This window comes from Mytilus edulis, chromosome 2 (assembly GCF_963676685.1).
Source record: "Mytilus edulis chromosome 2, xbMytEdul2.2, whole genome shotgun sequence".
NCBI lineage: Eukaryota > Metazoa > Mollusca > Bivalvia > Mytilida > Mytilidae > Mytilus > Mytilus edulis.
In genome coordinates, this window is record NC_092345.1 from 102,382,840 (window position 1) to 102,496,625 (window position 113,786).

At 32.2% G+C, this 113,786-nt stretch overlaps 3 protein-coding genes across 10 annotated transcripts; 1 reads left to right on the forward strand and 2 right to left on the reverse strand.

Moving 5' to 3' along the window:
• Positions 1-3,472: 3,472 nt before the first annotated feature.
• LOC139513739 (ATP-binding cassette sub-family F member 2-like) lies at positions 3,473-16,499 on the reverse strand. Its single transcript, XM_071302499.1, has 14 exons — positions 16,168-16,499; positions 15,166-15,342; positions 14,639-14,845; positions 14,087-14,275; positions 11,592-11,859; positions 10,565-10,667; positions 9,586-9,681; positions 9,149-9,268; positions 8,519-8,608; positions 7,434-7,544; positions 6,853-6,915; positions 6,491-6,619; positions 5,994-6,197; positions 3,473-5,168 (listed from the first exon to the last, which is right to left on the reverse strand). Exons 2-14 carry the CDS (start codon positions 15,323-15,325, stop codon positions 5,040-5,042), a joined length of 1,869 nt encoding a protein of 622 aa, XP_071158600.1. The 5' UTR covers positions 15,326-15,342; positions 16,168-16,499; the 3' UTR covers positions 3,473-5,039.
• LOC139513740 (4-trimethylaminobutyraldehyde dehydrogenase-like) lies at positions 16,490-42,690 on the forward strand. The gene is made up of 10 exons (XM_071302500.1): positions 16,490-16,570; positions 22,415-22,583; positions 23,457-23,602; positions 24,266-24,395; positions 30,512-30,756; positions 31,417-31,524; positions 39,765-39,884; positions 40,828-41,016; positions 41,504-41,730; positions 42,458-42,690. Exons 2-10 carry the CDS (start codon positions 22,421-22,423, stop codon positions 42,663-42,665), a joined length of 1,536 nt encoding a protein of 511 aa, XP_071158601.1. The 5' UTR covers positions 16,490-16,570; positions 22,415-22,420; the 3' UTR covers positions 42,666-42,690.
• A 3,823-nt stretch (positions 42,691-46,513) lies between these two features.
• LOC139513741 (formin-like protein 3) lies at positions 46,514-110,839 on the reverse strand. 8 transcript variants are annotated; one of them, XM_071302502.1, is made up of 33 exons: positions 110,685-110,828; positions 108,903-109,097; positions 103,273-103,466; positions 99,701-99,784; positions 89,798-89,884; positions 81,179-81,202; positions 79,941-80,020; positions 78,959-79,042; positions 78,545-78,737; positions 77,655-77,731; positions 76,168-76,261; positions 75,423-75,500; positions 74,657-74,767; positions 73,730-73,879; positions 73,099-73,147; positions 72,651-72,703; positions 72,195-72,336; positions 71,593-71,757; positions 67,667-67,791; positions 65,218-65,362; positions 64,753-64,810; positions 61,144-61,213; positions 60,603-60,680; positions 59,847-59,933; positions 59,430-59,498; positions 59,016-59,096; positions 58,566-58,695; positions 58,035-58,210; positions 56,589-56,690; positions 55,763-55,864; positions 51,837-51,875; positions 51,050-51,155; positions 46,514-50,083 (listed from the first exon to the last, which is right to left on the reverse strand). In XM_071302502.1, exons 1-33 carry the CDS (start codon positions 110,737-110,739, stop codon positions 49,980-49,982), a joined length of 3,387 nt encoding a protein of 1,128 aa, XP_071158603.1. In that variant the 5' UTR covers positions 110,740-110,828; the 3' UTR covers positions 46,514-49,979. The 8 variants fall into 8 exon arrangements, with proteins under 8 accessions (XP_071158603.1, XP_071158605.1, XP_071158604.1 ...); XM_071302504.1 differs by lacking the exon at positions 51,837-51,875 and adding an exon at positions 55,278-55,301; XM_071302503.1 differs by lacking the exon at positions 81,179-81,202 and adding an exon at positions 89,099-89,116.
• Between the last annotated feature and the right edge of the window lie 2,947 nt (positions 110,840-113,786).

Sequence of the window (113,786 nt, forward strand, 5' to 3'; positions counted from 1 at the left end):
AAGTTAGATTAAAGGGTGTTTGAAATTGCCTGATGTTTTGCCAATGGGGGACACATATTCGCCGTTTTTATACATCTATTTAAACCCAAATAACTGCAGCTTTAAACGAGGCTTTAAACAATATTTTTCAAATCAATTTCATTATAGATGGCAATAGCAGACATTTTAAAGGTGTACAGAACTTAAATTTAGTGCAATCAGTCAAAGATTTTCTAAGAAATACTTCTTTGAAATCGTGTTATTCATTTAGAAAATTGGCCGAAAATCGTTATCCGTTTTTCGGTCCTTTGCGGTAAGTGCCGCAGTTTTGTCGTAGTTTAAAATAAAATCATATTTGTTATAAAAATCTTAGTTACCGGCATATTTCTTTCATTTCAGCCATCTTTTGAAGTATTTACAACTCAAAATCATAAAACGGCGAAATTGTGTCCCCGGCGAATATGCGCACCCCACTCTATCTGCTTTTGTAGTGATTAAGATAATAACACAATGTTGACTGCTGTACCCCTATTTTTGCCATTTTTACCTATTATTTGTTTGTTTAATTCCAACTTCGTTATCAATATAATGGAAGTACATGCGACTGTTTCAGAAGAAATCACAATAGAATAAATGAACTTGTAACTCTTATAGGTGTCAAATGAAAATTTGGCCATGTTGACTTATTTGATGGTCTTATTTTGCTGATCATTTGTTTAATATTTATAGGTTCTAGCTTTTTAAAACTTATGTCCTTCATAAATGGATAAATGATATCAAACTAAGAAAATAACTTTTATAAGCAATCAATTGAAAATATCTTTTATGTAAACTTTTTTGTAGAGATTATTGTTCTGGTCATTTTAAGTATCTTAATTTTCCTTCTGGTCTACAAACTTTTAGGGAATATGTAAAACATTAATATTTCAGACACTATAACTCTATATGGGCTATATTTATTATATTATTATTATATAATTCCATGCGGCATGAAATTGATCCACCAATATTGCCTTAAATTTTTAAAACAAATTCCCTATAGAACTTCCAAGAAGTGTTTTCAACCATTTGTCCAAGAAGGAGAAATATTCAAAAAGTTAACAATAATGACAAACATATTAATAATGGAGAATAATGGTCAAAATAAATAGACAGAAAAAATTGCCAAAAATATCAAATACAGAAATTCACGAGTAACTATGTAAGAATCTGTTTTTCAGCTAATGATTAAAAAAGGAATTTTCTTCTTTTGTAAACAGAAAATCCCCTTCAAGTGCCTTTCACATTCCACGAAGTTGTCAATTTCATTAACACATGTTAGCATATTTTGATTCATCCAGTGAACTCAAATCATCCAATATCTTTTGAGATCATCGACAACCACACATTGATTAAAAAAAATTATACAATTGGTTTCGGAAAGGGATAAATTTCCATAGAATTAGAGAAACTGTATTATCGCTATTTTGTGCATTTTTCCCTTTGATCTTTTTTTGTGATAATTTTCATATCATGCTTCTCGCTTGAGATGGAAAAATTATCGCTAGAAACTAAGGAGGCCACGTGGCGTTGCTAGCGAAACTGACATGAAATTGACAACGTCGTCATAGGTAAACAGATTATCATTGGTCATCTCAACTCGATTGCTTTCTCACTTTCGCTGTACCAGCTCAAGCGAGAAAATCAATCTCGTTGAGATGATCAACGATAATCTATAAATATTGACTGACCAGCTTTAAATCCCTGCTAGTGTGCAAGATGTTTACAACTCAGCTATGTTCAGTAATAATTGGGACATTAAATCTGATGCCTAGACTAGTGAGACTGTCAGGCTCTGTGCATGCTATGAACCCTTTTGACAACTTTTAAGGGATCTACAAGTGGCCTGTTTCAAGGCTCAATTTCTGTCCTAATCACGTATACCCTCATTTTCCATTTGCATTTCATATTTCCTGCCATTCATTCCCAGATCTTCCAATTATATGGTCATATTTTCTCATAATGAACATGCATGAAATATTTGCCACTTGACACCAAGCAACCTATAATGAATGAATCATCAGGCACCATTATAATTTGGTAAGCCTTCTAGCATTGGAAATGTTTGTTTTACATAGCCATAATACTGTTCTCTTTAAGATACTACATAAATGACTTTAAATTGAATATTTACTTGTCATGCATAAGATTGGCATTGAAACTGTTTACATTTCAAGAAACAACAGAGCTCATACTTAGTTTGGTGATGTTAAATTTTCTCAGTCTTTGACTTACAACTCTCAGGACTAGTACCTCTCATTAGATGTAATGTAATAGAAAGATGAGATCTTGGTTAAAATGTTCAAAGTGCTGTGGACCAAAGCTCAACTAATCATCTTTTTTATCATTTGGACAGGTATGTCCAACCTTATTTGGTCGTCCTGTGTCTTTTTCAAAATTTATATCTGTCAAACTTCTTTGAAAATAGCAGAGAATACCCTTCAGTCTCTTTTTTTTTAATGATCTGGACAGTTTAGAGGAGTTAATGCTTGCCTCATCTGATTTGTAGAGGTAACTAGACTTACCTATAATGGTTTACTTTTACAAATTAAGACTTGTCTCATTGGCACTCGTACCACAACTTCTTGCATCTCTATCTCCACTTTTTTGAGAAATTACCTACATATGGATGCAAGTTCATCAATGCGTGCAATATATTTGCCAGTTATAAAAATTTACAAAACAGAGTTGGAATTTGAAACAGCTGTCAGTAACTGGACATACTATGCAATATGTCTATTGTTATTTTATGCTTGGTTCTGATGAATCCATGTCAAGCCTTTTCCAATAATTTTATTTGTTTTATTCATTGTGCAGAAACAAAGTTTTACCAATATGATTTACTCTTTACCAGTAATTTCACAACCAATACAATCTTAATTTAGACTTTATTTAGGTTAAGACCGTTGTAAACTTGCTATCAGTTGTTCAGCTAACATCTCCATTTGATACTTGAACCCATGAATAAGAACGAAGAACTTGTTAACTGATTAATTCAATATAGTCATCAAATTTGTTGGCCTATTTTAGTCAGCAATAGGTTTACAACATACAACTCAAGATGAGTGTACTTCAATGCAGAGACAGAATGATCCACTTCTTCAAAATTATGAACAAACTTTCGCTAACAGGGCAAGATGATGCTGGCAGTGAGGTGCAAAAGTTTGCTCTGTGTTGCAGGCTTCCAAAAGAAAGAGACAAAACACATTTTATTTGGACAACAATAAATACTTATTTTTCTTTTTTTCTTTTGGATTTTCAATTGTGTGTTTTAACTCATGTATCTCTTTACTATTTCCATCCTTGTAACTGGTTGATGAGAGTATAATGTGGAATTACTGCAACTAATCTGGAGAACAGGTGAGCTATGATTTATACTAAAATAACATTGATATTTGGGTTTGTATTTGGGTTTGTACTGACAAGTACATGCGAAGGCCAAATAACATTCAAGTTAAAAAAATTCAAAGTTTAATTTCAAAATAATATTACTTAAGTTCACAGTGATATTGTTTGCCTTAAGTTACTGGAGAATAAAGGCTTTTTCCCCTGAAGAAACCCAATTTGAAAAAAAATGGCTTAAAATTATTCCCAAAGACAAAACTTTTTTCCCAAAACAGTGCAGTCTCAGTAGTAATTGTCCATGAATACAAACTGAAAAACACTCATTTATACATTTTTCATGCCTAAAATGACTATATGTGCAGATTTGAGGGTTTATTTATGTATCATCACGGACAATAAGGGGTCATATTTTAAATGAGGGCTTACCTCTTAATAGGGGGTCTGAAAATTGAAGTTCCAGCCAAATTCATGGTTTATTTTATGAATTTCCCAATATGATAAAAATGACGCATATTTTCCCAATAAAAAAGGGTAGAGGTAGTTTTAAAAAAAGCCAACAATATCACTGGTTCATATGAACAGTACAACTGTATATTGTATAATTTAATTTGTTCTTTTACATAGATATACAACAAGACTTTCATCACGTTCTTCTCAAAAAAAGAAATCTAAAGATCTTAATATCAAATTATACATAAATTCGGTGTGAACATTTGAATCATTGTATCTTTTAGAAATACTGATTTTTTTTTTTTTTTAATAGCTTTATATTTTTAACTCTTGAAACCATTAATTATCATTTATGACATACTGCAGTGGAGATGGCATATAAAATAGTAATATTGTTAACAAGTATTGTAATATTTTATGAAATCTTATTGCTGAAATCAAGAGTAAAATACGTAACAGAAATCAGGAAAATAAAAACATTACTGAAACCAATAAAATCTGTCACCTATCAAACATCACAATAAATAAAATACAAGTAAAGGAAAAATGTCCTTTGTTCATAATTTAATACAATTCTATAAAAGAAGTGACAGTATTTTACTGAAATATTTTATAAGACTGGTATGACACCAAGCATGTAGTTTGTACACACCAATGTGAGAAGAAAAATACAACAAAATATCACACAGATTTCAGAGCCTATTTACACTTTATTGAGCCTTCAATGGCATTCATTTTTGATAAATTGCAAATTACGTTTTTTTTCATATCTGTCAAGCTAGAAAGAAAATTGTCAAATTTTACAGAAGTTTACTAAAACATGTAAATGCATTGACAATACTAATAACATGTATCTTCTTTCATGCTAAAACACATAAAAATAAATTTTCAGCTATAAAGAAAATTTGGTACAATTATACCTCACATATTGATGCCTTGTATGATGTTGCTGTAGGTCTTCAGATAGGTTTTATGGCAGTTGACACCAACTATATATAATATTCCCTATTATGTATATTAATATTCAGTAGCATTGATTACAGTGTCACTAAACAAATATCACCACGAGATTCGTCTATTTTATAAGGGACAGTTTGTCAAATAAAATCACATATTAGGGTGATGTACAAGCCCTGCTGATGAAAACATATTACCATCAGATTTTAAATTGCAGTAAAAATTGTTTATAAATAAATATCACAAAATGTTTTCCCTAAATTTCATACTCATATATTTTTTAACATTTTTGCATTATCTTTCTTGACCTTTTTAGTCAATGCTTCTTTGTAACTAAAGATATCTCCTTCCCACTTAGTAACAGTTTGTTTCTCACAAATCCAGATTTCTTCCACCACCTGAAATGAACATTACAATATAAATAAGTTATTCTGTATCTGTCAACAAGCAATAACTATAATATAATCTTTGGGTCAATTCAACTTTTTTTTTATAATACAATAATTGTTGATTTAAACCATAGATATAAATTTCATAAAGAATTGCAAGTGTGGGAGAGCTTTTATGACTGGATAGATAGATAATTCCAAGGGGGTACTCCTTTAAAAAAAGTTGATTGGCACAGATTTTCATACTCATCTGACCCCTTGCTGATGTACATTTCGTTACAAAAGACAGACAAGAGGTGTATGCGTGTAAGCATTCCAGTGAGATAACAGAAATATCTCAACCCCTCACTCGAGATTTAATCTTATCAGTAGATGTAAATTACTTGAGATGCATGTTTGTAGTCCTGATTAACTTATATAACTATCTGAGATAAGAATGTAACTATAATGAACTCTTTATTTCATAAGATAATTTTCTGTAAGTGAAAGCCTATAGTCATAAACTTCCAATATTAGTCTTGAGTTTGCAACTTTCTTTTTGAAGTACTGAGAAATTGATCTTTTTGGACAACTTTTTATTACTTGGGACAAGTATTACAAGTTTGAAATTGTGACTTATTTCTTACATCCCAAGATACCCGAGCTATAGTCCTTGCCGACTTTGTAAGGTCCCACAGATAAGTTTGAAGTTGTGATCAACTTTTTAAATTACAGGATATATAAATCTGAAGTCTAGACTGACTTTTTAAGTTAACCGATATAAGTCTGAAGTCATGTGACTTTTTAAGTTACCCGATATAAGTCAAGTCGTTCGTGACTGACAATTTAAATTACCTGAGATATAAGTCTGAAGTCGTGGCTAACAAGAATTAATCCTCCTTCAAAATCATTGATAGCATCAGCTAATGCATCTATTGTCTCAAGATCTAAATGATTTGTAGGTTCGTCAAGTAACAGTATATGTGGATTTTGCCATGCCAACCAAGCAAATATGACACGACACCGCTGTCCATCAGATAAATTTTTAATTGGACAAATCTGAAGAAAAAATACAAGGTGTTTAAATATTATGCAACAGAGACCTTTATTGAAACAAACATTATACATTTGGCTTTAAAATCAAGTAGCAGAATGAAAACTTTTGAAATGCATAAGATCCAAAAAAAAAACTTACTCAGTGAGCGTTATCATTTTTTCATAAAGGCACAACAAATTACAGCAGTTTTTTTTGTTAATCAACTGGTGTTTCGAAAAGGATTGGCAAATTTCAGCAGTATTTTTTACTAACATAGTAAAGTGGTGAAGTTTTATTCATATACAATATTGTATACCTGTTGTGGTCCTGTTAATCCAAATCGTCCAATAATACGTCTCATCTCTTCTTTTTCTTTGACATCTGGGAAGCATCTTGTCATCCATTCTAAAGCAGACTGTTCTAGATCTAAGGCCTCAGCCAAGTGCTAGAATATAAAACAGTTAATTCATATGAAATACTGAGATTAACTTTAAAACAGATTAGCAATGATAATTACTTTTGAACAGATTAGGAAAGTTAATATGTTATGTTGTTTTCACTTATGCTTAATTTCCATTCTTTAAAATTATATGAAATCATTGTTTTAACACTTTAACAATAAACATAACTACAATAGTACTTGTTAATTTATCTATAGTCTGCAAGAACATATTTTACCTGATGATATCTGCCTATCTTTAAATGTGAATTTCTTCTGATAATTCCTTCTGTGGGTACCAACTAAAATAAATAAATAATCCAATTTTAAATTTAATTTCAGCAATACCTACATGCATTAATTTAACAGGTTTTCTAAAATTAATGAATATATTCTTTGTCAATCTCACACTGACATTTCTCTTTTGAATTCTCAAATTTATTTCAAATATTTGACTGCTAAAAATGTATCAATTTGGACAAAGTGTTGAAATGTGTGTGTTTTTTTCTGATGATTAGCTTGCTGCATACAGATACAAGGAATGAAATAGACAACATATACTTTTCAAGCAAGCCAGGCCTCACAGTATTGAATTATTCAGATTTTCCGTAATCATGATGTTACTAGATATCTGTTTATGATGATCTTGACGTTTCTAAATATTTTTCTGGGGGTGATCTTGATGTTTCTTAATATTTTTCAGGGGTGATCTTGATGTATAAAAATATCTTTTTTGTTTATCTTGATGGCATTATATTGATATTATCTTCTTTTAACCATAACAAGGGGTGTACCGAATTTATATGAGAAGAGTCCTTACCTCTCCAACAACAAGTTTCAGGAGTGTAGACTTGCCAGCACCATTGGGTCCTACTAAAGCCACTCTGGTATCTAAATCAAAGCCAAAGTCAAGGTCCTTATATATATGAGGCTGCAAAAAACATCAGGTATAAAATGTGTGGAATAAACTAAGTAAGTCGTATATGTACTTTGTGTATAATATATACAATGGCGAAGCTCATACAAAGTGAAAGTAACGTCACAAACATGAGAACGTAAATACCGGAAATGTATCGTTATTACTTTGTTCTTTTCTCAAGATAAATATTGCAAATCAGCTAACCCATTAATTCAATCAATTCTACAACAGTTTTCTTCAAATATCAAATTGAAATAATAATCAATGACATATAATCAAAGCTTTTTTGTGTGCTGAAAACAAAATATATCTATCTGTGACAAGTGAGATACATGAGCTATGATTCATGTAAATAATCCACAAAATAGGATATTTGTGTAAGGCCTTGGATAAATACAATCAAGCTTAAATAATAAAGTGATTTTGTTTTGGAAAGGCTCCTGTACTCCATAAATGCAGTCCTACTTATAAATATAGTCTAGAAGTTTAGAAACATGGAAATTCAAATCAATGCAAGTCGAGAACATAGGTTGGAGTGAGAGACTTTTTAAAAGTGTGCCAAATGCATTCTTACAACAACTGACAAGTTGCATACATTTATGGAACTTAATATCTGAGGTCTACCTTGGCTAAGATATTTACATCTTTGTGTAATGGCTAGCAAGTGTGTCAAGTTTTAATTTATTCTGTGCAATCTTTGAGAAAAAATGGATATTGTAGCATGTATGGGCTTTGCTCATTGTTGAAGGCAGTATGGTGACCTATAGTTGTTAATTTGTGTGTCATTTGGTCTCTTGTGGAGAGTTGTCTCATTGCCAATCATACCACATCTTTCTTTTATATGCAGGAACCTAATAATTGATTGGACATTCAAAGACTGCAACAGGATTTTTCTGCAAACAAAATAGCAGGATCAAGTAGGAATTGTGAACCATGCAAAACATCATCTCTTTTAATATTTAAGGTGTCTTAAAAGATAAATTTACCTTATCATCTTCATACTTGAAGCTGACATGTTGTATCATTATCACTGGAGGAGGTATTTTACCACATGGAGGGAATGAAAAACATAACACCTGTAAAGAGAATACTTTGATAACATCATACTATTAACAAACTCATCAATAACAAATGTATCACGTGTCAGGTATTTGCAATCATGTGTCAGGTTCGAATCTGATTAAATAGCCTTTGCTCACAATGAACCAGAAGCCTTAATTTTAAATATGATGGAATGGTGTTAATTGCCATGTGGCAAATTTCAAATGCAAATCAGGCAGAGAACATGTTAATGAGATGTGAAAATGAAACTGCTTTTTAACAGACCCACATACTAACCCAGTTGTTAACATGTTAGTTCCTAAGGTAAGTCTGCTGGACTCAGCTGGAGACATGGTACCCTAAATTGAAACATTATTCAGACTCCAAGTTCAAAAGACTATTTTTATTTGAAGGAAACAGCAAATAATTTTCAAGTATTTGGTGTGACCAGGCCAAAGATAGAACCTACTGTGCCCCAAACTCAAATGAGCAGGCTACCACTAGACAGCTGAGGCCACTTAAGCTGAAGAATGATAAAGATACAGTAGTTACAATAGCTACAAATGTTGTCTTACTTTATCTTGAGTAACTCTCTCTGTCAGTCCACTATCAACCATTTTCTTCAGGGTTTTCTCTTTACTCTGGGCTTGTCTGGCTAACTTTGCACTACCATGTCCAAATCTTGCTATATAGTTCTAAAATAGAAATAGTTCATTCTAATTCCCGTCTAGACATTTGACTGGTAAGTTCATATAGCCATAAATGATCTACAATAATCTTAACCATATAAAGTTAATTGCATATACTTAAATACTTCATCATCATAGTACGACGAACAGTAGCTTTTAAACTAAACGAGACTAAGATAGTTATAGTTCAATTATTGTCAACCAATGCCAAGTGGGATGAAATTCTGAACTTAAGTATGCATGGGCTGACATGAGAATTTCACCTAGGAGTTTATATCATTGCCCATTTATTATCTACATGATAAAACAGCTTCATTCTTTACCTTCATATGTGATATTTGATCCTGTTCCCATTTATATTTTTTCATTTGATTTTCTTCCAATTCCATTCTTGTTTGCATAAAGGTGTCATAGTTACCCTGAAAACAAACAAACATTTCAAGGTTAAAATTCATAATTGCATCAGAAATTACATTTTTTTTTTAAATATTTGTATCGTCCGCTACTTCTCATTCTACAAGTGTGTAATATTTGTACAAAGGTACACCAACATTTTCAATTTCAAGATTCTGCATGTGTACAATTTTTGTAAAAATGTATGCTAAATTATCCAAGTTTGTAATTCTGCATGTGTATAATATACATCACTGTTTGTTAATTTGACTTTTTTGATCGAGTTATGCCTTCCAATTGATATTTTAGTGTATTAGTCTATGTTGTGATGTTATACATGTACTATTGTTTCAGAAAAGGGAGAAGGTTGGTACCATTAAAACGTTTCATCCCGCTGCAAATGTTTGCACCTGTCCTAAGTCAGGAATCTGATGTACAGTAGTTGTTGTCTGTTTATGTAGTTCATAAGTGTTTCTGGTTTTTATATAGATTAGATCGTTGACTTTCCTGTTAGAATGGTTTTACACTACCGGTACTAATTTTTGGGGCCCTTAATAGCTTGCTGTTCGGTGTGACCCAAGGCTCTGTGTTGAAGGCCTTACCTTGACCTATAATGGTTTACTTTTATAAATTGTTACTTAGATGGAGAGTTGTCTCATTGTCACCCATACCATATCTTCCTATATCTATATATGTGCACCAAAATGTCCGAGTTTGTGATTCTGCATGTGTATAGTATACATATGTGCACCAAAATATCTGAGTTTGTGATTCTACACGAAAGCATGTGTATAGTATACACCAACATATCTAGAGTTTGTGATTCTGCATGAGAGTGTTGTTTGAACAAAGGTACACCAAATTATGAGTTTGTTATTCTGCATGTGTATAATATTTATACAAACTTACACCAAAATATCTTAGTTTGTTATTCTGCATGTGTATAACGTTTGTACAAACTCCATTCAGGAAATCTTGAGAATGCGACACCATTACTAGTATTCTTTTGTAACTAAAATAAATGCAGATCATATATGTATATGCGTGTTTCAATATGTTGACTGTATAAGATATTCAATATTAGCATAAAATGGTATTACATGGTTCACAAATGTTCTACACATCAAAAGAACATTCATTGTAAGTTAAAACAAACTGTATCCATGTTTGAATTAATTGCTAGTGTCGCAATGTCTTATGCTTGGACTTCCAGTATGTTTGTAATTTTAATGACTGGCTTGAATGTTACAAATGTAAAACAGGTAGTCAATAGGATTAGGAAAATGTCTAAATGGTTCAGTATTATTCTGGATCCATACTTTGAAGTGTTGCTAAACTTTAAAATAACACATCCTTCATAGAGATTTAAAACAACCCTCAGACTAAGAACGGTATGGAAAAAATATTGGGCAGAAATCAGAAACATAATACGCTTCATGAGTTTTGAACATCATGCTGAATTCAACCTGCGAACAGAGAACTCAAGCACTCTAACTCGGCCTTTTATGTCATCATTTTTCTAAGCTTGTATTTCCTACATTTCTTTATTATCCCATTGAACTTAATACTCATGTACATCAACAGACAACCTCACATGATGTCTTTATTGATAAATATTATGGATTCAGGAACAGCACTGCAGTATTGGATATGATCATAGCTAGTTAAATTGCCACTTTTAAGAATACAGGACATGATTCATGAGGTAGAAAGTTGATTGTATTGTTTCATAACATTGTTGTTTAAAGACTCTTGTACTTTAATTTTTGTCATGTAATTATTAAATATAAACTTCACTCTCAAAGTTCTAAAACAACAAAAAAAAAGAAAATATAAAATCTAGCAATACTTCTTTAAATAGCATAATTAGTCAGTTTATGTTACCACATTATTAACCAGTTTATAATGGACTTTAGTACTGAACAATATATCTTACTTGCTGAGTTCATTTTCCAACCATACACAAGCATTAAGATCTAAATGATTTGTAGGTTCATCCAACAGTAACAGTGATGGTCTGATAAACAATGCCCTTGCTAAACTGATCCTCATTCTCCATCCTCCAGAGAAGTCCTTCACTTTCTTCTGCTGCATTTCTTTAGTGAAACCAAGACCATGAAGAATGAAAGCTGCAGCCACAGCAGCTTTGTCAGCATCCATATCATCTAATCTCTCATAGATATCCAGTAATCGGTCATGGGATTCTAAAATAAATAAACATCATTTGATTCATTGATGTCCAGTAATCGGTCATGGGATTCTAAAATAAATGTACATCATTCAATTCATAGATATCCAGTTGTCGGTCATGGGATTCTAAAATAAATATACATCATTCAATTCATAGATATCCAGTTATCGGTCATGGGATTCTAAAATAAATAAACATCATTTGATTCATTGATGTCCAGTTATCGGTCATGGGATTCTAAAATAAATAAACATCATTTGATTCATTGATGTCCAGTTATCGGTCATGGGATTCTAAAATAAATAAACATTTGATTCATTGATATCCAGTTATCGGTTATGGGATTCTAACATAAATATACATCATTCAATTCATAGATATCCAGTTATCGGTCATGGGATTCTAAAATAAATAAACATCATTTGATTCATTGATGTCCAGTTATCGGTCATGGGATTCTAAAATAAATAAACATCATTTGATTCCTTGATATCCAGTAATCAGTCATGGGATTCTAAAATAAATAAACATCATTCAATTCATTGATGTCCAGTAATCAAATACTCCAAAAGTCCAAATAATGAGTTCCTTTTCAAAATGAGATGTTATCAAGCAATTGAATACCATTCTGATTGGTTGCTTTGTGTAAAAAAGTTTCATTCATTAGCATAAGGAATTTTACATGGTGAAAATGACTGACCAAATCTTTCTTTGTTCTTGCTTGACTGGCTATTCATAAGACAAAATTACACAGAGCTACGTAGATTTTTTACTACTGAACATGTAGCTAACCTAGCTGCTATCTAGATCTATTTATCAGCTAAGCTACCTACACGTTCAGTAGTAAAAAATCTATGTAGCCCTATGTAGCTGCTACGATATTGAATGCAACCCTGGTAAATTGAAACAGTAGTGTAACTATTCACATCACAAAATTAGCAGTCTGTTAGCATGAAACACTTACTGTCATGCTATTCACAATCATAACACAAAATTAGCAGTCTGTTTGTACAAAACATTAGTATTAGGCAGAGGGCTCGGTACATTTTCAACCACTGCTGACTAGTGTAGGAAATTTCAGAGAAAAAACAAGAATGTGTCCTCAGTACACAAATGCCCCACTCGCACTATCATTTTCCATGTTCAGTGGACCGTGAAATTGGGGTAATAACTCTAATTTGGCATTAAAATAAGAAAGATCATATCATAGGTAACACGTGTACTAAGTTTGAAGTCGATTGGACTTCAACTTCATCAAAAACTACCTTGACCAAAAACTTTAACCTGGAGCGGGACAGACGGACGAACAGACCAGAAAACATAATGCCCCTCTACTATCGAAGGTGGGGCATAAAAATCCAATGTATTACAGTAAGTTCTGATAGAACTGTAGTTAAATAAGATGATGTGAAAATTGCAGCTCCTCTACACCATTGACAGAGCAATCACTCAGCAATGTGATATTTACCTTGATCGTCTTTAGTTGCTAGAACTTCTACACCCTTGACAGAGCAATCATTCAGCAATGTGATATTTACCTTGATCGTCTTTAGTGGCTAGAACTTCTACACCATATTGACAGAGCAATCACTCAGCAATGTGATATTTACCTTGATCGTCTTTAGTTGCTAGAACTTCTACACCATTGACAGAGCAATCATTCAGCAATGTGATATTTACCTTGATCGTCTTTAGTTGCTAGAACTTCTACACCAATTACAGAGCAATCACTCAGCAATGTGATATTTACCTTGATCGTCTTTAGTGGCTAGAACTTCTACACCATTAACAGAGCAATCACTCATCAATGTGATATTTACCTTGATCATCTTTAGTTGCTAGAATTTCTACACCATTAGCAGAGCAATCACTCAGCAATGTGATATTTACCTTGATCGTCTTTAGTTGCTAGAACTTCTACACCATTGACAGAGCAATCACTCAGCAATGTGATATTTACCTTGATCGTCTTTAGTGGCTAGAACTTCTACACCATTGACAGAGCAATCACTGAGCAATGTGATATTTACCTTGATCATCTTTAGTGGCTAGAACTTCTACAACATTAACAGAGCAATCACTCAGCAATGTGATATTTACCTTGATTGTCTTTAGTGGCTAGAACTTCTACACCATTAACAGAGCAATCACTCATCAATGTGATATTTACCTTGATCATCTTTAGTTGCTAGAACTTCTACACCATTAACAGAGCAATCACTCAGCAATGTGATATTTACCTTGATCGTCTTTAGTTGCTAGAACTTCGCTCTCATGTTCTAAACGTATTCTCTCTTTATCTACATCACAGACAGCTTGTAATGCTGTTTTTTCACTAGGTGCCATCTCTCTACGCAGGTGAAAGATATCAACATGCTCTGGTATAGGTATTTCACGATTTTCTATGGCTGACAGCAAGGATGATTTACCTATAATGATTAAATATATTTATTACCAAGCACAATTTAAGTTATTTTAAACTTTTATTTGTTAAGTTTTACAGATTTAAAGCAACATAATAAAATATTAAGTCTTTAACCTGAATACCTTCCATCATAGTCTGACGATAAAAAAATATTTTACTTTTCTTAATACAGGTTAAACAGTTTCCAATATTTGAATGTATTTGTGCCATGGATGAAAATGGAAGTATTGTCCTTATTAGAGATAAGCTTTTGTTCATACATTTTTTCTGCCAAATTATCTAACATTATTTTATTTTGATGTTAACAAAAGATAAAGACCTACCAGACCATACGGTCAATATTATATCTTGAAATATCATTACATACCACAACCATTAAGACCTATAAGACCATATCTTCTTCCAACGTTTAACTCAAGTTTGGTATCATCCAGCAATATGACACCATGGAAAGTAATGGATAAGTTATGTATGTGGACATCACGACTGTCAGGATGGGAAGCCAACACTCCTGTACAAGCTCTGTGTTTCGCCAATAATGTCATGGCTTCCAGTTCCTCTTCCATTTCATTTACTATTAAATTTAAAAATAAATAAAATTAACATACAACAAAGCAATAAATGATTAATAAAAATTAACTATCTAATAATAGTTATATGTATCTAGATGCAGTCATTTGATCAAATATTCATCTTGAACCTGATGAAAACTATTATGGTATTTATTGTTTAATGCACAACTACAGACAAAGCAAGCAATGATTCAACTTTTTGCCTACTTTACTTCCCAAAAAAGGATTTTTTTTTAAATCTAATGCCATGCAATGTGATTCTTCAATGTCCATCAAATTATTATAAAAATATCAATAAAGGATTTAATCAAACAAGTCATACCTGCATTTCCATTAGCTGTTACACCGTTTGTGTGTCCGTTTTGTTCTGCATCTCCATTTAATTCAGCTACACCATTTTCTTTTGCAGGGGTCTTTTTGTTTTTGCCTTTTGCAGCCTCTTTTTTCTTTTGATCTCTCTTTTTTTTAGCATCAGAAGGCATCTTTATGATTTATTTAACTGAAAATATATAAATGACGGATTAGAAATATACATATCTGTAACTAAATCAACCAGCACTGTTCTGAAGAAGTCCAGCAACATCAATATTGGAAAATGTTCAAGTGTAATAATTCAACTGTCATATGGGCAACCAATCATAACCTTCCTAAATGAAAATAACACTTTAAATGTGTGGTGTATTGTAATAAACGAATAAAACTTGATACTTTGCATTGTGTTACTTTTATGCTCAAAATCTATAATGAAGGCGCCCATACAAAGTCACGTCATAAACAAAAGACGTAACTACAGGAAACATGACGTTAACGTTCGCATTATATTCTATACATGTGGTATATCTGTTAAAACCCCCAGTTCACATTTTTTTCCTTTTCAATTTCATCCTTAAAGTAGTAAATCAGATCTTCATCACTGAAGCAAAATATACTATCTACTGCCAGACATGTATAATGTCTATAGTTTTACAAGTTTATTAATCACGAATTAATGATACAGATTTCCCATCTAAGAAGTCAGGTCCCCCCCTTTTTTTCAGAGAAAAAGTCTGAACGATATCATCGCTGTGAATTTGAAAGAAAAGTCCCATCTGTCATATCATTAATTTAATCATGAGACAGAATTGATTATATGATTCAGATATATGGATGTAAGTTCAAATATGTTCCTCGTGCTGACGACAGTGAAGTGCGAAGTTAAAAGATTTAAATTGAATAACTTCTAAGAAATACGTTACATTCTCACTATCTTAATCGTTAACTATATGAATTTGTATTTCATAAATTATAACACGTTGTATATGTTTCATTCATATGTTTTTCTTACCGGTTCGTTGACAGGAGTGCTGGGGAAATTACCAATTCATGGATTCATGCGTCAATGGAGTGACGGAAGCGCGAAAACACATGTTCCGGAAGTGTCGCAACGGTAATTGCAAATTTATGAATAAATGAAAGAACAAATTTTGTTTGTTCTCGCTTTCAAATGAAACTTATTGTTCGATTAAGAAGCGGAAAATATCAATAAGCTTGAAGTTTTATATATAATTGAATTACTTTAATGTTATTTCGACTCTTATAATTTCATTAAGATTAAAAATTCCAACTTTTTTTATTTCTTTTTTTTTCCATTTTGATATTTTCCCTAACATCGTCTGCAAACTAAGTAGCCTCCCTTGACTGGTTTCCGGGGACTATTGGTCCAAATTCTAAATCGCTTCATTTTATAGGTAAAAAGGGGGAATTGGTGCAGATATTTTCTTCAATATCCAACAGAATATAAAACTAAAGACAAATACATTTAAAACAGTTTCATTTGATTATTTATTTACAGCTGTCATTATAATTAATAAGATGAATTGGTAATGAAAAGCAAACACAGGCACTTGTTTCAGAAAAAAAATACCTACAAAAGCTACATGTATATATATCTGATAGTAAAGTATGTCCTATAACGTCAGGAGTCAGAATTTTACCGTGATTCGTCAAAATATCCTTATCTTAATTCGTCAGAGGCTTCAAATAATTATCGTTACCGTCATTGATGAAAACAAAATTAACGTGATTCAGCTAAATCAGTTGATGTTTTTATCATCTAAAAGAACGTACGTGTACATTTTATCATCTTACACCAAAAATTACCGTTAACGTCATTTGGAAAGAATTTTAACCATTATTCGTCATGAAGTTAACCCCATTATGACCCTCACATCTATAGTATTAAATTGGTGTAAATGTTAATGATGACAAATTATAGAGGTCAAGTTCAATAATGACGATTTTGACTTTTACCGTTCAGGCGTTATGGTTCTTGAAAGATTGTAAAATGGCGTTTCCATTCACGTTGTTGCATTTACTCATGAACCTTTCAATCTAAGCTTTTCAAATTTTAATATGTTGATACTGATGACAAAATGGAGGTCAAATTTGATATTGACGATTTTCACTTTCACCATTCATCAGTAATGGTTCTTGTGATGTTGCCAGGACACAAATAAATATTAATAAATCCAGTTTGCTGTCGTTGTGACAGCCTCTTGTTACCTCATTAATTTGATACTCAAGTTCACTGTTGTTAATCTTTGCTCTTGATGTAAAAAAAAAATTGGCAAACTCAATTGTATTTTGTGTTTCAAAACATGAGTAATAAAATTAACGGTACCAATTTTCTTGCACCAGATGTGCATTTCGACAATACATGTCTCTTCAGTGATGCTCGTGGCCAAAATATTTGAAATCCAAAGCTTATATAAAAGATGAAGAGCTATAATCCAAAAGGTCCAAAAAGTATAGCCAAATCCATGAAAGGAATCAGAGCTTTGCATGAGGGAGATACATTCCTTTATTTATAAAAATTTCTAATATTTTGTAACAGCAAATTTTAATAACACAAAAAATCCGTATGTTCATGCCAGTACCGAAGTACTGAGTAAATGAGCTATAAACACTAAATACAGATCTGAGAGTACTCAAAGTATATTATTTTATAGACTCTCACTCTTCATTCAGTTTAATAACTGTTTGAAGGCACTGCTACATTGAACATTGGTGATTCTGTGTAATTTTATTTAAATGCTGTTCAGAAACCTATCTAATGTTGGAGACTGTATGTGTTTTCTAGACGTTTATTTCTAGTTTTCATCAATTGGTTGCTGCTTCATTGATGAAAACCCAATACCAATTATCACTCTAATATTTTTTATGCCCCATTTTGGGATCAAGTTGTAGTGCAATCAACTTGAAACTTAGTACACATGTTCTTTGTGATATGATCTTTCTAATTTCCATGCCAAATTATAGTTTTGACCATAATTTCACAGTCCACTAAACATACAAAATGATAGTGCAAGTGGGGCAAATATTTACTATGGACACATTCATCTAAATACTTTTAAATGGTTAAGTTTTATGATTATATTTGCTTATGAAGAATAGCTTGTCACAAACATTTTAAATTTGAATTGTTGTGTCATGAGTATCTAAATATCTCATTTTCAAAAAAATTCATGCAATTGGGGGACGTTTCAAATGATATATCACAATAAGTATTTTTTTAGCTCACCTGTCCCGAAGGGACAAGTGAGCTTATGCCATCACTTGGCGTCCGTCGTCGTCCGTCGTCTGTTGTTCGTCGTCTGTCGTCGTAAACTATTTCAAGAATCTTCTCCTCTGAAACTACTGGGCCAAATACTTTCAAACTTTAACTGAATGTTCCTTAGGGTATCTTATTTATAAATTGTATCCGAAGTTTTGATCTATCAACAAACATGGTCGCCATTGCTAAAAATAGAACATAGGGGTCAAATGCAGTTTTTGGCTTATAACTCAAAAACCAAAGCATTTAGAGCAAATCTGACATGGGGTAATATTGTTTATCAGGTCAAGATCTATCTGCCCTGAAATTTTCAGATGAATCAGACAACCCGTTGTTGGGTTGCTGCCCCTGAATTGGTAATTTTAAGGAAATTTTGCTGTTTTTGGTTATTATCTTGAATATTATTATAGATAGAGATAAACTGTAAACAGGAATAATGTTCAGCAAAGTAAGATTTACAAATAAGTCAACTTGACGGAAATGGTCAGTTGACCCCTTTAGGAGTTATTGCCCTTTATAGTCAATTTTTAACCATTTTTCGTAAATCTTAGTAATCCTTTACAAAAATCTTCTCCTCTGAAACTACTGTGCCAAATACTTCCAAACTTTAACTGAATGTTCCTTAGGGTATCTAGTTTGTAAATTGTATCAGAAGTTGTGATCTATCAACAAACATAGTCGCCATTGCTAAAAATAGAACATAGGGGTCAAATGCAGTTTTTGGCTTATAACTCAAAAACCAAAGCATTTAGAGCAAATCTGACGTGGGGTAATATTGTTTATCAGGTCAAGATCTATCTGCCCTGAAATTTTCAGATGAATCAGACAACCCGTTGTTGGGTTGCTGCCCCTGAATTTGTAATTTTAAGGAAATTTTGCTGTTTTTGGTTATCATCTTGAATATTATTATAGATAGAGATAAACTGTAAACAGGAATAATGTTCAGCAAAGTAAGATTTACAAATAAGTCAACATGACGGAAATGGTCAGTTGACCCCTTTAGGAGTTATTGCCCTTTATAGTCAATTTTTAACCATTTTTCGTAAATCTTAGTAATCTTTTACAAAAATCTTCTCCTCTGAAACTACTGTGCCAAATACTTCCAAACTTTAACTGAATGTTCCTTAGGGTATCTAGTTTGTAAATTGTATCCAAAGTTATGATCTATGAACAAACATGGTCGCCATTGCTAAAACTAGAACATAGGGGTCAAATGCAGTTTTTGGCTTATAACTCAAAAACCAAAGCATTTAGAGCAAATTTGACTGGGTAATATTGTTTATCAGGTCAAGATCTATCTGCCCTGAAATTTTCAGATGAATCAGACAACCTGTTGTTGGGTTGCTGCCCCTGAATTGATAATTTTAAGGAAATTTTGCTGTTTTTATACGACCGCAAATTTTGAAAAAATTTTCGTCGTATATTGCTATCACGTTGGCGTCGGCGTCGTCGTCGTCGTCGTCCGGCGTCCGAATACTTTTAGTTTTCGCACTCTAACTTTAGTAAAAGTGAATGGAAATCTATGAAATTTTAACACAAGGTTTATGACCACAAAAGGAAGGTTGGTATTGATTTTGGGAGTTTTGGTCCCAACATTTTAGGAATTAGGGGCCAAAAAGGGCCCAAATAAGCATTTTCTTGGTTTTCGCACTATAACTTTAGTTTAAGTTAATAGAAATCTATGAAATTTTGACACAAGGTTTATGACCACAAAAGAACGGTTGGGATTGATTTTGGGAGTTTTGGTCTCAACAGTTTAGGAATTAGGGGCCAAAAAAGGGCCCAAATAAGCATTATTCTTGGTTTTCGCACAATAACATTAGTTTAAGTAAATAGAAATCAATGAAATTTAAACACAATGTTAATGACTACAAAAGGAAGGTTGGTATTGATTTTGGGAGTTTAGGTCCCAACAGTTTAGGAATTAGGGGCCAAAAAGGGACCCAAATAAGCATTTTTCTTGGTTTTCGCACCATAACGTTAGTATAAGTAAATAGAAATCTATGAAATTTAAACACAAGGTTTATGACCATAAAAGAAAGGTTGGGTTTGATTTTGGGAGTTTTGGTCCCAACATAATAAGGGGCCCAAAGGGTCCAAAATTAAACTTTTGTTTGATTTCATCAAAATTGAATAATTGGGGTTCTTTGATATGCTGAATCTAACTGTCATGACTGTGTATGTAGATTCTTAACTTTTGGTCCCGTTTTCAAATTGGTCTACATTAAGGTCCAAAGGGTCCAAAATTAAACTTAGTTTGATTTTGACAAAAAATGAATCAGTTAGGTTCTTTGATATGCTGAATCTAAAAATGTACTTAGATTCTTGATTATTGGCCCAGTTTTCAAGTTGGTCCAAATCGGGGTCCAAAATTAAACTTTGTTTGATTTCATCAAAAATTGAATAAATGGGGTTCTTTGATATACCAAATCTAACTGTGTATGTAGATTCTTCATTTTTGGTCCTGTTTTCAAATTGGTCTACACTAAAGTCCATAGGGTCCAAAATTAAACTTAGTCTGATTTTAACAAAAATTGAAATCTTGAAGTTCTTTGATATGCTGAATTCAAAAATGTACTTAGATTTTTTTATTATGGGCCCAGTTTTCAAGTTGGTCCAAATCAGGATCTAAAATTATTATATTAAGTATTGTGCAATAGCAAGTCTTTTCAATTGCACAGTATTGCGCAATGGCAAGAAATATCTAATTGCACAATATTGTGAAATATCAAAAAAAAAAATAATTAGAGTTATCTTTCTTTGTCCAGAATAGTAAGCAAGAAATATCTAATTGCAAAATATTGTGCAATAGCAAGATTTTTTTTTAATTGGAGTTATCTTTCTTTGTCCAGAATCAACTTAAATCTTTGTTATATACAATATACAATGTATATTCACTTTTTACTACCAACTGATAAATTAAAATAATCTTTACCATTCAGTGATAACAAGCAGTTTTTTTACATCTTAATATTTTATGATGTATTTAAATGAGTAGTTATTGTTGCAAACTCCATTAGAAATTTTAATTGAGATTAGTTTTGGAATAAGGGAAAGGGGGATGTGATTAAAAAAATTGGGTTCAATTTTTCTCATTTGAAATTTCATAAATAAAAAAGAAAATTTCTTCAAACATTTTTTTGAGAGGATTAATATTCAACAGCATAGTGAATTGCTCTAAGAGAAACAAAAATTTTAAGTTCATTAGAACACATTCATTCTGTGTCAGAAACCTATGCTGTGTCAACTATTTAATCACAATCCAAATTTAGAGCTGAATCCAGCTTGAATGTTGTGTCCATACTTGCCCTAACCGTTCAGGGTTCAACCTCTGCGGTCGTATAAAGCTACGCCCTGCGGAGCATCTGGTTGTTTATTATCTTGAATATTATTATAGATAGAAATAAACTGTAAACAGCAATAATGTTCAGCAAAGTAAGATCTTCAATTAAGTCAATTTGACCAAAATTGTCAATTGACTCCTTAAGGAGTTATTGCCCTTTAAAGACTTTTTTCACAATTTGTTCATCATGTTGACTTACTTTAAAAAATCTTCTCCTTTGAAACTGCTGTATCAATTTCAGCCAAACTTAGGCTAAATGAGTTTCAGAGTATCTAGTATAAATTTTATATTTTATTTCCTTGTATGTCAAGAAACATAGCTCCTATGGCTAAAATAGAACATAGGAGAAAATGATTATTTTTTTTGGCTTTTGAAGAAAATAGGACGATCCAAAAAACATTTAGATAAATTGAAAAGCTAAAATAATCATTGATGAGAGATTTAACCAAAAGAATTAAGGTGAGCGATTCAGGCTCTTGAGAGCCTCTTGTTTATAAATGGAAGTGTAAAAAAGAGGAGCAATGTCTCCCACCAAAGATTTTTATGTGAAAAGGTCAATTTGTATGGTTACTAATCTAAGGCAATTATTTTGAGGTACCAAAGTTGTAAAGCAATTATAACAATCTTTATTTACAGATTACAATGAATGTGTTAGTGTGGCGGTCACTGATCCGATGTCCACATAGATGTATGTGTACAGTGACTGGATCATCTTCTCAAGTCTGTCAACCTCTTAACTATGTAGATGGACAGAGGGTAGATCCTAAGTGTACTCAGACATTTGACCTGAGGGAACCAGCAACAGGTATATATGTGTATTACCTATGGATATAGAATAAATGATATCATGGACTATTCGATAGAATCAGAGGTATGAATGAAGTGAACATTTGCAGGTAATCTTACAGTCTTCAGCAATATGACAGAACCCAAAAAATAAATGATATCATGGACTATTTGATAGGATCAGAGGTAGAATGGAATGAACATTTGCAGGTTATCTTACAGTCTTCAGCAATGAGGCAGAACTCACAAATTATAAACAAATTTGAAAAATAAAGTGGCATATGTTATTTTATCATGCAGGTCATTTGGCACTTTACATTTTCTTTGAAAATCTATATGGGAGTAATATGTCTATAAATAAAGTGTTTTGACCTATTCAAGGTCTTTGGCCTATTATTTTGAAAATTTATATTTGCTTCTCTTCTTCAACACACACAGCATTTAGGATTGAGAGTAAACACTGGCGACTGAATGATGCGTTCAAGTAGCATGAGTAGTGGGACATGTCTCTCTGATGACATCAACCCTGTTAACTGTTATGTTTAAAATCTGGTCCAGTAAGGGGTCTATTCATTATCATATCGCATGTTCTAGTTCTTTTATACATATGATATCTGAAACTGAATATCAAACACACCAAATCATCATCATTCATTGAAGATTTATTTCAGTTTTGAATATTAAATGCAGTCTGAAGAACAAGACAAAATAGAAATTACTTTTGAAGCAAAAGAAACAAATTATACCATACAAAAATAAATGTAATACATTTTGGCTATAAAACAGTGTTTATTTTCTATAACAAAAGTCTTTAAATTTGCACTGATGGAATATTTGTATGATATATATAATGATTGTTGATCTGACATTGAAAGATATATTGTATTCCTAGGGAAGTCATTACGATTTGTAGCAAGTTCTAACGAGGAGGATGTGGACATGGCTGTCAGATCAGCAAGGAGAGAATTTAAAGCATGGAAGAAATTCTCAGGATTTGAAAGAGGAAATGTTCTCAAGAAAGCTGCTAATATTATCAGGGTGATTAATATACATTTTCAGATATGGAATATTATCTTTTATTTCGCTATAATGGTTCTTTTTAAATGAAAAAAATATATCATTTTAAAGGGTTAGAGTGTATAACTTCACAAATATAGCCTTTGTATGAGGTCAATACAAGGATATATTGATCTGAAAGAAGTATATTGACTGAGGACGAAGTCCGAGGTCGATATACTTCTTTGGGTCGATATATCCTGTATTGACCTCATACAAAGGCTATATTTTTTATATAATTAATTTCTGACCATATTTGTATAAAAATCGTCATTTAGGTTTGTTGGAATTTTATAGATATTACATTGTCTCCTTGACAATAACAACATATTAGTTGTTATTTCATTTACTTTTTTTTTTGGACATCTTATGTATTTGAAGATTTTTTTCGTCAAATAATCGATCAGAGATATCATGTGTTCCAAACGTTTAACAATATCCTGAAATTCATTTCATGACGTCACAAAGTATATTGGTTTTTTATATTCTAAAAATAACCGTGCAATATGCTTTTTGCAGGTCAATATGCGTTTTGCTATCCGCCATTTTCTCTCTACCTTCGAAAATATAGTTTAACATGTGACTATCCCTAAACGAATCAAATTTGTTGAAATATACAAATTAATAATATAAATGTATATATAGATGAGGTCTGAAGAGCTGGCTAGAACAGAAGTTTTGGATACAGGGAAGCCAATCTATGAGGCAAGGATGGATATAGCTGGATGTGCTGATACAGTAGACTATTATGGTGGAATGGCTGCTGGTATATCAGGTATTGTAATTCTACCAAGGAATTAGAGGAATGGCTGCTAGTATATCAGGTATTGTAATTCTACCAAGGAATTAGAGGAATGGCTGCTAGTATATCAGGTATTGTAATACTATCAAGTAATTAGAGGAATGGCTGCTAGTATATCAGGTATTGTAATACTATCAAGTAATTAGAGGAATGGCTGCTAGTATATCAGGTATTGTAATACTATCAAGTAATTAGAGGAATGGCTGCTAGTATATCAGGTATTGTAATACTATCAAGTAATAAGAGGAATGGCTGCTAGTATATCAGGTATTGTAATTCTACCAAGTTATTAGAGGAATGGCTGCTGGTATATCAGATATTGTAATACTATCAAGTAATTAGAGGAATGGCTGCTAGTATATCAGGTATTGTAATACTATCAAGTAATAAGAGGAATGGCTGCTAGTATATCAGGTATTGTAATTCTACCAAGTAATTAGAGGAATGGCTGCTGGTATATCAGGTATTGTAATACTATCAAGTAATTAGAGGAATGGCTGCTAGTATATCAGGTATTGTAATACTATCAAGTAATTAGAGGAATGGCTGCTAGTATATCAGGTATTGTAATACTATCAAGTAATAAGAGGAATGGCTGCTAGTATATCAGGTATTGTAATTCTACCAAGTAATTAGAGGAATGGCTGCTGGTATATCAGGTATTGTAATACTATCAAGTAATTAGAGGAATGGCTGCTAGTATATCAGGTATTGTAATACTATCAAGTAATTAGAGGAATGGCTGCTAGTATATCAGGTATTGTAATTCTACCAAGGTATTAGAGGAATGGCTGCTAGTATATCAGGTATTGTAATACTATCAAGTAATTAGAGGAATGGCTGCTGGTATATCAGGTATTGTAATACTATCAAGTAATTAGAGGAATGGCTGCTAGTATATCAGGTATTGTAATTCTACCAAGTAATTAGAGGAATGGCTGCTAGTATATCAGGTATTGTAATACTATCAAGGAATTAGAGGAATGACTGCTAGTATATCAGGTATTGTAATACTATCAAGTAATAAGAGGAATGGCTGCTAGTATATCAGGTATTGTAATTCTACCAAGTAATTAGAGGAATGGCTGCTGGTATATCAGGTATTGTAATTGTATCAAGTAATTAGAGGAATGGCTGCTAGTATATCAGGTATTGTAATTCTACCAAGTAATAAGAGGAATGGCTGCTAGTATATCAGGTATTGTAATACTACCAAGTAATTAAAGGAATGGCTGCTAGTATATCAGGTATTGTAATACTATCAAGTAATTAGAGGAATGGCCGCTAGTATAGCTAGTATATCAGGTATTGTAATACAATCAAGGAATTAGAGGAATGGCTGCTAGTATATCAGGTATTGTAATTCTATCAAGGAATTAGTAAAATGGCTGCTGGTATATCAGGTATTGTAATACTATCAAGTAATTAGAGGAATGGCTGCTAGTATATCAGGTATTGTAATACTATCAAGTAATTAGAGGAATGGCTGCTAGTATATCAGGTATTGTAATACTATCAAGTAATTAGAGGAATGGCTGCTAGTATATCAGGTATTGTAATTCTATCACGGTATTAGAGGAATGGCTGCTAGTATATCAGATATTGTAATACTATCAAGGAATTAGAGGAATGGCTGCTAGTATATCAGGTATTGTAATACTATCAAGTAATTAGAGGAATGGCTGCTGGTATATCAGGTATTGTAATACTATCAAGTAATTAGAGGAATGACTGCTAGTATATCAGGTATTGTAATTCTATCAAGGAATTAGAGGAATGGCTTCTAGTATATCAGGTATTGTAATACTATCAAGGAATTAGAGGAATGGCTGCTAGTATATCAGGTATTGTAATACTATCAAGTAATTAGAGGAATGGCTGCTAGTATATCAGGTATTGTAATACTACCAAGTAATTAGAGGAATGGCTGCTAGTATATCAGGTATTGTAATACTATCAAGTAATTAGAGGAATGGCTGCTAGTATATCAGGTATTTGTATTCTATCAAGGTATTAGAGGAATGGCTGCTAGTATATCATGACTGCTAGTATATCAGGTATTGTAATACTATCAAGGAATTAGAGGAATGGCTGCTAGTATATCAGGTATTGTAATACTATCAAGTAATTAGAGGAATGGCTGCTGGTATATCAGGTATTGTAATACTATCAAGGAATTAGAGGAATGGCTGCTAGTATATCAGGTATTGTAATACTATCAAGTAATTAGAGGAATTGCTGCTAGTATATCAGGTATTGTAATTCTACCAAGTAATTAGAGGAATGGCTGCTAGTATATCAGGTATTGTAATTCTACCAAGGGCAAGGAATTAGAGGAATGGCTGCTAGTATATCAGGTATTGTAATTCTGTCAAGTAATTAGAGGAATGGCTGCTGGTATATCAGGTATTGTAATTCTATCAAGGAATTAGAGGAATGGCTGCTAGTATATCAGGTATTGTAATTATATCAAGTAATTAGAGGAATGGCTGCTAGTATATCAGGTATTGTAATTATATCAAGTAATTAGAGGAATGGCTGCTAGTATATCAGATATTGTAACTCTGTCAAGTAATTAGAGGAATGGCTACTAGTATATCAGGTATTGTAATTCTATCAAGGAATTAGAGGAATGGCTGCTGGTATATCAGGTATTGTAATACTATCAAGTAATTAGAGGAATGGCTGCTAGTATATCAGGTATTGTAATACTATCAAGTAATTAGAGGAATGGCTGCTGGTATATCAGGTATTGTAATACTATCAAGTAATTAGAGGAATGGCTGCTAGTATATCAGGTATTGTAATACTATCAAGGAATTAGAGGAATTGCTGCTAGTATATCAGGTATTATAATACTATCAAGTAATTAGAGGAATTGCTGCTAGTATATCAGATATTGTAACTCTGTCAAGTAATTAGAGGAATTGCTGCTAGTATATCAGGTATTGTAATTCTATCAAGGAATTAGAGGAATGGCTGCTGGTATATCAGGTATTGTAATACTATCAAGTAATTAGAGGAATGGCTGCTGGTATATCAGGTATTGTAATACTATCAAGTAATTAGAGGAATGGCTGCTAGTATATCAGGTAATACTATCAAGTAATTAGAGGAATGGCTGCAAGTATATCAGGTATTGTAATTCTACCAAGTAATTAGAGGAATGACTGCTAGTATATCAGGTATTGTAATACTATCAAGTAATTAGAGGAATGGCTGCTAGTATATCAGATATTGTAATTCTACCAAGGAATAAGAGAAATGGCTGCTAGTATATCAGGTATTATAATACTATCAAGTAATTAGAGGAATGGCTGCTGGTATATCAGGTATTGTAATTCTACCAAGGTATTAGAGGAATGGCTGCTGGTATATCAGGTATTGTAATTATATCAGGTAATTAGAGGAATGGCTGCTAGTATATCAGATATCGTAATTCTACCAAGGAATTAGAGGAATGGCTGCTGGTATATCAGGTATTGTAATACTACCAAGGTATTAGAGGAATGGCTGCTGGTATATCAGGTATTGTAATTATATCAAGTAATTAGAGGAATGGCTGCTAGTATATCAGATATCGTAATTCTACCAAGGAATTAGAGGAATGGCTGCTGGTATATCAGGTATTGTAATACTATCAAGGAATTAGAGGAATGGCTGCTGGTATATCAGGTATTGTAATTCTATCAAGGAATTAGAGGAATGGCTGCTAGTATATCAGGTATTGTAATACTATCAAGGAATTAGAGGAATGACTGCTAGTATATCAGGTATTGTAATTCTACCAAGTAATTAGAGGAATGGCCGCTAGTATATCAGGTATTGTAATACTATCAAGGAATTAGAGGAATGACTGCTAGTATATCAGGTATTGTAATTATATCAAGTAATTAGAGGAATGGCTGCTAGTATATCAGATATCGTAATTCTACCAAGGAATTAGAGGAATGGCTGCTGGTATATCAGGTATTGTAATTCTATCAAGTAATTAGAGTAATGGCTGCTAGTATATCAGGTATTGTAATTCTATCAAGGAATTAGAGGAATGGCTGCTAGTATATCAGGTATTGTAATTCTACCAAGGTATTAGAGGAATGGCTGCTGGTATATCAGGTATTGTAATACTATCAAGGAATTAGAGAAATGACTGCTAGTATATCAGGTATTGTAATTCTACCAAGTAATTAGAGGAATGGCTGCTAGTATATCAGGTATTGTAATACTATCAAGGAATTAGAGGAATGACTGCTAGTATATCAGGTATTGTAATTCTACCAAGTAATTAGAGGAATGGCCGCTAGTATATCAGGTATTGTAATACTATCAAGGAATTAGAGGAATGGCTGCTAGTATATCAGGTATTGTAATTCTATCAAGGAATTAGAGGAATGGCTGCTAGTATATCAGGTATTGTAATACTATCAAGGAATTAGAGGAATGACTGCTAGTATATCAGGTATTGTAATTCTACCAAGTAATTAGAGGAATGGCTGCTAGTATATCAGGTATTGTAATACTATCAAGTAATTAGAGGAATGACTGCTAGTATATCAGGTATTGTAATTCTACCAAGGAATTAGAGGAATGGCTGCTAGTATATCAGGTATTGTAATTCTATCAAGGAATTAGAGGAATGGCTGCTAGTATATCAGGTATTGTAATACTATCAAGTAATTAGAGGAATGGCTGCTGGTATATCAGGTATTGTAATACTATCAAGGAATTAGAGGAATTGCTGCTAGTATATCAGGTATTGTAATTATATCAAGTAATTAGAGGAATGACTGCTAGTATATCAGGTATTGTAATACTATCAAGTAATTAGAGGAATGGCTGCTGGTATATCAGGTATTGTAATTATATCAAGGAATAAGAGGAATGGCTGCTAGTATATCAGGTATTGTAATACTATCAAGTAATTAGAGGAATGGCTGCTAGTATATCAGGTATTGTAATACTATCAAGTAATTAGAGGAATGGCTGCTAGTATATCAGGTATTGTAATACTATCAAGGAATTAGAGGAATGGCTGCTAGTATATCAGGTATTGTAATTCTATCAAGGAATTAGAGGAATGGCTGCTAGTATATCAGGTATTGTAATACTATCAAGTAATTAGAGGAATGGCTGCTGGTATATCAGGTATTGTAATACTATCAAGGAATTAGAGGAATGGCTGCTAGTATATCAGGTATTGTAATTATATCAAGAAATTAGAGGAATGACTGCTAGTATATCAGGTATTGTAATACTATCAAGTAATTAGAGGAATGGCTGCTGGTATATCAGGTATTGTAATTATATCAAGGAATAAGAGGAATGGCTGCTAGTATATCAGGTATTGTAATTCTATCAAGGAATTAGAGGAATGACTGCTAGTATATCAGGTATTGTAATACTATCAAGGAATTAGAGGAATGGCTGCTAGTATATCAGGTATTGTAATACTATCAAGGAATTAGAGGAATGGCTGCTGGTATATCAGGTATTGTAATTCTATCAAGGAATTAGAGGAATGGCTGCTAGTATATCAGGTATTGTAATACTATCAAGGGATTAGAGGAATGGCTGCTGGTATATCAGGTATTGTAATTCTATCAAGGAATTAGAGGAATGGCTGCTAGTATATCAGGTATTGTAATTCTATCAAGGAATTAGAGGAATGACTGCTAGTATATCAGGTATTGTAATACTATCAAGTAATTAGAGGAATGGCTGCTAGTATATCAGGTATTGTAATACTATCAAGTAATTAGAGAAATGGCTGCTAGTATATCAGGTATTATAATTCTATCAAGGAATTAGAGAAAGTATAGAGTATACACTTGAATATTGAAAGGGAATGGCTTTTATTACATCAAAGTAAGAATAAAACCTTGTAAACCAGTTTGCCTTTTGAAAATCACAAATTTTAAAATCCTGCAAAAATAAAAATTACAAATAAAAACAAAACAATATTGTAATATTTATTTATTTATTTTTTTTTTTTTTTAATTACTGTACTTTATATTACAAAATCAATTTTCTATTCAATATTGAAGTTCTGTGTTCAGCTTTGAAACAGCTAAATGTTTTCTATTCAATAGGTGAATTTTTACAATTATCAAATGGGAATTTTAATTACACAATGAGAGAGCCTTTGGGTGTGGTCGGTGGAATAGGAGCGTGGAACTACCCATTTCAGATGGCCACTTGGAAGTCTAGTCCTGCCCTGGCATGTGGTAACACCTTTGTGTTTAAACCCTCACCTTTTACCCCTCTGACGGCTGTGATGTTGGGTGAAATCTACAAGGAAGCTGGCCTTCCTGATGGATGTTATAATGTTATACAGGTATATCTTAACTGGTTTGTTATTGCTTTGCAATCTGTCAATATGGTGAACAATTACTAATCAAGTACTGGTTGGTTTTATCAAGCGATACTGGAGTACTCTCTCTGGAATATATCTACAACACAGAAACATGCATTATACATTTTGTGGTTTGTTGTTCAATGAATGAAATATAAAATAGAAGATGTGGTATGATTACCAATGAGAAAACCCTCCACAAGAGACCAAATGACACAAAAATTTACAGCTATAGGTCACCATACAGCCTTCAACAATGAGCAAAGCCCATACCGTATAATCAGCTATAGAAGGCCCCAAATTCACAAATGTAAAACAATTCAAAAGAGAAAATAAACGACCTAATAAGTGTACAAAAAATGAATGAAAAACAACAGCAATAAACGACAACCCCTGAACTACAGGCTAAGACATGTTGAGTTATAAATGATAGCCTAGTTATGGTCCATATAAGTTCGGAGGCATTTTTAATGTTAACTTAGCACAAGCAAAGACTAAGCAAAAGAGAAAAATAGACAAACAAAAGGTAGACAGAAATCAACTGTAAAAATCATCATTTCTAGTTTATCAGAACCATTGATGGGGATTAAAGGACTTTAGGTTGTAGTGATGTTCCTAAAGATGTGCATTATTATTTTGTAGGGTGAGGGTGAAACAGGTGCACTACTAGGTAACCATCCAGATGTTAACAAGATGACCTTTACAGGAAGTGTACCAACAGGAACCAAGGTCATGGAAGCATGCGCAAAAGTAAATTCATACTAAACTAGCTCAAATATGAAATCACATTCTATTTTAGAAATTATGATAAAAGATTACATATTTTAATGGTATATAGTGTTTAGATCTCATATTTTGATAGGATAATACATGGTCATGATGGACAAGGCACAATTATAAGAAAAAAACATTGAACTAAAATGCCATAAGATAGCTCTTTTTAAATTCTACAAAAATTAAATTGAAGAAACTCATTAGATTTTCTTGTTATATTAGGAAACAGATGAATTTGCAGTAGTCTGATAAAAAATATAAAAGCGTTTTTTTCCCCTTATAAAATCGAATGTCTTAAAAGCAAAATGCATTGAGTGTGTAGGTAAAGGTAGTACCTTTGGTTAGCTTGATTGCTTGCTGAACCATGAAGTCATTATTAGATTAGGTATACCTTTAAGAGTAGAGTAAGACTAGTCCGACATATAACCAATCTATCTGTCTAGGATTAGACTACTTGGAAAGGAGGGTAGTATAAATATCCTTATAATGACTTCACTGTTCAGCTAACAAACAATGCTAGCCAAAGATATTATTTAACCTACACACTCAATGCATTTTGCTGTAAAAAAAAAATAGGCAGCAAGTTTGTACCTTTTTAGAAGAAATCTGTTTTTAAACTGTCACTAAAATTTAGTAGGTACTTATATGTTATATAAGTTATGTTTATACATAATTTGATTTTAATTACTCAGTAGTTATTATTTTAGGATTTTCCCAGGATGTGTATTTTCTTTGCTGTTGAGATGAAACAGATTTATTATCATATGTCAATCAGTTAGATGTGAAGTTTATCACATGTTCTTAGCAGGAGGTCTAATTTCATCAGTTCCAATACAAATATACATGTCTTGTTAATTAGTGACCACTTGTGGCATTTGGCTTCCTTTGCCCTTTGTTTCTTGATACATTAATCTGGGTGCAGTTTTAACTCCTCCCACTTAGGAGTATCCCATTAAGAAGTTGTGTATTAAAAACCTGTGTATGCTGCCTTGAGTATTCATTTATCTAAATGCAGATTAAGCAGTTATAGAATAATCTTGGCTAATAGTGCTAATAGTGTTTTAGCTAAAAACTTGAACTTTCAGTGTTTGGATTACTTTACAAAAGCTATATGACAGTTTTTAAACAACTAAATATAATTCAAACTATATAACCTGAAACAATAAACATTATTTTGGATTAACTTACAACAAAATGTCTGGCAGAGGAAAAGGTGTTCGAAGGAAAACTAGGAGTTCTCCGTATGAGACCCAATGGGATTCTAATAACCCTTCTAATTGGACAATAAACAAACTAAAAGAAGAACTTAACAAAAAGGGAATAAGAACACCTTCTGGTATGTCAAAACAAGTGTTAAAACAACTTTATTTAGAGAATTGTTTTGATGGAGTAACATCTTTAGAGACACAACAGACAGACACCGTTAGTGATGAGATTAACACAGATTCCTCACCAGAGAGCACTCTTCCAATTACCTTAGCAGAATCAGTGCATCAACACAGAAGCAGTGTTTCAAATGGTGGAACAGACAGGAACATAGCTCAGTGTTTTGAAGGACTTCAAGAGACCTTTAAACAGCTAATTTACAGAGACAATTGTACTCATGACACAGGTAGAGATCGCGAATTCAACCTTCAACAGTGGTACAACCATGCAGGAATTGGGAATAGGAGTGAAATTTCTAACAGAGGAAATAATACTGTTTTACATGGAAATACACAAGAGCATGCATCTTTCATCTCAGGACCACAAGTTGGAAATGTTTCATGTGGAGTGCGTTCGGATGAATATTCTAATGTGGACATTATATCTCCTTCTATTCAAAAGCAAATCATTGACGGTAAGGATGTTAATTTGGCATCTCTGCTTATCCCAAACTATGAAACTCCCCAAATTCACTCTGTTGCAGCTAATGGGTTAGAGTTAAATATTTCTGGGAAGCCAGATCCCCGTCTTAATAGAAAACTCACAATTCAAGAATTCATTAAGGCATTTGGCAAGTTTAAGAGGGTCATGTCATCAGTTTACCCTGACCGTAGAGCAGAGCTAGATGCTTATGAAGATGAGATTATAGATATTAGTAATTTTTATGGTGACAGATTTTATGATTACCATAAATTGTTTTCTGCAAAATCAGCAGCTCTTTTAAGGGAGAGAAGGATTAAGGTTGACTGGAGCAAAAGAGATAGGGATCTTCTTTCATTAATAGTTGCTGGTGGGAATGTAAATGTTTGCAAAATTTGTAATTTGGTTGATCACACTACTGCTTTTTGTCCTATGCAAACCTCCATGACATATCAAGACTACCCAGATAAAGTATCAAGGCAGGTAGACACTACTGATAAGTTAGGTAGAAAGAAAATTTATCATTCTGGGCGGGAGGTGTGCAATAATTTTAATACCAGTAGGGGTTGTACCAGGAGTTTTTGTCATTTTTCACATATCTGTAGCAGATGTAAAGTCGCTGGTCATACCCTATTATCTTGTCAAAAAGTTTTCCCCTCTCAAGGTAGGACTGAAGTACAATCTAAGCCACATACAGTAAACTCTTCACAAAAGTTTGAGAAAATAACAACAAATAAGCAAGGTCAATGACTACATGATTTCCCATATCTGGCTACTACTCCAATTAATGTTATAATACTTGCAAAAGAATTAATTTCTCACCCTGACAAAAAATTTGTTAACTATTTATGCAATGGCTTAGAGAAAGGATTTGATACTATGGTATCTACAACAGATTTACCTACAAAAGAATGTAGGAATAGTTTATCTGCTAGGACACAACCAGATGTGGTTTCTGATTTGATAGAGAAAGAAGTTTTTAAAGGTTTCTTGTATGGGCCTTTTAAGGATCCCCCTTTTCAAAATTATAGGGTAAGCCCAATTGGTATTGCAGAAGGGAAATATTCTGGTAAAAAGCGTTTAATATTGGACTTATCTTCACCACATAATGATGATAAACATCTAAGTATTAATGATCTTATTGACAAACAGGATTGCTCAATGTCTTATGTTAGAATAGATGACGCCATTGATGTTATTTTGAAATTTGGAAGAAATTCCTGGCTTTGTAAGTTCGACATATCCGACGCGTTCAAAAATTGTCCAATTGTACCAAGTCAGTGGCCTCTTTTCTGCATAAAATGGGAAAAAATGTATTATTTTTATGTCCGTTTAACTTTTGGATGTCGTTCAAGCCCCAAAATTTTTGACCATTTATCCCAAGCTTTGTGTCATATTGCAGAAAACAATTACAAAGTTAATAGCATTTTGCATTTATTGGATGATTTCCTAACCATAGATCCACCAGATGCTGATGGTGAGAGGACTATGGCTATAATGATGATGATTTTCAAAAAACTGAACATTCCTATAGCAAAACATAAGACAATAGGTCCTGTAAAATGTTTAGAATATTTGGGTATTATTCTAGATTCTGAAAAAATGGAAGCTCGACTACCTCTTAATAAAGTTGATCGCATTTGTGAATTCATCAAAAAATTATGCAGGAAAAAATCTTGTACAAAAAGGGAATTGTTGCAGCTTTTGGGTCACTTAAACTTTGCTTCACGTGTCATTTTACCTGGTAGATCCTTTGTTTCATACCTCATAGGGCTGTCCACTACTGTCAATGATTTGCATCATTATGTTAAATTAGATAAGGAATGCCGTGTTGACCTAGAATTTTGGTTACTTTTTCTGAGCAGCTGGAATGGTGTGAACATGTTTTACAGTAGACAATTTTACTCAAGTTATGATATGGAACTTTTTACTGATGCCTCATCAACAAAAGGATTTGGTGGATATTTCAAGGGAGAATGGTTTTATTCATCATGGCCATCAAACATTGCTTATCCTGACAAAACATTTTCAATGGCTTTTCTTGAATTATACCCCATTGTAGTATCCGCAATACTGTGGGGCTCACAGTGGACAACAAAACGCATTCTTTTCTGGTGTGACAATGAAGCTACAGTGGCTATAGTAAAAAAGGGCCGTTCAAAGTGTTTACAAATAATGAAATTAATGAGGAAACTTACATGGTGTGCTTGTAAATACAACTTTCATTTTAGTGCCAAACATGTTCCAGGATATCAGAATGATATAAGTGATGCTCTATCTCGTTTACAGATAGACAGATTCCGCAAACTAGCTCCCAGTGCAGCACAACATCCAATGAAGTGCCCAAGCAGCTCAGATGTAATGTGGTCCTAAATCAAGCAGTGAATGAACTTTGGAACAGTGCTATTGCTAATACTACAAGAACTGTTTATGATACTGGGTTCAGAAAATTTGAGACTTTTATGTTATTGAATGGTTTTCAATTTTCTAATTTACCTCCTATTTCTGAGGATATTTTAATTTATTTCATAGCCCACTGCTTTAAAATTCTGAGTTTACAATACTCTACCATTAAACTATATTTATGTGGAATTAGGTATAAATATGTACAGGGTAATCAAAATGATCCCTTACAATCTGCTCATAATACACCTTTAATCAGACTTGATTATGTTTTAAATTCTGTAAAACGACTGCAAAAAACAAAAAATCACATAAGATTACCAATAACTTTCGAAATTTTGGAAAAAATTGTAAATTGTTTGAGAAAAGGTTTTTGTTCCAAGTTTACTGATTTAATGTTAAGAACTGCATGCATTGTCGCATTTTATGGATTTTTGAGATGTGGCGAGTTTACAGTGTCAAAGGCCTCACAGTTTGATCCACATATTAATTTATGTATTGAAGATGTTGTATTTCACTCAGACTTAGTAGTTTTGAAATTAAAACAATCAAAAACAGATCCTTTTAGAAAAGGCATAAATATACAGCTACATAAATTAGGTCAGCTTATCTGCCCTTACACAATTTTGTTAGAATATATACAAATAAGGAAAGAATTTTCTCCTACTAAGCAAACTGATCCACTTTTCATAACCATTGATAAGAAACCTTTGGAGAGACAATATTTCATCACTTGTATCAAAAAAGTACTGGATATATGTGGTTTCAACTCAAGTCATTATAATGGTCATAGTTTTAGAATTGGGGCAGCTACAAGTGCTGGTAAGGCAAAAATAGAAGATCACTTGATAAAAACATTAGGGCGCTGGACTTCAGATAGTTACATCAGATACATTAGGGTAACGCCAGCATCTATTAAAACAGCTCAAAGTAGGTTAGGTAGAATTTAAGGGCATGCTCATTTTCAAATATTCCATACGCATGTTTTTTACAGAGATTCTAGATGATATTGTTTTTGTTTGACAATTGATTTTGATATTGTGTATTATTATGTGATAACATTTATTATTTTTATTATTTTTTTTTATTTTTTTTTTTTTTTTTATTTCATGGCTTTATTGAAGGTACCCCCTCCCTAACCTCACAAATCCTTGGGGACACTCAGCTGTTACCATCTGTGTTATGGCCATTTATGAAATTTTATCACTGGTTGTTTCAAAAATTTCACTCATCCCCCAAGAATTTCTGGGGATAAACTGTCAAATTTCATACAAATTCATTCCAACACCAATTCAACATCAACACTACTAGGCTTCCTCATAGCCTCCTTACAGGCTTCCTCATTGTCTCATTATAGGCTTCCTCATAGCCTCATAGGCATGATAGCCTCTAGGAATGATAGCCTCATAGGCTTCCTGATAGCCTCATGCATTTATTTTGAACCATCGTTCCAATTGGATTGGTGTGATGTCAAGCCAGGGGTCTATACTTTGCTACTTTTCAGTATGCACATAGCTAGGCTCTTGGTTTAGGCATGGAGCAAAAAATTAAATTTTTTAGCTGAGTAGTTTCCCCAAGGGCCAAATTATAATTGTGATGTATATATATAAAATAAAAGTTGCAATTAAATTATGATTTATGTTAATTCAAACATGGATACCAATGGCATTGCTACACAGTATTTCCCAGGAGTTTATTTACAAGATAGGTGATAGCAGGAAAAATTAGGTTGATAATAATGTGAGCACTAAATCCTTAATTTTACATATCATGAGTTCAAACAGTGTGTTCTGAAAGAAATCAGGGGTAATTAAATTATTTAAATTACTATGAAATTAATATGAACTCATTATGTGTGACTTTGAGGATTTTGTTCACTGACACATTTATTAGCAAAATTAAAATATAGGGCCGAAAGTTAGATCAGGATGGTTTAATTGTCAGGTCAAAGAATTTGCAAGAAGATATGAGGTTGGATGTTTGCTCAGGTGTTAACACACATTTCCCTATTACATAACAGATTACCACAGAAAAGATACAGTATAAACAAAAGACAATTAAAATAAGATTAGAACAGCATCACATCAAACAGAAATAAATTTACCCTAAAAAATATTTACAAAGAATCAGAACACAATGCAAACATGGAACAAATGACAATTAAACATATTCAGGATCATTTCTGAGAATTTTGTATAAATAGGTACTTATATGTTATATAAGTTATGTTTATACATAATTTGATTTTAATTACTCAGTAGTTATTATTTTAGGATTTTCCCAGGATGTGTATTTTCTTTGCTGTTGAGATGAAACAGATTTATTATCATATGTCAATCAGTTAGATGTGAAGTTTATCACATGTTCTTAGCAGGAGGTCTAATTTCATCAGTTCCAATACAAATATACATGTCTTGTTAATTAGTGACCACTTGTGGCATTTGGCTTCCTTTGCCCTTTGTTTCTTGATACATTAATCTGGGTGCAGTTTTAACTCCTCCCACTTAGGAGTATCCCATTAAGAAGTTGTGTATTAAAAACCTGTGTATGCTGCCTTGAGTATTCATTTATCTAAATGCAGATTAAGCAGTTATAGAATAATCTTGGCTAATAGTGCTAATAGTGTTTTAGCTAAAAACTTGCCTCCCACCGACCCCTCCTTTCACCTTCAATATTGCCATGACAGGGGAAGCAATCTCAGCATTATGTTTATTGATTTCATTTATGAAATTTTATCACTGGTTGTTTCAAAAATTTCACTCATCCCCCAAGAATTTCTGGGGATAAACTGTCAAATTTCATACAAATTCATTCCAACACCAATTCAACATCAACACTACTAGGCTTCCTCATAGCCTCCTTACAGGCTTCCTCATTGTCTCATTATAGGCTTCCTCATAGCCTCATAGGCATGATAGCCTCTAGGAATGATAGCCTCATAGGCTTCCTGATAGCCTCATGCATTTATTTTGAACCATCGTTCCAATTGGATTGGTGTGATGTCAAGCCAGGGGTCTATACTTTGCTACTTTTCAGTATGCACATAGCTAGGCTCTTGGTTTAGGCATGGAGCAAAAAATTAAATTTTTTAGCTGAGTAGTTTCCCCAAGGGCCAAATTATAATTGTGATGTATATATATAAAATAAAAGTTGCAATTAAATTATGATTTATGTTAATTCAAACATGGATACCAATGGCATTGCTACACAGTATTTCCCAGGAGTTTATTTACAAGATAGGTGATAGCAGGAAAAATTAGGTTGATAATAATGTGAGCACTAAATCCTTAATTTTACATATCATGAGTTCAAACAGTGTGTTCTGAAAGAAATCAGGGGTAATTAAATTATTTAAATTACTATGAAATTAATATGAACTCATTATGTGTGACTTTGAGGATTTTGTTCACTGACACATTTATTAGCAAAATTAAAATATAGGGCCGAAAGTTAGATCAGGATGGTTTAATTGTCAGGTCAAAGAATTTGCAAGAAGATATGAGGTTGGATGTTTGCTCAGGTGTTAACACACATTTCCCTATTACATAACAGATTACCACAGAAAAGATACAGTATAAACAAAAGACAATTAAAATAAGATTAGAACAGCATCACATCAAACAGAAATAAATTTACCCTAAAAAATATTTACAAAGAATCAGAACACAATGCAAACATGGAACAAATGACAATTAAACATATTCAGGATCATTTCTGAGAATTTTGTATAAACAGTATATAATTGTGCCGAACTGCATTATGCCATACCGCAAAAAAATAGTTAATTTATAAAGGATAAAATATGGTATTTAATATAGTTTCAAAATAAAACTATTTTCTCTACTAAAAGGACCATGCGGTCTACAGTGCTTACCATTATAACCTAAAGTTTGGTAAACTTTTGTGCCTAAATGGTTAAATTATCAATCCATGTATATATTACTACATGTTTTTTTATATTTTCACAGGGAATTAAACATGTAGGTTTAGAACTTGGAGGTAAATCTCCTTGTATTATTTTCAATGACAGTAACTTAGATAATGCAGTATCTGGTGCTATGATGGCCAACTTCTTCACACAGGGACAGGTATGCATGTTTCATTATACAGTATATTCTGGACAGTAGTTTGATTGTCTAAATGATCCACAATAGTTTTGTCTTTAACTTCCGTGAAAGACTTCTCGGTCAATGTACTTTTGAATTTTTAAATAAAAACTAGGGTTTCAGACATTTTTTTTGTTAAAATACGTTGAAATTGACAAAATCACATTTATTTAAATGGATTATATACAGGAACTGATTTTTTTTCTTTATTGAAAAGTCATTAAACAATAGAATTGATTATGTTCATAAAGATTATCGAATAAGAATATGGGGTCAACAGGCCTTATTTTTTTTTTTATATAAAAGAAAACACAAATTGTATTATTAAATTCAATTTAATTATCTACCCTAGATTTTAAAGGATTTTTATTCTTAAAATTTTAAATAAAAATTTAACAATATTTGACTTACCGGTAATCTTTCGGTAATTAAGTGTTTAACTTTATGATTAAACCAAAAAAGTATATGTGCCAAGAAGGGAAGCTCAGAATAATGCTCTACCTAAATAATTAAAAATACATAACATAAGACATTCAAAATAGATTACTTACAAATAATGTTGCATTAACACACCTATAGAAAAATATGCCTGTCATTACTGCAGACAAAACATCAATATTCTATGATAAGAACATTTACAATAGATTTGAGAAGATGTGGTATGAGTGCCAATGAGACAACTCTCCATCCAATTCACAATTTGTAAAAGAAAAACAGTTATAGCTCAATGTACAGTCTTCAACAGGAAGCATTGGCTCACTCCAACCAGTAAGCTATAGAGGGCCCTAAAAATGACTAGTCAAAAAAACATCTTTTGCAATTCAGTTCAACTTAAGATCAAATTTAATCTTAAGAATTATTGTGAAAAGAATCTCTGGCAATAACTGATTAGTTAATAACTTGATATATCATTATTTAAAATAAGGTATGCTCCAATGGAACAAGGGTATTTGTACAGAACAGTATCATGGGACCATTTTTAGCGAAAATTGTTGAAAGGACGAAAAACATGAAAATAGGAAATCCAAACCATGAGGATACAAAAGTTGGTGCTACGATCAGTGAAGAACAAGCATTGAAAGTACTAGCATATGTAGATATAGCCAAAAAAGAGGTAATAAGCACATATAGTACTATTCTCACAGATAAAGCCACACAAAATTTCTGCAGACACTTAAGGGGGTTTGCGGGTCTAAATCATTTATATAGGATTTTTCTATACATGAACTTTATCTTATAATTAACAGAAAAATAAAATAAAAAAGTGTCGAGGGGAAGTTATCAGTAATGTCACAATATTTTAGGAGACATTATCAAGCTTGCTTTATGTCAGGTGTTAAACTGTCTTAGGGAGGCGAAAAGGACTAGTAATAGACCAATAAACAGATATTCAGGTTTTCTTTGTATAGATATCATAAAATATCAGCCGCTCGACACAATGTGAATCTGCTCTTGTTCACCAAAAAGGATAAAATTCTGGCTTAGGCTGATCTTTTATGATATCAATGTGTAGAAAACCCAATAATCTGTACTTATTTGAGGAGTTTGCATGATTCTTGGAGAGTCGATATCAGTAACTGTGTATTAATATTATTTTACAGGGAGCCAGTGTTTTGTGTGGTGGAGAGAGAGTAGTCCCAGATGCCAGTCTGTCAGGAGGATATTACATGTCTCCTTGTATCCTAGTTAACTGTGAAGATCATATGACTGTTGTTAAAGATGAAATATTCGGCAGCGTCATGTCGGTCTTGGGATTTGACACAGAGAAGGAAGTCATCAGTCGAGCCAATGATACAGAGTTTGGATTAGCTGCCGGAGTGTTTACAAAGTAAGTTCAATCATCCACATATTCACTATTATCTTTATATACCTACTGAAAATCTCAACCAATGCTGTTAGACATCTACTTATTGGAGCTATTGTCTATACTATTTTTAGTGATCCTGTTCATTATCTTGAAAAGTATTGTAGTTAGACAGAAACTAAATGGCAAAATTGATCTCGGGGACCAGATCTGAAAATTTATCAACATCACCAAATTCTGCAGTGGACTTCTTAATATAGAAGGAGTTATTGCTCTTGAATAATGAAGGGTTGTTGTGTCTATTTTTAAGCATTTGTTGACACATTAGTAGACAGAAACTGTTTGAAGATAAATTTACTAGAAAATTAAGATCTACAAATATGTCAACATGAATGAAAAGATCAGTAGACTCCTTATAAGAGTTACTGCACTTGAATGACAATGGTTAATTATTTTTGTGGTTTTTTTTTGTGGAATCTTTAGTTAGAAACTGTGAATGGGAAGAATTATCAGGATGACAAAATAAAATTCGACAATAACTCAAAATGGCTATAATAAAAAAAGCAGTAAATTCATATCAGAATGAAGATTTTTTTAACAGGGCTAATGGACTTTTAAATTTAAAATAGGATTTGGGCAACACTACATTCTTTTTAAACTTATTTCTTGATTGGATTTTTTTATTGAAACTGTATTGAAATTATTTTCTTATTTCTTGGCTAGTTGTTCATTCTAAATTTTTATTTTCCAGTGATTTAAAGAGAGCCCACAGAGTAGCATCAGAACTAGAAGCTGGATCTTTATATGTCAATAACTACAATGTGTACCCTGTAGGTGTTCCATTTGGTGGATACAAGAAATCAGGACTAGGACGGGAAAATGGGCCTGAGGCCTTGGACTTATTTACACAAGTCAAATCTGTATATGTAGAAATGGGAGATGTTGAAGCTCCTTTCTAAATAAAATATTTTATAATGATAACAACTTATTATTTTATTTGGATTTGAAAAATAAAAGTCTACTATGAAATGAAAAATATAAGAAATATGGATATTCCGTACAACTACTTGATTGAGAGGCAGCACTCTACAACACAGATTGAATGATGTCATTTCACAAAATACAAATTGAATAGATGTCAAACTAGTGTAAGTGTTTCAAACCTACACCAATACTAAGACTGTGAAAGGAAACAAGGAATGTGTCAAAGGGAAAACAACCTGACCAAAGAGCAGAAAACAGCTCAAGGCCCCACCAATATGTTTTCAACACAGCAAGAAAATCATGCATCCCGGAGGCGGGTTTCATCTGGCCCCTGAACAAAAATGAGTACTAGTTCAGTATACTGCATTAATGTATTGATTTCAGTCCAACATGTGTGGATCTATAGATGATGCAAACATGCAAAAAATATGCCATTTGTTATGGATGAGGAATGCTGAGGAATTTTTATATTACCATATTTATTAACCCTTAAAAAATAATTGCAGGGTACACATTTATTTCTTCAAAAGCAAAATGTGACATTTTTAGAAACAAAGAATACTAAAAATTCAGAAATTATTGCAATGTTTTTATTATTGTGAAAGATGCAACAGGGTTATAATCACAATAATTTTAACTTGCATTTTTAATTTTTTTATATGATTAGACAGGATTTTTCTCAATATAGCAAAAATTAAAATTGCATTTTTGTCTAAAATGACAAAATCGCATTAATTTCTCAATTAACAGTACCGGTAGTTTGTAATCAGTTTTTTTACAATTGACTTTTCTTAACCCTTTTGTTATAGGTTATGTGTTTCTTAAAAACCAAAAGGGTGCTAAGCAAATTAGACTCAGAACTAAGTCCCAACATGAGTGGAACCCATCAACATCTTATTTAATCTGATATCAGTACATCATCAGGCCCTTTTCTGTCATATTTGGCTGCATAGGATTTTCCCATAAGGATTATCTTCCATATCAATATAATGTAAAGTCATGTCTGGATAGCCAGTATTGAAGTCTTTTGTTTTGTACCTCACAGCGGATAGATACAGTATTCAACACCTGCCCAAAATATGTTTATATTCTCACCATCTTCATAATGGACAAATTAAAACATTAAAAAACATTGACAATCCCATAATGCATTGCCAATTAATAACAGTTCTGTAAAGTTTGCTACATATATTTCCTTAAAGTGCATGTCACTCTGATCACTGTGATACTAGTATTGATTATTCTACTTGTGGACATAGCTGCTACCCTTCATCATTAAATCATAAGGACCCTTCAGTTTGTATTTGTTCCAATAAATTTAGTGGCTATAATACATTCATATTGGTTTGTCTATTGATACTAAAGTACAACTTTTGACAGTACCTCACTTGCTGCTTTATGTTGGTTCAGTTGGCTCAGTGATTCTTGAAAAGATTTCTAATGGTTAAAAGCAACCTAACTTACCCTGTAGTTTCTGAGAAGGTGAGTTTGCTTAGTTTATAAACATGGACTTGAGCTTTTATAGGGTATAGTCCAGTCAATCTAGTATAAATTTGACCCTAACCTGAAAGTAATTGCAATAGAAGATTTTAAGTTTTAATCTTTAGCATTATACCCCAAATAAACCCAGAAAAAAGTGCCATAAAATCTTATTTGAGGAAAACTAAAAAAAATCATCATTTAAAATTCCTATGGAGATTTGCATTGAAAAGGGAGATAACTCTAGCAAAAAAGGCAGAAATATCAATAACAAGAGTGCACACACTGAAAGGTCTCGCCTTCTTTACTAATCACTGATATTATGTTTATAGTCCTAAGTATAAAGCTTTATTACAACGGTCGCATAAACTTAACATTAACCAAGATAGCCAAATATAGACCAATGAACCATGAACATGAGGTCAAGGTCAGATGAACCATGCCAGGCAGACATGTACAGCTAACAATGCTTCCATACAACAAATATAGTTGACCTATTACTTATAGTTTAAGAAAAACAGACCAAAACACAAAAACTTAACACTGTGCAATGAACCGTGAAATTGAGGTCATGGTCAAATAAAACCTGCACGACTGACATATAGATCATAAAATATTTCCATTCACCAAATATAGTTGACCTTTGGCATATAATATTAGATAAAAAGACCAAAACTCAAAAACTTAACTTTGACCACTAATTACCACGAAAATGAGGTCAAGGTCAGATGACACCTGCCAGTTGGACATGTACACCTTACAGTCCTTCCATACACCGAATATACTAGCCCTATTGCTTATAGTATCTGAGATATGAACTTGACCACCAAAACTTAACCTTGTTCACTGATCCATGAAATGAGGTCCAGGTCAAGTGAAAACTGTCTGCTGGGCATGAGGACCTTGCAAGGTACGCACATACCAAATATAGTTATCCTATTGCTTATAATAAGAAAGAATTCAACATTACAAAAAATCTGAACTTTTTTTTTAAGTGGTCACTGAACCATGAAAATGAGGTCAAGGACATTAGACATGTTACTGACAGGAACTTCGTATCATGAGGCATCTATATACAAAGTATGAAGCATCCAGGTCTTCCACCTTCTAAAATATAAAGCTTTTAAGAAGTTAGCTAAAGCAGCCGCCGGATCACTATCCCTATGTCAAGCTTTCTGCAACAAATAAAAGTTGCAGGCTCGACAAAAATTGATACAAAAATTATAACTTTACCGTTTCTATTCATCAGAATGTATTGTTTCTTGACTTTTTAGTGGCTTTTTAGAGTATAACAAACAACTCTTAAGGTGTTTTCATATCTTTTATCAAGCTATAATCTAGATTTCGTAATTCATTAGTTGACCATTTATTGAATTTTTCAACATGTCGAGGTAAAGAATCTCAAATTTAATAAAAATAATTAACCATGTATTCTTCTTTTTGTGGTTTAAAGTTTTTTAAGATAAGTAAGATGCTGAAAAAATATAATATACAGATATAAACAATACCAAACTTTCACATTATTTTTTCAAAATGGTCACAAAGCTTCAAATTTGCAATTTCTTTAATGAAAAATGCACGAAAAAAATAAAACTACCCATAACACTTTGGTTTTGGACATTTCATGAGCAGAAGATTATATAATTTAGTCTAATACAAATATATAACCTCATCAAAGTATCTTACGCTACATAAATTTCAAGAAAATCAACCAAAAACTGACAAAAAAAAGACTAATTTTTACTGAGTTATCTCCCCTTCCAATGTTAATTTCCATAGGAAATTAAAAATGCTGATTTTGAACTTTCCTCCAGTTAAGATTTTATGGGACTTTTTTCTGTGCATATAAAGATCATAATGCTATAGATTAGAACTAAAACATTTTCTGTTGCAATTCGGTTGAGGTTAAATCTTAGTTTGACTGGACTAGTAAGAGAGGGATATAGTGGATGGCAAGATTGCATGCCACAAAGGTTTATAACACTGGATTCCTTGATGAATGCTTGACATTCATCTGCAAGCAAATCCCGAATATACAGTGCTTAAAAGCCAGCTACATGTATTTCTGTTTATTCAGAACTTCAACTTCAGCTCAATGTATTTCCTGTATGTTCAGAACTTCAATTCCACCTATTTGTATTTTTTTTGTATATTCAGAACTTCAATTCCACCTATTTGTATTTTTTTTGTATATTCAGAACTTCAATTCCAGCTAAATGTATTTCCTGTTTATTCAGAACTTCAATTCCAGGTACATGTATTTCCTGTATATTCAGAACTTCAATTCCAGCTACAAGTATATGTATATACAAAACTGGAAATCTAAAAGTAAAAAGAAAACAGCTTTTACTTTGTATTTTTTATGTTTATTGTACAAATTAAGGCATGTTCTTATGACAGTACAATGTATGTTTTAAAAACATTATAAATCTTTGCCATGACAAATATACAGATAAACGTCATACTAAAATGATGAGGAGAATGTATGGTATGATTTGACAAATTGCTATACTTTGTATCACAACATTTTCTGACCAACAATGAATAAAATAGACCTTTGTTGTTTCTTATTATTTTTTTTAAACAGCCTATGACCATATATAACTTCAGTCATAATTTATATGTCTGAAATTCTCAAAAACTTGTGCAAAAGGAAAAGTTTTTTTTATATATTTGATTTGGAAAATTATTAAATTTAATAATATTCAAATTTGACTAGAACTAATGTTTAATTTTAAGTAAGGGAATTAGTGAGGTACAGTAGGCAAAATAAAAATCTACAAAAATAACCATAAACAAACATACGTCCATGGAAACACTAAAATAGATCTTATAAACACATAAGACTTGTCTTTGTAATAACTAATTCATATATTCTACATTAAATAAATAATATAAACACTGTAGGAGTAATTGGGGTTAAATTACTGCAGTTTTACTGCTCTAAGAATTTATATTAAAATAAAGTCATATTATTCATCCAGACATTGCAAACTTTGGCACACAGTCACTTGCAGCATTCAAGCTAAATAAAAATAATAAAATAAAACTTAAACAAACCAAATTTAGTTTTTTGGTCACTTGAATACATGTATGTTCTTTCCACAGATTTTTCATTTATTGCCAATTCTACAGCTATGGAGAAATAAAACAAAAAAATAATATAACTAGATATCTGTTATGCTTTAGGATTAGGTACATAAAGGCAATGAAAAACAGGAATGTTTAACCGAGTCTAAATATATGAAAGTAACAATGCTGGAAGTACAAAGAAATATACAAATGCATAGGAAAATAATTATTGCGTAGTCGAACAAATCTTACTAGACTAATAAAACAAAGCACTATTTATTGCTGATTAAAGCTCAGTAGTTAAAGTTTGTTCAGAGAACTGTCATATCTTATATATAAAACACTGAAGTAGCAACTAAAGATTTCAAAGCGCTAATCATTTGTAAAAATAATATCACCAGAAAAAAATATGTTATTGTTTGTAATGAAATGAAGGTTTCTCAAATTATCAAGTCTTTACTTTATTCTTATTTTACCCAAAGTAAGTTCTATTACGGAATTCACTGCACCACAGAATAATTTAAGGATAAAAGAATTGTTTTGATATAATTAACAGTATGTGAAGGTTAGCACCAAAAGGCATGTTATATTCATGTTTGATTTTTTTTATTAAAATAAAAAAGAACTCTTATTATTAAATGCATTAACATAATACATTTCTCATGCATACAAAAAAGACAGAAGAGCAATTCATTTTGTGATAATACCATTTAGCAATGATTCTATTTTCAGGGTTTTAGATCTCCACGATTAGTAAAATGCTAGTGATAATTAAAAAGTTGCAATACAATGCAGTAAGCTATTATTTGAAATATTGCTATGAGTCTTAGGGAAGACTGAAATCCTATTGACCTTTTGTTAGACAGTCATCTCTTAACTTTCATTTTTATCTTTCCAATTTCCAAAACAAACCTCTAGCAGAAAGTCAATACTCCAACTTATGAATACAAAAGTACCATTTTATTTAAATTATCATTGCCAAAAATATATAAAAGCATAGCATATGTATTTGAGTGTTTTTTTCCCCCCAGGTAATATTAATATGTTTTATATTTGATCATTGATTTCAACAATTATTTCTGTGTTCGTAATGATTTAGGTGCAAAGTATTTTAAAAACAATTTTTCACAAAAATCTCCAAGGATTTCTTATATTTTTTTTAGGCTGATAAAAACCAGCTGTAGACCATCCAACTTTTGAAGCTATCAATAATAAAATAGAAAGCTATATAAAAAGATCACTTACAGACCTTAACTGTAGGAAAAGCATAGTTTAAAATATATGATTGGTGATCTTATCAATATGAACTCTTTTATACAGTATATTATCTATTTCTTTCAGTATTATTCATCACTAATTATTTTCACAACAAGGAATCACTTACCTACCCTATCAGTGAAATAAGATAACATGCATTTCCTTGTCTGATTGAAACATTTAATGATTTACAAGATATCAATAACACAACATACGATTACTTTTTTTAACATGAGATTTCAACCATGTTTCTTTTAAATACCTTTGAAACTCAACTTGATAAAATATGACATTTTTCAACTGGCCTATAGTTTTCTGAAACAGATATACATTGATGACATTTATTTTAAAATGATACATGTAAACAGTTGCACCTATCATATTTAAATGACAATGATTTATAATGAAGATGTGTAAAACAATAAAAACATAAAAAATTGCACAAGATGACTGTGAAATAAATATTTCTTCATTCACGCCACATTCATTCATATCAATAGGTAAAACATTATGTACAAATATAGATCTATCATCGGAAATACATTACAAGAATCTGTGAAATAGTCCTTTTCTTTCAAATGTATTAACATGATTACAGTTTTAAAACTTAAAACACTGATGTGCAATTCTTTGTACATCTTACTTATATCAAGCAAGTACAATGGAATTTAAAAACTTTTATGCCTTGCTTAACAATCAACAGCAGCTCAATGTAATTAAAACATCTGTGTAGTTTAAATCAATTAAAAGAAAAAGTTTTTATTATACTTTAACGTGCTTTGAAAATTATTGTAATTCATTTAAAACTTAAACAAGAGAGCACCAACTTTGATTTTTTGTGAACTTAAACAAAGACATACTTTAACAGCATATAATTATAATCTGATAATCACATAGTATGAAATGGATTATTTCCCTTTAAACAGAGCAAAGATGTATTTAATCCATGGGCATACCATGAGAACATTTTTCATCAAGCAATTTGGAGTTTAAAAAATGACAGTTTTCAACAGTTTCTTTATAAGGTTAAAAATGTTAAATGCTTTGAGATTACATTTGAATTAAATGCAATATTCTGTGGCAAGTACCGTCTGAGATTCTCTGACTTCTTTATTATGACTTGACATATATCTACATTGAACTGATTTCCAATTTTTGACTACTAAAAAAGCGAAAAAAAGCAAAAATTGTTACAGTAATTGTTGTCATTCTAACACTATAAAAGTTAACTCTTATACTTTTCATGTTGCCCTCAACTTCATTTGTAGCTAGTTTAATACCACTTTGTAGAGTAACATTTTTTCTCCTACCCCCTGAAAAAAGGAGAAAATATCAATTTGGTGTATAGACCTAGAGAGAGATATGCTTGACATTATACTCTATCTACCCCCTGTTAACTGAAACAAAGAGAGTTATAAGAGCTATATACATTTCTATGTACGTATATCTATAATTAATCCCTTGCAAAGGGAGATAACTCTTCAGAAAATGTCATTTCCCATTGATGTTGTCATTAGTCCTTCATTTCTTCTTCTTTGACTTCGTCTTACTCCATCAGCCCTCCTGTATGGTTCATTCTTCAAATCTAACAAATAGAAAATATACATATAAACTGTACACGCTTTACAACACAAAGTCAAATCTTAAAAGATATTAATATTACATATGCTTCACAACTGAGAGTCAAATTTTGAGTACACAGAAATATTATTATTTAAACATTATAAAGAAGTTCACAGAATTATTATTCCACTGCATGTTGATTTTGATAATGAAATCAACATTTGATTGGTTGAAACTTTCACACGTGACGTCGAACAAAACTTCATATTCACCTCTGAGTATCATATTTTGACCTCGGGAGATATGAAGATTTGTTCACCCTCTAAAAATCATATTTCCCTCGGGCAGAACATGAATATTCTTGGGTGAACAAATCTTCATATCTCCCTCAGGAACGGAAAATCAATGTATATTATTTGGCTAGTTGTGTAATGTTCTTTTAAAACTGAGAAAGAAACCGTAAAAAAAAACATCAGTCACGCATTGGCTAAAACATAGATATAAAATCCTTTTTGTTGTAGTTCCTTTTTTAAATATTAGCAGTAGGTGAAGGACTATTGGTAACGATGAATATTCATCATTATTAAATTAAATATGCTTGCGGTTTTGTTGTTAATCCAGTTTTGTAGTGTCAAGTGCTTTTATGTATATAAAAATGACATGTGATATGTTTTAGATATTGTTTTTGAATGTTCGTTTTGTTATTTGCCTGTGATTATATCATTGTTTTTGTCATTTAGGAAATTTGGTTTTGATACACAACTTTGAAATCCTTTGTGATAAGGACAAGAAATATTGTTTTGAAGATTAAATATTGACCTCCAAATGACTCTGGATTTCTTTTTATTGTTCTTAGGTCACTGTCTCATTGATGTATAACAAATATCTCCTTTTTATTACACATATATTTTTATTATTATCAAAGATATATTTACTGGTGAATATTTACTTATACATGTGTTTTACTTTACATGAGAAAACAACAAACCTAGAAGTATATCTTCCAAAGCACCATGATAAACCTCATCTTTATTTAATAACTTCTTCTCCTTGATGTGTTTTGTTCTGTTCTTTAATTCATTTACAACAGCATCCTTAAAAGGAAATATAACCAACATATAAGTTATAGTCATTACAAGGTTATTATTATTTACATGATCTGGTTAATGATATAAATCAACACAGGGAATGGGATGGTTTCATTATGAATAGTCATTTCATCATTTAACAACATGTTATTGTTTTATGTACAGTTGTACAGATAATACTAAACAATATAACTGTTTAATTGAATAAAAACAATGTGAAAAAAATAAGCAGTTAACAATATAATTTGCCTCCAATAATGTTAAATTATTTAGGAAATCTTGGAGAAGAAAGAACATAAAAAATTAAAATAGAAAAATAAAGCAAAAAATAAAAGGAAAAAAGGGTAAGCTCTATCAAATGAATGGGATGAACACCATAGCTATTTAAATAAAAGTTATTTTTAGAACATTTGATATTTTTAATATTACAAATTGAAGTATTCTTTAAAAATAAACATTTTCATGAAACAAATCATCATCCCAATTAAAGAGCATGTCTATTAGTTTAAATAAAAAAGATTTATTATAATGTAAAACTTAAATGATAAAATATATGCACAACTGAAATGATAAAATATATGTAGAACTGAAATGATAAAATATATGTCCAAGTGAAATGATAAAATATATGTTTGACTGAAAAGATTAAAAGCCTGACACAACATGAGTACAACATGTGATCTATACCTTTACAGGTACCACTATAATACCATTCTCCTCTTCATGCTTAAAAAGGAGATAAAATAGGTTTGTGTGACCTCATTACACAATAATATCCAATTCTACCTGGGAATTCTTACCATTCGATGCCACTATTTAAGTGGAAGTATGATTGCCTTGACTGCAGGAGGTTTATGGAACGATTCCCAACAAAGTTTAACACTTAAAAGTTGGTATTTGCTGCTTCTCTACTAAGCATTAACCATTTAGGAGAAAAAGCAAAAGCTGGCCAGCCCAGAGTCAGAATACTGTGTCTAGGTAAGGTTACAAGTCTTTCTACGAACTGTTTGTGTCCAGGTTGAGTGACAAGTCTTTCTACAAACTGTTTGTGTCTAGGTAAGGTTACAAGTCTTTCTACGAACTGTTTGTGTCTAGGTTAAGTGACAAGTCTTCCTACGAACTGTTTGTGTCTAGGTAAGGTGACAAGTCTTCCTACGAACTGTTTGTGTCTAGGTAAGGTGACAAGTCTTCCTAGGAACTGTTTGTGTCTAGGTAAGGTGACAAGTCTTCCTAGGAACTGTTTGTGTCTAGGTAAGGTGACAAGTCTTCCTACGAACTGTTTGTGTCTAGGTAAGGTGACAAGTCTTCCTACAAACTGTTTGTGTCTAGGTAAGGTGACAAGTCTTCCTACAAACTGTTTGTGTCTAGGTAAGGTGACAAGTCTTCCTAGGAACTGTTTGTGTCTAGGTAAGGTGACAAGTCTTCCTACGAACTGTTTGTGTCTAGGTAAGGTGACAAGTCTTCCTACAAACTGTTTGTGTCTAGGTAAGGTGACAAGTCTTCCTACAAACTGTTTGTGTCTAGGTAAGGTGACAAGTCTTCCTACAAACTGTTTGTGTCTAGGTAAGGTGACAAGTCTTCCTACGAACTGTTTGTATCTAGGTAAGGTGACAAGTCTTCCTACGAACTGTTTGTGTCTAGGTAAGGTGACAAGTCTTCCTACGAACTGTTTGTGTCTAGGTAAGGTGAAAAGTCTTTCTACGAACTGTTTGTGTCTAGGTAAAGTGACAAGTCTTCCTACAAACTGTTTGTGTCTAGGTAAGGTGACAAGTCTTCCTAGGAACTGTTTGTGTCTAGGTAAAGTGACAAGTCTTCCTACAAACTGTTTGTGTCTAGGTAAGGTGACAAGTCTTCCTACGAACTGTTTGTGTCTAGGTAAGGTGACAAGTCTTCCTAGGAATTGTTTGTGTCTAGGTAAGGTGACAAGTCTTTCTACGAACTGTTTGTGTCTAGGTAAGGTGACAAGTCTTCCTACGAACTGTTTGTGTCTAGGTAAGGTGACAAGTCTTCCTACAAACTGTTTGTGTCTAGGTAAAGTGACAAGTCTTCCTACGAACTGTTTGTGTCTAGGTAAGGTGACAAGTCTTCCTACAAACTGTTTGTGTCTAGGTAAGGTGACAAGTCTTCCTACAAACTGTTTGTGTCTAGGTAAGGTGACAAGTCTTCCTAGGAACTGTTTGTGTCTAGGTACGGTGACAAGTCTTCCTACAAACTGTTTGTGTCTAGGTAAAGTGACAAGTCTTCCTACGAACTGTTTGTGTCTAGGTAAGGTGAAAAGTCTTCCTACAAACTGTTTGTGTCTAGGTAAGGTGACAAGTCTTCCTACGAACTGTTTGTGTCTAGGTAAGGTGAAAAGTCTTCCTACGAACTGTTTGTGTCTAGGTAAGGTGACAAGTCTTCCTACGAACTGTTTGTGTCTAGGTAAGGTGACAAGTCTTCCTACGAACTGTTTGTGTCTAGGTAAGGTGACAAGTCTTCCTACGAACTGTTTGTGTCTAGGTAAGGTGACAAGTCTTCCTACAAACTGTTTGTGTCTAGGTAAGGTGACAAGTCTTCCTACGAACTGTTTGTGTCTAGGTAAGGTGACAAGTCTTCCTAGGAACTGTTATCTTATAAAGAAGCACATTAAAAATTCTGCTTATATGGTGTTGGTCTAGTACAAAGCTGGTGTCATTATCACCACATTAACATGTTCTGGTCCTAAATATGCAGCAAAATAGCCTATGGACATTTTACAACTATCCATCATCATTTTCTTCTTATTCAATACATGATAAACACAATTTAACATGGGCAAAACATACCAGTAGACTGAAATCATTTTAAAACAACCATGTAATTTGATAACAGGATGATAAATCTTTATCCTATTTTTAAATAGATAAACTAAAGACCAAAGTTAATAAATTAACTAAGAACTTTTGAAAGATTCTTCTATTTGAGATTGTATCTTACGAATCCTGAGATATTTTGTTACTACACAGTACATGCATCTGATACAGTGTCAACATAACAATGCTGCGTGACTACACATAAATCTGCATCTAATGTATGTTTTAATCAGTGCCACAGTACATTCATGTCTCAAGTTAATTCCAGTACACTAATTCATTAATCTGGCTTTTGACCATTTGAATCCCAAATTTTATAATTTTATCCATTTAGTTCTATTCTCTCTCTCTCTATCTCTGCAACATCTGTCACAATCCAAATAGCTTTATATACTGTGGATTCATGCTTTTTGTGTTTGGAGGAAACTTGTTATTATGAGGTTTTGGCAAAGTTTAGATACATTGCTTTAGAAAATTTGTAATTCATTGAACATTTGAATTCATGATTCCACTTTATCCACATAGTCCACAAAATTGATATACAAGGAATATAAATGAATCCACAGTATGCAATTCCCATGTTCACTGATACTGCATAAAAACCTTTATGGTTTATGCATTACAAAAAGAACTGAATATTATTCACCATGTACACAGGAGGTACATTATTTCATCATACTAAATGTGACAATATGTTTTCCTAAAAAGGGGAGGTAAGTCATAATTTATCATGATCACACAATGCTCCAGTTGTAACCAAGGGATATTTGGAAACTATTCAAATCACATGCATTCCAGTAGGGAGGGATGTTGTTTGGTTTAAGCATCCATTTTTTTTTTCTTGTAGAGAACTAATATCCCATTAAGCATTTCATGAAACTGAAGCAACCACAAATATGAAAATAATTTTCTTGTGAATTAAGACTTACAGGTCGTTTTAAGAGCTGAAGCAAATTAATATGTATAAGCCAACAATATAAACACAATATATTAAATATTTGACACTGCAACCAGCTTATATATCTAACAGCTGTTATAACTGCCAAGTGTATCAAATATCAGCAAGTTCATTCCACATCTCAAGTCTCCATCAGATTGTTTCTTGGTCATTTTCAAGAACACTTGATTTTACAGTCAATTTGTTTTAAAATATCCCAAAATAAACATTATCAGAAAAATAATGCTCTTGAAAATGAAAGAAATATATAATAAGTCTTAAATTTTGATATAAATTCTGGAAAGTAAAATGAGTTAGTAGACATAACAGTTAAGACCACTCTATAATCATATAATATACCGGTGGGTCCAAATGCTTGTAATTCTGCAAAATAATACATTTTATAGATGGTAGATTTTGGTTTTGATTTGGAAAGATAAAATTTACACCATGAAAAAGATCTTTTGCAACAAGGAGGAAAGATCCTAAAAACTTCAAGCATAAATATCACATTGTAGGTCTTCTATCAGTTTTGTCCTTGGGTTTGTTTTTATTGCCATTGTTAATTGATAGAAGAAGAAAAACCAGTGTTCTTAATATATTAGAATTGATACATTACTAATATGATATTTGTATATATAATTTCTCATTTAGCAATCATACCACAACTACCTATTCTTATATTCATATGTTACTGCTAAAATTGTATTAATAGATCTTAATCATGTTAAATAGAAAATAAATCAGATATATATATAAAACATTATGTCAACAGTCCTCAAAGTAAAATACTTCTGAAACAAAATATTATCTTGGCTTAATGAGTGTAGAATTAAACTAGTTACCTGGACTTGTTTCTTGTCTTTCCGTTTATCTTTATTTGGTGCAGGAGGTTCCAGTGCAGCATGCTCCATCTTCCTTCTTTTATCCAACTCTACTAAAGCTGCCTGTTTATTTAGAAATGGAAGTATTAGTAACTTCAACAACTATTACATCTTGCTTATATTCCAATATCACCTTACTGCTGTTATATTAAAGTAAAACTGTTTGACTCAATGCTAAATAAACCCTGACATAAGATGTGGTTACCAGTATCAAACAGAACAAGGATACTTTTAGATTTTGATCTGAAATCCCCTCAATTATCTGAACAAAACTCAGCTGTGATATTTTTTTCATTTTTTAGTCTCAGTCATTTGATCTGTCTTACATAAATTATGTTAACTTTTGTAATTAAGCTGTATAAAACCAATCTGTAATTTGAAACCAATACCTATTTGCATGAACAAAAAACAAGAATATGTCCCAAGTACACGGATGCCCCATTCGCACTATCATTTTCTATGTTCAGTGGATGGTGAAAATGGGATAAAATGTTTAATATAACATTAAAATTAGATAGATCATTTCAAAGGGAACATGTTTACTGAGTTTCAAGTTGATCGGACTTCAACTTCATCAAAAACTACCTCGACCAACAACTTTAACCAAAACTTTAACCTGAAACGGAACAGGCAGAGGAATAGACGCACAGACAAGAAAACATAATGCCCATAAATTGGACATACAACCTGTTAATAACTGGTAAGCTTTATCTCAATAGTTTAGAACACCAGACATGTTATGTGGTAGCAACAGAATAATACATCTTATAAAGGAAGAATAAATTACCTTAAATGAATTGACAAATCTAACGAACTGTGAGAAGAAAGTGTTTGGAGCCACTGTTCTAGGATTCTCACCAAAGTACTCTACAACCCGATGGTAGGCATCCTGTAAGTAACAAAATTATTAGTGTGAAATAAAACAGAGACACAATATCCTGATGTTTAATGATAGGTAGAATTCTGGAGGAATTTTGAAGCATTATCTTTGATGTGTATTATACAATATATTTTAATTTTTATTTGAGTATGAACAGTCAGCCAGAGGCGGATTTAGGGGGGTCCAGGGGTTCCTGGGCCCCCCTTTTGAGAAAAGGTTTTGGTTGCTTATATTGGGAATCACTGAAGTGTGACGAAATCGGCCCCTCTTAGGCAGCCAGTGGGCCCCCACTTATGAAAATTTCTGGATCTGCCATTGTCAGCTATGCAGGTTAAAGTTTTTGCAAGACAATTTTATTTTTTCAAGTATCTGTTGGTGAACTTACAATTAGGTCATTTGTGTTAAAAATTGTAAAATGAAATATTAAATGAACAGTTATCTAAGAAATCTGAAAATATCTATTTTAAAAATTTACCACAAAGATGTCAATCTTTATATATGTAACAAAGAATTATTTTTTTTAAAAGATATTATTTATGTCAATCTTTTTTGTTTTATCCAATATTAGAAATTTGAAGAGCTTTCAAAACAGAGCCTCTCTCAATTTGGAAATACATCAAATAAAATCTAAAGAGTGAAATCAAATCTAAGGAAAAGTTTGTGACCCTTCACTATCATGAATTTGTTCTCGGAATATTATTTGATTATTGATTTAAGGAGTTAACCCATAGCATATCCAAGAATCTTAGGTGTGTAGATACAGATTTTATGCCATGGAGTTGTAATGGGAGCTATATGCCATGGAGTTGTAATGGGATCTATATGCCATGGAGTTGTAATTGGAGCTACATGTCATGGAGTTGTAATGAGATCGATATGCCATGGAGTTGTAATGGGAGCTATATACCATTATTGTTGCCATCCATGGAGTTGTAATTGGAGCTGCATGTCATGGCCTTGTAATGGGAGCTATATGTCATGGAAGCTATATGCCATGGAGTTGTAATGGGAGCTATATGCCATGGAGTTGTAATGGGAGCTATATGCCATGGAGTTGTAATGGGAGCTATATGCCATGGAGTTGTAATGGGAGCTATATGTCATGGAGTTGTAATGGGAGCTATATGTCATGGAGTTGTAATGGGAGCTGTATGCCATGGAGTTGTAATGGGAGCTATATGCCATGGAGTTGTAATGGGAGCTGTATGCCATGGAGTTGTAATGGGAGCTATATGCCATGGAGTTGTAATGGGAGCTGTATGCCATGGAGTTGTAATGGGAGCTATATGCCATGGAGTTGTAATGGGAGCTATATGCCATATAGTTGCCATTATTTTTGTCATGTCAACCTACCTGTGCTGTTTTCTGATCACTTTGTAATTTTTTAAGTTTTTCTTCAGAATTACTGAGGAAGTCTTTAAGAATGACAGGTAAATCTCGTGAATTCTTCCTGGCATCATATTCCTTCTTTGTCATTTCCATCCCTTTCTCTAATTCATGAATATCAACAATAATGTTTTCCATGGAAACTACAATGGAATCAAATAAAATACTTTATCATTCACTGATCAATATGACTTTGTAAACTTTGTGAACACGTTGAATGATTGTGAGTGATTGATATTCATTTCTTCATACTGTAGCAGCTGTCCATAGTTCAACTTAACCTCTGAATGTCTTTTTAATACCTAGTAACCCTTCAATTTAACTAATCAGCAGCCTAATATAAAAGATGTCATCACTCACAATGCTATACATGTTATTACAAGTGCGGTCTCATAGCAAATATTGAAATTATCAGCACTTTTCTGTGAAATATTCACTTTGTCAGAATTGTTTAAATGATCCAACTTCAGAGAAGTGTAGAAGATAAACAACACTTACCAATGGCTGCTTTTTCTAAAAACCTCAACTCCGACTCAAAGGTGAGTAAGTCTGGGAATCTTTCTTGCACTGTTTTGACTAAATAATGCATCAAAGATACATTTTTATCTTTTGATTTTGTGTCCATTAACTGGAAAGAATAAGCATTTTATAAGAATTTTAACCAAAAGCATTGGAAAAACATATCACAAAATTGGGACTAAAAAGTTAGAATGATGTACAGTGTTATGTAATACGTATTTTTTAACCTACAATTTTTGCTAAATGTTACATGTAAACTTAAAATGTTAATTCAAGAGTATTTGTGATGGTTGTTTTTCTTGCATAGAATGTGACTAAATTAGTATCACTTTCTTAGACTGATTGCAGAATTATATGAAATTACACTGACTTCGGATAACTCAAGACAATGAAGCATTAAAAATAAAATGCATTAAAAATAGGACCTACCATGTCTAAACTCTGAAGTTTGAATCCATAAACTGGACCTCTTTTAGCACTGTTCATATAATTTCCAAAGGCAAGAATTATCTACAACAAATAAACAATTTAATGATGATATGGTAAAAAGCTATTAAACAGAACGATTCTAAATCCTAAATTTCTATATTCAAAGTATTCTTTGACTATCACATAGGTAAGTGCTACTTTCTGCCCTTTGGTCAGTTGTTGTGTCTTTGACACATTCCCCATTTCCATTCTCAATTTTATTTCAAATACTAGTATTATACCAATCATAAAATTTTAGAAATATTGCACTATGGCATCCTTGACTATAAACTTTTTTTTACAAATGGAAAAAACAATAACTTCTAAAGAAAGTAATATACTGTAAGACAAATAAACCAACACGACTATACTGACCTCTAACATCTTCTTGACTTTCTGTGAACTTCTTATTGACATGGAGGCTGCTATAACAGCATTTACTTGCTGGAATTACAAAACATAAATATGTGTACAGAGCTTAAGAATTTAAAAACAGAAGAAAAGATAAGCCATCCATTCAAAGTTTGAAAACAAACAAGACTGGACACAATGATGATCTTATTTAAAACTTGATCCCTTATTTTTAACATATGGCATTTTAAAATGGATAACAAACATATAAATAGGTAAACATATTTTCTTTCTTTTTTGTTAGGTTTTGATCAAACAATTTAGTTCTTCATTTGTGGTCCTTTTGATATTCTCATTTGTGTTGTAAGTTTTTATTGTTATTTGTGTTGTGAATTGTTAAATTTGATGTAGCAAATAAACAAACATATAAATAAAACTTACTGGTACTAGATTATGTATAGTATCATAAAAGTTTCCAATAAAACTCATGATGTGTAATTTGGGTGACAATCTCTCCACTTTACAAAGCTGTAATATATAATAAAACAGTTTTTTTTACTTAATACATTTAACTGATATCAATGTTCACAGAAGCTGGTTTACACTTCTGAAAACTAACTAAAAGTACCCTTCTTTCATATTGTAATAAATATTTCCAAATTTTGTTAAAAACTTCTAAGTTTTCCATACCTTCATAGATTATTACCTTAATATTAACTTTTACTCCCTTTTTTACCCTATCCCCCTCATTGTCACTACACATATCCATTAGGTATTTTATACATGTACAAAAGTGAAACAGAACTATTTTTGTGCAGATTTTCTCATAATGCTTTAACATTTACAACTCAAATAGGCCAAAAGTAGAGATTACGATGCAAGTTGACAAAATCATCTTGATACATCAAAATTGAAAACTTATTCATGTCGTTGTTTCCTGTTCAAAAAAACAATGGAAATTTACTAATTTCGTAAACTTTGGCCGAATATCAAAATGTGTGCTATTTTTAACATCATAAAAAGAACTCTTAAATGTAAATGTTCAAATCCAAGAACGCCTACCTAGTCACTGTTTAAATTTTGATTCATTGTATAATTGGTCAATTAATTCTAATTTGAAATTTTAGTAAAAAAATAGGGCTGGGTCATATTGAAACTATTCCTTTATTTTTTTTTACAAAATAGCCTATATCTTACCTGAAAGAGGAATCTGTCTTCATCTGTTAACATGTCCAATGGTTTACGATCTTTCTCATACTGTTTGAAGGCTTTTACCTAGGGATAATCATAAGTTTAATGTAAGTTTATAATCAGTTATGGGGATAACCAAATCTTTTTAATATTAATTGAAGCATAATTAAACCATTTACACAAATAATTCTTAACTAAGCAGCAATAATAAATTGAGTAATTCAATGAATTTCAACATTATTCAATGTATAAGTAGTGGATGGATTTCACTTATAAATTACTTCTTGAAGTCATCTGATTAGAAACTTATTTCTGAACAATAACCATACTTCTGTTTTCAGGAAGACAGGACTAATGTTTTAGGCCTTACAATCTTCTTTAATATACAAGATGTTAAAATGCAGAAACAAAAGTAATCCAAGTAACATGTCTAAGAAATTTATAACTGAAATTTTAACACTTTGTCATCTAAATGAAATATAGAGCGCTGATGTAAATGTACAAAGATATAATATATATGTAACTTATATATTAAAAATAAACATACCTCTTGGTCATTTGGCAAAATTGTTAAAAGAATTTCAACCATATCTAATGACAGGGTTTTTAAATCAATACTGAAAAATAGAATTTAGTCAGATTAAAACATTTCAGTATAACATATTTAATTAAAGAACCTTAGTGAGCACGCTCACATACCCCACGTCCCCACATTGTCATTGGAGAAATTAAATAAGTACAAGAAAAAAAAATTGTATAAGAAAAAATATTGAACAAGAGGCTCTCAAGAGCCTGAATCGCTCACCTGAATTTTTTTGGTTTAATCTCTCATCAATGATTATTTTGGCTTTTCAATTTATTTAAATGTTCTTTGAATCGTCCTATTTTCTTCAAAAGCAAAAAAAAATCATTTTCTCCTATGTTCTATTTTAGCCATAGGAGCTATGTTTCTTGACATACAAGGAAATGAAATATAAAATTTATACTAGATACTCTGAAACTCTGAAACTCATTTAGCATAAGTTTTGCTGAAATTGATACAGCAGTTTCATAAGAGAAGATTTTTTAAAGTAAGTCAACATGGTGAACAAATTGTGAAAAAAGTCTTTAAAGGGCAATAACTCCTAAAGAGGTCAATTGACAATTTTGGTCAAATTGACTTATTTGTAGATCTTACTTTGCTGATCATATTTGCTGTTTACAGTTTATCTTTATCTATAATAATATTCAAGATAATGAATAAAAAATTGCAAAATTTCCTTAAAATTACCAATTAAGTGGCAGCAACCCAACAATTGGATGTTTGATTCATCTGAAAATTTCAGGGCTGATAGATATTGACCTAATGAACATTTTTACTCCATGTCAGATTTGCTCTTAATGCTTTCGTTTTTGAGATATAAGCCAAAAACTGCATTTGACCCCTATGTTCTATTTTAAGTAACGGCGGCCATGTTTTTTGACGGATCAAAAATCAAAGCACACACTTTGTGCAGGATAATCTAAGGAACAACCATGCTAAGTTTTAACCAAATCCATTCAGTAGTTTCAGAGGAGAAGATTTTTTAAAGTTAGCAAATATGATGAACAAATTGTGAAAAATTGTCATTAAAGGACAATAACCCCTTAAGGGGTCAATTGACAATTTTGGTCAAATTAACTTATTTGTAGATCTTACTTTGCTGATCTTTTTTGCTGTTTACAGTTTATCTTTATCTATAATAATATTCAAGATAATGACCAAAAACTGCAAAATTTCCTTAAAATTACCAATTAGGTGGCAGCAACCCAACAATGGTTTGTTTGATTCATCTGAAAATTTCAGGGCTGATAGATCTTGACCTAATGAACATTTTTACTCCATGTCAGATTTGCTCTAAATGCTTTCGTTTTTGAGATATAAGCCAAAAACTGCCCTTGACCCCTATGTTCTATTTTAAGTAACGGCGGCCATGTTTTTTGACGGATCAAAAATCAAAGCACACACTTTGTGCAGGATAATCTAAGGAACAATCATGCTAAGTTTTAACCAAATCCATTCAGTAGTTTCAGAGGAGAAGATTTTTTAAAGTTAGCAAATATGATGAACAAATTGTGAAAAATTGTCATTAAAGGACAATAACCCCTTAAGGGGTCAATTGACAATTTTGGTCATATTAACTTATTTGTAGATCTTACTTTGCTGATCTTTTTTGCTGTTTACAGTTTATCTTTATCTATAATAATATTCAAGATAATGACCAAAAACTGCAAAATTTCCTTAAAATTACCAATTAAGTGGCAGCAACCCAACAATGGTTTGTTTGATTCATCTGAAAATTTCAGGGCTGATAGATCTTGACCTAATGAACATTTTTACCCCATGTCAGATTTGCTCTAAATGCTTTCGTTTTTGAGATATAAGCCAAAAACTGCATTTGACCCCTATGTTCTATTTTAAGTAACGGCGGCCATGTTTTTTGACGTATCAAAAATTGAAGCGCACATTTTGTGCAGGATATACTAAGGAACAATCATGTTAAGTTTTAACCAAATCCATTCAGTAGTTTCAGAGGAGAAGATGTTTGAAAAATTGTTAACGACGACAGACGACGACGACGACGACGACGACGACGACGTCGACGACGACGGACGCCAAGTGATGAGAAAAGCTCACATGGCCTTTTAGGCCAGGTGAGCTAATAATAATTTCCTGTCAATATACACATCTACATAGTATGTCCTTATTATCTACAAAATTTCATGAAATTCTGTTGTGTGTTTTCAGAGAAGTTGAGATGACAAACTGTTGCAGAAGTACATTGAAGCAAATAAGTTCAAAGGGGCGTAACTCCTAGAAATAAAATTGAATCGTAATTTCCCGTCGATATGCACAACTACATAGTATGTCCTTATTATCTGAAAAGGTTTCATGAAATTCTGTTGTGTAGTTTCAGAGGAGTTGCGATGACAAACTGTTGCAGTAGTACATTGAAGCAAATAAGTTCAAAGGGGCGTAACTCCTAGAAATAAAATTGAATCGTAATTTCCCGTCGATATGCACAACTACATAATATGTCCTTTTCATATAAAAAGATTTCGTGAAATTCTGTTGTGTGGTTTGAGAGGAGTTGCGATGACAAACTGTTGCAGTAGTACATTAAGTAAATAAGTTCAAAGGGGCGTAACTCCTAGAAAAAAAATTGAATCGCAATTTCCCGTCGATATGCACAACTACATAGTATGTCCTTATTATCTGAAAAGGTTTCGTGAAATTCTGTTGTGTGGTTTGAGAGGAGTTGCGATGACAAACTGTTGCAGTAGTACATTAAAGTAAATAAGTTCAAAGGGGCGTAACTCCTAGAAAAAAAATTGAATCGCAATTTCCCGTCGATATGCACAACTACATAGTATGTCCTTATTATCTGAAAAGGTTTCGTGAAATTCTGTTGTGTGGTTTGAGAGGAGTTGCGATGACAAGAAACAGGACTGACGGACGGACGGACGGACTGACGGACGGACGGACTGACGGACGGACGGGTCAAAAACATTAGATAAAGAGAGAATAGATGCCACACTTATTATTCCTATAAACTATTCACCTCACTAAGCATTAATTGCTGTGCGTTTGTTTATTGTATAATGGGGTGGTGGGTATAGTGGGGTATAATTAAAGATAAAGAGAGAATAGATGCCACACTTATTATTCCTATAAACTATTCACCTCACTAAGCATTAATTGCTGTGCGTTTGTTTATTGTACAATAGCTAGAGGTATAGGGGAGGGTTGATATCTCAAAAAACATGTATAACCCTGTCACAATTTTGCGCCTGTCCTAAGTCATGAGTTTCTGGCCCTTTTTGGTCTTGTGTGTTTTTAATTTTAGTTCATTTATATGTTTTGGAGAATAGTATGACATCCATTTTCATTGAACTAATTAAATACAATTTTTTGAAATGGGACCAGCTGAAGCACCCCTCCAGGTGTGGAATTTTCTCGCTGTATTGATGACCCATTGGTGGCCTTCTGACAGCTTTGGTCAGGTTGTTGTCTCTTTGACATATTCCCCATTTCAATTCTCAATTTTACTATCCAGTGATTTGTAGTGTCCTCTCCATATGACGACAGTAATTCATAAAAGACATAGTTATTTGTTTTAACATTATTCTAACTTACTAATTAATAGCTCTTGTTATTTCCTCATTGGTTAATTCTATCTTCCTTCTTGTTATTGCTAAAAAGAGATGTTTAAAAGTCTACAAATCAGCATTCACAACATTTTTACTACTGTGGTTTCATAATTATTCGTTGGATACTAATTTTTGTAGATTAAGTTAGTACAGGTGAACCATCAAATTAAACAAATAACAAATTTTCTATAGGCTTGTATGCAAACTTCAGCAAAACCATGAAATCAAATATCCATGCACATGTAAGTTTTTCTTTATCCTCAAAAATTGCTATCCACCAAAAATAAATGAATCCACAGTATGTACAACTACCATCATGTAAGCTTTAAATTAGCAAATTAGGCAAAGAACATTTCGATTAAGCTTTAAAAAGTAAAAGTTTTCAAGGTTCTTTAATACATAGCTTTTTGAAGGACTACCTTTAATAATTTAGAAGAGTTAAAATACTTACCACAATTTCGTAATCTATTCCCATCTATCAGACTTATACTTTCTGGTTTTCTGGACTTTTTCAACATTTTAGGAGTACCATCGTCAACCAGTCCTGGACCTCCACCCAGACGGAAAATTTCTTCAAATTCATTGAAGTTTATCACCTAAAATACAATCAATAACCAGATGCTCCGCAGGGCGCAGCTTTATACGACCGCAGAGGTTGAACCCTGAACGGTTGGGGCAAGTATGGACACAACATTCAAGCTGGATTCAGCTCTAAATTTGGATTGTGATTAAATAGTTGACAAAGCATAGGTTTCTAACACAGAATGAATGTGGTCTAATGAACTTAAAAAAAATATGTTTGCCTTTGAACAATTCACTATGCTGTTGAATATTAATCCTCTCAAAAAAATGTTTGAAGAAATTTTCTTTTTATTTATGAAATCTGAAATGAAAAAAATTGACCCCCAAATTTTTTTTTCACATCCCCCTTTCCCTTATTTCAAAACTGATCTCAATTCAAATTTCTAATGAAGTTTGCAACAATAACTACTCATTTAAACATATCATCATAAAATATTAAAATGTAAAAAAAGTGCTTGTTATTACTAAATGGTAAAGATTGTTTTAATCTATCAGTTGGTAGTAAAAGTGAATATACATTGTATATTGTATAAAACAATGATTTAAGTTGATTCAACTACTATTCTGGACAAAGAAAGATAACTCCAATTGAAATCCAATTGGAATTTCTTGCTATTGCACAATATTTTGCAATTATATATTTCTTGCTATTGTGCAATACTGTGCAATTGAAAATATTTGCTATTGCACAATACTGTGCAATTGAAGATTTCTTGCTATTGCACAATACTGTGCAATTGAAGATTTCTTGCTATTGCTGAATACTGTGCAATTGAAAATTTCTTGCTATTGCACAATACTTAATATAATAATTTTGGATCCTGATTTCAACCAACTTGAAAACTGGGCCTATAATCAAAAATCTAAGTACATGTTTAGATTCAGCATATCAAAGAGTCCCAAGAATTCAATTTTTGTTAAAATCAAAATTAGTTTAATTTTGGACCCTTTGGACTTTAATGTAGACCAATTTTAAAACGGGACCAAAAATTAAGAATCTACATACACAGTTAGATTTGGCATATCAAAGAACCCCAATTATTCAATTTTTGATGAAATCAAACAAAGTTTAATTTTGGACCCCGATTTGGACCAACTTGAAAACTGGGCCAATAATAAAAAATCTAAGTACGTTTTTAGATTCAGCATATCAAAGAACCCCAAGGATTCAATTTTTGTTAAAATCAAACCAAGTTTAATTTTGGACCCTTTGGACCTTAATGTAGACCAATTTGAAAACGGGACCAAAAATTAAGAATCTACATACACAGTTAGATTCGGCATATCAAAGAACCCCAATTATTCAATTTTTGATGAAATCAAACAAAGTTTAATTTTGGACCCTTTGGGCCCTTTATTCCTAAACTGTTGGGACCAAAACTCCCAAAATCAATACCAACCTTCCTTTTGTGGTCATAAACATTGTGTTTAAATTTCATTGATTTCTATTTACTTAAACTAAAGTTATTGTGCAAAAACCAAGGTTATAATGCTTATTTGGGCCCTTTTTTGGCCCCTAATTCCTAAACTGTTGGAACCAAAACTCCCAAAATCAATCCCAACCTTTCTTTAGTGGTCATAAACCTTGTGTCAAAATTTCATAGATTTCTATTAACTTCAACTAAAGTTATAGTGCGAAAACCAAGAAAATGCTTATTTGGGCCTTTTTGGCCCCTAATTCCTAAAATGTTGGGACCAAAACTCCCAAAATCAATCCCAACCTTCCTTTTGTGGTCATAAACCTTGTGTTTAAATTTCATAGATTTCTATTCACTTTTACTAAAGTTAGAGTGCGAAAACTAAAAGTATTCGGACGCAGGACGACGACGACGACGACGACGCAGACGCCAACGTGATAGCAATATACGACGAAAATTTTTTCAAATTTTGCGGTCGTATAAAAAGATAATATATCTTTAAACAGCCTGAATGAGATCATTATTAAAATTTGGCATCAAAAAAAATATTCGTAACCATACAATGTTTTGACTTCATGATTTTCAATGCACTTTTTAGGCACGATTTTTCAATGTACTTTTTTCCTTCTAGTCTAGTTGTTCATTGTACTTATTTTTCATCCAGTTTTTGTTTTAAATTTTCTACAATTATATATATTTATCAGAGGGACGAAAGATACCAGAGGAAGTCAAACTCATAAATCAAAAATAAACTGACAAAGTCATGGCTAAAAATGAAAAAGACAAACAGACATACAATAGTACACATGACACAACATATAAATCTAAAGAATAAGCAACACAAACCCCACCAAAAACTGGGGGTGGTCTCAGGTGCTCAGAGAACAGAGTATGACTTACAGTATAAAGTTTCTCATCATCCAGATCTGAGAAGATTGTACCCTTGACTTGTTGTGGTTTTAATGGAGTCCAGTTCAGTACGGGTAACCTGAACTTGGTCTGCACTTTCTTTTTTATGGTCATTGCTGTAAAACAAAAATAATTACGATATTGAATCATAAAAAGTAAATTCTACTGCCATTTTTTTTTTTTTTTAACTTTATAGTCTTATAAAGGGATAATTCGCGATTTTTCACTTTTCATCTTATTATGTTCATAATACCATAAAAAACATATTCACCAAGTTTTATTTCGATATGAAAAGTAATAAAGGAGAAAATTGGGAATTATTAATTTTATTTTATCAAACTTCCTGACTTATGTGACGTAGTTTAAGTCTTTGAGCATGCCGGGAGTGAAATTAATCTCATTTAAGTCTTGTTCGTTAACCATCTAATAACGGTATTTAAAGCGCATCGACGACTTTTGGTGTAGCTATCAACCAACGAAAAGTAAGGGATAGCCATGCAACTTTTTAAATTAGATTGTAGGATTCATGTGTGGATTTGTTATACGAATTCTAGTAATTAAAGTAAATAATACAATAGAACATTTTTATGATTTTTTTTCTTCAAATACTTTAAACAAACATATGAAACTGACACGATCGATAGTGTATTAAACAAGAATGTGTCCCCAGTACACGAATGCCCCACTCGCATTATCATTTTCTATGTTCAGTGGACCGTGAAATTGGGGTAAACCCTCTAATTTGGCATTAAAATTAAAAAGATCATATCATAAGGAACATGTGTACTAAGTTTGAAGTCGATTGGACTTCAACTTCATCAAAAACTACCTTGACCAAAAACTTTAACCTGAAGCGGGACAGACGGACGGACGGACGGACGGACGGACGGACGGACGGACGGACGAACGAACGGACGCACAGACCAGAAAACATAATGCCCCTCTACTATCGTAGGTGGGGCATAAAAATACATGTTTGTATTCTGAACTTTTTGCTTCATTCCAGAAAACATTTTCACTTGCTTGTACTGTGGAAATTAAATGTGTATTAATTTGTGACACTTAGTGAATGTTGAATGCGTAGTTAAACTCAAGGTAATTAAAAGATTAGCATTATGTAATTCTAATCTTTTGATCTTCATTCAGTGACACCTAGGCGTCACGATTCAGCATTTCAGGTGTGAACAACATTTCGTATGAATGATATACGGGAGTCAGTTATATTTATAGACACAGAAATGTAAGAAAAAGAATTAAAATGAATTTACGGGAGAAATAAGGTCGCACAATAACTGGATAGCTGTTGTATATTTTTATATATTTTGCATAAGCTCACTTTTAAATGAATTATGACTTCTGATTAGTTTTGTAACGATAAAATACTGAATTATTTTAATTGAATAAATTTATAAATAAAAATAGCCTTCTAAACAAGAGTGTATGAACTAAAAATTGTTCCTTTTTAAATTAAAATCGCCAACCTTTAATATTTCAAACAGATTGCAATTATATAATTTAGTCCATCCAAAGCGATCTTTATTTACCTATTTAGGAATTAATGTTCTCATCAAAATATTTTAAATCTCACAACGCATGCATGAATACTTCAGCTATTTGAAAAAAAGATGTTTTAAAAAATTGACAGGAAATTTAAGGATCCTCTTGGAATGGAATCGAAAAATTACGAATAGAAATTCTTTTCAAGTGTGAAAAACGTCAACCAAATTTATTCATAATCGGGAGCGTCCTTATATTAAAGTAGTCTTCTTCTCACAACGAATAATACTTTAGCTATTTGACCAACGATGTTTAAAAAAAAAGACAACGAATTTAATGTCATCTTAATTTCCCTATTTTTGATTGTAATTATAAGTATGTTCAACTGGCAAGAATACCCCTAAAGCGGACAAGCAGTTTATTTTCTAAATTGCTGTCATTGAATATCAAGAAAGAAAATAAATCCCGAAATCAATTTGAAACTTTAATACTCAAAAGTTTTTCTAGAAAATATTCACATTCCTTGGGGTTTATTAGTGTACGTCCAGTTGCATATGTTTTACATGAATGTCGGAACAATTGTGATGATGTCGAATTTCTTCCTTTATTGGAGAACGATCTAATTGATATATTAATTTGTGATTTTACTATGTTCATAACTTCGATGAACCGATGCAAGTTATTATATCGACCTGTATTTAAATCAAATTGGTCCTCTTCTTCTTCTTTTTCTTCTTCTTTTGGTATACAATAGTCTATCGAATTCGATGATTACATACTGTTGGCATTCGTGGACTAGTCTATTTACAAAACTGTTACCCCAATTTACACAAAATGTATGTTTCTTTCTTATGTTCAATGTATACATGTATATATTTTAAATTGCAATGTAGCTCTGTAACTTTCTATCCAGGCGTAGAAATGAATCGTCGACAAGTGCGTACATTTTTTTTAAATCAATATTTCTGGTATGTTCCAATCTGTCCTTTACTATTGACAACGAGTATATATTACATTTTCCCAAATTAAACCTTGGAAAAAAAATGTAAATAGATTTTTATTTTATCAAATCTTTTTTTTTTTGGTATTATTTATATTTTTATAAATAATATTCTTTACACCAGTAATGTTATTTATAAACAAGCGTATGGGTTTAGTAATGACTAGTATATTATATCACTTTCGGACACGCAAGACAGAGATGTATATTATACACCTGATAGTTCAAAATGGAGAGTTATAAGTTATCGGCCGTGTACACTGATCAATACCTACAGAAGTGAAATGATGCATGAACTTGCAAGCCCGACAGGAAATCGCTTGAATACCTGGACGTGTCACCTCACACCCCTCACAATACCTTTGGGAGTAATACCTTTAGTCATGCTGGTGATCAGATGAGGGAAGATCCGAATTTATTTGAATAAAATTTATTACTTTAAAGAATTATAAACGAATTAGATTTACGAAAACAGTTTTCACGGAACACTTATTTATGATTTAAACTTTGACTTTTTAACTAATTCCAATATTAACAGTTTAAAAATAACAGACTATGGTTATTTCAAAAAAATAAGAACATTTTCCGTATCAAGTTAGTTTGTCAGATAAAACAACCGTACGATTGACAAGATATCGACACGCAATTACGACTATATCGGTTACTGTAGTTTTGGTCCTTTGTGGTTTATAGACATATCTTGATTTTTAATTGGGGAAGACGACAAAATGGCGGAACGCAGAGAATTGATACTCTAAATTTAAAATCGATGGTGATCTCTTATCTAGCGGAATAAAACTTTTATATCTATAAATTTGAGCATTTCTATATAGAATGGACATTATATCAATTTTTGATTTTTTTGCGAAGTTTCCCTTTAAAGAGTCCTTACAACTTTCAACATTATTTATAAAGAAAAAATATTTCATAATTTGAATTTAATCAGGACATCTGTATTACGAAATTTGATTAGTTTTGCCAATAATCTCTATATCCTATTTCATATGAATGTTTTATTCAACTATGATCTTAACACTAGATTATAGTTATCTTACATTATCAATAACATTACTCTATGAAATCCAATAGAAGTACAGTGACTGATACAGGTTCTATGTAATATTGGTATGTCTAACTATTTTCCCAGAGTAATTTTGTTGCAGTATCAATTGTGCTTCCACAAATTAAAATAACAAAGAGAAGGTTGAGTAAAAACAAATTAAATTTTACTCCATGATATCAAAGTGCATGTGCCAAGTAAAGAATCCTCTCTGTGGTTTAACCATCCAATTACCTATTTTATATATGAAAGATTTGAGCTTATATTTTGATGTCTGATTGTCTCTTATTAAACTGTTAACAACATGTGTTAATTTGATTAAAACTTATTAAGAACGTTAATAAATGCCTGGATACTTACCACCCATATTTGGAACAGCTCCTCCTGGTGGTGGTGGCGGTGGAGGTATTGCCCCAGGAGCAGGAGGTGGTGGTGGTGGTGGAGGGGGTGGGGGAGCTACTACTGGTGGTGGCGGGGGCGGTAAATCTGGTACAATTCCTGTGGTGATTCCTCCAGCACTTCCTCCTACAACAAATAATAATCCTCATATGTTTTTTTTTAAATAAACAGAAATATTTTATAGCTGACTATGCGGTATGGGCTTTGCTAATTGTTGAAGGCCGTTTGGTGACCTATTTAGTTGTTAATTTCTGTGTCATTTTGGTCTCTTGTGGAGAGTTGTCTCATTGGCAATCATACCACATCTTCTTTTTTTTATAAAGTCATTTCCCAGAAAATGTTTTTTTTAAGTTATGAATCTTCTTTCCATGTTTCAAGTTAAAAAGAAATTTATCTTTTTTCAAACTTGATTTTGCAAAGCTTCATAAAAAAATGTTATACTGCCAACAAAAGTTATCATATACATATGCATCACCAATTGAAATAAATATCAACAAAATATATATTGTTATTGTTATAAGTGAAATTATTATAATCGTGATGTATATTGACAAGTACTGTACCTGTAGTAGCACTTAGTTTGAGCTGTTCCATTTCTTTAAGTTTTAGTTCCAGCATACTCTGTCTTTTCTTTGATTCCTCGTCTTTCTCGTTTACAATCTGTCTTAACTCATTCACTTCAGATTCATGCCGGGCTAACAGATCCTACAGGGTGAGAAAGCATGTTAACTCAGCTACATAACATACATTGGGGGGGAATTGTGAATTAAGAACAAAATAATTCATTACAAAATCTAAATCAAAGCATACAATTGTGATCTTACTTGCAATGTTTATTTAAAGGAAAAGAATAAAGTTTTAATGGTTTTTAAAATGTATATTTCCAAAGTTAAAAGAAGTCCAGAGAACATTTTTTTTGGGTTCTTTTATCAAATATTTATAAAGGATAAAAATTTACTTCTGCTGTAATTTTTTTAATGTTGCAATTAAGTGAATTCTTTATGCCAATAATCATTTACCTTTAATTCTTCTATTTCATTGGTAGCTTCTGATAACTGCTTTTCAAGTTCAACTGTAATCAAATACATAACAATAAAATATACAGCATTGACAACTGTGGTTTTAACATTGTAACATTTTCTAAGGTAGAAATATTATATAAATGGGACAAAGCAGTTGAAAATAACTGAACTATTTTCTAAAATCAAAGAGTTGATCTAGCAGCACATTGTCTGCCTTCTTAATTTTTGGCAATTGTGTTGTAGACATTTAGATCTTGGTTTTAATCTAAAATTATTCATTCATGTTTTCAGTAGAAAGATTAAGTATTGCTCAATCTTAAGTTCTCTATGTGGTGCTTTGATTATCATTATTGTTTGTTGGCTTTCCTTTCTGTGTTGAGGGTAATTTATCTAAGAATCATTTTTTTATCCCTATTGGTACAGTCTTATTTTCTACAATACAAACCTGTTTTTGCCATTGCTTCATCTTCTAGTTCAAGGAATTTTTCTCTTTCCTAAAAAATAAAATTGTATGGTAGTGTTAAAATGGCAATACAAAGATAAATATTTACAACAATATCCTGTTGATTAATTTGTCATAACCTTTTAGCACCCAGGCTATGTTTTTTCTTTAATGTAACTATAGCAATTCTCTGTTGAAAACTGGGTTCAACCCACCATTTTTCTTAAAATGTCCAGTACCAAGTCAGGAATATGGTAGTTGTAATCTAATAGTTCATTCCTATGTATGTTGCATTCTTGTTAGTTTTTTTGTTGCCCTTGTTCTGCTGTTTCATTGTTTTTCTCTTTTAGTTAGTTTAAACTAGTTTAGTTAGTTTAAACATATTTATTTATAGTGGATTGGCAACTTATATTAATCCCGGTCTCTTTTAGTTGATGTGTCCTTCGGTTTTAGTTTGTAACACGGATATGTTTTCTCTAAATCGATTTATGACTTTTGAACAGCAACATACTACTGTTGCCTTTATTTTTCTTATTCATTATTGCTATTTTTTAAGGTAATTTCTTTTCAAACATTATCAATAGAATTCTATTTGCTAGGCTTTATCTGGTCAAGTAGGACAATGAATACAAACCCTTGATAATTCATCTTCTAAATCTTCTGCCCTTTCCAAAGCTTCTGTTTTCATTTCTGAATCTTCTAACAACTGGGCAACATCTATTGTGTTATCTAAGTACGCATGAACCTGAACTGAAAGTCGATCACTTTCTGTGTGCCGTAATTTCTGTAAATTGTTCAAGAAATTACATATTTCTGTAAAATTGATGTTTGTAACAGTGGATTCATTATTATTCGTTGGATACCAATTTTTGTGGATTTCGTGGGTACAGGCAAACCACGAAATCAAAAGTCCAACAAATATCAAAATTTATATAGGCTTGTAAGCAGACTTGGGTAAAACCACAAAATTAAATATCCACAACCATGCAAGTTTTTCTTAATCCACAAAAATCGGTAGCCACTAAAATAAATGACTCCACAGTATTATACTTGTAACTATAAACTTTATCAATCTGTAATATGTAAGAGAGCTTACAAAGATTCCAAGACTTTCTTACTAAAATTTCATGTTTTGTCAAACTTTTCTTGGTTGCATTTTTTCAATGTGTTATTTTTCTCTAATTTGGTACAAATTGAAATATATGTCTCATCTCGATAAATAAAGGCAAGATAAAATATTCTATCTGAATATCCATCTGTTGAAAAAATTTCTACATGCATTATATACACCAGTTTTTCCCTAACTTCAGAAGATATTTTTTTTTTAATGTTTTCCTTACTGTGCAAAATCATATAAATATAGATCTCTTTTTATTGTCTAAATCATTTTTTTCACTATCCTCAAAAGTTTCTCATTTTCCCACTATGCTTTTAAAATTAAATTCAAGAAGACACCATTTTCTTAGAAATTGTCAGTTAATATACTATTGGCCAGAGGTGAATTTTTACTGTCAACTTATTGAGGTGACTATTTTGTGGTGAGTTGTAACTGTATACATACCCCTAAGTAATCATCTAGACCAATGGTGGTGAACTCATACTGTAAATGGACCCTGAAATTCATATTTTCTACAGAATGTACAACTATATTCACAAACTGCATACAGGCAACCTGAAAAAGAAAAAGGTTTAAATATTAAAAAAATATATTTACAGGGTTTTTCAATATATCTAAAAGAAGCTATAGCAATTTGAAAACATTTTATTTATCACATCAATGATAACACAGAATGATATATAATGTTCTGAAATTTTTTTCTGTACCTTACATTGGATAAAAAAATATTGTCTGTTGTCAATATATCCTAAGTCTTGTTTTAAATTTTTCTCTACGGTTTCTGTGTGTTACATTTTAATGTGTCGTTGTTCTCCTCTTATATTTAATGTGTTTCCCTCAGTTTAAGTTTGTAACCCGGATTTGGTTTTTTTCCTATCGATGTATGAGTTTTGAACAGCGGTATACTACTGTTGCCTTTATTTAATTTGAGTATCTCCAAGGTATAATGAGTTTATTTCACTGGGGATACAGCAGGTATTTTGTTACACTATTGTTACCAATTCCAAGGTATAATGATTCTGTTTACATAGGGATTGAGGAAGTATTTTGTTACAACTCTATGTTTATTTCAAAGATATAGTGCTTCTATCTAAATGTAGAGTGGGGTATGTATTTTGTTACACAGATAACATCAACAAATCAAATTATACACTGCTTTTCAAAAAAGGACTAACAAATGACAACACTATTTGTTTCAAAATCAACTTACCATGAAATCTATGTGGAATTCATCATAATTTTTGAAATAATCCATGAGGGTTTCAAAACGATGTGCTTCTCCACACACCTGAAAAACATAAAACATATTTAAACTGTTTCTTTTTTATCAGTCAGTTACAGTATAAACCTGCTTTTAAAAAAACACCACACAATACTTACCATAAAATAAAGACTTTTAACATCCATCTATATTTTTTAAACAAAAACATCTTCATCACCTGCATTAGAAAAGATGGCTCACAATATCTGTCTTTGGAACAAACTGTTTTTTATTTTGAATTACATCAGTCATGTGACCTTTATCCTAGAATTAAGTGCTTAAATTAATTCTTTCCTAAATGAATATTACAAACCATATTATATGAATTTGATAATAATGTCCAATAAATTTCCTATTATGATTATTAGTTCTTATTTTACTGTCATGTAAACACATTTTATGATGATTGTTTAAGGTAAAATGACGCAACTTCATTTATTATTATTAACAATTCATTCATTTTTTGGATTGCTTCTTTCAAAACTTGGTCTTAAATGCTACATAATTAAATATACAGCTATTGAACAATAAGAAAACACTATTGTTGTTCTGTTCCAAAAGTAACCCAGTTATATCATTTATAGACCTTCCAGAATATTCCTGTAAATAACTGTTTAAACAAGTACAATTTCTCAGAACTTTTAAGCTCTGTAGCTGGTCTGGTGATAAGTGATAAGAGCAAATTTTGACTGACCTGTTTAAAGTTATCAAACGCTGAGAGTATTATCTCATGTCCTCCACTGACTAGACAAACTGCCGCTAATAATTCTAACACTAATGCTTTTGTTCTGAAAAATAAGACATACAGATATTGGTAAATGTGGCACCACAAGAACCCATTTTAATTCAAGACATGACTTTGACAGAGATTGAATCCAAATGGAGTAAATACAATGTACTACTTACAAATGTCAGTTTATCATACCAACAGCTTAACAAGAATCAAGTGCCGTTTCTGGCCAAACAGAATATCCAATGAAGACCTTCTTAGACAGTGTAAACTAGACAGCATGGGTACAATATTAATGAGAAGGCATTGGAATGAATTAGGCATGTGATAAGAAGAGATAGAAATTCCATCACTAGAACGGCATTACATTGGACTCAAGAAGGAATGTGCAAGAGTGGGAAAAACACAACATAGAGACCTACTGTAGCAGGAAAACTGAAGACTATGATATAAATAACACCTAGTGTACAGTTGAAAAAGATGTCCAAAGACAGACAGAAATAGAGAACCGTTGTTGCTGCCCTACATGCCAATTGCATACCAGGCAGTAAGTAAGTACTGAGTAAACAATAGAATGCTTAAAACTAAGGACTGTTCAACAAAAAATATTTGGTGGGGTCAAAACTTCATTTTTCTTTTGAGGCACCACCACGAGAATTTTAACTATTTTTTTCAATTAAACCTTAACAATAAAATTATTATTATACTAAAATTAAACAACAAGAATATTTAAACTTTAATAATCCTAAATATCTTAGAAAAAAAACTCACTAAATTAAGAATAAGTGCAAACTCATTAGCAATAGAAACTGGTAGGTATGTAAGACCAATAATACCCTCTAATAAGATATTTTGTAAATTTTGCACAGGAAAAAATGAAAAGGATTGAATGTCCTCAATAGAACAAAATTAGATCTTGAATTGAGAGACCACCATACTGTTTCATCGGATAATAATCCTTTATAGTAGTTTGTATATCTTATATAGATGATTGTGTATTTTAACTAAAATTATGAAAATTTAGAATAATCGTGATGTGTATTGTATCAATATGAGGTTCGTGTTGCTTATTCTTTAGTCTTTAGCCATGGTGTTGTCGGTTTATTTTCGATTTATGAGTTTGACTGTCCTTCTGGTATCTTTCGTCCCTCTTTTAAAATGTAATGGTATTTATATAATATACTTAGAATGGTATGGTACCCATAGAATTTACTTATGACTTGTTGTTATACATGCATCTATATTTCATTTATATGTTGTTTTAATATTATCATTGTCTGTATTTTGGGTCACGCTTCTATTGTGCTCTTTCCAATAAATATTGAATTGAATTGAAACATTGCAGTCTAAATGACATTGCATTTATGTTTGTTTTCACATTACTATAGAGCATTCATGATTTTTCACTAAATTTTATGTAAATTTTGATGATTTCATTACATTATGCTTACCGTAAACTTTTATGATTAAGACTGAGGGCTATACAGTTAATGGCATGTTTATGAGCTATGACAAGGTTGAAACCATACTGAAAAAGAAAGTCTGAATTATTTCATGGCAATGTATAAGATAAATATGTTCATATAACTTCCTTTTTATAACTGAAAGCAAAACTTTAAAATGTGTATATAGAAACTTAAGGGATTATAACCCTTAACGCATTGAGGCTTCAACTTGCTTAATGGATTTTGCCATTCTATATATATTTATGTCTGAATGAACCAAACTTCTTTGAAAATTGTTCTATCCTCCAGTCTTCCAATATGACACAAAATTTTCATCTGTAATTGTTTTAATTGGGCAATTCTATTTCTGAATTTAGAGAGGGCATGCACAGGGGCCTTCCCCACCCTCCCTGACTGGTGTTATTATCGAACATTTTGATACTACAGTAATTACCTGATGGTTCATTATGGCAGGTAAACACATGATACAAACATGAACATCATCTTTGGCCTCCCCACTTGGAGTCCCCTACCCTCCCTGATTGGTGTTATATCAAAGTAATTACCTGATGGTTCATTATGGCACGTAAACAAATGATACAAACATGAACATCATCTTTGGCCTTCCCACTGGGAGCCCCCACCCTCTCTAACGGGTGTTATACTACAGTAGTTACCTGATGGTTCATTATGGCACGTAAGCACATGATACAAACATAAACATCCTCTTTGGCCTTCCCACTGGGAGCCTCCACCCTCTCTAACTGGTTTTATACTACAGTAATTACCTGATGGTTCATTATGGCACGTAAACACATGATCCAAACATGAACATCATTTTTGGCCTCCGCACTGGGAGCCCCCCTCCCTAACTGGTGTTTTACTACAGTAATTACCTGATGGTTCATTATGGCACGTAAACACATGATACAAACATGAACATCATCTCTGGCCTCCCCAAAATTTAATTTGGAATTTTTTATACTTCGGGGAGAACCTATTGTATTTGATCGCTTAAGTCTTCTTGTTGGACTCCGAGACAATCCATCAAGACTAGCACTCTTCTCTTTGTTAAGTAATTGCTCCCTTCTGCAATGATAACATTTCTAATTAATCACAAACTCATACAGAAATCAACATAAGTAAACGGTTGCAATGTTGTTTTTTTTAAATTCCTTCATCTCTAAATCCATAAAAACTATTAACTAAATTTTTAAATTCAACAAGTTATACAGACTTAAGATTTCATATGATTGCAAATAAAATAACTATCAATAAATACATAAGAACCAGTTAAGGAGACTGTTTACCTCATGACAACCTGTGTAAATGATAAATAATCCACTAAAACATCCAATCCATGGTTTTCTTCACTTAAAAACTCTCGTACCCATCTGTAAAACACAAAATATGATAAATAATCCACTAAAACATCCAATCCATGGTTTCTTCACTTAAAACCTCTCGTACCCATCTGTAAAACACAAACCATGATAAATAATCCACTAAAACTTCCAATCCATGGTTTCTTCACTTAAAACCTCTCGTACCCATCTGTAAAACACAAACCATGATAAATAATCCACTAAAACTTCCAATCCATGGTTTCTTCACTTAAAACCTCTCGTACACATGTATATACCCATCAGTAAATCACAAAATAAAGTCATTGCTGTTTAAGGTTTTTAAAATATGCTGAAAGGGATCAGCTACATTTTGCAAATAAAATAGGTTTTATCCTTAGGATGATTGGTTGATTAATTGTTGGTGTTTTAACGCCACTTTTAAGGGCCACTTTTGGGCTATTTTGTGGCGTCCAGTTTTTATTGGTGGAAGAAGCCAAAGTGTGCGGAGAAATACCACAACCTTTGATAGGACAACTGACAATCCTAGTAAATCAAGAAAAGTGTTGAGTGCACACGCACAAACGGGTTTTGAACTCACAACCTGAGAGCTGCTTGGCTATTGATTACAGTAGAGAAACTACTTAGACCACTTTGCAACTAAGCCCCCCTCCTCAAGATGACAAAGATCAGCTGATCAGTCACTGTGATAGACTAACAGAAGTCACATTTCCTTAGGTTTTATCAGTAAGATGGAAGAAGTCAGCTATGTTTTGGCATTTTGATAGGTTTCAAAAGCAAAATATGAAAAGAATTTTTTTTTAAATATGTAGCTGAAGATAAAAACAATTGTATATTGGATAACATTTTTTTCGTTTCTTTTTTCCTGTTATACTATTCATCTGATAGTTCCCTGTTTGTTCCATTAGTTCTAACATGGAATACTTACTCTATATGATTGGTACGAAGTGATATTTCTAAGTCACGTAGCACCTGTGTGGATGATGAATCGGCTAACATTTTCCTTTTCTGAAAATATAAAATAATAGAACATTACAATGACATCCAAAATTTTACTCCTAGTATCTCAGGCCGACATGCACACGTCTTTTGATTTCTTAAAAACATCATAGTGCATATTCGTTTACATAATTTAATGGCAAAAATAATTTCAATGTTCCAATTTTTAACTTTGAACTTGTGAAAAAAATCTCTTTTTAATATAAATAATTCAAATCATCATTATAGAATGCTAACAAGCTAAATATGCATGTGTTGTGGGTCTGTTCTTAATTAAATTAAGTTTATACACATATGTAAACACTTTGAAATAATATATACATTATAGAAGTAAACATATGACATGTATTTCCCTGAAAATAGCAAGTTCTGATCATATACTACATTAAATATTTGTTGGTAGATAAATTGTTTATTCTGGCACTTGTAAACAACCTGAGTACAACTATGTGAAACCCAAACTCAATGCAAACCTACAGATAAAACAAGGTGTGTCTCATTTAACATAGATATGCACTGATTATCATTTCAGAGGCAAATTTAACTTTTAAAATATGTAATTGCATTCTAAATATAACATTTCAAACACATTTAAATGATGATCCTTGATTTATTAAATATACTAAAAGCATGTTGAAGAGGTCAAGAAAGGCTAAGTATGTGATGTCAAATGCCTGCAATTTATTGGAAGAATTCACCAGTTGCTTCATCTTAATCTTCCATAAGCAATATTTTACATGCTCTTAAAATTAGTCTAAATCAACAAATTAAAGTTATAATGGTAACAAGAAAAGAGAAGAACAAAATTCATTGTCAGAGGAACAGACAAACAGACAGACCAGACTATATAAATGCTCCATACTTAATTAGTCAGCATTCTGATAATATATAGTTATTTAACCACAAGAAATTAAACTTTAGGAAGGCCAGCTAAAAGTTAAAAACTTGTTTGTTGTAAAAAAATTAATTTAAAAAGTGATTAACACTTCGCTGCCCAAATATTTCTTCGTTTCTATTTTTGAATTAATAATAATCAAATTGAATTCCATTAGAGGTAAGAAATATAACTCAGACTGCTTTGACATAAGTTAATTTAAATAATACACATAATTCAACAGGGAACTTCTAACATTAACAGAACAGTGAACAGTCAGAACAAACTATTACCAATACTTTGCTGCACAATAAACACTGCATCACATGAAGAAATTAACCAATGTAATTAATGTAATAAAGCTAAGCACACACATATATTCTTATATAATATTATAACATCTTAGACCCTGTTCACACTAGCATTTTTTTTATCGATCTAAATAAAACCAGTTAGCGTTCACATTATCTTTAATCATATCGATCTCTATCGGTCTAATATGAACCACTGCGTTCACACTACAATTAAAAAGGCAATCGATCTATCCTTTTTGCCCATAAAACTGTAAACACTGTGTATAAATAGAACTGATTTATCAAATTCATGTGCTGATACACTGATACACACACTTGGAAAAAAAATTGGATAAAGTTATTGTGTCTCTTGAATCACAATTTTAAATTTTGATACTGGTGTTATTGCAGTTTTCTTTAATTTTGAAAAAAAATAACTGTAGCAACGTAATAATACAACACGACGCTGGAAATATTGCGGTTCCTGCAAAGAAAAAAATCAACATAAGAAAAGAAGACACAGATTTCGCAAATCTATGCTATGGCGAAGACAACATGTTTACAGTTTGTTTTAAAGGTCTTTTAACAGAGAAATATGGGTTAAACAACGAACCTCTGAGATAGTTTTGCCGCTATACATGCGCATATGTTATTTTCGATTCAATCGTACTAGTTTAAACCGAACTCTGCGTTCACATCTAAAGTAAGATCGGTTTACTTTAGATCGATTCAAACTAAACTACCTCTTTTGGTGTTTTAGTTTAGACCGATTGAAGATCGATTCAATGCGTTCACATTAGCCCTTAAACCGATCTAAAGTAAACCGGTCTAGTTTAAATCGATAAAAATGTCCTAGTGTGAACAGGGTCTAATTCACATAATTTTTAGCAGGCAAAAAAACTTGCCTTAATACATGCATTTTACTGTAACAGTTTAAATGCAAATTAGAATACAAATTTGTATGTACCTTTTAGGTTAAGTTCAAAGAAATATATAGGTCTAGCCTGAAGAGATCAAGATTTAAAAATACTAGTGCATGTTTCATTAAGGGTTTTTTTTTCTATACAAGATTGTTAAAACTTTATAAATTGAGTATTTAAGGCATTTCTTTTACCTAGTATGTTTCTTTGAAGAGACTAAGCTTTCCAATTCACTGTTTTATGAAAATCACTAAATGCAATAAGTTAGATAATGTGTTAAACAGACATTAGTAGAACAAATTGGTAGACAAATGAAAGTGTCATGCAAAATATTATATTTATTCTGCTTTTGACAAAATCTCACAATTTCAAAGGATCAAAGCATAAACATATGAGTAATACTTTGTTGCTTACACTATATATATGTTACAGTAAATAGGTGAAATTAGGAATTACATGTAATTACTAAAATTTAGGAATTACAGGTAATTCCCGATGCACTTAGTTAATACAAGTAATTCCTTAAACGGCCCAGTTATTACCAGTAATTACTAATTTTAAAATGAATTATTACACCTATTTACTGACTGCTAAAACAATGTTGTATTATGGTCAGATGATCAAAAGTTATATAGTAATACTAACTAGAAGATCAGTTAGTACGTTTAAAATATTGAATAGTTGATTTGTATTAAAAATATCTTGAATAAATATGGACTTTCAAATATTTGGTTAAATCAGAGTAACTTTAGTTTTAATCCAAAATGGTTAAAGATGAGCATTAAACAGAGAATTTTTGACCAATTTCAGCAGACATGGAAATCAGAAATGGAAAATTCTCCCAAAGCATTATGTTTTAACTTTTAAAAAAAAAACTTTGAGTTTGAAAAATATTTAGACTTATTAACTTATAAAGATAAGATAACGTTATGTAGGTTAAGAACTGGAATGAACTGTTATGTGAATTAGCTTCCAGATATAAAAAAGAAATATTTATTTTTTTATTGTTAAATCATTAATAAAAATGATATAGTGAAATTATAATTCACTGTTAGCAGCCAATCTGGTTCTATTTTATTAAATTAGCTGCGAAACAAGGTTGATGAGTTGTGCACTTGCTAGTGGACCTCATTGAATACGTATTCATGTGACCTTCAATTCAACCCCTAGCTGGAGATGGGTTATCGATGTATTAAGCTATTACCATTGTAAGAGTTTTGCAGAACAAATAGTCTCGCCTACTTTTGCTGTTAATCGCAGGCTCAACAAAAATGAGGGAAAAAAATTAAAATTTTCCTCTAGATACAATCTTTTGACTTAAGTACTATAAGAAGCTTCTGTCAAAATTGGGTAAAAATCCAGGATGGTTTATAAAATCTAATGTTTTAAAATCTTTAACTGCAGAGTGTATGTAATGTTAACTGGGAAAAAAAACTAGGCCATTTATGATGTTTATAAGTAATATAGGGAAAAAAAGTTTTTTTTTACAAACTTTACTTTCGGATATTATCTTATGATCATAAACATTTAGCTTCTGTTCAAGTTTGGTAGAAATCCAGGATATTTGGAGAAAGTTATTTTAAAGTTTTAAACCACAGTGCATGATTGAGATTTTAGTTTAACAAAATTATGAAAATCAATTTTGGATTGATATCATTGTCTTGCATATATAAATGCATATAGTGACGGGGTTACAAGACTTATATAACAACCATTTTCCAGATTCAATTCACAAACACTATAGAGTATGCACTTTTGATGTGCCTTATATTCCTACATCCTTAAGTAAGCTCCCTTAAAATCCCTACCCTTTACTTTCTTATTTGGTATCTTGAATTATGTTTTTCATTTTAAAACAAAAACATCAAGTTAGTAAATAGCTGTAAAAATGACAAAAAAAATCAGTAATTACCAGTAATCACTGAAACAACTAGTAAATACATGTATTTACTAAATTGGCTAGTAATTACAGGTATTTACTTAAATGTTTAGTAATTACGTGTAATTCCTAATTTCACCTATTTACTGTAACATATATATAAAGACTAAACAGCTATATGTGTCAATATTACATGTTTGTTTCACATTTATATAAAAATAAAAAGATGTGATATGAGACAACTATCCACCAGAGACCAAATGATACAGAGGTTCAAAACTTAAGGTCACTGTATGGTCTTCAACAATGAGCAATATCAACCACTTAAGGAGAGGTATACATGTAGTAAAAAGGTTAGCAAAAAAATTAAAATTTTGAGTTAATTATTCCTTTTCAAGAAAACAAACTGTCCAAATATTTATTCTTGTTAGCATATTACATATATCTGAAAGTAAACTTCCTTGTGAAGTAGATAAACAGTTTATCTAGATACACTGACCCTGTTAAGTTCACAACATTACTAGAATGCACTCGAAAAATACTGTTCTCCACATTTATGAAGTGGTTGTTTAAGCCTCACATTTAAGACCACCTAAATGAAGTTCTTCTCCATTTATCAAGACCTTGTGCCATGTAGTGCCAATATCATAAGGAACCATTGACTAACTTGTGTTTCTAGGGTGCTGTCTCCTTGGCATTTACCCATTCAAATATTTGTTTTATAACTGTAAATTCAGAAATTATATCGATGTTTTTATTATTGCAAAAAAATATATCTTTTAACTTTTTAATTCTATGTAAACCTGATGATTTCTACCTGTGGAAGTTGATGAACACTGATTTTATCAATGTTCTTTAGAAAATTTCTTTGAAATTCTCATACTCATCTCCCTTACTTTGTTTTTTCACTGACAATTTACAAGTTTGTACAACATTCCATTCTTGACTATAAAGACATTCTCTTTGACTGTGACACATAAGTTACTACTACAATGATCATGCCAAAATCAGAAATAAAACATCTGATACTGCAACTGAAGACACATAAAAGCTAAAAAATGAACGTACAATATCAATACCACACTGAAGGGGGAAGGCAACCATTCCCACGCAGGCTCCCTGTAACAAAACATATCATGGTATTACTGTGACAGGGTTAGCTTAATCAAATCTCATCAGTTTATAAATATCCTAAGCCCTGTCTTGCAAAAAATGTCATGGTTTTTTTTAAGCTATAGGATTTGATATGAAATCTTTCTTCCTAGGAAAGACTTAATCTGCAAATTAAAGTACAACAAGCACAATGCTGATTGTTTCTCATTACAGCCTGATTAAAAACTCTTTTAAATCAACAGAAAACACAAAATGATTTGCTGAAAAGTTACAGAGAGAGATCTGCTCTAAATCTTTAAAGCAATTAATGATAGTGAATGGTAATAACAGTAATGGATAGCATACATTGAGGAAATGTAGATTTTATTACATAACAAATTAATATTGCATGAAATTCACGTTTTCCATATTCTAGTTTCATTATATTTATGCTATTGCATTCAAGAACAGTACACTTCAATGTCTCTTATCCCCATCCATCAGAGATAATAATCAAATGTGATGTAATTAACAACAGATAGTATACCATTGTAAACTTTGAGGATTACAATGAAACTGACAAATAATCAACCACTTCTCTTATCAATAACATAGTTTTTGTCCATCTGTTAATTTTACTAATGTATTAATAAGGAGATGTGGTATAATTAGCGCCAGTGAAACACCTCTCCAACCTAAGATAACAACTTCAATTCACCTTCAACAATGCACAAAGCCCACACACTGTACCAATAACAAAATGTGAAACAATTGAAAAGAGATAACACAATATTATTTATCATTAGTTCTTTCCGTCATGTTAGCCTGTCTTTTAGACTGGGGTTATAATAAATTACAATTTTCACTTTCATGACATTCCCCCAAAATCATGTATATATCTACTATTTTCATACAATATGAAATCCTACAATTTAATGGACCACAGAGTAATCATAGAACAAGATTCTGATATTGATTAAACAGAAATTCTATCTATTTTCTATTGTCAAAATACAATTACTGTGATCACTTTCAGAAAAAAGAATTGTCTATTTTCCCTGGTTGTTAAAAAATTGGGTTATTCTGTCAGAATAAGGAATTGATACTGTTGTAAATATTCTTCATCTTAATTTTTGTCAGGTCAAGGAAACAAAAGCTACACAGTTATCATTTTCTTTTGAACTTATTTTCTAGCAAACAATCAAACTATATTTGTCTTTTTCCTTGCATCTTCCATTCAATCAAATTTGTATAGAATTGGCCAAAACTTTTAAAGTGCTTTTCCAAATATTTTTCCCATGGAGTATATAAGCTTTGATATTTTCCCTTTTTCATAGTTAAACAATACTCATAATTACTATTGTTCAATAAAAATTCAAAAACAAACAGGAAAATTGACTCAAAAATTGATTTTTTTTCTTAGAAATTAAATTAAATGACTCAATGTACTGGGAAATTGAAATGAGGAAAGTCCTTAAGGACTGGACAATGATTGTTTTATTATTTAATGGGCAATTTATTTATCCTATAAATCTATTAATCACCAAAAAAAATACCTAGAACTGAAAATTTGAAATTTTCAAACATGGGAATCCATTTACTGCAGAATTAGGAAGAAAGGTGCTGTAGAAATCTAAGGCTGAAGTACTACAGACATTGATATAGTATAGACAAGGAAAAATCATGATGTGAAAACCAAATGTTTCCTATCTAAATCATGTACATGTCATTCTACCTAAATATACACTACAGAAGAAAAACAGTTTTATGTGGGATTTCAAACAGTTTGGCATTTTTATATCAAACATAGAACTTGGAAAACTGCTCATTTGTTTAAACTCATACAATACATTTTAAGTTTTATCCAAAACTAAAATTGTCTATTATATATATTTTTTGTTTTCCATTGTTCTAATGTTTTTTTCTTTAAATCATTTTTTAGTGATATCTTTTTATCAAGAAAACAAAACTACTATAAATATATGAGCAAAATTTGCATAATAAGACTAGTAAATAAAAAAGATTACTTTTCAGGATAAGAAATAGAGAATTGTATATAGAAATGTTGAATACTTTATAGAATCATTTGTCTTCCTTCATCAGACAATGTAAATCATTTATTGAACAAATCATAATAAATCACAGAATTGAAAACTAGAGGCTCTAAAGAGCCTGTGTCGCTCACCTTGGTCTATGTGCATATTAAACAAAGGACACAAATGGATTGATGACAAAATTGTATTTTGGTGATGGTGATGTGTTTGAAGTTCTTACTTTACTGAACGATTTTGCTTCTCACAATTATATCTATAATGAACTTTGCCCATTAGTAACAGAGAACTATATTTGGTAAAAATTTACATAAATTTACCAAATTAATGAAAATTGTTAAAAATTGACTATAAAGGGCAATAACTCCTTAAGGGGTCAACTGACCATTTTGATCATGTTGACTTATTTGTAGATCTTACTTTGCTGAACATTATTGCTGTTTACAGTTTATCTCTATCTATAATAATATTCAAGATAATAACCAAAAACAGCAAAATTTCCTCAAAATTACCAATTCAGGGGCAGCAACCCAACAACGGGTTGACCTATTCAACTGAAAATTTCAGTGCAGATAGATCTTGACCTGATAAACATTTTTATCCCATGTCAGATTTCCTCAAAATGCTTTGGTTTTTGAGTTATAAGCCAAAAACTGCATTTTACCCCTATGTTTTATTTTTAGCCATGGCGGCCATCTTGGTTGGTTGGCCGGGTCATCGGACACATTTTTTAAACTAAATACGCCAATGATGATTATGGCCAAGTTTGGTTAAATTTGGCCCAGTAGTTTCAGAGAAGAAGATTTTTTTTAAAGATTACTAAGATTTACGAAAAATTGTTAAAAATTGACTATAAAGGGCAATAACTCCTAAAGTGGTCAACTGACCATTTTGGTCATGTTGACTTATTTGTAGATCTTACTTTGCTGAACATTATTGCTGTTTACAGTTTATCTCTATCTATAATAATATTCAAGATAATAACCAAAAACAGCAAAACTTCCTTAAAATTATCAATTCAGGGGCAGCAACCCAACAACGGGTTGTTCGATTCATCTGAAAATTTCAGGGCAGATAGATCTTGACCTGATGAACAATTTTATTACGATCAGATTTGCTCTAAATGCTCTGGTTTTTGAGTTATAAGCCAAAAACTGCATTTTACCCCTATGTTCTATTTTTAGCCATGGCGGCCATCTTGGTTGGTTGGACGGGTCACGCCACACATTTTTAAAACAAGATACCCCAATGATGATTGTGGCCAAGTTTGGATTAATTTGTCCCAGTAGTTTCAGAGGAGAAGATTTTTGTAAAAGATAACTAAGATTTACGAAAAATGGTTAAAAATGGACTAAAAAGGGCAATAACTCCTAAAGGGGTCAACTGACCATTTCGGTCCCGTTGACTTATTTGTAGATCTTACTTTGCTGAACATTATTGCTGTTAACAGTTTATCTCTATCTATAATAATATTCAAGATAATAACCAAAAACAGCAAAATTTCCTTAAAATATCAATTCAGGGGCAGCAACCCAACAACGGGTTGTCCGATTCATCTGAAAATTTCAGGGCAGATAGATCTTGACCTGATAAACAATTTTACCCCATGTCAGATTTTCTCTAAATGCTTTGGTTTTTGAGTTATAACCCAAAAACTGCATTTTACCCCTATGTTCTATTTTTAGCCATGGCGGCCATCTTGGTTGGTTGGCCGGGTCACGCCACACATTTTTTAAACTAGATACCCCAATGATGATTGTGGCCAAGTTTGGTTTAATTTAGCCCAGTAGTTTCAGAGGAGAAGATTTTTGTAAAAGTTAACGACGACGGACGACGACGGACGCAAAGTGATGGGAACAGCTCACTTGGCCCTTCGGGCCAGGTGAGCTAAAAAGTGAAGTTACAGAGTGATACCATAACGACCTGAAGGAAGTGAGTATTAAAGTCATGCACATTGTTTCAGTATTTAGAATTGTACCTTGATTGACTGTGATTGCTGAAATAGTCATAAAATCTTTATAAATTGTTAGATGGACAAAATAATGTATACTGACCACAGATCTATTTCAGGAAATGACGGGGAAAAATCCTTGTCTAAAATAATTCCCCAACTTCCCTGAAATCTTCATGAAGAAGAGGCAATACTTACATAATCAATTGTAAAACTAGGGTTTTGTCACTCATAGAAATGTTACAAGCACACAGTTTTAAATGCATAAATAAAGACTAATAAGAAGCTCAAAATATTTGAGTTGATTCTGGACATGCTTTGGTGGAACCTGTAGCTGTGATACAGAAACGTGGAACTTTGAACAAAATTTCAGTGATCGTTTGTGACAACTTGAGATTGTTTAAGAATCTTAATATTTGACATATTTCATGGCTTGTGGAGTCAAGACTTACTATGATTTTGACCTTTAAGAAGTTTTCATGGTGCACCTTCGTACAATCAAAAATAGTATGCCTAAAGCTGAGTGGCCATAAAACTTTGATATTTAAGTAAAGGAATTTTTAGGAGTATTTCTGTTTATGGCTTAGAAATTTCAATTTGTTTCTATGTTTTGAGGGTGTGCCTCGGTGGAGATGACAATGTGGTAATGAGGATAAGGTGTTAGTTAAGCTAATCTATGATTGTTGTGTAAGAACTGACATGCTCTAGCCAACAACATAATCTTACCCTTGTACTTCTGCTAGCCTTAGGATCCAAATACGTTTTGAGATGGTCCAAGTAAACATTGGGAGGGTCCTTTGCATGAACTCTTTCCTGAAAAAGAAATAATATAATATAATTTCAATACTTGTTTATCACAATTATCAGTAATTTCTAACTGAAAAACAACTTAATAAAATTCTGCCCTTTACTTTGTTTGTAAAATACAGGAAAATACAAGTTGACCTGACTGGGGTGGGAGGGGGATCAAATATGAGTATGTTGTCATTATCACAGCAAACATTTTTTTAAATTTGTTCTCATAGAATCTTTCCACTAAGTTCATGAATTACAGAACAAATGAATAATAGTACATAGATGGACTGGGCTTTACTGTGAAGAACAGAATGAACAAGATTTAGCAGTAATACATGGGATACATTTAAAAAAAAAAAAATAACATATGAATACAAAATTATACTAAAACTAAATTTTACTCTGCCAAGCGATGACCAATAACAGGAAAGAATTAGTCAAATAATGAAAACCACAAATACATGAAAAAGTGTCCACAAAATGATCCATCAATAATTAGGGTGTATCATAAACAAGACAATATCATATGTAGGTGTTACATATAATGTCAATTGAAAATCAATAAAACCTAAAAAGTTAAGAAAACCTATAGATTATATTGTTTCTTTATGTTAATGTTATGAAATCATGTGTTGTATTGTGTTGTTGGGTTGCTATATCATTGACATATTCCCTAAATCTTCTCTTTTCTATACAAGTGCCACCCAAAGATTTATACTTCAAACCTATTGATTTCTAACTTATCATTGTTTTGTTTACACTGTAATACAGTAAAACTGAGGTCAAAGTTATTCTATTACGACAAAAGTCACATAAATGTTATGAAAATCATTTATTTTTGTAAACTATTTATGTTTCATTACTTTGATCAATTACTAGCTAGAGATCAAATTAGTTTTTATTTTCAAGTAAGAAATGAAACTAGTTATAAAACCGTCTTCAAAATAAATAGTTTACCCTGGAGCCCAAGCTTATAAAATGCTTTCAGGCCTTGCAAAAAACATCTCTACAGGCCAACATAATCAAACTAAAATTTTCCAAAAATTGAACACCAGATTTGAAAGTTTATTGTGAAGACTCATTTAGTTTATGTGTTGTCTGCTAAAAGTTGCAGTATATCAACAGACTGTGACTCCTTACTCTGACAGATGAAAAAATATTGTGGACATAAACAGACAAATTCTAATGAAATACCAGGAAATAATCTATAATGCTTTTATTGCTGACCTTCATCTGAACTATGTTGCTAGAAAGTCTCCTAGGATGAATTAAATAGCTTCCTTCATAAAGAAGGTCAAGGCTAGAGCTGCTTCCAGGGCTACAGATGAAGTAACTGAGCTTTGATGTGATACTAAAAGGTCAAGCAAGGCTATACTAAAAGGTCAAGGTTAGAGCTGCCACCAGAGCTACAGGTGAAGTAACTGAGCTTTGATACAATACTAACAGGTCAAGGTTAAAGCTGCCACCAGAGCTACTGATGAAGTAACTGCGCTTTGATACAATACTAAAAGGTCAAGGTTAGAGCTTCCTCCAGAGCTACAGATGTGGTGACTGACCTTTGATGCAATACTAAAAGGTCAAGACTAGAGCTCCCCCAGACAAGGTAACTGAGCTAAGATGAAATAAAGACTTCACAGAAACATCATTCCATATTGTTATGTCTGAATCATTGCATTAATAGTGTAACTGAAACGGGTATTTAAGTACATGAAAAAGAATCTCCAGCATGTTAGAATACAAAGTTTTGCATCCTTTCAATGTCATAATAGATATGCATTTATTGCAGAGAAATGATTAACTGTTATCTGAACGACAAGCTGAGTGACAACTGCTACACTAAATTCACCTTAAGATTACTGGTTCATTGCTACTGCCAAAATTTCACAGCCTTGAGAACAATTCTTATCACTTCTAACAATTTAATGATGTTGAACAATGAACTTGTGTAATATTTTGTTGTAAGAAAACTTTATATCACTGTTCTAGTACTACTTTATTGCTCATTCTGACATTCAGTTTACAAAATGTTGGAAAGATTCCTTGCTTCTCAAGTAAACTACACCTTATTTCTAGTGCATAAGAACTATCAAATAACAAATCATGTATTTATATGTTGTATTCTTAGATTAAAGATCTATTGATCTTTCCTTTTAATAACATCATTAAAGTATCAAATATCAAATGTCACAGTAACCCATTTTCATAATATTATGTTTAGCTTTCTTGGTTAGTGAAATCATAATTTTTTAAGATAACACTTAGAAGTACATGTATTTTTTTCTGCTTATAATGTACAAATCTACTGAACGCACCGCACAAGATTGTGTTTTTCAATCCATATTTATGATATGCTGTTGTTATAAATCTTGTCTGAATTTCAGTCACCAATATTATGAAGAGAGTAAAGAAAAATTTAAAATCATCATGTATGAAGTGCATATTCTACTGAGAATAAAAAGATGGGTTTGGTTGCGAAAACAATAAATTAACCCTAGGTGTATATAACCCAAATGTCTAGATGCATAACCCATGTCCAGGTGTATGTTCAACATGAGGAACCTTATCAGAAGACTCACGATTTCACCCTAAGTCCAGGTATATAATCCACATGTCTAGGTGTATGTTTAACATGTCTAGGTGTATATCCCACATGGAGAACTATATCAGAAGTCTCACGATCTCACCACATGTCAAGGTGTATAACCCACAGGCCGAGTTGTGTATATCCCACATGTCTAGGTGTTAATCCAACATGAGGATCTTTATAAGTCTCATCAGTGTCATCACATGTTCAGGTGTATAACCTACATTCCCAGGTGTATGTTCAACAGGTTCAGGTGTATATCCTGCATGGGGAACCAGGTGTATATATAACCAACATGTTCAGGTGTATATTCCACATGTCCAGATGTATATCCCACATGTTCAGGTGTGTATTCCACATGTCCAGATGTATATCCCACTTACAATTAGTGAACCCTATCAGTGGTCCTCTTTTGTTAATGTTTTTTTTACCTAAATTTAAGTTTGGTGATGATAGTAGATATTTTGATAGACTGTTCATTTTATTCATAATCAGTGAAGACTGGCTGTAAACTGTCTATCATGAAGGCTGTATGTTGATCTTTAGATGTCTTTTTTTTTTCATTTGTTCTTGGAATGTTTTTTCACCGGCATAAACACCATGTCACCTTTAATTGATATTCATCCTTTACTTTATTTGTAATCCATTGCTTAGATTCAATAATATATGAACAACAAATCCCTTCAGAAAAAACAACAACATTTGAACGGGCATCATTTTCTCATGCCTTGTGTTAGTTCATTGTTTGTATAATGTCCCAATTTCAGTATTTCTCTATGTTTCTGGTCAATTTTAGAAATTACATCTCATTCTCAACTTTACATTACTTATTTTCCATGCTTACATGTAACTGATCAGGGCAAATATGAAAATCAAAGTAACAGGCTGATATATTTCAACTTTAAAGATTTTACTTAGAAGAGAAAATTACATACATGTCTTTTATCAGAATCTCTTTGTATTTAGTGAAAATTGCAAAAAGGTAAAAAGGAAATTGACATCATTCATTGCCTTCATCAGACAAATGCAATCTCATAAATAATGAAACCTCCCTCCATCAGACAAATGCAATCTCATAAATAATAAAACCTCCCTCCATCAGACTAATTCAATTACATCTATTTTTACTCAAATCATGTAAAAACATAAACTGCTGGTCATGATGATTTTCAAAGCATTATAATAAAAGTGCATATATCATCTAGCACTATTTTTATCTTTGGGTCATGGTCTACTAAATGTAGAATGCATAAATAAATACTTATCAATTTCTCAAATAGCAATAAGCATATCTTCACATTCATTAAAGCATATATCTTTAGAATAAACTGACTTTCGACTTGAAGTATTTATTTTGATATATATATATCAGATTTTTTTATACAGATATTTCTTTATGTCTTACATGTATTTTTTGCATTGCACAACTGAGGCTCTAGATTTCAAGTAATAGACTAGGATTCTTTCCTCTCAATTTGCTACTGTTACTCACTAAAAATGGGACCATGTCTGATGAGGTCACATATAAAGAATATTTCTTTTTGCAGATCATTAGAAAAAACAATAGTATACAAAATGGAAAATCTCATAAAGATATCAGGGAAGTTCTCTTTTGTATATACTTCTTAGTGAAATTATTATGTTCAGGGACGCTAAATGGGTTTCAATTTCATTTTTAGTTAAAGGTCGCAAATTCCTGTCGATTTTCTGATAAAGAATAAGATGTTAATGGATAATCTTAAGCAAAGATATATTATTATTATTTTTCTTTTAAGATATTTAAAAACTGACAACAATGGAAACTTATTTACAGGTCATGACCTCTGATATATATACACTTTTGTATCTTCCACATGAAAGTACATGCAAGTCTGGAACATTGGTCTAGAGCCCCTCATATGTTTAATGATTGACAAATTTGTCTAGCATGCAAACTTTGATCTGAATATGATGTTAAATACCTGTGATATTTATGTAACTATACCATGCATAAGTTAACAATAAGTTTGATAAGGTCAGAGATATAAGAACTACTGTTGTCTTTAATTAGTATGATCTTTACATGGATGATCTTATCAATATGACATATTACAATTCAAATTGTCATATGCAGTCAGAAAAGTTAATAAAAAATAAGGAATTATAAATATGACTTAAATATTACAATCAAATACTGTCATATAAAGTCAGAAAGGTTTCTCAAAATTACAAGTATGACTTTAATCTTACAATTTATACTGTCATATATATGTCAGAAATACAGAATTATCAGTATGACTTGAACAATTACATAAAGTAAAACAGTCATAAAATTCACAAGAAACACTAAATTATTAGTTGAAGCTTCCTATGTACTGTCATATTTAAATTAGCCAGAAAAATTCAGCAAGACAGTACAACATTACAATAAGTCCATTGGATTATTATCAATCTAATGTAACAATGGTGGAAACATTCATTTTAATTGGACAATGAAACCATTTCACAACAGCAACTCCAAGATAGATATTCTGAAATAGTGTATGCAACTGCTGACATCATGTGACTGATTTTTAAGTGGTGGTGCTTTTTACTGTCTGTTGCATGGAGATAACAGAGTTGTATTTAAAGATTTGCCTCATTGTTGAAGGCAGTAAATTTTCCTTAACATTCACAAATGAACTAAAATAAAAAGCTTTTTTGACACATTCATGACATTTTGGCACAAAACCTATTTTACAATGTATACCAGCAGAAAAAGTATAGGATTTTTTTTACAGGTACACAATGCAGTTTAAGCTCAGATTTAACTTTTAACAGCTTCAAAATAGTATTCTATAGTTATAACAGTCCTATAATTTTTCAGTAGCTTAACAAGTTTTTGACTTTGATTACACCGAATGAAAGTGGTAACAAAAATATGCCCAGACTATGCACCTAATTTATCATACAAGGTTTTTTAGTCCTCTAAAAAGATTTAATAGGTCAATGTGACATTTGCACAACCTAACCCTGAGGGTGGAACAAGAGCCTCACTTTCAGATATTATCCTTGATATGTAACCATTTAAGTTTTTACACGCTTTAAGGGTATTGACTTTATTTAAACAAGATTTTATCACTTGAGATAAGTATGAAAGCTACTTTACTATACTATTTACAACTTAAATATAAACAAGACAGTCATTTTAATATATTAAACCTAACTTATACATTAAGTTTCTTGTACAATTTCTTTTTCAAGATAAAGAAAAACTTCCTTGTAAAGAAATAGTATGAAAACAGGTCTAATCACAGACATTATAATTAATATCATTAATTGTAGGACTTGTACAACAATTAACAAGTCATGAATTCTAGTCCATTACATATGTACTTTTGTACATATGAATGTAATAGTCAATTTGTCAAGTGATTGAATATTTTTTTGTCCTCATTCATGTAACTAATTTCCTTCTCAAGTGGTATTTTCCTATCACTGCTTAATCACGGCCAATAGATCAAATAAAGTTAAAACCCAAGAATTTTTCTCAGTACTACACTTGTGTACATGTATTTACTTCATTTTATAAACATTTGATAATCATAAAGTATTTGGAATATTTAACTTAAGATTTAAGGATTTAGACCTACATTTTCCTTACAAATCTAGACGTTTAGGAAGTTAAGTTAGTTGCAACAAGAATGTGTCCAAAGTACACGGATGCCCCACTCGCACTATCATTTTCCATGTTCAATGGACCGTGAAATTGGATAAAAAATATAATTAGGCATTAAAATTAGAAAGATAATATCATAGGGAACATGTGTACTAAGTTTCAAGTTGATTGGACTTCAACTTCATCAAAAACTACCTTGACCAAAAACTTTAACCTGAAACATGCATTTTCATTTTCTATGTTCAGTGGACCGTGAAATTGGGGTCAAAAGTTTAATTTGGCTTTAAAATTAGAAAGATCATATCATAAGGATCATGTGTACTAAGTTTCAAGTTGATTGGACTTCAACTTCATCAAAAACTACCTTGACCAAAAACTTTAACCTGAAGCGGGACAGACGGACGGACGAACGGACAGACAGACAAACGGACGCACAGACCAGAAAACATAATGCCCCTCTACTATCGTAGGTGGGGCATAAAAACATGTTTACAAACTCAATTACTAACAAAATAAATACTAAATCACTTTAATAATAGTAAAAAGTTGGATTTCTTTATGAAAAAATATGCATTAATTTTTAGTGAATTTTTAATTGCTGACTGCTTTTCACAATGACTGTATCAATAGATAACACACAATATACTGTGGAAGAAAAATCAGTGTAAGCATCTGATATTGACAACCTGTCCAAGGATAAATGGGCCATCAAACGACCAGCTGTGATTCTCACTTAATAATACCCATATCAATCTCTCATTTTATAATCATAAATGGTCATTTGCATATAATTAATGAGGATTAAGCAAAATAATAGAACTTGGAAATAGGTACAGGTGTTGTCCACTTTATTACCCTGATTAGAACTTTATTATATGAGAGCAAAATAAGTATCAATAAAATGCTTTGCTGAGCGCAACCTGATAAGACTGTACAGGTCAAAACCCTGAACAGTTGGGGCTAGTTTGGACACAATATTAAAGCTTGATACTGTCTAAATTTGGATTGTGATAACATTTTTGACATAATAATGGTTTCTGACACAAAATAAATGTGGTCAAAGGTCATTAAAATCTATTGTGCAATACTATGCAATCGAAAATTTCTTCTTGAAACTTATAAAAAAAAATTGAGGAAAAAATATGACCAAAAAATAAATTGGAAACCCAACCCAAATCTTTTTGACCCCCCCTCATTTTGGAGTAATTACCTCCAAACTCAATCCTAGTCTCCCCTTTGTGGTATAGAACCTTTCACATGTATAATTTTTGAGAGATCCATACATTAAAACACAAGTTATTGTCTGGAAACTAGAAAAAAGCTTGCTTTTGGTCCCTTTTTTGTCCCTAATTCCTTCATGTTTGAGACATTAACCCCCATACTCAATACTTGTGTTATGTAACCTTTTGGTACAATATCAGAGAGACCCATACACGTACACAAAGTTATTGTCAGGAAAATATAACCAGATGCTCCACAGGGCGTAGCTTTATACGACCGCAAAGGTTGAACCCTGAACGGTTGGGGCAAGTATGGACACAACATTCAAGCTGGATTCAGCTCTAAATTTGGATTGTGATTAAATAGTTGACACATCATAGGTTTCTGACACAGAATGAATGTGTTCTAATGAACTTAAAATTTTTGTTTTCTCTTAGAGCAATTCACTATGCTGTTGAATATTAATCCTCTCAAAAAAATGTTTGAAGAAATTTTCTTTTTTATTTATGAAATTTCAAATGAGAAAAATTGAACCCAATTTTTTTAATCGCATCCCCCTTTTCCTTATTCCAAAACTAATCTCAATTAAAATTTCTAATGGAGTTTGCAACAATAACTACTCATTTAAATACATCATAAAATATTAAGATGTAAAAAAACTGCTTGTTATCACTGAATGGTAAAGATTATTTTAATTTATCAGTTGGTAGTAAAAAGTGAATATACATTGTATATTGTATATAACAAAGATTTAAGTTGATTCTGGACAAAGAAAGATAACTCCAATTAAAAAAAAATCTTGCTATTGCACAATATTTTGCAATTAGATATTTCTTGCTTACTATTCTGGACAAAGAAAGATAACTCTAATTAAAAAATATTTTGCTATTTCACAATATTGTGCAATTAGATATTTCTTGCCATTGCGCAATACTGTGCAATTGAAAAGACTTGCTTTTGCACAATACTTAATATAATAATTTTAGATCCTGATTTGGACCAACTTGAAAACTGGGCCCATAATAAAAAATCTAAGTACATTTTTGGATTCAGCATATCAAAGAACCCCAAGATTTCAATTTTTGTTAAAATCAGACTAAGTTTAATTTTGGACCCTTTGGACTTTAGTGTAGACCAATTTGAAAACAGGACCAAAAATGAATAATCTACATACACAGTTAGGTTTGGTATATCAAAGAACCCCATTTTTATTTTATTCAATTTTTGATGAAATCAAACAAAGTTTAATTTTGGACCCCGATTTGGACCAACTTGAAAACTGGGCCAATAATCAAGAATCTAAGTACATTTTTAGATTCAGCATATCAAAGAACCTAACTGATTCATTTTTTGTCAAAATCAAACTAAGTTTAATTTTGGACCCTTTGGACCTTAATGTAGACCAATTTGAAAACGGGACCAAAAGTTAAGAATCTACATACACAGTCATGACAGTTAGATTCGGTATATCAAAGAACCCCAATTATTCAATTTTGATGAAATCAAACAAAGTTTAATTTTGGACCCTTTGGGCCCCTTATTCTGTTGGGACCAAAACTCCCAAAATCAATACCAACTTCCTTTTATGGTCATAAACCTTGTGTTTAAATTTCATAGATTTCTATTTACTTATACTAAAGTTATGGTGCGAAAACCAAGAAAAATGCTTATTTGGGTCCCTTTTTGGCCCCTTATTCCTAAACTGTTGGGACCTAAACTCCCAAAATCAATACCAACCTTCCTTTTGTAGTCATTAACATTGTGTTTAAATTTCATTGATTTCTATTTACTTAAACTAAAGTTATTGTGCGAAAACCAAGAATAATGCTTATTTGGGCCCTTTTTTGGCCCCTAATTCCTAAACTGTTGAAACCAAAACTCCCAAAATCAATCCCAACCGTTCTTTTGTGGTCATAAACCTTGTGTCAAAATTTCATAGATTTCTATTAACTTAAACTAAAGTTATAGTGCGAAAACCAAGAAAATGCTTATTTGGGCCCTTTTTGGCCCCTAATTCCTAAAATGTTGGGACCAAAACTCCAAAAATCAATACCAACCTTCCTTTTGTGGTCATAAACCTTGTGTTTAAATTTCATAGATTTCCATTCACTTTTACTAAAGTTAGAGTGCGAAAACTAAAAGTATTCGGACGACAACGACGCCAACGTGATAGCAATATACGACGAAAAAATTTTCAAATTTTGCGGTCGTATAAAAATGCTTGTTTTTGACCCCTAATTCATAAACTGTTGATATCATATCGCATTATCCCCCAGCCTTCCCTTAGTGATTTTGAAACTTATGATTCAATTTCAGAGAGATCCATACAAAAGGTTTAGAGCATCCAGGCCTTATTCACGCAGTCGCCCCTAACATACATAACAATACTAACCTGATCACATATTAGGTCCCATTTTTTATCATCATCATATCCTTTGAGTAGTTTAGCTTTATCTGGAGGCAAGTCCATAGAGGCCTAAAATATAAAATAGTTTATATTTAATGGTAATATTTCATATAAATTACTGCTATAGTCAGAGTAAATGTACAACCTGTACAATAAAAATGTATAAACCTATCCTGAAAACAAGAACTTAAAGAACATTCATGACATTAGATACATTTGTACATGTACATGTATGTATTTGTTGACATTTTGAACTGTCGGATTTTTTTTTATAACTATGATGGTTTTCAAAATATCAGGGAACAAATGCATTTTCCCCATATGTCCTATTTTCAGCCATGGGTGCCATGTTGGTTGTTTGGTAGAAAAAAAACACAAATTTTTACTATTTAACCTAAGAATGATTCAGTTTAAATTTGGTTGAAATTAGTTCAATGGTTTCAGAGGAATTTAATCTTCTTTTTTTTTTTAATTTACAACAACATGCGTAGAGGGAGAACATTGAAACAGTTCAAGTTTAAAATGGCAATACTTGGGAAATGTGGGCTAAACATGAACAAGCTAAGTATTGCAGTACAAACAAGAAATTTCTCATACATGTACTTAAATTTTTTTTCATTACCCCAATTAAGTGTTTTAAGTTAATTAATTATGTGTGGGAAACAGGAAATAAAATTTCTCTCAATATGAATGTGAATACTTATGAGATATGACTAAGGAATAACCTAAGAGTAGAGTTATACATGTACATGTATAGAATGTTTTATTTACATATTAAAGGGAACAGTTCGTTTATACATGTACATAAAAGCTTCCTTTTGCGCTAAGAATCAATGAAAAAGTTCAGAATACTTAATTCATTTTCCATTCCATAAATTATTTCATTTTATGCGTCACAAAAACTTTTTAATAAATTTGAATGACAAAAGTTATGTATCACACTATAAATGCTAGGGCATTTCCACAGGTAAATCAACATCTGTTCAGGTAATTCCAAACTTACTCAGACCGTAAATGTTGTCATACAAATCATTATCTATTTAAAGCAATATTACTGATGCTGAGGTGAAAAATGGCCTTTTAATTCATTGTACTGTAGGCGGAACCATTGATTTTATTTACTACAGTGTATATACTAAGGTACAAATATATTGTTTGACTGTAATATAATTTTGATCAAACTTCAAATGTACATGTAGTTCTATAACTCCAGGGTTTTAATATATTTGAACTTGTTACTCTTCTATTTATAAGTAGGACACTTTGGAATACAGTGACATAACAATGTGTGTAGACACATAAACTCTTGAGAGGGCATATTTATCCACGGAAGACATGTTTTGTATTGTTTATCTGAAGCCAGCTGGTCAGATCCTTACACTTCTCATGTCTATAATTAGTTCCTATCATTCCACATCAATCAGAACCCATCACTGAGTAAACTACGCTAATTACAAGATAGCAATAATAACCCTAGGTGACTCACGCTGACTTTTTTATTAATGAAAAGTATGTAGCTGTAATTAGGTCAGTGATACTATATAGTACTATTGTGATTACGGACACCCCAAAGAGCATGCAAAATAAAAGTTATGTAACTGTGAACTCAGCTTCCTTCCTTTTGTAATATATTCAATGCATATATGTGTGTATACATTTATAATTATGATACTGTTCATGGACACATCTGTTCTCATTTACAAGTCTTTTTGACACAAATTTGACTTGCATGTCTAAAGTACACTAAAACAAAAGAAATGCTGAGACAACTTTAGAAACCCATCTGATACCAGTTGAAACATCACAATTTTATAGCCAATCCAATATCAGTTGAAACCTAACAGTGTTATAACCAATTTAATACCAGACTGGGAAGTTTGGACCTCACAACTTTATAAAAAGAAAATTGAGAACCATTCATACAATCATTCTTCTTACAAAAACTTCTTTATGGTCATTTAAGCCAATAATAATAGTTATATTATTTGGCATCAGACAGCTGAACCAGTTAATTTATTATTGTCAAATCAGTTTCCCCTGGGGTATGAATGACCAGAGCAATAATAAATTCATTTACTAACAGAATCAATTTGGACTGAAACAGTTCATGGAACAGAACTTAGAAGATTCAATGGTACATTGTATTGTGATACATTTCTGATTTATGTGTAATGAAAATTGGAGATGTAAAGAGAACATCATGACCTAAAGCAATAGTTCATGGTTACAGAACCTGCATATATTGTATATTTACATGTACATTGTACCTATACATCAGTATTTATTACATTTCTTGTTCATTAAACCCAACTTTTAAATATATTCTGTAAGAATGATGCAGACAAAGGTTTAAAACGATCCTACATATTAACAAACCTATAATAGAGGAGCAAGTGTGCAACTCCAATGTGTCCGTACATGTATGTGTACAAAACTGTCCGTGAAGATTCTTTGATTTGGGTAGAAAACTAACAACATGGGTACTCCTAGATACAGTAATGACAAATTCAACTACATTTTGTACTTGCTAGCCGCAAGGGGAACTCAAAATAGTTAGCATCTGGATCAAGAAATTAAATAGGAGCATCAAGTATTTAAGATTCTGTGAAATTTTCATACATCAGTGATTCCCTATAATCAACCAAATTTTTCCCACAAAAGGGGGGGGCAGCCCTCCAGGGCCCCCTGGATCTGCCTATGTATTAGTAACACTATCCAAATTCAAGCTTTGTCTGTATTTTGTGGTAATAATAAACTTGTGTACAAGTTATAATACATTTAGTTTACACACAATTAATTTACAAATTCAGCAATATCGGACTAAAATTTCATTAATGAATTCCTGTACAAACATTAATTTTCTTTGGGTTAAAATTCATAGTTTTTTCTCTACATACACATGTATGTATGATTTCATCTGGATCTTATGTCGTTGTTTGCAGTAAAGGAAGTGATTAAATCATATTGAATGTGATAGTTGGATTCTACATGTTCTATAAACATACGTTGTATGTACAATTTTGGTATTTAGCTTAATTTTTGTCCTCGAATGACCTTCTGACGTCACAGTACGATCACGTTTTAGTTGTAATGTCAAATTTTATAGAAACTTTTGAGATATTAGTTTTTGCGGACAAATTCGTAAATATGTACAAGTGTTAATACACCTTACATGTATCACTATTCCCGCCTGACCTGAGAATCTGTCCCACTTGAACTATTGACATCATACAACAATCACTTTTCCATTGTGGTGCCTGGGCATCAGATATTTTGTATTATGACGTCAAAATTTTATGGGAACCTGTGTGATGTCCAGTAAAGACAGGCAAATAGCAATAAGGTGTATATTAGTATTGCTTGTAGAGATGATTTTTCCAGGCCCGACAGAATTTTCACATGCCTGGGCTGGTGGGCCTGCGATATTGAGTGGAAGACGGATATCCCCATTCAATGAATCCCTAGGAATAGGTATCTCATAGATACAGATTGCTGGTTCAATACCCTGTATGATATAAACTGACTTAACTGTGACTTAATTATATATCAATCCTTACCAAGACTTTAGTGAACCTTCGCTCCAACTCCATTGAGTCAGGCATGGGTAGACGAATAGGCATGGCTGTATTCCTGAGATCGTGGTGTCCTTTATATTCATGGGTACTTTCTGAATTTCCCATAGTTTGTAAACTATCTTCTACACAAACCCGTCCGGAATCCGGAGGGTCATCTTTGCCTTGTTGACAGAGTTCTGCTTGAACAAAAATGGCTCAAAATCATGAGTAACATAAATAACGATAAGTAAGCACAGGTTACATGTAAGTGTGTTTTAATTCCCTATGATGCCATTAATGTATTATTTTGTCATAATCTTTTATATTGTCATAAAGTTCTAAACAATCAACTTCATTCTTTGACAGGAAGGGAGCAGCATTATTAGATCATCGTGAAATCTCGCGAGAATTTGCATCTGTATCAAAAGTCTGCGTCATATAGATGTTTCGAGGGACAATCTCAAAGTAATTAAATATCAAAAGCGTCTGTGTTGGAATGTAAGAATGGACAGATTTTAGAGATTTTTAAGATTTTATAATGATTATTACTTTTTTACTCTTCAAATCAACCAATAACATGCATTTATATCAAACGATAAAATTCTCAGAGATCCTCCTAAAAAGGTACCCGAATTTTTTCTCTAATGTTAGTAGTGAATTGTTTTGGAGTAACTTTAAGATCATTAACATATAACAGTCATATATATATATATATATCTGAAATAGTTAAAAAGGCACGAAGACATTAAATATTCCAAATTCGTTACGAATGTCAAAATATATAAATAGTATTTGCAGGTTAGCAGCATATTATTCATTCATTCTTTAAATTTTTTAACTATTGTCCAGTAATGACTTAAAATAAATATGACGTCAAAATTCAGTTTTTTTCATGAACTAATACACGATATCATTTTTTTGTTGTTATATATATATATAAATTTCAAGATAAGTACCATAGATGATTTATTTTTTTATTCAATTTGTATTTTCTATACTAGCTGTTTTTGTCACACGAAATACACTGGGCATTACTCCAAAAAGCACAAACACAAAAATGGACAATTACACAGACATAGCCTACTTAATTAAGCGAACAACATGCATTTACCGCTCATATTTATAATACTAATATTGCTGACCTGACTATGTCTGAATCATTCCCGAAGCAGTTCGGTGAAATATTTTACCAAAAAGTTTATTTATACAAACAGACGTTTTATAATAATAAAAAAAAAAATCTAACGGCGGAGGTATGAAAGCAAGCGCCAATTCCATAATACTACAGCATGGGGTCCGCTGGAGAGTGTATAACGTGTACGTTTGACTGCACAATACCCTGCGACATCTCACCAAGACTTATACGTCCTTGATCTCACCGAGACATTGATCCCATACGTCATTTATCATGGAACTGATTGTTGTAAAAGCGGGATCGTTGGCTTTAAAACTTGTTTCAATCCGCCACATTCTGGTGAAGGTTTCAAATCAGGACTACGGCAGTCGATAATTTGAGGCTAATGTTTTGATACGTCCAATACGTGGGACGTCTTTATATTATATAGCTAAAATCACTTGAATCAAAATAGTTGATATGGCTAATTTCAACCCTTTTTATGGAAAATACAATTAAGCTTTTCATATGATTCAACATTGTTCCTCAACAGGAAAATTGATATATCAATGATATGTCATGTCAACATAGGAACAATTACTATATGGCTGTTGAGAACTTCAACCAACAGTGGACGTATCGACCCTGTGCCGGGTTGTAAAAACAAATAAATAATACCAGGATTTTAATGTCGTGCTGCCTGGTACTACGCGTACGTATACAGAACCGCATTCCGTCTAAGACTGACTAGTGACACACAAATGAAAGCAGTTGAAATGTCAAATTAACCCGAAGAGCACTGGAAACCTGAAATTTCTAAATTGCCAGTGGTAGCAAATATGGAGATCTCTAAAAACATGTTGAACCCCGCATGTCTTAAATCAGGAGCCTGTGGCCTTTATTAGTCTTGTATGTAATTTTAATTTCTTGTGTATACTTCGGACTTTAGTATGACTTCTATAATCACTGAACTAGTATACATTTTTGTTTAGGGGCAGCTGAAGCACGCCTCCGGGTGTGGGAGTTTCTCGCTGCATTGTAGACCCATTGGTGGCATTCGACTGTTGCCTGCTCTTTGGGTGGGTTGTTGTCTCTTTAACACATTCCCCATTTCCATACTCAATTTTATGACATATGACAAGGCAACTTATTACTGGAAGTAGGAAACGTTTAATGTTTCGAATAGTTCAACATCATGTACAGGGGATTTACAAAAAAAAAATACCGTACCAATGACATGCCAAGTTAACACAAAATAGTTCTTACTACTGGGTATGTTACCTCATATGAATTGACGTAGAAATGCAAGCGTTGACACGGCGGTTTTAAATCCTATTCCAATACAAATCAGGACTGTGAAAGACTTTTCTATACATAAAACTGACACCGAGAGGATTTCTAAAAGATTTATAGAAAGATATTTTCTATGATTAATGTTGAAATCACCACACTTGTTACTTCATACTCTACGAAGAGGGACTCACCAAAGAACCTTAACTATTCAAACCAGTTCTTTTGTTTAATCAAATACGACTCATCCCGTCAATACATATAAGAAGAAAAATAAGCCTTTTACTCAACACGCTATTTACAGAGAATCACCATATCAATGAACTTGCATGTCAACACAGGAGTACTCATTACATAGCAGCTAAAATCTTTGGGGGACGAACGCATGTCAACACAGGAGTACTCATTACACTGGCAGCTAATATCTGGGGGACGAACGTTCCACCAACAGAGGCACCGACCAGTGATGTTATAAACGCACCAAAGACACTAGGTTTACAGTTTGGTTCTTCAGTCGCGCTTTTTATCTACAGTAACGCTCAAATAAAAGCAGATGCAATTTAGAGAAAACTGAACACCTGATATGGCCCTAAAAATAGTGCCAAATATGGTTTAGGCCATTTATGCCAGGAAGTAGAAAAATTTAGTGTTTTAACATAACAGAAACAGAAATGCTACAATCGGACTGACTGTTTGCACGGCATTAAAATCTGTTTCATTCCACTACTACGGAAACATTTACAGTCATGACTGTGTAGAAATTCATATCCCCAACTGTTCTCATGAGGATGGTTTAACGATCTAGGGAAATTGATTAATTGTAAAGATAAATCTTGCAACCATCAAATTTGTCACACCCTTCTATTTGTCAAAGGACTCATGCACTCAAATCAAAGTGGCTGGAAGTTCACATCATAAACCATATTTTTTAATCATAAGACATTTTGTATAATGAAAAACGTTCATCCTTCATCATGCGACTGTAAAAGGGTTTATCAAAATAAAGTGACGATTGGATACCTTAAAAACTACTATTAAAAGCCCGGGCCATATTAATGTGGGTGTCCAAGGATGGACTTATCACTGACTGTCGTTATATACCAGAGTGTTTTTATCGATGTAGATATATATCCTTTATAGACCGAGCCATATTACATTTAGATCCTTTATAGACCGAGCCATCAGTGGCGGATTCAGAGGGGGCGTAGTACGCCCCCCCCCCCCCTTTTTGCTTGGACTTTTTTTCTTTTTTTTTGGAAAATAATTAACTAGACTAGACTTAGTGAAATTTGCCATTTCCCGTGTATTTTGTTTTTATGCGACAATTCGTTACTTATACAGATATATTTTCTCGTATTTACTGTAATATATTATTGGTTATGTCAAAGTCATGTGATTCGCTACGCTGGAGTTAACCAGTGCGTTGAAAAAACGTCACTCAGTCATTTCCAAATTCAAACTACAGTAGCACATTGCTTATGCTGCTCATCAAGGGTGACAAGCATGACACCTACAAAGCGACAAAGAATTGAGCAGGAACGTACTGACTTCTATTATACAATTCCACCACACAGAAAGTTACACTCTATTACACTCTCATGAAAAAAAAGGTTTCACAGCAATATTATTTACCTACGAAAACATATAAACCATACACGCCCCAGCCTATTAATAACATAGCTGAATAATGATCCCCAGTCAGTAATCTCTACATAGAATTAAAGTCTAAGGTACGGACCATTTGATTTGAGGGGGTAGTCTGAGATGTTTGAGAAAACAAATTCTTAGCCTGATTTATCTGGATTGAAAAAATAATCTTATCCACTTATTTGCTATTAGAAACAAAAATTTCCAACAGAATTATTTAGCATATAATGAACATGATTGATAATAAACGGACTTAGTTGGGGTTTTTTTTTGGGGGGTGGCGGGGGTTTGCATGTAAATCCCATATCCGACCGGAATGTCTCTTTCGCCGAACTGATATATTGAATACTTTTTTCAAGGACCGACTGCAACCTACCTGCTGGGTGTGGCCTTTATGTCTCCATTTGTAGACCGTCATTCGTAAATTCGTTGTTATTTCAGACTTATTCGTAGCCTTTGGCTGATTTTGAACCCCTCACTTTCCTTGTTGGCTGTAACATTTCAACCAAACATTGGATAGAACTTGCTAGTTTGTGTCTTAACTCGTGTCGGTCGTATTGTAAATTTCATTGAATAGCTCGGCGTATATATCTTGTTTACAACAAAACATCTGTGAGGTTATACTAACTTAACATACAACAAATGAGAATTTTCTATGTCAATTTTTTCTGACAAGTCCTCATCAAATATATTCAGTTAGTACAGAGCTTTAGATCAATCCAAACGTTTTACAATAGACAATAATATGATGGGGAGAATACGGCATCAAAAATGTTTAACCCTTACACGTAACAGCAACTATAAAATATACATGCCCAAAGTCAGAAACCGTCTAAAAAGTGCATTTACACTAATTTTATGTTTTTTAGCCTAAAAAAGGTTCCAAACAAAATTCGCCTCGCTCCGCTCGGAAAACTATTAATTCGCACCCCCCTTTCCAAAATTCCTGGAACCGCCCCTGGTCATATTACATTTAGATCCTTTATAGACCGAGCCATATTACATTTAGATCCTTTATAGACCGAGCCATATTACATTTAGATCCTTTATAGACCGAGCCATATTACATTTAGATCCTTTATAGACCGAGCCATATTACATTTAGATCCTTTATAGAGCGAGCCATATTACATTTAGATCCTTTATAGACCGAGCCATATTACATTTAGATCCTTTATAGACGGAGTCATTTCCTGTGCGACGTTTACATTTTCTGACGTCAAACACGCGAAGCAATGAATGTGGTGGTTAAATTTGATAGATGCTTTTGTGCTTCTTTGATAATATTTGTTTGTTTTGATATTGTGACACAGTCATGACTGCTCTACCCATATTTTGACAATTTTACCTAAATTTAAAAATGCAAGTACCAAGTCAGGAATATGACAGTTATTGTCCATTCGTTTGATGTGTTTTATCATTTGATTAGGGACTTTCCGTTTTGAATTTTCCTCGGAGTTCAGTTTTTTTGTAATTTTACTTTTTACAGCGTGTCTTTATTCGAACGGTTTTAGAGATTAACATAAAAAACACATTTTCTGATTAAGAAATACGATTCAAGATATGTGTAATTTGTTTTCACCTGATTCTTGCTGTGATATTGTCTTGTCAGTTGGAGTTTTTCTATTATATTTTTCATCGTCTTCGCTTTTCTGAGAAGATAAGATTTCGTCTTCACTACTCGCTAATGGAGACATAGACTCGTCTGTTGTTCCCGGGAGTAATAACTCATCTTCAGAACTTGCAGGAATACGAAAGTTGGTTGATAATTTCTCATCTAAATAAAGGAAACAAACAGCCAAATATGAGTGCTGTCAACATCTGTTTTGAACATATATATATAGTATAACATATCTAGATATGCAGACATGGCGACACACATGTTTGTTGACGTCGATTTAAAAATAATAGTCAAACGAAGATTGGCTCAGATTCAGAATAATGTGGCTTTGGTAGTATGCTTTTGTCTTTGTAGGAACTGTTAGAGAGCAGAAGTTAATTATTTAACTCGGCGTGTAGATCTATTTCAAAGCAAGGTATAGTAATATCTCGACAACATGATATAGAGAAAGGCAACAGCAATATACCGGTGTGCAAAAGTCATCAAGAGAGAAAACAAATCCTGAATATGTATGTACTATTTGCTACTTTATCTCATTACCGGTAGAAGTACGCTACGGCCGCGTGCGTGTGCCTGTTCCCTGTCTGTGTTTGGTAACGCCAACTATGACTCATTGTCCCACATAAAAAAATGGGATTGCAGGGTCTCGTCCTATATTAATTTTATGACCCTGTTTAGTAGTCCGAATAATTATGACGTCTTGTAGGCTACTACACTGCTTGGCTTTGGCGCCTTACAAAGCAAAACATATAATAGCCTTTCAATACGTCATAACTATTTGGACTACCTGGTTAGATACTTCCGAGATAATATATTAAATAAAGGAATCAATAGTATACCGCTGTTCAAAAGTCATAAATCGATTGAGAGAAAACAAATATGGGTTACAAACTAAAACCGAGGGTAATACATCAACTATGAGAGGAAAACAACGGAACAAAAGAAACTCTGAACTGAAACAGAAACAAACGCAAACTTAACAAACATAAAGAAACGCAACATAATTCTCCAGGAAAAATTTACATTATCGATCATTAACATTTTGTAAGGACTATCCGACAAAAGGGCAAAAAGAAAAAAGGGCCGATTAAAACTGAAATAAAATTTAATCCTAAACATATATTCAGGTACAATTTTATCTCGTTCATCTATACTTGCTGGCGCGACGTTAATGTCAGACATCAAAGTGTTTAAAACTATGTAAAGCTGTTAATCGCATAAGAGTTGTGTCTTCTTGTAACCTTCCACATATTGGAGTTAAGAAGTACTATGTAGGTGATGTTTCGAACATTCGGAGACTCCAAATGATCTGACATAAATGAAGATTACAATACAGTTTCATATATATGTAATCCAGTTTGATTGGATAACAGCTGCTATCAATACAATGATGACCGTCCGAGACATGGACACCCAAATAAAATCGATCCGTTCATACAATTTCCATCTTCATCTCTCCATCTCTACTTAACTATCGTAAGTATACGTTTTGGATCGTCATCAAACTTTATTTTTCGACCGTCTCAAATATCCGGTCATAATTCCGATGTCAACCGTTTCAAGGGCAGTACTAAACTTTAACTCCTTGTTTTCAATTAATTGTCATTCCATCACGAAGTACATGTACATGTATGTGTATATCTATAAGTAGAAACTTAATATCTATTTATATTTATCCGTCTCATAATTTTTTGCAAGATTTCACTAGTAAAGGAAATAAAAGACATTTGCATATACCCATACCTTCTTCATCTTCGTCAGAACCAGGGGGCGTCGTCTGTTCCTGAATAACATCCATTTTATTTACAGGTTAAAAAAGTTCATATAAACACTGTTGTTGTATAAAGTATTCAGGAAGGAAGTACAACGTACAAGTCTTTTCACTTTATTATAATAAGTTATTTACAACTTACCTACTGACGGATAAATATAAATACTTATTGGTTAAATATCGAGTAAAAATCATTCACCCAAGGTATCAAGGATACAAACAAAGATCATATCTTACTTTTAGTAAAAGTATGTTCTTTTTCCAGCTGCAAAGTTTCAATTACATCTTTTACATAATATCATTTTCAATACACACAACATATAATATAACAAAGGAAGAGAAACGAAATGCATCCCATTGGGGTGATGCCACGCCTTTTGGGTGTTGGATAAAGGGGCTAACAAAAGAGAGGAAGTAAGATGTAGGGGTGAAATAAAAGGTGCGTGTAGGATAAAGGGGGTAAAATAGGAGGAGGAAATCAGATATAGGTGATAAAAAGGTGGATATAAAAAAGGGGGGGGGTGACAAAATAACAAAAAATCGGGAGTTTAGAAATGATCACCCCATATCACCTTCTTGCTTGAATATGAAGTGTGTGTATTTGTGTGATTGTTCATGCGTATGTGTTATAGGTTATTTACAAATCGTAATGCCACATGAATACAACCATGCAATGTTTTAGAACGGATTGGAAAACTTCAGACACTTATCAAAACAAGAAAATCAAAGAAGCCAGTTCATTTAATTTCACATTCAGATAAATTGATGGCATTCTTTTCGTTAACAATTCAAACTATTCTAATTTGGGTTCCATTGATATATCCTGCAGAACTAGAAATTAAAGAACCAACATACACGGTTTCTACCGCCTCATGTTTAGACTCATACATCGAATTTGACAAAAACGGTCATCTCAGTACCAGAATCAATAACAAACGAGACGATTCTAATTTTAAAATTATCAATTTCGTACACCTTAGTAGCAATGTACCAATTTCGCCTGCATTTCGATGTGTAAGAGCTTACAACTGCTACTCCTACCTTGTTGACTAATACTCCGTATCAACTTTTCACAAATATTACATGGTCTTGAATTATAGATTCTATGTACTGACATTGTTTATCTGTTATAACTGATTATACATCTGTAATCCTACATATTCTTTAACATCATTTACAAATGTTGAAATTTTGCAAGTAGTTGGATTATCAAGATGGTTGACTAAACAGTTACAACTTCTAAAATGTTGACTACTATTCTTTCTACAGTAAAAGATGGCCTTAAAAATATTGTAATGAGATTTATCTTACCTCCTATACATTTCCAGGAATATGATTGGTTAAAAGCGTCCGCGTGCAAACCGTGTATATTTGATATTAGGTTAGTAGGGAGGCGGGGCTTATCTCATACATGGTTAGTAGTGGAGTTACGTCCCTTTTTATTCCTTATTAGGTAAGAAAGGGGCGGGGCTTATTTCATACACGGTTAGTAATGGTGTTATGTCCCTTTGTAAAAAACAAAATGGTACTGAGAAAAAATCTTAAAAGTTCCAACAGACGAAGAAATTGATGATTAAGATTGAAACAAATTCATAAAACACATTTAAACCTTACAAGTCGTTATTGTTGGCATCTGTTTTTGTAGGATCAATGGAAGTATTTTCTTAGCGCTAACAGTATTTGAGAATTTTGAGAATCACTAGTCTTAATTTCACACGTTAAGATAGTCGGTAAGATAAATTCGTTACATAGTGTGCTAGTGACGTAATACGGTATATATGGGGTCAGTAAATTCCATATGGGGATTCGAGCTTCGCTCTCACCCCATATGGAATTTACTGACCCCATATATACCGTATTAGGTCACTAGCACACTATGTAACTAATAATATTCAATCAGTGGTGTCAATCAGATGTGGATTTTCAAAAATTCTAAAGATCTACTGCTAAATCTCAGACCACAATCTCTACAATTTTGCAGCAACATTAAGACCTTTGATATTCCTACGCTTTACACTACCATTCCCCATGCTCAAATGAAAGGTCGACTACACCTTCTCATTAAACAGAGCCTTTTCTATAACTATGGTAATCGTAGATATAAATTTCTTGTTTTAAGTTATAGGAGTTATTATTTTGTGAAGAACCCTAATGATTCTTTAAATAGTACAACGAATATGATATAATCAAAAAGCTCGACTTTTCAAATGACAATATATTTGATTATTGATAATTCAACAAACAGTCGGTATTCCTATGGATACTAATTTTGCACCCCTTCTGTGTGACTTGCTTTTGTACACACATGAAGCAGAATTCATCCAGGGCCTTATAAAAGACAAAACAAAAAGCACCTTGCAAAGCTATTGAATTTTACTATCAGATATATTGATGATGTCCTATCACTGAATAACCCATATGTCAGTCAGTACTTGCATCTCATATATTCCAGTGAACTTGATTTAAGGATACTACTGATACAAGAAGATCTGCTTAATATCTTTATATGTTCTTTAATATTGACACAGATGGACAACTTTCACACTGAAATCTGTGACAAATTGAATGATTTCAACTTCCCAATTATCAATTTCCCATTTCTCAGCAGTAACATACCCTCCACGCCGTCGTATGGTGTTTACAAATCTCAATTGATGCGTTATACTCGTGCATGTTCACACTATATTGACTTCATATACATGAGTGTACTCCTTACCATATAACAACTACTAAACGACGTGTCTGTGTCTACACTGACTTATGAAATTGTGCTGTATTTTAATCACGAAGTGTTGTCATTTTACGGATATTTTTTAACATTGTCATGAAGCGGGTGATTTTGCTAGCCATTAAACCAGGTTCAACCCACCACGTTTTCTTAAAATGTCCTGTACCAAGTCAGGAATATGGCAGTTATTATCAAATATTTCATTTCTATTCATGTTGCCGTTTGTTTTCGTTGCACTTTAGTGTTCTTTGTGTTTCTTTGTTTTTCTCTTATACCGTATAGCGGGTTATTTTCGCGGATAGAACAAAATCGCCAAAATAAATTCCAACAATTTAAAATGGCACAT

Coding starts and splice junctions, on each gene's coding strand:
- LOC139513739 (XM_071302499.1), bottom strand. CDS start 15,325: ATGCCTTCTGATGCTAAAAAAAAGAGAGATCAAAAGAAAAAAGAGGCT. Junction 6,916..7,433: donor TGAAACTTGTTGTTGGAGAG/GTAAGGACTCTT, acceptor TATTTATTTTAG/TTGGTACCCACAGAAGGAAT. Junction 5,169..5,993: donor ACTTCAGACTTATATCTCAG/GTAATTTAAATT, acceptor TGTTCATTTCAG/GTGGTGGAAGAAATCTGGAT.
- LOC139513740 (XM_071302500.1), top strand. CDS start 22,421: ATGAATGTGTTAGTGTGGCGGTCACTGATCCGATGTCCACATAGATGT. Junction 22,584..23,456: donor CCTGAGGGAACCAGCAACAG/GTATATATGTGT, acceptor TTGTATTCCTAG/GGAAGTCATTACGATTTGTA. Junction 39,885..40,827: donor ACTTCTTCACACAGGGACAG/GTATGCATGTTT, acceptor ATTTAAAATAAG/GTATGCTCCAATGGAACAAG.
- LOC139513741 (XM_071302502.1), bottom strand. CDS start 110,739: ATGGATGTTATTCAGGAACAGACGACGCCCCCTGGTTCTGACGAAGAT. Junction 103,467..108,902: donor AATATCACAGCAAGAATCAG/GTGAAAACAAAT, acceptor TTGTTCAAGCAG/AACTCTGTCAACAAGGCAAA. Junction 74,768..75,422: donor AATTCCACATAGATTTCATG/GTAAGTTGATTT, acceptor TTTCTTTTTCAG/GTTGCCTGTATGCAGTTTGT.